This window comes from Macaca mulatta, chromosome 7 (genome assembly GCF_049350105.2).
Source record: "Macaca mulatta isolate MMU2019108-1 chromosome 7, T2T-MMU8v2.0, whole genome shotgun sequence".
NCBI classification, from domain to species: domain Eukaryota; kingdom Metazoa; phylum Chordata; class Mammalia; order Primates; family Cercopithecidae; genus Macaca; species Macaca mulatta.
Window position 1 is genome coordinate 58252650 of NC_133412.1, and position 112278 is coordinate 58364927.

Consider the following 112278-nt stretch of genomic DNA (forward strand, 5'->3'; position numbering starts at 1 on the left):
GACTATGTTTCAATTTGGTAACAATGAACATCTTTATTCAGGAAAATGGTTTACACAGCAAAGTGACAATTATTTGCAGTATTTTTAACCAAGCTCTTTTCACATGTCACTTAATATCATAGATTTTCTGATGTTTGAATTTCTCCACAACTTCGGAAAAACTTTTTTATATTTTAAGCCAGTCAAATTTAGCAGTGGGGAGTGTAAAAACTTAAAGGACCAATATGGAGTTATAAAAATACGGTTAGATAAAAGAATAAGTTCTTGCATTTGGTAGCAGGGAAATTATAGTTAACAATAATTTATTGTGTATTTCAAAATAATTACAAGAGAAGGTTTGGAATGTTTCCAACACAAAGAAAACATAAATGTTTGAGGCAATGGATATCACAATTTTTTTACTTTTTTTTTTTTTTTTTGAGACGGAGTCTCGCTCTGTCGCCCAGGCTGGAGTGCAGTGGCACGATCTCGGCTCACTGCAAGCTCCACCTCCCGGGTTCACGCCATTCTCCTGCCTCAGCCTCCCGAGTAGCTGGGACTACAGGCGCCCACAACCGCGCCCGGCTAATTTTTTTTTATATTTTTAGTAGAGATGGGGTTTCACCGTGGTCTCGATCTCCTGACCTTGTGATCCACCCGCCTCGGCCTCCCAAAGTGCTGGGATTACAGGCGTGAGCCACCGGGATATCACAATTACCCTGATTTGATCATTACACATTATATACAGGTATCAAAATATCACATATACTCCCAAAATATGTATATTATATGCTAATGAGAAAATAAAACTAGCACCCATTTTACAAGGTCACTATGATGATTAACTTATTTATTAGATATAATATGCTTAAAATGGTGCCTGACACATTCAATACATTTATCACTTTTTTTAAAAATAACCAACATACAGAGATGTTAGGAAATGATTAAACCTTTCATTATTAGCAAAAGGTAAATAGACCCTGAAAGCTGCAACCAACAAAAAGATGCAGTTGGTGCTACAAGGTCAGGAAGCTTGAAGATGCCTGTCCTCTCATCTTGGAAAGCCAAATGGACTTCACTCTAACCTAGACTCTAGAAATATAGATTTCTATGTGAGACTCTAGGAACAAGAACTTAAGTAGAAGACAAAAAGCCTGGGTGGGTTCTGTTGTGACTTTGAGAGTAATCTTGCTGTTCGTAGGTATGTGTTCTGGTTTTGTGACAAGACAACTGGCTTCATTGTATTTTAAGTTGTCAGATTTCAAGGGATAATAATACCTACTGGGTCAACTTCAGAAGGCTGTTAGAAAAATCACCTAGTATATGTGAACATATTCATAAGGTGTAAAATGATATTCAAACGTTAGATACTTAAGAGAATCTACCGCTAGAAAGAGCCAGGCTAAAATTCTGAAAACACACAAAGAGGAACCTAGTGTAGAAGAAACAAAACCAATATGAAAATCAAATAGGGAGGGACCTTCATACAGAAGCAGCATAGCTCAGAGGTTAATTCTTTATCATAAAGGCTGCTGTATAAGACAGCTATAATAAGAAACAAGATATTCACTTTGTGAATTTAGGACAACAGGGGAGGGAAATGTCCTGATGAAACTATTAACAGTAAAGTAATTAACATAAAGTAGTATTCTTTATTTATTTATTTATTTATATTTTTATTTTTATTTTTTTGAGACGGAGTCTCGCTCTGTCTCCCAGGCTGGAGTGCAGTGGCACCATCTTGGCTCACTGCAAGCTCCGCCTCCCGGGTTCACGCCATTCTCCTGCCTCAGCCTCCTGAGTAGCCGGGACTACAGGCACTCGCCACCGTGCCCGGCTAATTTTTTTGTATTTTTAGTAGAGTCGGGGTTTCACCCTGTTAGCCAGGGTGATCTCTTCTGACCTTGTGATCCACCCGCCTCGGCCTCCCAAAGTGCTGGGATTATAGGCGTGAGCCACCGCGCCCGGCCTAAAGTAGTATTTAAATCAATTAGAAGCCATAAGAAAGAGTAGAATTGATAAGTAAATACAAGATGGTGGCTGGGTGTGGTGGTTCACACCTGTAATCCCAGCATTTTGGGAGGCTGAGATGGGAGGATTACTTGAGCCCAGGAGTTTGCGAACAGCCAGGGCAACATAGGGAGACCTAGTCTCTACAAATAAAAATAAAAATAGGCCGGGTGCTGTGGCTCACGCCTGTAATCACAGCACTTTGGGAGGCCAAGGCAGGCGTATCACCAGGTCAGGAGTTTGAGACCAGCCTGGCTAGCATGGTGAAAACCTATCTCTAATAAAAATACAAAAAATTAGCCGGATGTGGTGGTGGTGCATGCCTGTAGTCCCAGGTACTCAGGAGGCTGAGGCAGGAGAATGCCCTGCCCTGGCAGGCGGAGGTTGCAATGAGCTGAGATTGTGCCACTGCACTCCAGCCTGGGCGACGTAGCGAGACTCTGTCTCAAAAAAAAAAAAAAAATATATATATATATATAACCTGGGCAAGGTAGTGTGAGCCTGTGGTCTCAGCTACTTAGGAAGCTGAAGTGGGAAGATCACTTGAGCCAGGGAGGTCGAGGCTGCAATAAGTCATGATTGCATTTCTACACTCCAGTCTGGGTGACAGTGAGATCCTGTCTTAAAAACACACACAAAAAAAGACAAAATTTTTTTTGTTTTTGAGACAGAGTCTGGCTCTGTCGTCCAGGCTGGAGTGCAGTGGCACAATCTCGGCTCACAGCAAGCTCCACCTCCCAGGTTCACGCCATTCTCCTGCTTCAGCCTCTCGAGTAGCTGGGATTACAGGCACCTGCCACCACGCCTGGCTAATTTTTTGCATTTTTAGTAGAGACGGGGTTTCACCGTGTTAGCCAGGATGGTCTTGATCTCCTGACCTCGTGATCCACCCACCTCGGCCTCCCAAAGTGCTGGGATTACAGGTGTAAGCCACCGCGCCCAGCCCGAAATGTTTTTAAAAAGATAATGTAAACAGATAATCCTTTGAATCCTAGTCAAGGAGCAGGAATAATTACAATTAGAATGAAGAAAGGGCTATACGATTAGGTGTAGGATAGTTCTATGTGTTGAGGATAGCTAGCCTGGTCAAAACAATAATGCTGTTAGATGTCCTGCCTTAATGAACCCAGTGGGATGTTCCCTGAGAGGCATTATGGGGCAGCATTCCCTATCCTCATTTGGTTGATGTATCAAGTGCTCGGTTTTGCATCTCAGAATGCTGATTTTTGTCTCAGAGCCATTTCTCACAGGCAGACTCACAATAGCCAAGGTCATAAGACTGATGTATAAATCCAAGTACCAATTTATAAATTAAAAATGAGAAACATAACTGAGGCTGGAAAACAGCCCAATCATATTAACTCACAACAAAGGAAGTCTGTTAGATAAATTGAGCATTTAATAACAAGATATCCTTGTGAAGAATGTAAACTAGATAAAAAACGTTCATTTTACAATAAGGATCACCTTGTCAGCTAGACCAGCATATGTGAAATTCAGCCACTGAAACTGCCTATCCCCTGGACCGTGCTGAGATGAACACTGCTGATCACTGCATCTCTGACTCTCCTTTGATTCTGCTTTTACAAGGACCAACCTTCCCCTCTTTATGATTGACACTGGCTTGTTTCAGATAGGTCAGTGCATTCAAAAGGCAAATGAACAATGGCAGTCCTGGCAGTGGCTCCATCATTTTAGTTACAGAGCTCATGGACATGGATCCACGGTCTGCAGATAGGTTCTGGGAGATACAGGAACTTTCTCAACTAGATGGAAAGCTTTACATCTAGTTTTCTTTTTTTTTTTTTTTTTTTTTTTTTTGAGACGGAGTCTCGCTCTGCCGCCCAGGCTGGAGTTCAGTGGCCGGATCTCAGCTCACTGCAAGCTCCGCCTCCCGGGTTCACGCCATTCTCCTGCCTCAGCCTCCCGAGTAGCTGGGACTACAGGCGCCCGCCACCGCGCCCGGCTAGTGTTTTTTTTGTATTTTTAGTAGAGACGGGGTTTCACCGTGTTAGCCAGAATGGTCTCAATTTCCTGACCTCGTAATCCGCCTGCCTGGGCCTCCGAAGTGCTGGGATTACAGGTGTTAGCCAGGATTACAGGCGTTAGCCACCGCGCCTGGACCGACAGCAGATTTCTTAATGGGCCATCCAGATACTGTGAAGATGAAAATATTTCTCCCTGCTCCCCCAAATTGTTTTTGGCAAATGCAATTCCAATTAAAATCTTGGCAGGATATTTCTTAAACAACTGACGAAATTATTCTAGTTAACCTAGAGGCATAAACAGATCAGATTTTCAAATAAAATTCAGAAGAAGAGCAATGAACAGTAAAAAGACAAGCTCTAGTAGATATTAAAGCATTTTATATAGCAATGAGATTAAAATGTCATGGGTCTTGAATAAAAACATGCTGTTGAAGCAAAAATAGCAAGAATAGTGGAAAAGCTCAGATCTAGAATCTATTATGTATAAAAAGTTGACATATGGTAAAGAAGGCCTCACACAAAACCATGGGGAAGAGGATAGTTGATATATTTGTTAGAACAATTGATTAGAAATGGCTGGGTGCAGTGGCCTGTAATCCCAGGACTTTGGGAGGCCAAGATGGGTGGATCATGAGGTAAAGAGATCAAGACCAGCCTGGCCAACATGGCGAAACTCCGTCTCTACTAAAAATATGAAAATTAGCTGGGCACGGTGGCACGTGCCTGTAGTCCCAGCTACTCGGGAGACTGAGGCATGAGAATTGCTTGAACACAGAGGCCGAGGTTGTGGTGAGCTGAAACTGCACCACTGCACTCAAGCCTGGGTGAGAGAGAGAGGCTCTGTCTCAAAACAAAACAAAACAAAAGAACAATTGGCTAGAGACTTGGAAATGGAGCAATTTACATGCTTATCATATACCAACTTTTTTTTTTTTTTAAATCACACTTCAGAAAAACAAGTTTCTGGTCTAACTAGGGAAGAGGCAAACAAATTTCTTTTCTTTCTTTCTTTCTTTCTTTCTTTTCTTTCTTCCTTTCTTCCTTTCTTCCTTTCTTTCCTCTCTCTCTCTCCTCTCTCTCTCTATCTCTCTCTCTTTCTTTGTTTCTTCTTTCTTTCTCAGAGTCTTGTTCTATTGCCCAGGCTGGAGTTAGAGGCACAATCATAGTTCGCTGTAACCTAAACTTCTGAGGTCAAGTGATCTTCCTACCTCAGCTTCCTGAGTAAGGCACGTGCTGCCACACCTGGCTAATTTAGTTTTAACTTTTAGTAGAGAGGGTATCTTTCTATGGTGCCCAGGCTATACTGATAAATTTCAATTTAACAAGGGAAGTACTATTGCGGAAGGAAGAATAAAGTGTGTGAAACACAGAAGAGGGGCGTCCTAATTATACCCAGAGGAATCAAGACAGCCTTGACCAATGAGCAGGCATTTATACTGGAATTTGAGGGATGAGGGGGAGTTTGATAGAGATAAGAGAGAATACCCATACAAAGGTGAGGTCATAAAAAGGCCCAGCATCCTGAATGGAATGAATAGAAGGAGGTGGGCAGAAGCATGTCCATGAGTTGAGGGAGCTGCTTGCCTGAACACCTTCTACAAGTGTAGTACCCTTCCAACAATTTTAAGACACTGTGTCAACATGATGATAGTTTAGACCAGCAGTCCTCAAAGTGAGATTCATGAACCCCTGGAGGCCCTTGAGATCCTTTTAGAGGGTCTGCAAGGTCAAAATTATTTTCATTGTAATGTTAGGTCATTATTTCTCTTTTTCACTGTTATTGTCATGAGTGTACAGTGGAGTTTTCTAGAAACTACATGATGTGTGATATTGTAACAGATAAAATGTAGAGGCCTGGTGCAGTGGCTCATGCCTGTAATCTCAGCACTTTGGGAGGCTGAGGTGGGCATATCACGAGGTCAGGAGATTGACACCATCCTGGCTAACATGGTGAAACTCTGTCACTACTAAAAATACAAAAACTTAGCCGGGCGTGGTGGTGCATGCCTGTAGTCTCAGCTACTTGGGAGGCGGAGGCAGCAGAATCGCTTGAACCCCGGAGGCGGAAGTTGCAGTGAGCCGAGATCGCGCCACTGCACTCCAGCCTGGGCAACAGAGCAAGACTCCATCTCAAAAAAAAAATGTAGAGGAAAATAGGGGACTCAATCAAGCTGTCTTGTGCTGAGCCAAACATTAAGGATGGGCCGTGAAACCCAAAGTTTGAGAACTTTGATTTAGACTCTGATGGAAAGTTATTAGAGGAAACACTATTAACAGAAGTCAAGTTCATGAGAAGTTTTTCTAAAAGTAGCTCCTTCCCCATTAACCAGAGCCTCAAATTCTGTTTTGGCCCTATCCTTCCCTGGGGTTATGTTAGAAGTGGGTGTGCCCTTGGAGATAGTTTTGAAAAGGTAAATTGTTAAAGTGAATTAAATGACCATCAATTCTTTGCAAGCACCCTGTTTCAAAAGATAGAATTTATCTCCCTACCCCTTGAATCTAGGTCAGTCTTATATCATTCTTTCATAAAATATAGCAGAAGTGTCATATTACAACTTCCAAGGAAGACCAGGCTCATGCTACTGTATTCCTGAAAGTGCTGTGCTCTGAAAGACTATGAGGAAAGAGAGGACCCAGCTAAACAGCTATCTCAGCTCATCTGTCACCTACAGCTTCTCCATAAGAGAGTCCAGGCAACAGTACCAGCAGGATTGCCCAATCCACCCACAGAATCAAGAAAAATAATAAATTGCTGTTTTAAGCCACTAGGTTTGGGGTGTTTCTTACGGAGCAACAGATGCTTGATAGAATTGGGGACTAACTGCCTGGCCTCAAATGCAGAAGTTTGTATTTTATCTTCTGGACCAGGGTTTCTCAACATGAAATGATTGACATTTGAGGCTGATAATTCTTTTTTTTGTTTGTTTTGAGATGGAGTCTCACTCTCTCGCCCAGGCTGGAGTGCAGTGGTGCGATCTCGGCTCACTGCAAGCTCCGCCTCGTGTGTTCATACCATTCTCCTGCCTCAGCCTCCCAAGTAGCTGGGACTACAGGCGCCCGCCACCACGCCTGTATTTTTAGTAGAGACGGGGTTTTACAGTGTTAGCCAGGATGATCTCAATCTCCTGACCTCATGATTCGCCCACCTCAGCCTCCCAAAGTGCTGGGATTACAGGCGTGAGCCACCGCGTCCGGCTGAGGCTGGTAATTCTTTGTTGAGGGGGGCTGCCCTGTGCATTACAGGATGCTTAGCAGCATTCCTGCTGCCACTAGATGACAGTGACAGCTCCATCCAGTTGTGACAACCAAAAATATCTCCAGACATTGCCAAATGTCCTCTGGGGGACAAAATCGCACCCCTCCTTTAGCACCATAGGCTAAACCATTCTGAGAATAAGAATCACCTGGGGGGGCCGGGCTCAAGCCTGTAATCCCAGCACTTTGGGAGGCCGAGGCGGGCGGATCACAAGGTCAGGAGATCGAGACCACAGTGAAACTCCATCTCTACTAAAAATACAAAAAATTAGCCGGGCGCGGTGGCGGGCGCCTGTAGTCCCAGCTACTCAGGAGGCTGAGGCAGGAGAATGGCGGGAACCCGGGAGGCGGAGCTTGCAGTGAGCCGAGATTGCGCCACTGCACTCCAGCCTGGGCAACAGCGTGAGACTCCGTCTCAAAAAAAAAAAAAAAAAAAGAATCACTTGGGGGGTTATTAAAACTAGATTTCCAGACTCCTCCCCTAGGGATTCTTATTTATCATGTCCAGATTATGACCTGTAATGTGAATTTTTTAAATGCTCAAGGTATTCTTATCAGAGGAATGTGAGAACTGCTACAGTACAGACCAGGAACCAAAAGAGGTCTGACCTGCTCATTTTGTGTTTCAAGAAGATCCTTCTGGAAGCAGTTGGAAGATAAATCGGGTAGGATGTGGGGGGATGCAGAAAAAAGAATAGAATTGGAGGCTATTACTTAAATTCAGGTGAGAAATAACAAGAGGGTTGTATAGGGCAATGGTGGTGGGGGTGCATTCCAAAGATATTTCTAAGGCAGAATCAGTGAAATTCATGATGAATTGGATATTGGGGAGAGGAGGGCTTAAGAAAAAAAAAATGAGGCCAGCCGCTGTGGCTCACGCCTGTAATCCCAGCACTTTGGGAGGCTGAGATGAGTGGATCATGAGGTCAAGAGATCGAGACCAGCCTGGCCAACACGGTGAAGCCCCGTCTGTACTAAAAATACAAAAATTAGCTGAGTGTGGTGGTGCATGCCTGTAGTCCCAGCCACTTGGGAGGCTGAGGCAGGAGAATCACTTGAACCCAGTAGGCGGAGGTTGCAGTGAGCCAGGATTATACCACTGCACTCCAGCCTGGAGAAAGAGTGAGACTCCATCACAAAAAAAAAAAAAGAAAAAAAAAAAAAGAAAAAGAAAAACAGAAAAAAAAAGAGCAAAAATTAAAGAACTTTTATACTTCAAATGATATCATCAAGCAAGTGAAAAGACAATGTGCAAAATGGGAGAAAATATTTGCAAATTATATATCTGAAAAGGGACTTGTATCCAGAATATGTAAGAACTCTTATGACCAACAATAAAAAGACTAACAACCCAATTTAAAAATGGGCAAAGATCTGAATAGACATGTTTTCAAAGAAGATACCCGAATGGCCAATAAACACATGAAAAGATGCTCAACATCCTTAGCCATCAGAGAAATGCCAAGCAAAACCACAGTGATACACCACTTCATACTCACTAGGGTGGTTATAATCAAGAAGATTGATTATGACAAGTGTTGGCAAAGATGTGGAGAAATTGAAACCCTCACTCATTGCTGGTGGTTACGTAAAATGGTGTAGTCTCTATGGAAAACAGTCTGGTAGTTCCACAGATGGTTAAACAGAGTTACCATATGACGCAGTGTCTACCTACTCCTAGGTAGATACCCAAGACAAATAAAAACAAGCTGGGCACAGTACACCTGTAATCTCAGCACTTCGAGAGGCCAAGCTGGGAGGACTTCTTAAGCCCAAGAGTTTGAGACCAGTCTGGGCAACATAGTGAAACCCCATCTCTACAAAAAATAAAAAAAAAATTAGCTGGGCATGGTGGTGCATACCTGTAGTCCCAGCTACTTGGGAGGCTGAGGTGGGAGGATTGTTTGAGTCCAGTAGTTGAGGTGTCAGTAAGCTTACGTTCATGCTACCACACCCTCACCAGGGTGACAGAGTGAGACCTCATCTGTTAAAAAAAAAAAGTCCCTGTAAGAACTTGGATAAAAATATTAATAGGAGCACTAGTCACATAATGGGCAAAAAGTGGAAAATGTCTATAAATTAATGAATAAATGTGCTATATTAAATATCAATACAGTGAAATATTATTCAGCAATAAAAGGAAATAAAGTGCTGATACATACTACAACACGATGAACTTTGAAAACCTTATACTAAGTGAAAGTAGCCAGTCTCAAAAGACCACATATTATATGACTACGTATTTATGAAATGTCCAAAATAGGCAAAACTAGCCAGGCATGGTAGTTTGCGCCTGTAGACCCAGCTACTTAGGAGGTTGAGGCCAAAGGATCACTTGCAAAACTAAAGGGACACATAGTAGCTTAATGGTTACCCAGGGATGGAGGTGGGACATGAATTGGGGGAAAGGGGAATGTGACTGCTAAAAGGTACAAGGTTGTTTTTTTGTTTTGTTTTTCCTTTTTTTCTTTCTTTCTTTTTTTTTCTTTTTTTTTTTGAGATGGAGTCTTGGTCTGTCACCTAGGCTGGAGTGCAGTGGCATGATCTTGGCTCACTGCGACCTCTGCCTGCCGGGTTCAAGTGATTCTCCTGCCTCAGTCTCCCAAGCACCTACAGATGTGCACCACCAAGTAGGTGTGCACCATTACAGGTGTGCACCACCAAGCTTGGCTAATTTTTGTATTTTTAGTAGAGACAGGGTTTCACTGTATTGACCAGGCTGGTCTCTAACACCTGACCTCAAGTGATCCACCTGCCTTGGCTTCCTAAAATGCTGGTATTACAGGCATGAGCCACTGCCCCCTGCCAAGGTTTCTTTTTAGGGTGACAAAATGTTCTGAAACTGATTTGTGGTGATACCTGCACCACTGTGAATATACTAAAAACCACTGAATTGTATAATTTCTTTTATTTTTCTTTTTGTTTTTTCTTTAATAGGAGACAGAGTCTTGCTATGTTTCCCAGGCTGGAGTGCAATGGCATGATCCCATTACTAATCAGCACAGGAGTTTTGATCTGCTCTGTTTTGGACTTGGGCAGAGTCGTCTTCCTTAGGCAACTTGATGGTCCCCCCCATCCTCGTGGACACCCATGGGTACAGTGCATTACTGCCCAGAATTCCTGGACTCAATCAATTCCCCCAGCTAACCCTCCTGAGTAGCTGGGACCACTGGCATGTGTCACTGCGCCCAGCAAATTGTATTCTTTAAAAATGGGTGAGTTGTAATGATATGTGTGTTAAATCTCAATAAAGCTTGAGTTTCTAGTTTTAATAACTGGAAACATGGTGTCACCATTAGCCAAAATTGGGACTATAGGAGGAAGAATGTGTTTGGGGGGAAAATGAGCCTTGGACATATTGAGTGGCTGTGATAAGCACACAGTAAATGTCCTGCTCTGGAACACAGGAAAGAAGATGGGGTTGGAAATAATAATGCAAATAAACAATCATTTATTGCGCATTTGTTACATACCAGGTGCTGTGAATATGTTGTTTACGTACACTGCCTGGTAGGTTGCATATGTATACTGTTTATTGTTTCTGCTCCCTCTTCCCCTGTGTAAGTCAATGAGAGGAGGGCCTTCATCTCTCTTACCTAATGCTATCTCCAGCACCTACAGCACAGGCTGGCAGAGAGTTGGCATACAGCATTTACTGGGTATATAGAAATGCAGTATCTTTTAACCCTCATAACAATCCTTTGTGGTAGGTTTTTGTTCCCATTTCACACGATTTTCTTAAGACCACAAAGCTAGTAAGTGACAGTGGTCTGTCTGCATTCAAAGTCACAATGCAATGCTATAATCTCTCAATCTCCCAGAACGAATCTGGAACAAAGGAAAGCAGTAAAGGTCATGTAAACCCAATTTGTGCAAATTCATAATAGCTGTATATGAAAATCCAACTGGGTTAGGTGCTGGAGTTAATACAATGATAAACTGGACAAGCATCTGAAGAAAAATACATTTAAGACAAAATCCATGAGACTTGGCGCATAACCTCGCTAGTTCAAGAAGCTCTTTCACACATACTATCTTAGTTAACCCCCACAAATAGCCTAATAAGTAGGTTTTATTACCATTCCAATCAGGCTTTTGTCCTCCACTTAAACTGTACTCCCCAAGGTGACCTCTGTGTTGCTAAATGCAACAGGTACTCACTTCAGGCACAATATTTAAGGGAGCACCAAAAAACTAAGTGATCAAGATGAACAACATTTTTATTTTTTTAAATTAAAATTAATGCAAAAAAAATCCATGAATAACAAAATAAAAACATTCAAAACAAAGAGGATCCTCAGGACTGGGCCCGCCCACCTTAAAGCCCCAACGGAACCCTTCATTCACGATAGGATTGAATGACCTCGAACTAAAGTGTCACGTACTTCCTGCTTGTGATGCTCATGAGCCCGAACGAAGGCTGAAAAACTTCAGGGGGAGCCATTCTGCCCATCATCCCTAGTTCCAGCGCAGTAGCGCAGCATGCACCACGCAGGTAGGAACTGACCCCGTGCTTTTGGAAAAGGCTGAACTGAGGGTGCTTGTGCCCGTGCATGTATGTATTGCACACGTGTGCATGCACGCTTCTCGTCTTGCTTCTATTTCCAAGTCCCAGTTCAGGACAGGGCAGAGTACTGCTTTCCAGTATGCGCCCTGAGCTCGGACTTCGCGCTTGCAGACTGAGGCGCCGGCCTGCGTGTGAAGACAGAAGCTCAGAATTCCTTCCTGCACAAGTGGCAGGTGGAGGGCAACTCTTTGGTGCCTCAATCCGAGACAGGGACACGCCATTCCCTGCGAGGTAGCAAAGGTACCTGAACCTATCAAGCCCTTAAAGACTCCGCGGCACCTCTTAATCGCCTTCCCGTAGCTATTGGAGGTAGAGAAACTGCGGCGGGATGAGCCCCGCAGAGACGGCAGTGGAGCAAGCGATGGTGGAGGTGCAGAGGGAGAAGCATCTCCTTTCGCTCCGCCCCGCCTCTTCTCTCGCCTCCGGCCAATTGCCGTGCGCTCCGAGCCTTGACCCCGCCTCTCCCCGCCTCCTCCGGCCTGTGGCCCCGCCCGCGCCGGTAATAATTAGGATGCGGGCGGGGCCCGCCGCGTCAGCCCTGGGAGCCGGCCAATCCAGTGGCTCTCCTCCGCGGTCGCGTCATAGGCCGAACAACCAAACAGAAAAGTTTAATAAACAGCAGACGGAGGGGCCGGCGGTGGCGGAGCCAGAGGGAGTAGGGGTTCGGCGGCCTTACCTGTCCCGGTTCACCAGCGGCTACCGGCGGCGGCGGGCAGCGCGTCAGGCGGAGAGAGCCGCCGCCAGGTGAATAGCGCGGCCCGCGGGGCCCGGTCTGGTCCGCGCTGCCCCTCCCCCGCCCGCTCCCTTCCCCCACCCGGCTGCAGCGAGGCGAGGCCCGCCCCCGGCCCCTCCCGGCTCCCGGGAGCCGGAAGCGGAGGGCGGCTGGCCGGCGCAGCAGGTGGTGGGCCCGCGGGGGCCGCGGCCGAGAGGGTTAGGACTCCCGGCTCCGGGGGCAGGGGCCGGGGATCGGCGGGTTCACCTCAGACGCGCGCGGGCGCCCGCAGCCCGGGGCCAAAACCTGTCAGGGTGGTCGCGCTGGGGTCCGGAGCCTCAGTTCTTCAGGGCCGCGGAGGCCGCGAAGCGCGCCGCCCCGAGCGGGTTCGTAGCGGTTGGCGGGCGGGGGTCGGAAGGGCCCTGGGCACCCTGGGGCGCGTCAACTCCCCCTCCCCCCCAGTCTCAGGTCTTCTTCGGGATGTTTTTCCACCTGCCGTGTTTTCAGAAACCAGCCGGAGGCAGCCCGTTGTTTCCAACTCCTGACTGGCACCGGGAAGGGAATCGGTCTCTTTTTTCCGTGCTTGGGTTTAGCTTGCTTAGGATTCTAAATTTTTCGTCTGCTCTTTTGAAATAGTTATTTTCAAGTTTTAGCCACCTAAAGAACTACGAAAGAATATTGTGTTTGAAATCTCTTTAACTTGGTTTCGAAGTCATGTGCTAACCCACACAGTTGGGACGCTATGATTTACCTTCACAACTCGGAAGTTGTGACCAGTTGTGAGGAAGTTAGGGCCTTGGGGTTACCTAAAGGTAATTTATATTAAGTTATTGGGCCATAAAAACTGGGCAGAATTGGCCACGCGCGGTAACTCAACGCCTGTAATCCCAGCACTTTGGGAGGCCGACGCGGTCTAATAACAAGGTCAGGAGATCGAGACCATCCTGGCCAACATGGTGAAACCCCGTCTCTACTAAAAATGCAAAAATTAGCTGGGCGTGGTGGTGCTTGCCTGTAGTCCCAGCTACTGGGAGGCTGAGGCAGGAGCATCGCTTGAACCCGGGGGGCGGAGGTTGCAGTGAGCCCAGATCGCGCTACTGTACTCCAGCCTGGCGACAGAGGGAGACTCCGTCTCAAAAAACAAAACAAAAAAAAACCAAAACTGGGCAGAATTAATGATTTTGATGCTCCGAGAAACAGGATTAAATTCCTCTTTCAAAACAAAGTCGGAATTTGATTTTTTAAAAGTGTAAAATACCATAAACTTTTAAGGGTAGTTGTTCAGTTTCTATGTCACCAAGTTTAAGGCACTTTCTGAATTTACGTATAGTTTTCTCCAGAGCCCTAGGGGAAATGTTTTGCAAAATGTGCACGTTTAAGTTTCCAAAACAGGTTGTCTTTTTTATTTTTACTTTTGTAGGTTTTAAAGTATATTTAAAGGGAGACAGAGATCACCAATGTGCAGGAGAAAATACGGGGGTCGATGGATTTATTATCTTGTAGTGATAACTTTCTGGGTGTATGCATATGTCAGAACTTACACGTTTTACACTTCAAGTATGTGCAGTTTATTGTCAACTATATGTCAGTGAAGTTTATAAGAAGTAACCAAAATATATTTAATACCACAAAAAAATACAGTAAAGTATAAACAGATAAAACGTCATAAATCCTTGACTCCTCCTCCCAAACCCAAAACTGGAACATTAGTAAAACTTGCATTTGTCTATGAGTTTATCTGTGCAGTGGATTTTGTGTATGTCACTTCCTTGACTTTTTGAAAAATAGTTTTATCATATATGTTTGTATGCCGAAACAGTGTGGCATTTAATTTGCTTTTCTTTTGAGCTTTATAAAAAATAGTATGTGGCTGTAGTTTATTTCATTGCTTTGTGACATGTTAATCTGCTGTAACTCATGGGCACTTAGACCGTGTTTTTGTTGTTTTTTATTTTGTTTTGCTATAAACAGTCTTGCTCTATGAACATTTCTTGTTTCCGGCTCTTGGTACACATGTACAATAATTTCTCTAGAGTAAATACTTAATGTGGATTGCATTAGAAGGTATTAGGTAATCAGGACTGGAATAGATTGAATAACTTAGAAATAAAATGAATGAAAAACGTTAGGATTCTCTATTATGTTTAAATAGAAGATTCATAGCCATAGTGATTGAACTGGTTCAACCTAGTTGAACATTTGCATGAAAACCCAAAATTCCTGTTAACCTATGTGTAATGACCCTCTTACTTTGAAGTCACATTGTAAAAAGTCTGGCACTGTTTGGTATCTCCTTTTCAATGCAAAAATAGTAAGTATAGTCGAAAAAACGCTGGATTGTATGTAAAATAAATCACCTTTCTGCTGTTCCTCTCCTCCCCTCTAATCTCTAGCAAATTACTTAAAAATTTCTCTTGTGCCTTAGCATACTCATGTAGAAGAAACTTGTCCTAAGCTTATTCTTCCAGTTTTGCACAGACTTTAGTTAAGGAAAACACCTGTCAAATGGCACACACCCTTTAAGGGAAAGCATTAGGACCAAGGTGTTATTCTGTGGAATTACGTTTTGTATCCTTTGGAATATTTTTGAAAAAGTTGTGCGATGTTTCAGGATTTCTTAACTCCATATTTAAATACCTTTTAGATTAGAGAATGCCCACAAGGTGTGCTTCCCAAGTATCTGTTTCATTATGCTAACAGAGACACAGTGACAAATTAGGGAATAGTATCTCCTTAATATCCTGAAGATAGGTGTGTTTGTGTGTGTTTCATGTTTCATTCATGTATGTAAGTGTGAATTTACATGTAGCGTTGAATAACCTTTTTGAAGGCATGGGAGTAGAGATGGTTTCATTTTTTCTATATGTAGCTTGCAGACAAATACCAGGATGCTTTGTTTTGGTAGGGCTGTATTTTGCTTTTAAAAACCTCATTTTTTATTTGATTGTAAGGACAATGTGTATATGGGGTTTTCCCCCTCAAACTTTGAGAAAGAATAGAAAGTTACTAAGAAAAGCCACCTATAACACCATCATAGATAACTATTGTTAACATTTTTCAGGTATATCCTTGGTCTTTGTGTGTGTTTTCTTAATATCCTAAACTATTAAGAGTCAATTTTTTTTTTTTTTTTTTGGAGAGAGAGTCTTGCTCTGTCACCCGGGCTGGAGTGTAGTGGCGCGATCTCGGCTCACTGCAAGCTCTGCCTCCCGGGTTCACGCCATTTTCCTGCCTCAGCCTCCTGAGTAGCTGGGACTACAGGCGCCTGCCACCACGCCTGGCTAATTTTTTGTATTTTTAGTAGGGACGGGGTTTCACCGTGTTAGCCAGTATGGTCTCGATCTTCTGACCTTGTGATCCGCCTGCCTCGGCGTCCCAAAGTGCTGGGATTATGGGCTGGCGCTCATGCCTGGCTTATTAAGAGCCAATTCTAAACACTCTCAGGCTGGCTCTTCCTTAAGAAATTACCGAAATGTAATCTGCCTCACCATCTTGTTTTATATAAGATGGTAATAGAGGTCATGTAACTGGTACCATTGCTTCAACTTTTCTACTCTTCTGTTTCATTTAAATGTGTAAATTAGAGTATCTTATTCTCTGACTCAAAACTCCCCCGTAGCTTTGCAATATACCAAATAAAATTGAAACCTCTTACTGTGGTTTGTATACCTCACACCAGCAAAGTCCACTAGAAATACAATGTTAGTCACGAACGGGAGCTACATTAAGTAATTTAAAATTTTCTGGTAGCCACATTACGAAAAGAAGATGAACAGGTGAAATACATTTTATTTAACCCAAAAACTATGAATTCAACATGTAATCAGTGTAAGAAATTGCTGATGGGATAATTTTCTTTTTTAGACTGTGTTTATAATTTGTTATGTATTTTCCACTTAAAGTATATCTCAATTCATACTAGCTACATTTCTTTTTTTTAATTTTTATTTTTTTGAGACAGAGTCTTGCTCTGTCTCCCAGGCTGGAGTGCAATGGTGCGATCTCAGCTCACTGCAACCTCCGCCTCCTAGGTTCAAGTGATTCTTGTTCCTCAGCCTCCTGAGTAGCTGGGACTACAGGCGTGCACAACCACGCCCGGCTATTTTTTTTTTTTTTTTTTTTTTGAGACGGAGTCTTATTCTGGTATACAGGCTAGAGTGCAGTGGTGCAATCTTGGCTCACTGCAACCTTTGCCTCCTGGGTTCAAGCGATTCTCCTGCCTTAGCCTCCCTCCAATAGCTGGGACTACAGGTGCATGCCACCACACCCAGCTAATTTTTGTATTTTTCGTAGAGAGGGGGTTTCACTATGTTGGCCAGATTGGTCTCAAACTCCTGACCTCAGGTGATCCATCTGCCTGGGCCTCCCAAAATTCTAGAATTACAGGCGTGAGCCACCGCGCCTTGCCTAAATTTTTATAATTTTAGTAGATACCGCATTATCACTATGTTGGCCAGGCTGGTCTTTTCCTGGTCTCAAGTGATTCGCCTGCCTTGGCCTCCCAAAGTGCTGGGATTACAGTCATGAGCCACCATGTCCGACCCAGACTAGCCACATTTCAAATGCTCAGTAGACGTATGACCAGTGGTTACCCCCAGGGACAGTTCCATCTTATAAAAATACTATAACCTAACTAGGTATCTGTTGGGTGTAACTTACGTTTATTATTTTTTTCTTCTAATGTGTGATAAATATCATAAGAGCTACTTCTGTGTATTTGTCATTGTGTCTTTAGGATCAAGTCTGTCTCAATCACTGAATCAAAGCATATGAACATTTCTTAAAGTCTTTTCATAAATATTGCCAAATTTAGTTCTTAAATTTTGACTAACATCAAACTTTAACATCAAATTTGACTAAAAATATGACAGAATACACATTTCTTGTATATCTTTACCAGCATTATCTGTCTATCCATCTACCCTCCATTCTTCCTTCCCTTTCTGTAGGAATCATTATATATTTCTTTAATTAATTATGATGGTAAATAAACATGGATCTTGGACATCTAGTTTCTCTTTTGCCCATTTTGGATGGTGGTTTATGTTTGTGATACCCTTTTAAACCTTTTATATTTTTAGGGTTTAGGATAGCAACTCTGCCATATACTGCAAATATACATATACACATTTATATATACACACGTATACATATACACACATACATGTTTGGTTTTTTTAAAATGTTTTTTGAAACACGTCTTGCTCTGTCACCCAGGCTGGAGGGCAGTGGTGCAGTCATGGCTCACTGTGGCCTTTACTCCTGGGCTTAAGTGATTATCCCACCTCAGCCTCCCATGTAACTGGGACTACAGGCATGGTGGGGACCATGCCTGGCAATTTTTTGTAGAGATGGGGTTTCACCATGTTGCCCAGAGTGGTTTCAAACTCCTGGGCTCAAGCGATTCACCTACCTCGGCCTCCCTAAATGCTGGGATTACAGGTATGAGCCATTGGGCCTGGCCTACAAATATTTTTCCTAACTCTTCATTTACCTTACAGTGTTTTCTTTTCTCTTGCTCTCTTTTTTTTTTTTTTTTTTTAACGAAACAAAAACAGGCAATGGTTTTTACCTTTTAAGAAAATTAGGTTAATACTTTCTTTCATGGCTTCTACTTTGCTTTTATATTTAAAGGTTTCTCCTGCCCAGATAAATTTTCTTCTAGTTCTTTTACAGTTTCGTATTTCACATCTGTCTTTTTCTGTTCATCTGGGATTTATTTTGATATATGTGAAGTGAAATAACTTCCTTTATTTTTCCTTAAAAATTTTGGCCCCACTAAAAAAAAAAAAAAAAACAAAACAACAACTTGTTGCCTTGAAATAAAGCTGCCTTTATCATATGTTAAATGCACATATTCTTGGTTCTATTTAGGTTTTATTGAAATATCAGTGATTTGGTACCAGTGCACACTTGTATACACGGGGCATAGTATTTTCATTTTGTAAACAAATGTGTTTTTTTTTGTTATTTAAGTCTGTCCTCCATCCCCCTTTTTTGGTTGTTGCTGTGTTAGTCCTCAGATTTTTTAGTTTATTCTTTTTGGGCTTCAAATTAGTTTTGGTTTTGATTTTTTTTTTTTTGAGACAGAGTCTTACTGTGTTGCCCAGGCTGGAGTGCAATGGCATGATCTCGGCTCACCACAACCTTTGTCTCCAGGTTCAAGTGATTCTCATGCCTCAGCCCTCTGAGTAGTTGGGATTGCAGGGGTGTGCCACCACACCTGGCTAGTTTTTGTGTTTTTAGTAGAGATGGGGTTTCACGATGTTGGCCAAGCTGGTCCTGAATCCCTGACCTCAGGTGATCTACCCACCTCGGCCTCCCAAAGTGCTGGGATTACAGGCGTGAGCCACTGTGCCCAGCCAGTTTTGAATTTTTTAACTTAAAAAAATTTCAACTTTTACAATATTTTATGTTTTATAATGAAAATATGTAATGCTGTTGAATGTTCTTCTGAGCATAGCTTTAACTATTACTTAAATTTTGATGAGTAATATTTTTATGTTTATATATTTAAAAACCTCTACAGTTGCAGTTTTTATTTTTTCAACAAGTATTTAAGTACTTGCTCCATCTAGGCATTGTGCCAAGTACTGAGGACACAACTGTGTGCAAGACAAGGTCTCTTGCCTTCATCCAGTTACAGTCTGTCAATATAGACAAACCAACGAATAAAGAATTGCAGATTTCGACAAGTGCCTAGGAAGTAAATAAATAATAGAAGGTGCTAATTGGATGATCTGTGATGGTCTCTCTGAGGATGTCACATTTAAATTGATCAGTGGTACCAAGGTGTGTATGGGAGTTTCTTTAGCTTTCCCAATCTATCAAAACATAAAAAAGGAAAAAAGAAAAATGGAGTCTTGCTCCGTTGCCCAGGCTGGAGTGCAGTGGTGCGATCTTGGCTCACTGCAGCCTCTGCCTCCTGGGTTCAAGCAATTCTCCTGCCTCAGCCTCCTGAGTGGTTGAGATTACAGGCATGCACCACCATGCCTGGCTAATTTTTGTATTTTTAGTAGAGATGGGGTTTCACCGTGTTGGCCAGGCTGGTCCCAAATTCCTGACCCCAGGTGATCCACCTGCCTCAGCCTCCCAAAGTGCTGGGATTACAGGCGTGAGCCACTGCATCCGGCTGAAATGACTAAGTTTTTTTGCCAAATATTTTGTGAAAATTGCTTTGCAGGCATGGTTGAGATCACCTGAGGTCAGGAGTTCAAGACCAGCCTGACCAACATGGTGAAACCTCATCTCTACTGAATATGCCAAAATTAGGTAGGTGTGGTGGCCGGTGCCTGTAATCCCGGCTACTCGGGAGGCTGAGGCAGGAGAATCACTTGCACCCTGGAGACAGAGGTTGCAGTGAGCCGAGACTGCACCACTGTACTCTAGCCTGGGTGAAAAAAAAAGAAAAAGAAAAAGAAAAATTGCTTTGCAAACAGTTTCAAGCCTCTTCCCCATCTTCCAACTGGATCACTGCTCCAAAACTTGTCCTGTGTAGAAAATTTGGAACTGATTCTGAGTTCTAAAATCAAGAAGTTGGAGGAAGTTTCCCAAGTGAAGGGAACTGCTGGCACAAATGGCATGTATGCAAAGTGCTTGACTTGACTTTGAATTTGACAGAAGATTGGAATGACTGCAGTTTACTGAGTGAGGACAGTGGGACAAGCTTTGTTTCAGGACTTGTTTGGGAGACTTTTATTTTTTATTTCCAAATGGTAGGGCTGCTTCCACCCCTCCTGCCTTCCTATGGAGTTTCGATTTTGTGATCCAAATCAGTCTCCTACAAATAGCTATATTATTTTACCCCTTTTACTTTTCTTCATTATTTCTACTGTGTTTTCAGTTTTCTCTACTCAAGACCTTTGCATATGCTTTTGTTTTGCTTAGTTGTGATTTCCTTGAGGAATCCTTCCTTGATGCCACAAAATAGGTTAGGTCTTTCTGTTGGCTTCATGTGCTCATTTTATATTGGGCTTTTCTTTCTTTCTTTTTTTTTTTTTTTTTTGAGACAGAGTCTTGCTCTGTCCCCCAGGCTGGAGTTCAGTGGTGCGATCTCGGCTCACTGCAAGCTCCGCCTCCCGGGTTCACGCCATTCTCCTGCCTCAACCTCCCGAGTAGCTGGGACTACAGGCGCCCGCCGCCACGCCCGGCTAATTTTTTGCATTTTTAGTAGAGACGGGGTTTCACCGTGTTAGCCAGGATGTTCTTGATCTCCTGACCTCGTGATCCGCCCACCTTGGCCTCCTAAAGTGCTGGGATTACAGGCGTGAGCCACTGCGCCCAGCCTGGGCTTTTCTTTCATAAACATTTGTAACAACTCCAGTTCATTAAATTTGTGTGAATTGTTTTAGCGTCTGTTTCTTCTTTCAGATCCATACAGTCCCGTAGCTGCCAGCACTTGTGGCTATTTAAATAAATTTAAATTTAATTTAATATTAAAAATTCAGTTCCTCATTTGTATTAGTCACATTTTAGGTGCTCACTCAGTGGCCTTATGTGGCTAGTGGCAATTGTGTTGGACAGCAGAGATACAGAGTCTTCTGCAATAATAGATATTTATCTTAATTTATAGTCCTGTGGCTGATGGCTACCATATTTTACTTAAATAGTCACATCTGACTATTGAGATGTGGCAAGTCTGAATTGATGTACTGAGTATGAAATAGGAACTTGATTTCTAGTACAAAACAATGAAAATATCTCAATTTTTAAAATATTGATTACATATTGAAGTAATGATATTTTACATATATTGTGTTAAAATATACTATTACTGTTTTTTTTTAATTAAAACAATTTTTTTTTTTTTTTTGAGACGGAGTCTTACTCTGTCGTCCAGGCTGAAGTGCACACAGTCTCAGCTCACTGCAGCCTCTGCCTCCTGGGTTCAAGTGATTCTCCTGCCTCCACTTCCCAAGTAGCTGGGACTACAGGCGAGGACCACCGCTCCTGGCCTATTAATTTTTGTTGTTGTTGTTGTTTGTTTGTTTTTGAGACATAGTGTTGCCTTTGTCGCCCAGGATTGAGTGCAGTGGTGTGATGTTGGCTCACTGTAGTCTAAACCTCCCTGGCTCAAGGGATCCTCCCACCTCAGCCTCCCAAGTAGCTGTGACTATGGGCGCTCCACCACGCCCAGATAATTTAAAAAAAATTTTTAAATTTTTTGTAGAGATGGGGTTTCACTGCGGTGCCCAGGCTAGTCTTGAACTTTTGAGCTCAAGTGATCTGTCTGCCTTGGCCTCTGAAAGTCTTGGGATTACGGGCGTGAGCCACTGTGCCCAGCCAATTTTTATATTTCAATGTGACTACTAGGAAATAGAAAATCACATGTGGCCCTCATGTTTCTGTGCGACAGCACTGGTCTGACTTGACCATAAGTTTCTATAATGGTAGGGACTATATCCATTTTATTTACTGTAGTATCTTCAGCACATAATAGACGTTCAAAAGATTTGGTGAATGAATAAACTAACTGTTAACTTTTGAATGTTATTGTATAGTTCACAGAGAATGTTACCTATTCAACTTTTGCTTTTCAGAATTGTTCGTTTTCTTTGTGACTGTTTAAACTGGTTGAGAAAAGCTCTTTTGGTAGCTATAAGAGTTAGTCTTTGTCTTTTATGTAATATTTATTTTTTTCTGGTTTAGGCCTCCAAGGAGAGAGAGGGAATTTAAAGTTGGCCAGTCTATTTTCTCTTCGTTTTTCTATGTCTAGCACTTTTTCTTAGATGATCTATGGTATGTTATTTGGCACATGAAAATGTATGACTCCTAAAATCTTGATAGTTGAGTATTATAAATGCCTTCTCTTTTACTTTTGTCTCACTATTGTGATCCCGGTTTCTTTTTATTTTGCATGAATCATAACCTTGTTTATCCCTTGAGGCCTAAAACAAAGCAATTTACTGTGTTTTTTGTAGAAAGATACCTTATCCTATCAGCTTGGTTTATGCTTTCTTATCTGTAGGTTTCCTTAATGTTTCCTTTGTGTTCAGTGTTTGACTGAATAGGCCATTCAGTCAAACTCCCCAACTCCTCCTACACACCTTGTAATCTTTTCCCTAAGGAGTCAGCAGAGATACACCAGGAATTGCAAGCTCAAATGTATCTTACTTTTGTAGGCAATGTGTATTGGCCAGGGAAATATTTTTTATTTTTATTTATTTATTTGAGACAGAGTCTTACTGTGTCACCCAGGCTGGAGTGCAGTGTCTGCCCCTCAAGCAAATCTCCTGCCTCAGCCTCCCAAGTAGCTGAGATTACAGGCACCTGCCACAGCGCCCAGCTAATTTTTGTAGTTCTAGTAGAGATGGGGTTTCACCATCTTGGCCACGCTGGTCTTGAACTCCTAGGACCTTGTGATCCACCTGCCTCTGCCTCCCAAAGTGCTGGGATTACAGGCGTGAGCAACCACACCCAGCCATATTTTTTAAATTTTTTATTCCCCATTGAGGTGTTTTTTCAGTTTATCCTTAGTGATCCCAGTCATGTTTTGCTAATGTCAGGGTGGTCTTTTTATCATCTACTACAATAAACCACCAGCTGTGCCAGAGAAAATGCCCAGGATTAATTTCTTTTGTTGGAAGAGCAGTTTGAACTATCCAGAATCCTTCAGAATTCTAAGAAAGTGTTTGCCCTGTTCTGTATATATTCTGCTAAAAGTTGTTCGTAATAGTCTAGATACTGATTCTTTATATAAGTAGGGTCTTTTTAATCAAAAATGAAGTGGCACCAAATTGTTCAGTGGTTTGTTCTCTTCTAAATTGTTTTTAGCTGATAAGATTTGGGAAACTTTCTGGGCTCCCACAAATAGTGTACAATACATCCTTTGAATACTTGATGCTTAAAAAGTGTTGTTACTGCATGCAGTCAGGGAGCTTCAGAGCTTTTTGCAGGCTCCTTGTTTTCATATTATCTCGGTTATAAATTTTATGGTTGTGACATTGCTTTCTTTTTATTTATTTTTGCTGTTGTTTTCTGCTGCTGCTGATTTAGAAATGGAATAAACTACTCTTAATTTTAACCTGTTTGCTACCTAAAATGATAATCACCTTGATGTTCTTTCAAGCAGGTCCCAGAGATCTTAAAACAATCTAGATTCACTAAGTACACAGTTCTCTTTTCTCTTGGTTATATATAGATTGAGAGTGGTCTTGGTGTTATATTAGTGTATGATTCGTGTTTGTTTCATAATTAACTTTGAAGTGAAAAATTGATGCGAGAGCAAAGGTTTATTTTGTTTCCATAACTGTCTACTAATTTTATGCTTGCCAGATTTTAAGATTAAAATGTTTGCCAACTCTCTCTTTTTTTTTTTATAAAACTTTTGGCCATCTACAGTCACTTTTCTTCAAGTCTTATGCTGTAATTCAAGCTGTGTATTTTTTTGCTGATTGCTTCTGTGCCTCCTTTGCTTCTAGTGTTCTTTTGCAAGAGTGTCCACACAGTGGGAAGAAAACCTGAACTTGACTCATGAAGTGCTGGGCATTCAAAACAGTGAATCCTTGCAAAGGATCCTGGGACTAGACCTCTGTGAATTGGCTCTTTCAATTTGTCCACTTAAAGGGCATAATAGATTATGCAGCTGTTTGGGCTTCAGCAGGGTATTGCTCCATATTCATGTCTAGTTGCAATTATGTGAATTTTCAGTTTGTTACAAAGACTTCCCTTTGTATTCAAAACAATTTTGTTGGCTTTGTGTTCTAATATGTGAGTTTTCTCTGGGGAAAAATAGTTGCAAGATTTTGAACTTTGAAAACTTTAAAATGTTGAAAGGTTTTGTCACTGTTTTTATTTTCTGATGCAAACCAAACATTGAAAGCATATTTTAAGAAGAAGTCACTCTAATATGCTTTAATTTCTAGTTTATGAATCACAGGATTTTTGGTAGAGGTAAAAAGTATACTTACACAGTTAATTAGACATAAAATGCCATTGAATCAGTCAGGTAATGATTAATGTCAGAGTAATGTTTGATGGGCCAAGCTGCTAAAAACATAAGCAGTTCTAATTAAAATATATAAACTTATAATGTAAAAATAGTAAACCTAGTAGTGTATAAAGTGACAGTAGGTCTTTTTTGCTTAAAAATCAGAGTTCCTGAATAGTATCTCTTTAGGATCTCTGTAGTAAAAATACAATTTAATGTAGCTTAGTGAGAAGTTTAAGAGGAATATACCTTTCACTTTAGGGTGCCCATGCCACTTTGAAGTTATAGAGTGCAAAGTAGTTTCCACACATTAAAAAAAATATATGAAAAAGACTTAAACTTTTCTAAATTTTATACTTGAACAGGTCATTAGAATATGTGCCTTTTGCTTTTAGATCTCTGTTTGCAAATGGTTAAGCATTAATGTTGGCAAAATACTCACATGTCGTATCTGTTAAATGTAATAATATTTCTGCCCAGTCTTCAGTTTTAAGTAGAAATATCAACCTTTGATGTCACTAACATTTCTACTCTGTTGTGATACTGAGAATGTAAGTGTCAGTGAATTTGATAGACAGCTTAGAAATGAATCTTTTGCATTCAATATTTTAGTGCTGTGTATTTTCACTTAAGTTATAGTTTTCTCTTTAAGTCTTAGAAAAAACATTAGTTTGTTCCTCTTAGCAACATATTGTAATGAATTTTCTGTTGCCCTTTTACAATTTTCAGGTAAAATGTGAACTCTATTAAAAATAATCTGTCTTTAAAGCATAACTTCACCTTCATTGTTCCAAAAAAATAATCTAATGATTTCGATTAGAAGCGTTGTATTTTAAACAATTGGTAACAGCTGCTTCTGTGAGATTTTCATTTATGTTACTTAGTTTATTTTTCACCTAGACAAGGGTAAGCAAACAGTATATGATGGGAAAACTGAAACCTTATCTACTGTTTCTTTAAGAAACCAGCTTATCCAGGGGGTTTTAGTGTGTCCAACCTAACCTGCTAGCAAGGAAAAGTTCTTTAAAATAATGGATATTAGCAGTATCCAATCACAATTACCAGTTTCACTAACAGGGAGGAGATTTTACTCTTCAGCCACTAGAATTGGAGAAGGTGGAGCTTGGTACTCAGGTTTGGTTGCTTTGGAGTACAGCTTCAAGTGAAGTTAATCTGAGGTGAAGCAAACAGAAAATTGTGGAGGTTTTGTTGGTAGGATTTTTGTTCTAATCTTTTTATGATCCTTTATTTTATAATTTTGCTCCTTTATGATTCTGTGTGTGCTAGGTTTTGTCATTGTTTTTATTTTCTGATGCAAACTGAACACTAAAATTAAGCAGGGAAGCAGAACAAAAGGGCTGTTTGGACAGGAAATAGGTGTTCAGAGAATCAAACTTGACTTTCTCCTATCATTATTTTTAGTTCAGAATATGAGTGTCATCAAAAAATCTTAGACTCCAAATCATCTTCAATAACAGGCTTTTCTTTGGGATTGGTTGTTCGAACAGTCAGTTGTCAGTTTTTATAAATGACATCTTGAGGAGGTTCATTTGATATGTCATTTTCCTTAAACTTAAAATGTTAAATTGCTGAAAGATAAATGTGATAGGCTTAAATAAGTCTTTTTTAATAAATTGAAATGCCAACTGTTTAATTTTTTTAACCCCAGCACAATCCCCCTTTTAATTTCAGTATATTTTAACAATATGTTGACATTTTTAATATGCTCATAATTTTAGCTTTGTTTTCAAAAAGGCCATTGATGAACAAAGTAAAACTGCTTTCTTCTTCATTCACTCTTCATTTCTTTCAAAGGTGGAGATAAGTAATTAACATTTTGAAACAGGATTTATATTTTTAAAAGCTATAGGTAGGCTACTAAAACTTTTTTTAAAAAAGTATCTGATTCTATCTACATTTCTTATTTATGAAGTAATTGTAGTGTATTTCAGTACAAGAATTTTTTTTAGAGACTGTTTTCTTTATATTGTTGCTCTTTGTTCTCATAGAAATTAAGGTATAAATTGCAATAATCATTACAGTAATCAGAACAAATGCCGGCTAAGCATTTTCAGCTGTTGTATTTGCTATGCTGCTTGTTCCGGATCATGCAAAGGTTTTTAAATTAATGCTTTTCTGCTGTATCTGTTGCTTAAACAATAGTGTAATAATAATGAAATCGAAAAAAGTTACCTATCTACCCACCAGAAGATCATTGTTTGGTCATGTCATTTTTTTCCTGTTCCCTTCTCTATCTTATATTCTTGCATTTTTCCAATAATTATGAATTCGTGCAGTTTTATGTTTTCACTTAACTATCTGTTGAAATTGTTTTCATTTCAGTAACTATGTAATTCTCCTAAATTGATGTGACCTTAATTGACCTAGTTTTTTGACTTGTCTACTTTTAGGTTACTAATTTTTTGTCATTTTTAATAGTATTGCTTTGAACACACATCTGTGTGTAGCTGTAAAATATTTTCCTTTTTAAAAAAGATTTCTTTTGGAAAAATCCTGGAGTGGCCTTACCTAGATCAAAGGATATGAACACTTCACTGGCCAAATTGTTTTTCTAAAAAGTTACACCAGTTTTTATCGACACCAGCAGAATGTGCTTCAAAGTTTTTCTAATGTGTAGCCTGAAATGTTCTGTTAAAGTGTGCCTATGGAGCTCTCTGACTTGTTGATTAGTTTTTGCCTGAAAGCCTGTTTTCAACACCATTTTCCAAGATGTAGATGGATATAAATCAATTTTTCTGGATATGAAAATCAGCTGAAGGAAATTAGAAAAACTTTTACCCACTTAAGTGAGCAGTTGTATCTCTGTTAGATATTTCATATACTTATTTGTATGTATTGCTATTAGTAAGTATGGGGCTTAATGTTTTACACTGGCTTTGTTATTCAGGCTGGCTTTTCTTTTTCTTCTGGTAAGCGCATGTCAGAAGAAATATTTTCTTTCAAGAAAATATATCAGAAACATTTTTAGGAGGAGACTGAAGTAGCGCCAGTTAACCTTAGTTTACCTGCCTCAAAAACATGTATGAATAACCTTTGTCATTATTTGTGCATTTCTTAATTTTGAGTTTTTAAAACTACGCTTCGGAAACAGATAACTGTTATGAATAATTACAGGCTTTGAAATGGTATATTAGCATCTTTCCAGTATTTTATAGGTTTCAGTTAAAGGTAAGAACTTAACTTTACACACATATAGTGGTGCTAGACATACGTTGTTTCTATTTGTCTTTAAGAGCATGCTTTGTTGGCATTGACCACGGATTGTGTATACTCTTACTAGCTAGTCTGTTAAATGAAATAGGCATAACTGGCTTATAAATGAGTAACGTTGCAGAATAAACTTAAGTTGTGTTAAAATCAAATACAATCCTAATTTTTCTTGGAAATGGGGAGTAATGATAAGCCATGGGCTGAGCTATAACTCATTGATGCAACCAGTAGTTGAGCATGTATGGTATTGAGTTAGTCTAGCTCATTTTGCAATTTAAATAATTTAACTTATTTTGTGTCAACTTTTATTTCAGTTAACTGATAATTTAGTATCTCTGACTTTCAGAGCTAATGCTGGTATGTTTGTTGTTGTGTTTGTTTCAGGGGAAGGTTTTTTTTAATGTCTACTTTTATGGTTTTTTTTTTTTTCAGATACTTTGGTGTCTGGAACATTTGGGATAGAGAGAAGTTTAAAATTTTCCATATTTATATCATGAATATTGGTAATTTGACATGTAATTTGATTGTCTTAATAAAATGTAATGTTATTGCTACCAAATAGAGATAAAGATAATTGTAAATACTGTAGTGAAAGTTATTTCAAGTTTAGCTGTTGATTACATTTTGCTGGGTACCCCAGGGTAAAGAAATGATGCTCTTTTAGTGGTTTCTGTAACTGTAACTCTGCAATACTACTGATCTTATGTTGGCAGATTTAGGGAATATCTTCTTGGTTTTGTAGGGAGAGTAGAAACTAGTTTTCTACAAGGAGAAGAAAACTTTTAAATTGACCTAGGTATTTGGGTCAAGATATGAAGAGTGATGGTTGCGTTTTATTCCCTTACATTGGAGATGAAATAATGTATTCAAAGTCTGTGTTAGTTGCCATTCAAGAGGAACATAGTGATTTTTTTCCCTCCAGATAATATGAGGAAAAAATTTAATGGGCAGTAAGTTGATAAAACTTGAAAGAACCCAGAGCCATTTTTGTCGAAACCTATTAATGCTAATTTTTGAACTGATGTGGCTGTGAACTTGTTTGACTAAATATGGTTTTCCGTGTTTGTATGCAATTGGAGAAAATGAACTCGAAACAGTTTAGTGTTAGTAGCGCTTTGGTTGAAGAGAGAAGATCCATCTATCACTGTTTATACCTTTTTTTCCCCTCCCCAGTGTAAAATACCCTGTGTCATGTGCTACCAATAAATTTTTGTAAGTACTAGATTTCTCAGCAACATTTAGTGCCATTGACTACTTTTCCTGCTTGAAACTCTTCTCATTAGTTTCATGATACTGTCTATGCTTTCCTCATTAGTGATTTGTGTCCTCTTCTCTAGACTTCCCTTTTGATAATCTCCAGTCCCATATCTTTAATTAACATACTATACATATTAATGGTTCCAACATCTGTATCTAAAATCCAAAAATTTTTTTTGTACCTGAGAGCCATATTTACCCAGCTCACCAAAAGTCACAGTAAATGGGTGATACTACCACCCAAGCCAGAATTTGATTGTCATTCTGATTCTTCTCCTTCATCACCAGTTAGCCACAATTAGCCTATAAATTTTAAATTCAGTGTCTCTAGAATCGATCTTTTTTTTTTTCCTTCACATGTTAGCATAAGGCCACGGTATGATTTCTTCCTTAGATGACTAAACAACCCCCTAATTGATCTTCATTTCCATTTTAGGCTCTATATAATACATTCTTTACTGTGCAGTCGTATCTGTTTTTCTCTGCTTCATATTCATCAGTGAATACTAGCATACTAGCTAGAGTGAAGAATAACACCAGCTAATTCTGTGCTAAGTGTTCTCTCAGATGGTCCCCATGCTAAGTACTGTTACTATCATTGAACCAGTAAGTCAATTTAGAAAGGTTAGCTAATTTGTCTAAGGTCTCCTTGGCTGGTAAATGGCTAGCATACTTTAAAACTGAGGCTTGTCAGACCAGAAGTCCTTTCCTTTACGCACTGAGCTGTGTGCTTTCCTGAGCTTACTTCTCTATTCCTTTTTTCCCACACACCATTCCACCTCACTCTTTAACCAGCTATTTGTAGTTCGTTCTTCTAAGGCATAGTGAAAACTTGCTGCCTGTCTAAAAGTGCTTTAAGGGAAACAAACATTTAAAAAAAAAAAAAGTATTTCTGACAGTTTTTGAAACACTTTGAAAAAGGATATTAAACATTTTAGCATCCCCAGAATGTAAGAAGATAAAAGAATGAGAGACAGGAAAAGTAGAGGTAGTTTTCCTTATGCACATAGTTTTGAGTTTCATAGCTGTTGAATTCCTCACATTTAATAAAAACTTGAGACCAACCTGTGTAGTAGGAAGATTAGGCAAAGTGCAAAAGCACTTTAAGCTATTTGAAATGCTAACAACTCCTTAAATAACTATTGGCTTGCACCTTATGCTCGCTCGTTCTGCATCCGGATGTATAAAGCACCTGTGAACAAAAGTCAGCTAGCTTACTAAGTAACTTATACATAGGATAGAGAAGCTACATAGGTTATTTTGCATCAAATATTATATCATCAAAAAAGTTAAATACTGCAGCCAACATTACTTGCAAATGAAATTGATGTGAACTGAAAAATAGTAGATTTGGAATCATTTTCATTTAAAATATTTTCTCTTTGTCCTCTGTGCCATTCCCCCTCTAACATATTTTAAAGCAAAAGGACCTCTATTGGACCAAAAAAAAGGAAAAGTAGGCTTTTTATTCATAGCTTTGAAAGCAACTTGGTGGTAAAGGAAAAAGATCAAATTGATGAAACTTTTGAAATAGAGGTAAATATTACCAGTATTTCTTTATTTGAAGGGATCAAATTCTTAACTATAGTTGGGAATTAAAGGTAATTATAAACATAATAAAAATCCATGAATTATCCATTATAAGAATAGGAGTGGTTTTTCTTTCCTTTTTTTTTTTTTTTTTTTTTTTTTAACCAATTACAATTTTTTTAGAGGCAGGAAGCGCCATGCTATCGTAACTCTTTATCTTTTTTTTTTTTTTTTTTTGAGACAGAGTCTGGCTCTGTCACCCAGGCTGGGGTGCAGTGGCGTGACCTCGGTTCACTGCAGCCTCCACCTCCCTGGTTCAAGTGATTCTCCTGTCTCAGCCTCCTAAGTACTGGGACTACAGGTGCCTGCCACCACACTCGGCTAATTTTTATATTTTTAGTAGAGATGGGGTTTCACCATATTGGCCAGGCTGGTCTCGAACTCCTGACCCTTGTGATATGCCCGCCTCGGCCTCCCAAAGTGCTGGGATTACAGGTGTGAACCACCGCACCCGGCCTTCAAAACTTAATGTGACATTATTTACTATCCAAAATAGTCTTTTGCTATATTTTATTTTTTTAACTTTTATTTTAGGTTCAGGGGTACATGTGCAGGTTTGTTACATGGGTAAATTGTCTGTCACTGTGGTTTGATGTACAAACGATCCCATCACTCAGTGAACATAGTACCTGATAGGTATTAATAGTTTTTCAACACTTGTCTCTCCCCAGCCCTTCCCTCCATGTTTATTGTTCTCATCTTTATGTCCTTGTGTACTTAGTGCTTAGCTCCCACGTATAAGTGAAAACGTGATATTTGGTTTCCTGTCCTGCATTAACTCAGGATAGTGGCCTCCAGCCCCATCCATGTTGCTACAAAGAACGTGATTTTGTTCTTTTTTATGGCTGCATATAGTGTCCCATAATGTATATGTACCACGTTTTCTTTAGGCCACTGTTGATGGGCACCTAGGTTAATTCTGTGTCTTTTCTATTGTGAATAGTGCTGTGATGAAAATAAGTGAGTGCACGTGTCTTTTTGGTAGAATGATTTATTTTCCTTTGAGTATATACCCAGTAATGGGATTGCTGGGTCTAATGGTAGTTGTGTTTTAAGTTCTTTGGGAAATCTCCAAACTGCTTTTTGCAGTGGCTGAACTAATTTACCTTAACACCAACAGTGTACAAGCATTCCATTTTCTTGGAAACCTCGCCAACATGTGTCATTTTTTTGACTTTTTAATAATAGCCATTCTGACTGGTGTGAGATGATATTTTGATTTTGATTTGCATTTCTCTAATGATTAGTGATGGTGATGTTGAACATTTTTTCATGTATTTGTTGGCTGTATTTATGTGTTCTTTTGAGAAGTATCTGTTCATGTGCTTTGCTTGTTTTTTAATGGGATTATTTGTTTCTTGCTTGTTGAATTGTTTTATAGATCCTGGATATTAGACCTTTGTCAGAGGCATATAGTTTGTGAATATTTTCTCCTATTCTGTAGATTATCTGTTTACTCTGTTCTTTTGGTATACATTAAATAATAAAAATGTAAATGACCCAATAGATTTTGAATGTTATAATAGATTTATATGATATATAATTTGAAAAGAATGGTTTCGTTAGCTTTTTTTTTTTTTTTTTTTTGAGACAGAGTCTTGCTCTCTTGCTCTGTTGCCCAGGCTGGAGTGCAGTGGTGTGATCTCTGCTCACTGCAGGCTTCGCCTCCTGGGTTCACACCATTCTCCTGCCTCAGCCTCCCGAGTAGCTGGGACTGTAGGCACCCACCACCATGCCCGGCTAATTTTGTTGTATTTTCAGTAGAGTCGGGGTTTCGCCGTAGCCAGGATGGTCTTGATCTCCTGACATCATGATCCGCCTGCCTTGGCCTCCCAAAATGCTGGGATTACAGGCGTGAGCCACCACACCCAGCTCTTAGCTTTGAGAAATAGAATACACAACGGTTTTTCTGGGTTTTTTTTCTTTCTTTCTTTTTTTTTTTCCTTTTTGAGATGGAGTGTCTTACTCAGCTGCCCAGGCTGGAGTGCAATGGCGCAATCTCGGATCACTGCAACCACCATCTCCTGGGTTCAGGCGATTCTCCCGTTCAGCCTTCGAGTAGCTGGGATTACAGGCACCCACCATCATGACCAGCAAATTTTTGTATTTTAGTAATAACGGGGTTTCACCATGTTGGCCAGGCTGGTCTTGAACTCCTGACCTCAGGTGATCCACCCATCTTGGCCTCCCAAAGTGCTAGGGTTACAGGCATGAGCCACTGCACCCGGCCTACACAACCAGTTTTCTTAAATTTTTTTAGATAATTGTTTAAAATATATACAGTAATTGCCCCTTATCCATGGGGGATACGTTTGAAGACCCTCTGTGGATAGTACCAAACCTATATATGCTGTGTTTTGTCCTATGCATACATATATATCTATGACATAGTTTTATAAATTAGACATAGTAAGAAATTAACAATAATATAATAATTATACTGTAATAAAAGTTATGTGAATATGGTCTCCCTCCCTCTTAAATACCGTAATATCTTCAGGCTGTGGTTGATCTCAGGTAACTGAAACAGCCAACAATGAAATCTTGGATGTATTCGGTCATTCTTGCATTACTGTAAAGAAATAAGTGAGACTGAGTGTAAAGAAAAAAGGTTTAATTGGCTCATGGTTCTGCAGGCTGTGCAGGAAACATGGCACCAGACATCTGCTCAGCTTCTGATCATGCCTCAGGAAGCTTACAATCACCGTGGAAGGCAAAGAGAGAGCTGGTGTATCACATGACAAAAGCCAGGAGCTACAGAGAGAATGAGGTTGGGGGAGGTGCCACACACTTTTAAGCAGCCAGATCTTGTGAAAACTATCTCAAGGACAGCACCAAGGGGATGGTGTTAAGCTGTTCATGAGAACTCCTCCATCCCCATGATCCAGTCACCTCCCGTCAGGCCCCACCTCCTACACTGGGGATTGCAGTTCACCCATGAGATTTGAGTGGGGACAAATACACAAACTTTATCAGTGGATAAGGGTGGACTACTGTAAGGTTATCTTTTCTCTGAATGAATACTGAATCTCAGTAGCTGTAGGAATTTTAAAAATACGTTTACTTTTTGTAGAAAAATTTGTTCTTTGCAGACTTTCAAATGAAAACCTACACTGAAAAGGTGACATTGATTGCCTAAAATAATTGTTTCAGTAACAAATTTGTACTGAGTTGTGTGCATACGGTCTAGTCAGGTAGTCAAACTAGTTACATAGTCAGATGAGCTTGCAAAGTACTGTAAAATGGTCCTTTTCTGGAGGAAACTCACTGTTTGATAAAACTAGGGGATATGAATATTTCCTATCTGATAAGTCAGTGTTAAAGACTTTAGACAAATTTAATGGAATTTAATTGAGCAAAAAGCAATTCAAGAACCAAGAAACTCCCAGAACCAGAACAGTTCAGAAGGACTCTAGAGTACTGTATTGTCAGATAACATTTATGTTCAGAAAAGGGGAAGTGACATACATACAGCTAAGGGAAGTGAGGTACAGTAACAGCTGGATTGGTTACAGCAGCCTTTGCCTCATCTGAACACAGTTTGAACAGTTGGCCACCTGTGATTGGCTGCAGCTCAGCTACTGTGATTGGCTGAGACTTGGCTACTTGTTACAAGAGTATGCTTACGTATCAAGTTAGCTTTATAGTTCACTATGTAGGGAGAAACTTTGGGCCAAACCTAAAATATGGATGGAGGCAGCCTCGGGCCAGACTTAATTCAGTTTAATGTCAGGATCATGTATTACTGAGTCCAAAATTGTGTTTTGTTATAGATGATTGCTGTAGAAGTTCAAGTGGAGAGAAAGGTAAGCTAAGATCATAAGAAAATTAGAAAAAGTAAAATCTGAGACATTCCTTGAAGGTTTGTCAGATAGGTTTGAGACTGGATGTACACTAAAAGCTTTATTTTATTTACCCAGAAAGAGGCAATCCTGGAATGGCAAAATGGAGGAAGTAATAGATTCTGGATACGCCAACCAAAATTTTGCTGGTTTAGCAGGTGCCATTTAATTTCTCACTTTTCCAGTAAGCCCAGGTGGGGAAGAGGCATGGAGTACATACAGGATATGGGAATGGTGTGACTGAGCAGTGGTGAATTATGAAGGTTTCTATGCAAATAAGTGGAAAAACAGGGTTTGGAATATTAATTTAATTGCAACTCATATTAGACATTGTCATCAGACACGTTAACTTTTTAAGTTCTTGCAATATCATGAGGTGGATATTATTGTGCCTGTTTCACAGATGATAATGCTAAGTTATAGAGAGATGGGACAAATTGACAAAGGTTATGTGGCAGAGCCTAGATTCAAAATGGGAAGGCTAACAGCAGAGCATGATCTTGCTATTCAGGTTTACTTGGAGAGGGAAGATTTACTTGGGGAGAGGAATTCAAGGCAGGGAGACTACTGGTGGTTGTTTTTGAAGCTCCATGATAACCTGAGTAATTTTACGAATGTTCCTAAACCTTTGGGTTTGGTATCTCAGTATCACTTGATGGCAAGTGACTTTCTGGGAAAGGTAGGAAAGAGGCATGTAGCAGGGATTATTCATTCTTATTTTAGTGAGTGTCAAATGATGGAAATTGGTAAGAGTTCCAGATACTTAAGGATTTTATGAGGATTGGACCATGCTTCCCTCCTTGTTTTGCTGAATTTATATCTTCTGGTTCTTTGATTTCCTATGAACTAAAAATCAGAATTCCATCTTAGAAGTTTGTTATTCAATTGAACCGTCCTCACCTCCCTTAATTTTCTTTTGTAAAGTCTTCTCTGAGGTGGATATGGTATAGAAAAAATGATGGTGGACTGAGCACCTACTGTGTATCCTATATGTATATACATATGTTATTTTTATTTTTTTGGAGACGGAGTCTCCCTGTGTCGCCCAGGCTGGAGTGCAGTGGTGTGATCTCGGCTCACTGCAAGCTCCGCCTCCTGGGTTCACGCCATTCTCCTGCCTCAGCCTCCTGAGTAGCTGGGACTACAGGCGCCCGCCACCATGCCCGGCTAATTTTTTGTATTTTTTAGTAGAAACGGGGTTTCACCATGTTAGGCGGGATGGTCTTGATCTCCTGACCTCGTGATCTGCCCACCTTGGCCTCCCAAAGTTCTGGGATTACAAGCGTGAGCCACTGTGCCCGGCCTATACATACGTTATTTTAAACCTCCCAGCCCTGTGAAGTGGTGGTGGTATTATCCACAATAATAAATTCTGCACAGGTTTCTTAAGCACCTACTAACTAGGTGCTATGCTAATAACTTATATGTTGGGGAAACATGCAGAGAATTTATGTTAGCTGATAATGAGGGAAAAAAAGAGACCAGATTATCATTGGAGCAGAGTCAGAGAAGACTGTAAAGTGAATGTGCTAAGACTTAGAAAATCAATAAAAGTTAACCAGAGTGAGTGAAAGGGATGATAGGTAAGCCTTGTAACTTGAGAGAAAAGCCTGTTCGTGGAGATGATTAAGCATGAAAGGTCAGGCACGGTGGCTCATGCCTGTAATCCCAGCACTTTAGGAAGCCGAAGCAGGAGGATCACTTGAAGTCAGGAGTTTGAGACTAGCCTGGCCAACGTGGTGAAACCCTGTATCTACTAAAAATACAAAAATCAGCTGGACATGATGGCAAGCATCTTTAATCCCAGCTACTCAGGAGGCTGAAGAGGTTGCAGTGAGCTTAGATCATGCCATTGCGCTCCAGCCTGGGCAACAGAGCGAAATTCCCTCTCAAAAGCATGGAAGTTGAGAGCTTTAGGGCCCAGGAGGAAAAATGACAGGAGAATGAATCTGGATAGACAAGATGAGCTAAGCCTATTCTCTTAGTGATGGGAAACCTTTTAATTATTGATCTGGGGAGTGGTCTGATCCTCCTGAGAGGATTTAAGTATCCTCTTAGGCAGTAAAGTGATGTGGGTTCAAGATTGCACAGCTAATATGTAACAGCTGGGATTCGAATCCAGGCCTTACCAATATTACAGCACTCTGCTTCTTACGAAGTCTGTTTAAGCCTAGATCAGGGAACACAGGCAGGGGGAATGATTACAGCACACACATAGTTACTGCAAATCAGTTCAGAGAGGCAAGAGATTAAGTGAGATTTACGAAGTGTAAGTCAATCATCCCAAATTTGAAATTTGAAATACTCCAAAATTGGAAACTTTCTGAGTGCAGACATGATGCTGAAAGGAAATGTTCTTTGGAGCATTTTGGATTTTCAGATTAGGGATGCTCAACTGTTAAGTATTTAATGCAAATATTCCAAAATATGAAAAAAATTGAAATCTGAAACTCTTCTGGTCCCAAACATTTTGGATAAAGGATATACTTCCCAATAACTGAGGCCTAACTGGACAAGCAGTGGGAGGGAGGAGGGCCTAAACCAGATGTAATGGCATAAAAGGGTTAGATGAGGAGTATTGATTTAATTACTAATTTACATGGGGGCAGTGTGTCAGAAATGACCAAGTCATTAAGCCGGGTTGGCAGAGAATGATAGTTTCCTTGAAAACAACACTAAGTTAGGCAAAGCTATTTCTTGGAGCAAGTTCCTGAGCGATGCTGAATTTTGCTATTTAGGATTTTCTCTTCAAGTCATTGAAGGTTTTTGCTTTTACTAACCTGCAGATTTGACTCTATTAGACTCTGAGGATACAGTGATAAATAATATATGCTGTCCCAGCATCTGAGGACCAGGTGATTGTCATCTTGCATCATCATCAAGCCTCAAAATGCCTCGTAAGCTGCAGTCTGAACCTAGTTAAGAATTTTGAAGTCAGTTAATCCTGCCATGCTCCCTTGGTTCCTATACCAAATATAGTTTACTACTCATCCCTTTTGCTCTAGAGCTCTATTCTGTAGTGAACAAGATACTTAACTCCTCACAGAATCTTTGTCTCCTCCCCTGACTGAAGCTTTCATCTTTCAAAGGATGCCACTTTACTTCTAGTCCTCAAGTGTTGGTTGCTGATTCTTCCATACTTCTTACAAGGAGGTTAAAAGGGGAGTGAGTTCTGTGTTTTCAGGCCATTACTCTTCTGTCAAGTATCAAGGCTACTCCTGTTCATTATCTCTTTTTTTTCTCTCTATCGTTCTTTCACATTCATTTAGAATTTTTGTACCTGGTTTAAGTTCTTCACCCCATTCAAGTGACTTTCCACTTCTGTGAATGCTGGGATTTGGGTCTGTTTTATTCGTTGCTATATCCTCAGATCCTAGAACAGTAGCTGGCACATAGGAAACGCTTAATTTTTATTGAATACATAAATTCATTTAAATTTCAAAGTAAATTAATTTTTTTAACTCCTATGACCTTTGTCTCCAGAGCTTTCGCAATCAACTCCCAAAATCAAGACCTTATCGTTGCTTAAAACAATTCCACTTTTGAACTTTTCTGATCATACAATTAAAATACATATTAATTGGCTGGGTGCCGTGGCTCACACCTGTAATCCTAGCACTTTGGGAGGCCAAGGTGTGCAGATCACAAGGTCAGGAGATGAAGACCATCCCTGGCTAATGCTGTGAAACCCCGTCTCTACTAAAAAAATACAAAAAATTAGCCAGGCGTGGTGGCGGGGCGCCCCATAGTCCCAGCTACTCAGGAGGCTGAGGCAGGAGAATGGCGTGAACCCGGGAGGCGGAGCTTGCAGTGAGCCGAGATCATGCCACTGCTCTCCAGCCTGGGTGACAGAGCGAGACTCCATCTCAAAACAAAACAAAAAATACATATTAATTATGGAAAATTTGGCAAATGGATAGGCAAAAACAAAAAACACTGATCATCTACTTAGCAATAAAAATGAATAAAAGTTTCTATGTATCTTTCTAGCCTTTTTTCTATAAACATGCATACCTAGGTTTAATTTTTTTAATGGGGGATCATATTGTACCTACTGTTTTTAAAATCCTGGTGTGTGGCCGGGCGCGGTGGCTCAAGCCTGTAATCCCAGCACTTTGGGAGGCCGAGATGGGTGGATCACGAGGTCAGGAGATCGAGACCATCCTGGCTAACACGGTGAAACCCCGTCTCTACTAAGAAATACAAAAAACTAGCCGGGCGAGGTGGCGGGCGCCTGTAGTCCCAGCTACTCGGGAGGCTGAGGCAGGAGAATGGCGTGAACCCGGGAGGCGGAGCTTGTAGTGAGCTGAGATCCGGCCACTGCACTCCAGCCTGGGCTACAGAGCGAGACTCCGTCTCAAAAAAAAAAAAAAAAAAAAAAAAAACAATCCTGGTGTGTTTTGTGTGTGTGTTTAACTTCAGGATATTTTTGAAATCTACATGTATAGTCATGTGCCACATGATGTGTTGGTCAGTAATGGACTGCATGTAGACTGTGGTCACGTGTGACTATAATACTGTATTTTATTGTACCTTTTTTATAGATACACAAATACTTACATTGTATAAGTACTATACTCTCCGTTTCCGGACCTATAAAAAAAGGTAGTTCATCTGCACCCATACCAGTAGATATATTAATTTTTTTTACTGATTGGCAATTCGATCGGTGAAAAATTTATTTTTTTATTTTTTATTTTTTTTTGAGATGGAGTTTTGCTCTTGTTGCCCAGGCTGGAGTGCAATGGCACGATCTCGGCTCACTGGAACCTCTGCCTCCTGGGTTCAAGTGATTCTCCTGCCTCAGCCTTCCAGGTAGCTGGAATTACAGGCATGCACCACCACACCCAGCTAATTTTGTATTTTTAGTAGGGATGGAGTTTCTCCATGTTGGTCAGGCTGGTCTCGAACTCCCAACCTCAGGTGACCTGCCTGCTTCGGCCTCCCAAAGTGCTGGGATTACAGGCGTGAGCCACCACACCTGGCCTAAAACTTCTTATATTGAGGTATAATTTACATACCACAAAATTCACCTGTTTCATAAGTGCTCAGTGTTTTTTAGTAAATTTTTAAAGTTATGTTGTTACTACCACAATCCACTTTTAGAACATTTCTCTCACCCAGAATATCCCTTGAACCAATTTGTAAACAATCCCCTTTCCTACCACCCGTCATGGGTAACCAGTAATCTATAGATTTGCCCTTTCTTGACATTTCATATAAATGGAATAATAAAATACATGACCTTAAAATGTTTTTGAGGTACATTCATGTTGCACTGTCATTAGCTTAATCTTTTATTGTGATAAAATATACATAAAATTTATCATTTATACTGTTTTTGAATAGACTTCAGTAGCATTAAATACATTCCCATTGTTGTATAACTATTAACCACTCTCCATCTCCAAAACTGTAAAAATTGTCCCAAACCGAAACTGTACCCATTAAACTATAACTCCCAATCACGTCTCCCCCAGTCAATGGCAACCAACATTCTTTCTGTCACTGAATTTGACCATTCCAAGTACTTCACATAAGTGGAATCATACAATATCTGTCCTTTTGTAGTGTGGCTTATTTAATTTAGCATGTCTTCAGGGTTCATCCAAATTGTAGCATGTATCAGAATTTCATTCCTTTTAAAGGTGGAATAATATTCTATATATATACATACCACATTTTGTTTATCCGTTCATCTGTGGACACTTGGCTGCTTTTATGCTTTGGCTGTTGTGAATAATGCCGCTGTGAACATTTGTGTACAAGTGTGTGGCATATGTTTTTGTTCCTTGTGGGTAGAAACGCAGGAGTGGAATTGCTAGGTCTTAGGATAATTGTGCATTTAACTGTAGTTTTTTACATGCCCACTAGTCATACGTGGGAATTGTGTTTCTCTTCACCCTCACCAAAAATTGGTGTGGTCAGTCTTTTAAATGTTAACCATTTTAGTGGATGTGGGGTGGTATTCTATTGTGGGATTAATTTGCATTTCCTAAATGACTAATAACAACTCTGATTTGGAATGCTTAATATCCTATCTTTCTGACTGTAGCCTCCTGTCATGCCAACGCTCATTCTCCTTTTCCCACCACGTTTATTCTTAAGCCTTAAGCTTTAAGCTTTATCAAGATCTCCGGTCCCAGCACCTCTTGTTTCATTGTCTCCTCTAGCTACAGTTCCCTCTTCAATCACTTTTCTTCCCAGTATTCTTAGCTTTTAATCTTTGACCAGGTTTGTCATCTACTCTGCTTCTAAGTGCTATCAGAGAAAATCATATAGTTTTGTTTTGACACTACTATGAATTTTTCTGTAACTTTTAATTTGTATTTATTTTCAAACTTTTACATAGTTATTGCATGTACAGTACAAGGAGCTTTCATATATCCTTTTTCTAGAGTCCCAGTTGTTATACTCTGTCCTGTTTGCTTTATCATATTCTTACTTTCCTTGGGTGTGTATTATACATGCATATATAAAAATTAAATTAGTATGCACATATATGTGCATTGTATATATAATATATATGCATACTGTGTTTTTCTGAATCATTTGAGAGTAAGCTGGAGACTTTTACCCCTACCTAGTTCAGTATGTATTTCCATAGATCAAGAATATTCTCTTACACAGTGTGATTATCAAAATCAGGAAATTTAACTTTTATGCAATAGTATTATTAAATGTACTGTCCATATTTAGTTTTGTCAGTTGTCTCAACAATACCCTTTATAGCTTCTTTTTTTTTTTTTTAAGTTTTACTGCATACTTTATACTTTACAACTCCAGCTTGGACTTGTCCATCCTTGTTCATCCTAACCCTCTACCATTTTTCTGTGTGCTTATTTTAAACCTTCTCCATTCTTTAAGACTTTGGCCGAGCACAGTGGTTCATGCCTGTAATTCCAGCACTTTGAGGGCCGAGGCGGGTGGATCACTTGAGGTCAGGAGTTCGAGACCAGCCTGACCAACATGGTGAAATCCCGTCTCTACTAAAAATACAAAATTAACCGGGTGTGGTGGTACATTCCTGTAATCTCAGCTACTCGGGAGGCTGAAGCAGGAGAGTCGCTTGAACCTGGGGGACAGAGGTTGCAGTGAGCTGAGATTGTGCCAGTGCACTCCAGTCTGGGCAATAAGAGTGAAACTCTGTCTCAAAAAAAAAAAAAAAAAAAAAAAAAAAAAAATTCACCTCACTCCTTCTTTATACTTTATTGTTATCATTGACATAATTTTGTGAGTTTTCTCAATTTCCTGCCCCTTCTTTTCCTTAACTTACAAATGCCTGTATCTTTGGTTACCCTCTTTTCTTTGTAGAAGATAAATTCTTTCTGGATAAGAAAATTCTCTTACTTGTGCTTAGATCATTGCTGTCTAATATGGTAGTTAGTAGTGGCTATTTAAATTGATTAAAACGTAGCTCCTTAGTTGCACCATTCCAAGTGCTCAGTAGTTCCACGAGGCTGGTGGCTACTTAATGTATTGGGTAGCACCTTTCTAGGTTCCCTTCTTTCCCAACATTTGAGGGATTTTTCTTTATTGCATCTTTATCCAGAACAGACCCACCATGATCTTGCCCTTGCTTGTCTCTGTATCCTCATCTCACTACTTTCTCAATGTGTACTGTATTTCAGTCACAGTAAACTACCAGCATTTTCTCCAAATACCTAGTTTTGGGCCCTTTTCACTTTTACAGCTGTTATCTTCCCGCATCTTCCTGAAAGAGCTACTCATAATTGGCAACTCCTTCTGTTCTTCACTGATCACACCATTTGCCTTAATAATTCAACACATTTGCCTTTTGTACCGAAGCTGTGAAATCCTGTATGAGTAGGGGCCATATTCTGTCTTCATGTGTGAGTGTGTGTGTGGTGGGTTTTTTTTTGGGGGGGAGACAGAGTCTCTGTCACCGAGGCTGGAGCAGTGGCATGATCTCCTCACTGCAACCTCCATCTCCCTGGTTCAAGCAGTTCTCCTGATTACAGGAGTTGGGATTACAGGCTGTGCCACCACCTGGCTAATTTTTGTATTCTTAGTAGAGATGGGGTTTTGCCCTGTTTGCCAGGCTGATGTTGGAACTCCTGGGCTCAAGTGATCTGCCTGCCTCGGCCTCCCAAAGTAGTGGGATTACAGGTGTGAGCCACCGCTCCCAGCCTATCCTCCTCTGTGTTCTCTTGACCTAGCATTCACCTATATGTTGAACTGAAATGAAGATGTAATCTCTGCCTTCTACCTGCTTACCATAGGCTAATTGATGATCACTTGTATAGACTCCCATGCCCAAGAAAATGGAATAGCTTTCCTTGTAGTACTGCCTGAGCTCTGCTTTCCACCCAGTCCATTTTAGCTTACTTGAGCCTTGGACCTTGACTTCTGTCTGGATGTTTGAACTGTGTTTTCCTTTTTATTTTTCTAATCATCTAGAATCCAGCCTAACTCTCCAGCTTCCTAGGTATTTATATTTTAGGAGTATCAGTCTACTTGTGACCCTGTTGAGTACACTATGTAGAATCATGGTATCATGTTTTATTTAGTCTGGAATATCCTTCATCCTCATTCAAAATATTAAGGTGAGTCTCCCATCATAAACCAAAACAATCCCTTCCCTATGACAAAGCTAATCACTGTATAAATTATTTTCCTTGTTTATATTTGTGTTGTTTCATATTGTATTGTGACTTGTTAATTTGTCTATTTTCCTGATAGCAGCCATTTTTTTTTTTGTATCCTCAGTGTCTGGCAGTACCTAAGTACTCAAGAAATACCTCTTGAATTGACCAGTGACCACAACTCTGTCAGAATCTGCATCTCATTCTTTTTGATGTCTTAGCATGTTCAGGTGCCTGGGCTTTGGAGTCAGACTCTTGGATTCAAATCCTTGCTTTACTGCTTACTAGCTGTTTGACCTGAGCAAGTTCCATAATCTTTGTAGGCCTCAGTTTCCTCATCTCTAAATAGTTGCTACTACCTTTAAGGGATATTGTGAAGATGAAAGAAGACAATGCAGATAAAGCATTTATCATGGGACCCCTCAATTTTGTTCTTACTATTTGTCCTGCAATTCTGACTTACCTACTAGCTCTTAGTCAATCCTGCTCCATGCTCACCCCATGTTTTCTGTTTGTTTGTTTACTGGCAGAGCCAATGAGACATCTAAGTGAATTTCTAGTAGGCAGTTAGCAAAAACAGAACCCTGGAGAAAGTTCTGAGAAAGAGTCATGTTTGGGAGAGATTTGCTCAGAACTCCTATTTAGAACTTTGAAACCTGAGGTAATGTATATAAAAAGACAAATAGTGGGTGATGGGATTTTGAGATACCGTTCTAGGAGCCATGTATCTTCAGGCAACCTGGTTTTCAAATATTTTTCATTGGCCTTCTAAATTTTTGGAATATTTTAGAAATGTTAACTTTTTGACATCCTTAAAATACAGAGCCATACATTTGGAAGTAGCACAAAAATTTGAACTGCCTCTTTGCCGCAACCCGCTAGAGGTTTATGTTTTTCTACTAAAATATTCTATTTTGTTGGATCATACATCTAGGTTTTGATTTAGAAGATATGGTCACCGTAGGTGTTACTCCATTTGGTCAGTAGGAGGAAGAGAAGTTGCCAAAGGAAATACTTGCAAAGAAAGATTTCATTAGTATCATATTGTCTATTTAGTCATTAAGGAGTGTGTGTGTGTGTTTTGTACACGCGTGCGCATGTGTGGTTTCTCACTGTTAGGTGATTTTGTATCAGAATGGGGTGAGAAGGAGGAGGATGTATGTGAAAATCTAGAGGTGTTATTGAGAAGACAGAGTACCACAAAAATCTCTGACTCTGGATACCTAATGGATTATTTGTATGTGATTAAACTCCAAGCCATGTTTCATTCTTCTAATCATTTTGGTAATTTTCTCAGAATAATCAAATGCTCTTTTGAAGGAAAAGGTTACCAGGACCTTTTGTTCATTTGCTTTTGCAGAGTTCCATTTAGATAATTTTTATAATGTGATGAAAACTAAAGAGTGAACTATTTTAGAGAAAAGTAACACTGAAGATTGCAAATTTGCCATAGGTATCCTTGATTTGCTCTTCGTCATCTCTAATAACAGATACAAATTTTTAATATATTTACTGCTCAAAACTTTTTTAAGAGACAGGGTCTTGATCTTGTCACCCCAGCTGGAGTGCAGTGGCATGATCATAGCTCACTGTAACCTCAAACTCCAGGACTGAAGCAATCCTCCTGCCTCAGCCGCTTGAGTAGCTAGCACTACAGGCACACGCCACCATGCCTGGCTAATTTTAAAATTTTTTGTAGAGGCAGAATCTTGCTGTATTGCCCAGGCTGGTCTTGAACTCCTGACCTCAAGCTGTCCTCTCATCTCAGCCTCCCAAAGTGCTAAGATTACAAACATTGGCCGGGCGCGGTGGCTCAAGCCTGTAATCCCAGCACTTTGGGAGGCCGAGACGGGCGGATCACGAGGTCAGGAGATCGAGACCATCCTGGCTAACACGGTGAAACCCCGTCTCTACTAAAAAATACAAAAAAACTAGCCGGGCGCGGTGGCGGGCGCCTGTAGTCCCAACTACTCGGGAGGCTGAGGCAGGAGGAGTCCCAACTCCTCCGGGAGGCGGAGCTTGCAGTGAGCTGAGATCCAGCCACTGCACTCCAGCCTGGGCGGCAGAGCGAGACTCCGTCTCAAAAAAAAAAAAAAAAAGATTACAAACATGAGCCTCCATACCTGGCCAATACATATATTTAATATCTCACTTTGACTGTTAATAGCTGATAACATTCTTGAATGTAAACATTTGCTCCCTGATAATGACGAAGTGCTTTGTTTCTGAGTAGAGGTGATATTTTTGTATTTAGTTTTCTCTACATGTATCTGTCCCACTGGCAACGGATAGTATTTATCTGCAAAATAACTAATTGTTAACTGGAATGAATTATCAAAGAGGATTTATAGAAAAAATTTGGTTTGTTGATGGTTGGGAAACAAAAAGAAAAAATCAGCTGACCAGCACGATGGCTCACACCTGTAATCCCAGCACTTCAGGGATCAAGGTGGGTGGATCCCTTGATCCCAGGAGTTCTAGACCAGCCTGGGCAACATGGCAAAACCCGGTCTCTACCAAAAAAAAAAAAGCATTGTTTGAGCCCGGGAGGGAGAGGTTGCAGTGAGCCAAGATTGTGCCGCTGCACTCTAGTCCAGGCGACAGAGTGAGACTCTGTCTCAACAAAACAACTGTGTATCCTCGTTAAACAATATGATAAACTGAATGTGCTATTTCAGACATACCAGTTATTCATTGTTAACATGTTTTATTAGAGGGGTAGTAACATTTTAATTTATTCAAAGTTCTAAATGGTAAGAGATGGGGAAAAAGTTCTTCACTCATCATTCAGGCTGAATTTGTGTCTTACATTTTGTATCCCCCAAGGGTGTGCACGTAATCAGTGTGAGTGAGTGGGTTCATTGACAGTGTTACCCTGGAGTATTTTACCTTGGCAACATTGACACACTACAATACCAGTAGAATTTTTAAAAATTGCTTAAATTGGAAGGCTACTCTTAAAAAATAGCTATTATTTTGAGCATTTTAATTTTGTGGTAAACAAGAAAAAAGGTTTTAAATGAATTATATTAAAAAATGCTTTTATATTTAGCTCCTGAAGCTATATTTGGTCTCAAAATACCCAATTTACTATAAGTTACTATTTAGGTTTTATATTTAAATATTGGCCACTACAATTATTATTATTATTTTTTTTTTGAGACGAAGTCTCGCTCTGTCACCCAGGCTGGAATGCAGTAGCATGATCTCAGCTCACTGCAACCTCTGCCTCCTCAGTTCAAGCAATTCTCCTGCCTCCGCCTCCTGAATAGCTGGGATTACAGGTGTGTGCTACCATGCCCAGCTAATTTTTCTTTTTATTTGTATATTTAGTAGAGTTGGGGTTTCACCATGCTGACCAGGCTGGTTTCGAACTCCTGACCTCGTGATCCGCCTGCCTCGGCCTCCCAAAGTGCTGGGATTACAGGCATGAGCCACCGCGCCCAGGCAGGACTTTTTTTTTTTTTTTTTTAATGTGCAAGTTTTTATCTAGAAATTGGAACTCTTTAGAAACTTGAGTTATTTTGTAATGTAAATGTAATAGATGAGCAAGAAAGTTGTATCTGAGGTGTGGGAAGGGAGGTTGCTTTCTCTATATTCTTTCAAATAATCGGAAAACATTAAGAAGTGATTCCTGCTTGAAGAAATAAGCTATGCTGCCTTTATTTGAGAAGCATCTTTTATTGAAATGCAATAAATTATTTAATGACAGTTACACTTTAAAATCTAAGATTAGCAAAAAATGTTTAGTAGAATTATAAGCTTTATTTATTGTAAAATAATAACGTGTTAAAAAGGCAGTCCAAGTTAGTCTTGTTTAAGTTACCAAATCGTTTTCAGGGTATTGAAATGATGTAAAAGTGGGTATAGAGGTAAAGGAGGGAAAAGTGTGTTTCTGTGCTTACAGCTAAATGAGGAGAATTAGGCCGGGCATGGTGTCTCATACCTGTAATCCCTTTGGGAGGCCTTGGCGAGCAGATCACTTGAGGTTGGGAGTTTGAGACCAGCCTGGCCAACATGGTGAAACCGCGTCTCTACAAAAAATACAAAAATTAGCCAGGCGAGGAGGCGGTACCTGTAATCCCAGCCACTCATTAGGCTGAGGTACGAGAATCGCTTGAACCTGGGGGACAGAGGTTGCGGTGAGCCGAGATCGTGTCACTGTACTCCAGCCTGGACGACAGAGCAAGACTCCCTCTCAAAATTATAAATAAGGAGAATTAGAGAGTTATTATTTTTTGAGACCAAGCCTTGCTCTGTTGCCCAGGCTGGAGTGCAGTGGCGTGATCTTGGCTCACTGGCTCATGGCAACCTCCACCTCCCAGGTTCAAGTGATTCTCCTCCCTCAGTCTCCCGAGTAGCTGGGATTACAGGCATGTGCCACAACACTCAATTAATTTTGTATTTTTAGTAGAGACCGGATTTCACCACAGTCTCTACTTCTTCGAACTCCTCACCTCTTGATCTGCTCACCTAAGCCTCCCAAAGTGCTGGGATTACAGGCATGAGCCACCGCACCCGGCCTAGAAAGTTATTTTAAGACATCTTTAAAAAAATACTTAGTGAAAAACTGATTCTAGGTGAAACTTGAACTCATTAGTTTTGTGGCTTCTCTTGGTATAGTTGAAATTTCTAATACTTATCTTTTACTGATTTAACTGAAGAGTACTTTAAGTCAAATGACTGTTTCCACTCCTTTGTCCTATTTTGTCTTTTAAAATCAGCTTTATTAAGTTAAGTTTACACAATGAAATATACTAATTTTTGGTGTGCAGTTTTAGTTATGATTTATGTAGTTGTTTAACCACCACCACAGTCATGGTGGTATAATATTTCCATCACCCTGGAAAGTTTCCTTGTGTACTTTTGAAGTCAATCCCATCTCCCTATCCTGTGGTCCCTGGATCTGCTTTCTGTTATAGTTGCATTTTAATTACATTTTAAGAGATGGGGGCCTCACTATATTGCTCAGGCTGGACTCAACTCCTGAGCTCAGGCGATCCTTATCCTTCCTCCTCTGCACGCCATCCATCATGCCTACTCAGTTTATAGTTGTATTTTTGTAACTTTTCCTGTGAAAAGAATCCTCATTGTGTAGTCTTTTTTCTTTCACTTAGCATAATAATTTGGAGATTCACCCACATTGTATTATCAGTAGTTCTTTTAATTGCAGAATAGTATTTCATTTTATGATTATATCATAATTTATCTGTTTACCATTAGATGGATAATTTGGATTGTTTCCATTTCTTGGCTGTTAAAATAAGGTTACTATGAACATTTCAGTACAAGTTTTTGTGTGGACATGTGTATAAATACCTAGGAGTGGAAACTTTGCTCTCTTTTAAATCTAACATTTCACTCCTGGCCAGGTGCTGGTGACTCATGTCTGTAATCACACACTTTGGGAGGACGAGGTGGGAGGATTGCTTGAGCCCAGGAGTTCCAGACCAGCCTCAACAACGTAGTGAGACCCTTTCTCTATAAAAAATAAACATCTTTTATTTTTTTGAGACGGAGTCTTGCTCTGTCACCCAGGCCGTAGTGCAGTGGCATAATCTCGGCTTACTGCAAACTCCATCTCCCAGGTTCACGCCGTTCTCCTGCCTCAGCCTCCCCAGTAGCTGGGACTACAGGCACATGGCACCATTCCCAGCCAATTTTTTGTATTTTTTTTTTTTTAGTAGTGACGGGGTTTCACCATGTTGGTCAGGATGGTCTTGATCTGACCTCGTGATCCACCTGCCTTGGCCTCCCAAAGTGCTGGGATTACAGGTGTGAGCCACAGCACCAGGCTGCAGTCTTTTAAATTAGTGGGGTGTAGTGGGTGTGCCCCTGTAGTGTATGCAACTACTCAATAGGCTGAGGGTAGAGGCTTCATTGAACTGTGGTCATTCCACTGCACTGCAGCCTGAGCAACAGAGTATGGCCCTGTCTCAAAAAATGACAACAAATACAATGCTTAGTTTTGGTAGAGAAGATAGAAAAATTTAATTAAACCGGAAGGCTTTTATTTCAGGATTTTATTTCAGAATTGAATTGCCAGTTGTTATTCTCTTTTATTATTATTTCCTACTCATCTCTGCCAAAAAGCTACTGCCTTTCCTTTAAACCCCCTAAGAAGGTATTCCTTATTTAAAACTCTTGTTTACAAGAATATGCTAGATTTTGAATGGGTTACTTGAATCTTGTCCATGTCGCAACACTTCTGTCCCGCGTTCCCTAGTATTTTTCTAACTTATACTTGGATTTATTGTTTGGAGCCTTTCTTCGTTTCTTTCCATACCACCTCCTTTCTTTTCAGGGTTTGGGACTTAATGCAGTTTAAGTTAAGGGGAATCTGTAGAGGAAGCTACAGATCAAGGTTTATGATTTGTAATGTCGTATTAGGGATTTGCTAGAAATTCAGCTGCATGACCATGCTGATTTGACTAATGACTTAATGAAAGCCTTTGAATTGAGCTATAATTGCAGACTCATATGCCTAAGTCTTTTTAGAAGTGTAGGTCTAAGAGTTAATTTGGAAGATGATGGATACTTGAAAACTTGCTCCCTACGCCCCCAAATATATTATGTTTGTATACACACACATGTCCATCGATACATCTTTTATTTACTAAGTTAGTGATTTTAGGTTTAAATTTGGTTTACATTTTAGGTTTGAATTGGTCAAGTTTCATTCACAGTGTGTGTTATTCTGATCCTTTTATTACAACATTATTTACCTGCAGCATTCGGAGAATTGGAGTTTAAATTGAGATATGTGGGGAAAAAAATTGGAGAGCTAATAGATCTGGCAGAGGTAGAAGAGTTGATAGCCTGGTACCTGAGCAAATGGGAGAGAAGGCAGGGATTGGGATTGAGATAAAATGGTTTTGCTTGTTTTGTAGTTTGGCATTCAACAAGAACTTGTTAAAATGCTTACTTTAAACAAGGCAGTGTTGGTGCTCTGTAGTTAGAAAGATTAACCTGATAAAGAGACTGTCTGAAAGAAGGCCACAGCTTAGCAGCAGGGCCCAAGGCCTGGAATTAGCTAAACGACCAGTAAATACTGTGCCAGCTTGGCACGGTGGCTCACGCCTGTAATCCCAGCACTTTAGGAGTCCGAGGTGGGTGGATCATGAGGTCAGGAGTCCAAGACCAGCCTGTCCAACATGGTGAAACCCCATCTCTACTAAAAATAGAAATATTAGCCGGGTGTGGTGGTGCATGTCTGTAGTCCCAGCTACTCAGGAGGCTGAGGCAGGAGAATCGTTTGAACCCAGGAGGCGGAGGTTGCAGTGAGCCAAGATCGCGCCATTGCAATCCAGTCTGGGCAACAGAGCGAGACTCCGTCTCAAAGAAAAAAAACAGTTGTGCCATAAGTTGCTGATACCTGATGTAGGATGTATCTAGATTAGTATAGGAAGCTAAAATAATTCATTTCCTTCTTCCCAGAGTTGGAAGGGTTGGAAGGCTGTTCGAATTAGGTGATGTGAATTAGATGATGTGTTCTGACACTCCACTCCTTTCCAGTGTGAATTGTTTGTGAGAATTTCCTAGTAGACTGCTGTTTTGGACCGCTCAACAAGTTAAAAAAAAAAAAAAGTATCATCACAAGATACAGTCAAAGCTGTGTCTTAACAGTTCTTAACATTTCTTGCAGTCTTACAAAGATGGACTTTTATATTTTATAGTAGGTGAGGTGAACAACAGTGGAAGATAAAATGTGTGGAAGAAAAATACGTCTAATCATTGGAGAAGAACTCAAAATAATGTGGTGATGTGTAGCCATCATTATTTCTTCTTGAATGTTTTCTTTAATATTCATTCATGTTCTACTTCTGTTTGTTTTCTTTTTCCCTCTTTCTGTTTTTCATTTCTTTTTTTTTTTTTTGGGGCAACTGAAGTGTTTGTGTATTAACCATTTGTATGTTAGTCTCAGTAATTAACATTCTGGACTCTTGTTTTTGCCAGGTGCTCTGTAGTGAGTATATAGTGTACTTTGCCAGCTTTTAATTGGCATTAGAGTTTTGTTTAAAGTGAGGTTTTTAAAAATAGTTTCCATATAGGTTATTGATTGCTCTCAAATTGGGTCTGTTTTGCTACCTGGCATAATCAGAAAATAACTTACTTTGGGTTGGCCATGGTGACTCATGCCTATAATCCCACCACTTTGGGAGGCCGAGGTGGGCAGATCACCTGAGGTCAGGAGTTGGAGACCAGCCTGACCAAATGGTGAAATTCCATCTCTACTAAAAATACAAAATTAGCTGGGCCTGGTGGCACATGCCTGTAATCCCAGCTACTCGGGAGACTGAAGCAGGAGAATCGCTTGAACCCAAGAGGCAGAGGTTGCAGTGAGCCAAGATTGCGCCATTGCACTCCAGGCTGGGCAACAAGAGAAAAACTTCGTTTCAAAATAAATAAATAAATAGATAGATAACTTAATTTGGAGTTTTTAGCAAGGAGACACAGTTGCTACTGCCTTCTCAATGGAAGAATAGCAGTGCTTTATTGGAGAAGTCTTGTCTCTGTTCTTTAATTCCAGTGTATTTTGGGGAAGGGTGTTATAGAATAAAACAAGATTGGGAGGAGGTAGACATTCACCTGTCTTAGATCTCTGAGTCATACCTTATCGTCAGTGGAATGGTACATGTCACTTGGCACTTATATTTGGTATTTTAAACTGGAGCACTATTTATTGTAACTCATTTGATCATCATAAATCAGTTTAGACTGCTGTTGGATTGGAGTTTGTGTGTGGAGACAAGATAGGGAATCTGGTTCTTTCAGGTATTTAGAATCCTTGGAACATCAGGTTCAATATTTACCAGGTTTTATTTTGAAATAATTCAAATTTATGGAAGGTTAAAATATACATGTATTTCCTATCCCAATCCCCGGGCTGCTGACTGGACTAGTCCTAGTACTAGTCTGTGGCCTGTTAGAAACCTGGCTGCATAGCAGGTGAGCACATGGGAGCTGGCATTACCACTTGAGCTCCGCCTCCTGTCAGATCAGCAACATTGGATTCTCATAGGAGCACGAACCCTCTTGAGAAATGCTCATGAGAGTGAACTAGGTTACACACTCCTTATGAGAACCTAAGGCCTGATGATCTGAGGTGGCACAGTTTCATCCTGAAATCATCCTGCCCACCCTCCCCCAATGTAAACACATGGAAAATTTGTCTTCCACGAAACTGGTCCCTGGACCTCTTAGTAAGATTAACCCATTGTTAACATTTTGTGCTATTTACTTATTCATTCTCTGTCATGTTATTTTTTTCTGAATCTTCTGAGATTAAGTTGCTTACATCATGTTCCTTTACCATGTAATATTTCAGTATATAGTTTCTAAGAACAAGGACCTTCTCTTGTTTAACTACGTTACAGTTATTAAATTAAGGAAATGACGAAGTTATCTAATACACAGTCTACATTCACATTTTACTAGTTTTCCCATTAATTTTTTTTTTTTTCTTTTGTATGTGAGACAGGGTTTTGCTCTTGTATTCCAGGCTGGAGTGCAATGGCTCACTGCAACGTCCGCCTCTCAGGTTCAAATGATTCTCCTGCCTCAGCCTCCCAAGTAGCTAGGATTACAAGCGTGCCACCACGCCCGGCTCATTTTTGTATTTTTAGTAAAGATGGGGTTTCACCATGTTGGCCAGGCCGGTCTCGAACTCCTGATCTCAGGTGATCCACCTGTCTCGGCCTCCCAGAGTGTTGGGATTACAGGCGTGAGCCCAATAGTGTTCTTTGGTGATTTTTTTTCCTGTCCAGAATCCAACCCATAATCATTCATTGCATTTAGTTGCCACATCTCTTTATTCTTCTTTAATCAGGAACATTTCTTCAGCCTTTCTTTGTCTTTAATGACATTGACATTTTTGAAGAGAGTGACAGACCATTTATTTGTAGAATCTCCCTCAATTTGGGTGTATCTGATGTGTTCTCATGATAAAATTTAGGAATGTAGTTTTGGCAGGAATGTTACACTTGTGTCCTTTTCAGTGCATCACATTAGGAGGCACATGTCCACTTGTTCCCTGGTCAGTGATACTTACTTAGATCTTTAGGTTAATGTGATACCTGCCAGGTTCCTCTACTTAAGTTAATATTTTTCCTTCTGTAATACATAATTTGTGGGAAGACACTATTAGACTCAATGTATACCAGTCCTCATCAAACTTTCATTCACAAAGAGTTTTAACATTCTTTGGTAACTTTGTCTGAATCAAGTTATTACTATGATGGTAATAATTCAGATATTTAATTGGGTTTAGATACTTAACCAGGTTTAGGTATTTAATTGCAGGAGCTCAGTACTATAGTAGGAACTGCTTTGAGCTATTGGTTTCCTTAGCATTATAAAGTGCTTTGTGTTGAACAAGAATGTCTCCTGAGACTTCTATACACTGTTTCAAGTTCTGTACTCTGTACCACAGGAGATGAGCCTGCTTTTTTGTGTGTTTCTCTAACTGCCCTTCAAAATGTGTTCTTTTTTGTCTTTTTGCTGTTCCTTGCTTTAATTTCATATAGTCACTTCTTGTAAGAGATGACTTTCCTGAATTTATAACCATCCTGTTGGTTTTCTGATAACACTCATTCACCATCAGTATCACACTTAACCTATGGTATCCAAATCTGTATACTAATTCCAGATACAGTTTGATCTATCAGTACAATGGATCACTGTTTGCCTGTAATCTAGCTTTATGCTCAAGAGCATCAGGTTTTGTGTTTTTTTGTTTGTTTGTTTGTTTTTGTTTTTTTTTGAGACAGAGTCTCGCTCTTTGGCCCAGGCTGGAGTTCAGTGGCCGGATCTCAGCTCACTGCAAGCTCCGCCTCCCGGGTTTACGCCATTCTCCTCCTCAGCCTCCCCAGTAGCTGGGACTACAGGCGCCCGCCACCTCGCCCGGCTAGTTTTTTGTATTTTTTTTTAGTAGAGACGGGGTTTCACCGTATTAGCCAGGATGGTCTCGATCTCCTGACCTCGTGATCCGCCTGTCTCGGCCTCCCGAAGTGCTGGGATTACAGGCTTGAGAGCATCAGGTTTTGGAGACAAATAGATCTGGCTTCAGGTCATAGCTCTGCCACTTAACTAGCTCTGTGATCTTGAACTCGTTCCTAACATCTCTGAACCAGTTTTGTCATCTGTAAAGGGTTGGTAATAGTAGCACCTGACTTTTAAGGATGGAATGAAGATTAAGTGTGCATGTAAAACTGTCAGTGGTGTCTGTTATATTCTAAACACCTATAAAATGTTAATTATTATTATACAGAAAGCATGCTTCTGTTTTATAGCCCAAGATTGGTACAGTTTATGTTTTAGCCGTTGTACTGCAGACTCAGTTAAGCCTGCGGTGAAGTCAGAAAGTTTTAATCAGTTCTACTGAAGCAAGTTAGACTCTTGGACAAATATTTTAACTTTTTATGATAGAATACCTTTCATACAACTCTTATGAGTTACAACATGTCTCCTCCTGCTGTCACAAAACAATCTCATTCTCCCTAGTCTGGTGCTGTGATATGTGTACTTGGGACTCTAAAGGCATTCCACTGACTATCTGTTTGTAAAAGCGTTCTTTACAAACGCTTTTATAGCTGTTTATTCTAAATAAATTAGCTAGACTTAAGGAGAACAGAAAAATACCTACTTTTGCTTACTTTGGACAAAATGATTATATATAAAGTAATCCTTACTCACCTAGTCTATGGCCAGGTATAGAAAAATCTATGGATTAGTTATATGCGTGTTAATAACGTCAAATACCAATTGGAATGTTTTTGTTTTTCACTTTTCCTTTAGCCACCCTTTTAACCTAGCTATAATGGCAAAAGCACTCCTTAAAATTTTAATGATTAAAATGTGGTACATAAATTTTATATGTCTCAACTCTGTTTCATGTTAAATGTGTTACAGGAATGAATCTGAAGTCTGCTGCAGTAAAACACTGAAGGCTTTAAAATGTTTTCTTGCATAAAACTCAAAACTTTTAAGTAGCTGCTTATGAGGATAGGGAAGGCAGAAAGCTAATGTCTGTCTCAAGATACAGGACAGCTGTTTGCTCATCAACCTCAACTGTGTGAGTAGAGACTTAAGCCTGTAACCCTATGTAATTGGGCATAGTAACTTAATTTTATTTTTTTAAATTTAAAATGCTTGAAGATAGACCTAAGTCATCATGATGAGACATTTTTAGGGTGTATTTTTTCTGGTGGGTAGGATACTGAGGGTGGAGTGGGTGGTAGACTTTTATTTATATAATATTTTGTGCAATAACATTTATAACTAATGTTGTTAGTGACCACACATCTTTTATCAGAATTATTATAAGCATTGGAATCTGCATTACTAATTTTATTATTGTGAAGCAAAAGATTGTAATTCTTTAGATTGCTGTTTATTTTGCAGTTGATTTCAGCCATTTAAAGTTAATATTTTGACCAAACAACCATAAAAAAATTGCTTGGGATTATGATGTTTGATATTAATATAGAAAATTGCTTCTGGAAATAATAATTTAAATTATAATAATTTTGAAAACGAGTATTTTTTTAAATCGCTTTATTTAATCAAAGAGTGTATCAAAATACAAGCATGCTGGTTCCCTAAATGCAGTTGAAAGTTTTTTAAATTTGCCAATTTTATTTTGTAAAGTACTTTGAAAAATAGAAATGCCATTGAAGAAAAATTTCTCCTTTTCCTTCCTTTAAGGCGTTAAAGTTAACACCTTAAGAATCCATGGTGGGGTGGTGTTTTTTTTTTCTATCCTCCTCCCCCCACTTTTTCTTTATGGATTTAGAAGTGAGACTGAATTGGATGTTTTTTTTCTCTCTCTTTAGAAGAATGCATTGTTTGTACAGATGGAGTGATTATAAAGCATTGTAGTGAGCAAAATGATGAGCATGTAGACAGAGACTTATAAAATCTTGTTAACTATTCACTGAGGCATGGAGTAGAAGGAATGTTGCGCATTTGTATGCACTAAAATGAAATTACTTTCTCTTTCATAACACAAATGTGTTGACTGAAGGAAAATCAAAATGGACTATCTTTAGAATCAGTGAATGAGAAAACATTTAGAAAATGTGAAGAATACACATTGAATATGGATATCCTTTTTTCTTTTTTTTTTTTTTGAGGAGTCTCACTCTGTCACCCAGGCTGGAAGCAGTGGCACCATTTCTGCTCGCCGCATCCTCCGCCTCCCAAGTTCAAGTAATTCTCTTGTCTCAGCCTCCCGAGCAGCTGGGACTACAAGCATGTGCCACCATGCCTGGCTAATTTTTGTATCTTTACAAAAGAGGTGGAGTTTCACCATGTTGGCCAGTCTGGTCTCAAAACTCCTGACCTCCAGTGATCTGCCTGCCTTGGCCTCCCAAAATGCTGAGATTAGCAGTGTAAGCCACCTTGCATGGCCGAATATGGATATTCTTAATGAAAGTGGTCAAAGGATACATGGCAGAAATGGAGAGACACATGTTGTTGCATTCAAAACTAGTGAAAAACCCAGAGGTTTCACTTTGCCCCATTATTTTCTTTTCTGTATTGGTCAGTAGATGTATAGCCCACTGTATAAATCTCCAGAGGTTATCTAGTTCCTAATCTTTCAGTAGTTCTAGAGAAGAAATATTTATAATCTTGTTTAATGATGACAAGCCTCACTTTAATGCAGTTTTAGGGTCTGTAATATGAAATTTAAGTCTTCATTTACAGCCATTTGGCATTTCCCTTGAAAAGCCACGTTTAATTTGGTGCTGCTATTCTGTGAACAGTACTTCAACAGCCTTCCCTCCTCTTTTTTGATTAGTGTCAAAAATAAGGAAAATTCAAGGTGAGAGAAGCCTTTGGAACATACTAATGAAACTTTGATTTTTAAAATGAGATTAGGAGAGAACACACAATAGGGAAGCGAGTTGCTTTTATCACTGTAGAGGGTTTAGGGGGAAATTGTATGATAGTAAATTGGTCCCAAATTTCTTTTTATCTCTTTGAGATGATTCTCTGTGTTCTGTTCTATATTACTGTTCTCTCAAGGGGGTAAAGTTAGAAGCTAATTAACTTTACTGGGATAGAAAGTACATGTAGGAATATGTGAGCACCATATATAAAATTCGTCTACTTTATTCCCTCTGCCTTGCTCTACCCTTTACCTTACCGCAATAGTGTAGGCTTCTCATTGATCCTGTACCCAATTCTGTCATTTGGTTTTGCTTAGATTTGTAAATGTATTTGAGCTTCTTTTACTGTTGTATAATGCAGTGTATTAAAATGAAGTTTTTGGGCTATGTAAGGCCATGTAATATGGTCATGTATGCAGGCCATAGAGTCTGGCTGCCTGAGTTCAGATCCTAGGTGTCCCTTCTGACATCTCTGTGATACTAAGCAAATTACTTAAACCTTTCTGGGCCTCAGTTGTATAATCTGTAAAATAGATACAGTAATAATTTACTACCTGGTGGGATATTGTGAGGTTGATTGAATCATCAATGCTTGCAAATTATTATCATTATTAAACCTGTTTGTTCTTTGAGAGGAGGAATACTAGGTAGCATATTATAAATGCTCCAAGTAATAGATTTTAAGGCTTTAGGATTAAGAATTTGAACATCACAAAGTAGGGTATTTTCAATTAAGGTATCATGAGAAACATCTACAGAAGAGTAGAATAGAAATCTTTACTCCTAGCCTGGCGTGGTGGCTCACCCTGTAATCACAGCACTTTGGGAGGCTGAGTCGGGTGGATCACGGGGTCAGGAGTTCAAGACCAGCCTGGCCAACATGATGAAACCTCCATCTCTACTAAAGATACAAAAAATTAGCCGGCCTTGGTGGCGGGCGCCTGTCATCAAAGCTACTCGGGAGACTTAAGGCAGGAGAATCGCTTGAACCCGGGAGGCAGAGGTTGCACTGAGCTGAGATTACATCATTGCACTCCAGCTTGGGCGACAGGGAAAGACTCCATCTCAAAAAAAAGAAAAAAAATCTTTACTCCCTGCCTTCCTGTCTCAGTCTACTGTATGCATTAGCCCCATTTCACATTCTCAGTAGCCACATGTGGCTGATGGTTACTGTATTGGACAACACTGTTCTAGATAGTTGGTTTTACTAGGTAATGTATTTGCATTAAACATGACATTTATTGATGACACAATTCTCTTTGTCTGGAACATGAAAGATTGGCTCCTGCATCAGATAGAACTCCACCAAGAGGAGAAGAGGAAGCAAAAAATATTTCTTCAAGAATCTTGGTGAAGGTTAGGTGTATTTTCTCTGGGTTTTATATAACGTGATTTTTTTTTTTTTTTTTTTTTTGAGATGGAGTCTTGCTCTGTGGCCCAGGCTGGAGTGTATAACGTAATCTTGGCTCACTGCAAGCTCTGCCTCCTGGGTTCTAGCCATTCTCCTGCCTCAGCCTCCCAAGTAGTTGGGACTACAGGCGCCCACCACCACACCAAACTAATTTTTTGTATTTTTTAGTAGAGATAGGGTTTTACCGTGTTAGCCAGGATGGTCTCGATCTCCTGACCTCGTGATCCGCCCGTCTCGGCCTCCCAAAGTGATGGGATTACAAGCGTGAGCCACTGCACCTGGCCATAAAGTGATTTTTAAACAATTTATAAAATGTAGTGTAGTTATTTTTATTTTTCATTTTTATTTTTGAGATGGAGTTTCACTCTTGTTGCCGAGGCTGGAGTACAGTGGCACGATTCTCTTGCCTCACCCTTCCAAGTAGCTGGGATTACAGGCATGCGCCACCATGCCCAACTAATTTTGCACTTTTAGTAGAAACAGGGTTTTACCATATTGGTCAGTCTGGTTTCGAACTCCTGACAGGTGATCCACCCGCCTCGGCTTCCCAAGTGCTGGGATTACAGGTGTGAGCCCCCGCGCCCAGCCTTGCAGTTATTTTTGAATAAAGATATTGACAGGTGAGTCAAGCAGTGTTGCAAGTATTGAAGTCTGTCAGTGACTGCTTCTCAAATTAAAGTGAGCCATCTGTTTATATGCGATATGGAAATGAAAACTAATTTTTACATTTAAATGCTAGTAGATTTCTTATCTAGACGCACCTTTGAAGACGAGCAATGTGATGGGTGGTACATTAATTTAGAGTCAGGAAGGACTAGGTTTCAGTTAGTGGTTTTATTGTGAGATAAATTTATCTGTTTGAGATGATTCCACTAAAGGTTAAAAGTAGTCTAGATTTCAGCACTGATAATCACTTTTACTTTGTGCTTAGAAATAGTATAGGTGTTAGGGGAGATACCAAAGGATGGGAACAAGGTATTAATGTTATGTTCTAAAAGAAATCACTGTTTACTGGATTCTAATCAGGGACCAGAACACATGGAAATAGAAATCCATTCTAACTAAGGAAAGAAAAAAGGATTATTTTGAAAATCTTTGGAAAATCATATGTAATTGAATTGCAAGTATGTAGCCTTGGTACTTTTTATGTGTGTGCTATTCTGTCTCCTCCCCACCTCCACCCATGACTTTAGATAGGTTCATTGGGTTGGTGTTCATCCAGGTCTAATTAGCTTGTCTGGAGGGTTTATCCCATGGTACTAAAAGGGCAGCAAGAGCTGATTTATAGGTATACAGATTGTCTTAGAAGGGAATTTTAGCAGGGAGGCAGTGAATGGCATGTGTAACTTCAGTTTCTTTAACTGATTACAGAGGAACATGTATGAGAATGTTACCTCCCTTATACAGATTTGGTGAGGCCTAAGTCAGATAATCTATATAAAGTGCTTAGCCCAGGGCCTAGTACATAATAATGAGTAGACGTTTTCAGTGAGCACTTACTCTAATATATACCTAATTATATAGTTTTTCTGACCTGATTTTTTTAATTTAGGGAAAAAATTTGGAGAATTTATTAGGATTAATTGGTGACTTATGGATATTCACTCAAAACATCTCAATTCAAAGTGGGGTGGCTGCCTAACTGAAATTTACCTCTTATAACTAGTGGCCTAGATATGCTCTAAAGTGTTCATGGTATAGTATATCAACCCTACCTCAGATTGGCTTACTGTTGACCATTGTTGAATTTGCTCTTAATCAAGAACTTAAGAGTGTCCAAATTTTTTAGCCATTTGAACCCCTTTATTTAATTGAAATCTTTTACAGAAACCAGGTACGTGAAAAGACCAAAAACGAACTATTCTGTTTGAAGCAGAAATTTGTAACCCATTCTGCATTCTCAATGTGCTTTCTCTCTACCCTTTTCCTCTGCCTCAGCAATCTTTGATAGAACAAAAGCACACACTTAGAAATAAACTTTATGAAGGATTGCCTAAATGATAAGCCTGGATGATAAGTTCATTATTATTATTGTTTTCTTAAGAGACAAGAGTCTTGCTCTGTCGCCCGTGCAGGGATGCAGTAGTATGATCTCAGCTCACTGCAGCCTCAATTTCCTAGGCTCAAGCGGTACTCCCACCGTACATAGCCTCCTGAGTAGCTGGGACCGCAGGTGTGCACTGCCACATCCAGATAATTTTTTAGTTTTTGTAGAGACGGGGATCTCACTTTGTTGCCCAGCTGGTCTTGAACTCCGGGCCTCAAGCAATCCTCTCGCCTTGGCCTCCCAGAATGTTGGGATTACACGCGTGAGCCACCACCCCTGGCCGGATTTTATTTTTAACTCTGGCTCCATGAAGACTGGCTGTTAACTGAAGGTGGCCATGAGACTATTGATTTATATTAGAACTAAAAACCCAGAGGCTGGGTGGGTGGCTCACGCCTTATAATCCCAGCACTTTGGGAGGCTGAGGCGAGTGGATCATTTGAGATCAGGAGTTCAAGACCAGCCTGGCCAACAGGGTGAAACCCCATCTTTTCTAAAAATACAAAAATCAGCCGGGTATGGTGGTGCGCAACTGTAATCCCAGCTACTTGAGAGGCTGAGGCGGGAGAATCGCTTGATCCTGGGAGGTAGAGCTGGCAGTGAGCTGAGATTGCGCCACTGCACTCCAGCCTGGATGACAGAGTGAGACCCTGTCTCAAGTCAGTCCATCCATCCATCTATCCATCCATCCATCCATCCATCCCGGAAACTTATATTTTACTTTACAGATATTATGGACCTTATCACGTTGTGTTTTACTTGTAAACTATAGATGAAATCCTCTTATGTTATTGGGGGTAAGATTTCATTGTACTTCTTTGCATTAGCTACTTGAAAGAATAGAGTCAAATGAATGGCTTCTAATTAGCAAATAGGCCTTTATGGGCATACATTTTATTTATTGACAGTATTTCTAACTTTTTTTTTTAACCATTTTTCCTTGGATTGACTATTTTTGCTTGCTTTTGATACCATGCAGCATGCATTTTTAAAGTCACCTTGAATTATTTTTAGAGCAATTTAAAGTATATAAAAACAGTAGTATTTAGTGAATAGCACTTGTTCTAAAAAGCTCCCCTTTTCATTCTAAGGTGGTGGGATTCCCAGTTGCCTGTGGGTTTAAATTCCGACTCCTTAGCATGGAAACACAGATTTTGTGATGTGGCCTTATTCTAAGATCATTTCCCACTATCCTATATTCTAGGCACACAGAAGTCTCCCCTGGTAGAACACATACTTGCTTTTATCCCTCATTTACAGTTATAAATACTGAGCATAAGCACGTAGTAAATTTTTGTTGCCAGTTATCCAGAATAATTGATACATCATTTTGTAAACTTTTGAGAGGAGGATATTAGAAACCGTTCCATCATGCTTTTAATAAAAAATGGTATCATCTCAGGTGGAAGTGAGGCCTACTCACAGATCTCCTAACAGGTGATTAGTGTCTCTGTGGCAAGGAGAACTTTTATGAACCTGTCCTTTGTGAGCTATGGGTAAATAAGGAGTCTTGGATTTATGACTGCATCTATTATTAAATACCTGACAGTTTGCAACTCTCCCTCTCATGATGAACTGCAGATATGTGACTTAAAATAAGCCACCCAATTCTGAACTGAGCTTTATATTGCAACTTACGGGTTAAAGTATTTTCGCAATCACCGTCCCAGTTGACCCCCTCAAAGTCCTATGAGTTAGAAAGGACAGGCATCATACCTATCTTAAATGAAGTACTTCGGGCTAGCCATTTATCTAAGTAGGAAGTTTATATTCACAACCAATTTGAAGATGAGTCAGTTCTTTTTTCTTTCTACTACACATCAAGTTGTCCCTGTATATATAGCAGTTGTTTTGCAGTGATTTGTAGTTATACTTCCTTTCATGATGCATTTGTTAGTCATCCCCACAAGGTGTGTTACACTTTAACTGAAAGAAAATCAGTTTCTGAAATATCTTGCAATCATTTCTGGCATCCATTTTTGTATACCTCTATGAAGTGAGAGTGGTATATTCTAAAACTTTGTGGTTTTGGTACTTCTTAGCATTTGGTGGTTTTGTGGCTAATGAAGTTGTAATTTTGGAGTTAGATGTGATGTTTGTGCAGAAAATCAGACATTAATATTTCTGTTCTTGTACCTACATTGATGAGAGCAGAACTGTGTGTCCTAAATGTCTTTTATAGTGTTTAATAGCTAGCGAAGTGATAGGTATCAAGATATCCTTGAACAAAGAGCTGTGACAAAAGAAAGTGATACTTGCTTATAGTCATGGAATTTTGCTATGTCTTTCCTGATAATATTTCTAACCAAAATAGTTGTGAAATCATTTATTCATCCAGCATGTATTTGAGTACCTCCTATGTGCCTGGCATTAATCTAGTGCAGGAATTGGCCAACTGTGGTGCACTCACCAACTCCATTCCAGTCACCCCTTATTGTAAATAAAAGTTTTATTGAAACACAGCCATTCCTTTTCATTTACTTGTTGTTTATGGCTTCTTTTTTACTATAAAGGCGGAATTGAGCAGTTGTGACAGACTGTATGGCCCACAAAACCTAGAATATTTGCTATCTGGTGCTTTAGAGAAAAAATTTGCCAGCCCTAATCTAGAGTGCTGGGAATATAACTCTGAAAAAAACAAATAATTGTTCTGTGTGTTAAATTTGTTTTTTTGCTTTCATGTGCTCTTTGTGCTTAGAAACTTACTATTTGCTCATTATTCATATTTTAATTCATGTTGAAGGACAGTGTTGATTATTACAAGTAAGTTTTTTCCTCTGAATTTGTGTAGGTATCTTTTTCCTCAGTAACACTTTTTCCTGAAAAGGGAGACTGATTAGGAACTGTGTGCCTCAAACCTCTGTGAGGATAGAGACTTCAGTTTCCATTATGTGGATGAGAAACTAGAATGAGGAAGACTTTACTCTGGGGTGACGTATCTCAGAATAGGTGAAAGAGGAAAAATACAATGAAGTGTAATCAGAATCAAGATTTAATAAAAGGGCCAGGCACAGTGGCTCACACCTGTAATCCCAGCATTTTGGGAGGCCAAGGCAGGTGGATCACCTGAGGTCAGGAGTTCGAGACCAACCTGACCAACATGGTGAAACCCCATCTCTACTAAAAATACAAAAAAATCAGCCAGGCATGGTGGCGGACACCAGTAATCTCAGCTACTCAGGAGGCTGAGGTAGGAGAATCACTTGAACCCAGGAGGCAAAGGTTGCAGTGAGCCGAGATCACGCCACTATACTCCAGCCTGTGCAACAAGAGCAAAATTTCATCTCAAAAAATAATAATAATAATAGATTTAATAAAAATAATTTGTTTCATCAAGAATACTCACAAGTGAAACTGGTTTTTTTGTTTTTTAACTGTGAGAGTATGGTGATGAATATAATGACTACTATTAGGTAGTCATTACCTAATGACATCACCATATTATATGACATCTTCTTGTCATATAATGACAACTATACTATTATAGTATGGTTTGGTGCCACTGCCTTGATGGCATGTTAAAGCTCTAGCTGTTTTACCCTTCATTGCTTTTACACTGCCAGTGCAAATGTCAACAAAGTGAATAAGACGAATAACAAGTTATTGTTACTATGAAAATAGGGACTGGGTGCAGTGGTTCATGCCTGTAATCCCAGCACTTTGGGAGGCCGAGGCAGGTGGGTCACCTAGGTCAGGAGTTCAAGACCAGTGTGGCCAACATGGTGAAACCCTGTCTCTACTAAAAACACAAAAAATAGTGGTGGTAGGTGCCCGTAAATCCCAGCTACTCAGGAGGCTGAGTCAGGGAAATCACTTGAACCTGGGAGGCGGAGGTTGCAGTGAGCCGAGATCGTGCCACTGCACTCCAGCCTGGGCAACAAGAGCAAAACTCTGTCGAAGAGAAGAGAGGAGAGAGGGGAAAGCGGGGGAGAAGAGGGAGTTGGGAGGGCAGGGAGGAGGGAGAGGGACCTCTGAAAGGCTCTCAGGAATCCCCAGAAGTCCACAGATACGCTTTGGCAACTATTGATTTAGAGTGTGGACTCCAGCCAACTGCTTGGGTTGAATCCCAGCTCCTCAGTTACTAGCTGTGTGTCCTTGAACAGTTTACTTCTCTGTAAAATGAGAGTGGTAATAGTACCTACTTCATAGGACTATTATGAGGATTGAAGTGGTTGGTATTTATAAGTGCTTGGCACATAAAGCACTCAATAAATAGTAAAGCAGGTTTTCTTCTGTAACAAATGTGCAGTTTCATGAGCAGAAAAGATACAAATTTAGAGAATGACCATATATTAAACTTTAAAATTAGGAAAGGACATTCATTTACAATTGAAGATTTGCCTTAGGGGGAGAAGAGATTTTTTAAAAGGTTTTGGGCAGGGGCATGAAGCACAAAGTCTACATGGTTGAATTAAAAGCTTTAAGGGCGAAGACGAATAAAAAGGCATAGATAGATCGATCTGTGGTAATCTTGAGAAGAAAAGAGAATGAGTGTCCATGAATGTGGAAGCCAGTGGGAAAATTTGAACGGTTTTCCTCTTTTTGCAAATAGGAATATTAGGTGGCCTTGTGCTGGTAAAAACTATGCCTTGCTCTTTAAGGTATGCGATATGGAACTTAGGTCAGTTTGAGAACATGAAATTCACCGCAACTTAATTTTACTAATAAAATTACCATTGGGTATGCTAAATTAGTCACATTGCTAAATGACCTCTTTCTGAGTAGGCTGAATGGAAAAGATGCCCAAAAGCTTGGAGCATAAGGCCAGGCATACTTGTTTTTTTGGTTTTTTTTTCTTTTTTTTTTTTTAGAGTCTTGCTCTGTCACCCAGGCTGGAATGCAGTGATGCAATCGTGGCTCACTGCAACCTCTGCCTCCTGGGTTCAAGCACTTCTGCCTTAGCCTCCTGAGTAGCTGGGATTACAGACGCCTGCCACTACACCTGGCCAATTTTTGTATTTTTAGTAGAGACAGGATTTCACCGCGTTGGCCAGGCTGATCTCGAACTCCTGACCTCAAGTCATCTGCCTGTCTCAGCTTCCCAAAGTGCTGGGATTACAGGCGTGAGACATCTTTGTTCAGTGCACAAACTATATAGTCATATATGGCATACCTTGCTGACAGATCTAGCTCTCTTCTTAAAGAGCAAAATCAATTTCTTTAAAAGGAGCCTTCTAGTTTTTTTACCTTGGGATAAATCCTTGGCTACTAGTGGTGGTGTGCAGGTAAGGTGGCAGTGCAGTTTCACTCATACATTCAATCAATATTGAATGCCTACCATTTACCAAGCATTATTCAAAGCATCAGGGAACAAAATGGACAAAATCCCTGCCCTTATGGAGGTAACATTTTAGCACGGGGAGACACAATACAATAGGAAATTAAGATTAGGATAAGGGCGTTGAAGAAAGATAAAACTGGAATTGATGCTGGAGACAATTTTAAATAGGTGGCAAGGGAAGCCCTCCTTGAAAAAGGTAACATTTGAGCAGAGACCGGAAGGAGGTGAAGAACCTAGTCTTGATGATTTCTGCAAAATAGAAGGAATAGCAACTACAAAGGCCTCAGGCAGGAAAATACCTGTCATACCCGGCATTGTGTATGATAGGAAGAGGAGTAAAAGAGGAAGTCATGTAATGGGGGACCAGATCATGAAGGGCCTTTAAGTCATGATAAAGAATATGGCTTTTAACGCTTTGTAAGTTGGGAAGCTACTGGAAGATTTTGAGTAAGCAAGCAGTGTGATTGGTTTAGATTTTAGTTAAGATCACTGGCTGCTGTGTTGAAAATAAACTATAGGGGGGCGAGAAGCAGGGAGACATATATACCGGAAACTGTGTTATCAATTGCGGCATAAGAAACTAACCCAAAATTCACTGGCTTAAACAACAAATATTTATTATCTCACACAGTTTCTGTTGGGAATATGGAAGGGCCCCAGCTGTAGCTTTGGCCCAGGGTGTTTCATGAGGTTCCAATTCACATGTCAGCCAAGGCTGCAGTCATTCAAAGATTTGATCAGGGCTAGAGAAGATCCGCTTCCTGGTTCACGCATATAGCTGTTGGCCAGAGACCTCAGCTACTTATCACATGAGCCTTTCTCTATGACATGGCTCTCAGCCTCTCCAGAGTGAGTTACCAAGGAGAAAGCAAAGCAGAAACCACAGTGTCTCTTATGACCTAGATTTGGAAGACATGCCATTACTTCCGTGGTATTCTGTTGATATCCCAGACCAACGCTGATAAAATGTGGGAAGGAACTGCATGAGGCCTGACTACCAGGAGGCTCAGGGAATTGGGACAGGCCACCTTGGAGGCTGGCAACAGACAGAAAATGAGATTTAAAAATAAGATACACCATTTATAATAGATTTTAAACAAATTCCTAGGAGTATCTAAAAGATGTGCAAGACCTCGTCACAGAACACTATAAAACTTTATTACGAACCTAAAGGAGAACTAAATAAACTGAGAGATATACAGTAGTATTTGCACATCTGTAGACTCAACACAGTTCCAATAAAAATCCTATTGGTTTTTATTTTTTAAGTAGAAATTGACAAACTGAATCTAAAATTTGTGTGGAAATGCGAAGAGCCAAGAATAGCCAACACAATCATGAGGAAGATTGAAACTGATGCTAGATACCGAAAAAAACTGTAGTAATTTAGAACAGGGTAGAGAAATAAACCAGTAGAATAGAATAGAGAGCCTAGGAAAAGACCCATACATGTATGAGGCCTAATGTGTGGGCAAAGATGAGACTGTAGGGAAAAGATGATCATTTTAATAAATGGTTTGGAGTTAATTAGATATCCATATGGAGAAAAGCATTAATCTTAACTCTTCATTCCATACCAAAAAAAATCAACTCTAGATGGATTGCAGATATAAAAGTGAAAGGCTCAGCTTGTCACATGCCCAGACTTGGCTCAGGTATTCACCCCTGAGACAGGCCTGGCCCTGGGATGGGAGGGGTCAGTTCTACCCAAGCAAATGAAATGGTCTTCCTGCAAGAAATAGATGTTCTGTTACCTAAAAGAGCAAGGAAAGAAAACATAGTAGATAGATTGAAGCTGTCAGCTTCAGTAATACAGATACTCTTCAGATTCAGTTGTTGAGTAATTTCATGATTAAGACACCACAGATATGTTTAGCTTGGTGTGCTAAATGGAGATGGGATTGTACCAAGAGCGTTACTATCATTTATCATGTCATGGCTATAACTCCATATAAATCATGTCTGGGGATACATTTGGATGAGACATATTGCCTTTCTAATCCTTTCCCTTCACTGGGTGATGAACATACGTCAGTCATCCCTCAGTATCTGCAGGTATTGGTTCCAGGATCCTCCTCCTCCCACTCCTGCAGACACCAGAATTTGTGGGTTCTTAAGACTTGCAGTCAACCCTGCGATACATTTGGGTATGAAAAGTCAGTCTTCCTTATTGACAGGTTTCACATCCTCGGAATACTGTATTTTCAATCTGAGGTTGGTACAATACAGTGGCCTCTTGGTGAGATTTATTTTACCAGTATAACTATATAGCAATATAGGATAAGTATATAGTGATACATTGCTATAAGGAAATTTTTCTCATAAGTTTTTTATAAAGTTTTCTTATAAGTGGGAGGGGCTCATCTTACCACTTTGTGCTGCAGTACTAGTTCAAAGTTTAATGTGCATTCTTAATTAACTAGATATGTGTATTTTTTTCTTCTCTTGAAACTAATAGTGAAGATTCCCAAATTGAAAAGGCCAAAGATTGCTTATAAGATCAGTCAGGTAGCTAAAATTGAAGGTGGTCTTGAATTGGAGAGTACAGGCTCTGCCTAATAGGGCCTTAGCTGATGGGTTTTAATTTGGGGGACATGAGTCCAGTATTGTCAGATCTTCCTATTTTTCAACAGAAGTCTGGAAAAAACTGCTGTATAGGCCAGGCATGGTGACTTACACCTGTAATCCCAGCACTTTGGGAGGCCGAGGGAGGTGGATCACCTGAGGTCAGGGATTCGAGACCAGCCTGGCCAACATGGTGAAACCCCGTCTTTACTAAAAATAAAAAATTAGCTGGGCATGGTGGTGCATACCTGTATTCCCAACTACATGGGAGGCTGAGGTAGGAGAATTGCTTGAACCTGGGAGGCAGAGGTTGCAGTGAGCCGAGATTGCACCACTGCAGTCCGGCCTGGGCAGCAAGAGTGAAACTCCGTCTCAAAAAAACCCAAAAAACTGCTATGCAGAGAAACTACAAAGCACAGTCAGTACAGTAGTCCAAAATCCCTATACTTTTATCAGAGTAAATAGCATTCATCCCAAGTGTTTTATATCAAGTCATACTTTCTGATCTGTTGGCTTTATGAGCTTTGCTGGATTTTTTTGAGATGGAGTCTCGCTCTGTTGCCTAGGCTGGATTATAATGGCATGATCTTGGCTCACTGCAACCTCCGCCTCCTGGGTTCAAGCAATTCTCCTGCCTCAGTCTCCTGAGTAGCTGGGATTACAGGCACTCGCCACCATGCCCGGCTGATTTTTATATTTTTAGTAGAGACGAGGTTTCACCATGTTGGTCAGGCCGGTCTCGAACTCCTGACCTCGTGATCTGCCCACCTTGGCCACCCAAAGTGCTGGGATTATAGACGTGAGCCACTGCGCCTGGCGGGATTTTTTTTTTTTAATCATCTCTGCAAAAAGGTTACTGCTGCCCCTTACCATCCCTCATATCTGTTTATTATCCATGTGATAATTGGAGATCCAAAGGCTTAGAACTGGGAATTACTGTATGCAACCAGGAAACACTAATCTCAAGCACCTATGCCAAGTTAGGTAATTCCTCTTTTGATCAGTTAATAAAAAAAAATTAGAGTGTACCATAAATCCTATTTTGCTCTCTTCTGGGATCCATTTGATACAATTGCAAAGAGAATTCACCCATTCTGAGTGGTTAGTTTTCCAGTGATCTAAAAAAAGGCAGAATGTGGCAGGAGCTCGTCTTACCTTTGTGTAACACTTTGTGTTGCGGTGTGGTACTGGTTCAAAGTTTAATGTGCATTCTTATTTAACTAGACATGTTACGTGTATTTTTTTTTTCTTCTCTTGAAATTATTAGTGAAGGTCCCAAATTGAAAAGGCTAGAGATTACTTATAAGATCAGTTAGATAACTAAAATTGAAGGTGGTCATGAATTGGAGAGTACAGGCTCTGCCTAATAGGGCCCTAGCGGATGGGTTTTAATTTGAGGAACATGAGTCCAATATTGTCAGATCTTCCTATTTTTCAACAGAAGAAATCTGGAATTATGTGACATTCCCCAATTTTTGAATGCTAACAACTAATTTTTTTAAAAAGTAATAGATACTGGCCAATCAAATACGGCTATGGGTCAGACTTAACTTTGCTAGTTCACAACTTCTTTGGACTAATTCATCATTATAAATTATATTTTCTCCCTATTTTTTTCAGGATGAGGGAGAAAAAGAATGGAGTGAAAAAAAGTATGCATTTTATAACTGCCTTGGGCTGTTGGTCATTCTTACTGAATTAACTGTTTCATTATATAAATTATGAATATTGCACTGTGAAACGTTCTTCATCAGTTTTCTCCCCTTTTCAACAGAATAACCGTTTTTTTTGCCTGACATGAATACTTGTGACAATAATGAAGTGTGTTTACTCAACAAAATATTTTGTGGGATTCATGTTAGGCATAAAGAGGGTTTGAAGAAGAAACTTAAGAGTTTAGCTGGTAACAGTGTTGTATACCAGTGAAATATTTGAGTAATGGTACAATTAAGTGCCCCAAAAGAGTGGTACAAGCAGCTTCCTTAGGAATAGAGTAGAAGAGGCTTGAGGTGGTCAGAAATGGTCCCAGAAGAAATAGAATTTAAGCTGATTTCCTGAAATAGATAGTATTATTACAAGCAGAATACAAAGGTAGGTGGGCTATACTCAAAAAGGAGCAATATGAGCTAGAAGCTTGTTTCCAGGAGTGAACATGATTTGTTTCAAACAGAGGGAAGCAAAAGACCCTCTGCTTTTACGAAGAGTAGAGTAAGAACAGTTACTGAGACTTTGCTGTGTGCCACATGCTATTTAGATGCTTTTCATACGCATTATTTAATCTGGTTAGGTAGATGATGTAAGTGCCCCTTAGGGAGTTGAAACCAGGGAAATTTAGTAACAAGTCCAAGCTTTTACAGGTAATAAAATGACAAAGCTGGGATTCCAGCTGTGGGCAACCTGACTCCAAGCCCATTCTGTTTACATACAGCATATTTTCTAGGGAAATTAGGCTGCTCGGGTTAAATTACGTGAAGCACGAATGCTAGGTTGAGTACTCCTCTCTGGGACAATTATACAAACTAAAACAGAAGTAATATGATGAGAACTGGGTGTTTTAGGAGAATTTCAATAAATGTATTAGGAGGAGGGGCAGTAAACTGTTAAAAATAACCCAGGTATGACAAGCAATGAGGACCACAGTTGGGATGGAAAATAAGAGGATGAAACATTTCAAAATAAAAATTATTGGAACATGGTGACTTACCTTTAGGGAAGGAAGCACAGGAAAGTAGGTTTAATTGACATGTATATGCTGTTATACTTGAGTTTGTGTTGCCATCGTTACTATTCTTTTGTCAGAATTTTAATAATTGGTAATGAATTTTCTTTACAGTCTTAGAGCATTTAATTTTGAATTTTTAATCCTGCTAAGAACTTCCTGGGTAAAAAGACATAAAGGAAAAACAAATTTTTTCAAGAGCATGATTTTAGCTAATTAAAGCTGCATGATATGTTAAGATTGAATAAATGGAATTTAAAATGTATACTTAAAGTAATAAGAATTAATGCTCAGAAAATTATAGGTTTTCAGGGATATGGTGGACTTTGACAGTTCTCTTTGTTTTTTGTTGTTATTGTTGGTTTTTTGGTTTTTGTTTTTGTTTTTTAGATCAAAAGACACTGACTTAGCTGCTTACCAGATAGGGGAACTTGGGCAAGTAACTAAGTCTTTTTGAGTATCATTTTTTTTGTTTTTAAAATAGGGATTTCAACAGCACCAACATCATAGGGTTCTTGAGAGGATTAAACAAGATATAAATAAAACAGTAAAAACAGTTCCTAGCACATACTAAACTCCAAATAACTGTTAAGTATTGTCTGGAATGTTAGAGGGAGTAATAAGTTGGGGGGTTGACTGAATGTTATGAACAGTCAAAAGTCACATTTTATGAATTCTATTCAGTTCATAGGCTTTTGTTTATTATACCGTGCTAATCATTTTTAAAATATCTGGTAGAGTGATCTTACTCCCTGCCTCTGGATTTGTGGTTTTATAATTCCACAATGCAGCAGTTAAGGAATTGTTCTGCCTTTTCTCCCCTTATCCCTTTTCCTCTCTGACCATTTGAATGCCAGACTGATTGCCCCAAAAAGATATAGTAGCAAAGGGAGGGAGGCAGGACTTCCAATTTCTTCATAGCTACCCCATCTATGCCGTTACACATTCAGATAAACTAAATTACCCTTTTATGGTTTTTTGTCTTTTTCAGTCTTTCTGACTCTTCATGTAAAGGTGCATTTTACGGCTTAACCGATTAATGAATAAGGTTGATTCTTATTTTTTTTTAAGAATTCTGTGAGAACCCCTTTGTACCTCTTGAATTATGAGTATCATTGTTAATTTGATGCCGTGCAGGCAGTTTGACTTGGGAAAATTGGTAGTGTTACATGTTTTCAAACTTTAATCTTAATATTTTGAAGTAATTGTAATGAAAAGCTTAGTGGTCATATTGTACTTTCATCTATGACTTTTTACTTGAGTTTTTATGGAAATACGGTATTTATCTCTTCTACAGTTTTGTTGCTAGCCATGTATTTATCATTATCATTGGGAAAGTTCCTTTAATTCCTCTCTTGTACTTTAATATTGTTAATAGGCGGTGTAGCGTAGTTGGTGGTTTAAACCTGAGTTCCTCAGTCTTTTTTCTCTCTTTTTTCCCTAAGGAACCTTTTTAGGTTTTTGTTTTTTTTTTTCCCTAAGTGGCCCCCACCTCCAGAGATTTTAACTCCAGAGAGATATTGCACATCTGTTTATGTGTTTTATGTATATCTGTGTTTTATACTAGAGTAAGGGTTTTTGTGACCCTTTCCTCCAAAAATCAGTGTTTTCCCCCTTGAGGGGCAAACTGTCTATACTGAGAGTGCACTTTTTATAAGCAGTGGATTCTCAAAATTTTGGTGTCAATATCCCGAAGAGCTTTTGTGTATGAGAGTTATATCTATCTAGTTAAATAAATCATATTAAAAATTAAAGCGGAGGGCCGGGCGCGGTGGCTCAAGCCTGTAATCCAAGCACTTTGGGAGGCCGAGACGGGTGGATCACGAGGTCAGGAGATCGAGACCATCCTGGCTAACACAGTGAAACCCCCTCTCTACTAAAAAATACAAAAAACTAGCCGGGCGAGGTGGTAGGCGCCTGTAGTCCTAGCTACTCGGGAGGCTGAGAGGCAGGAGAATGGCGTGAACCCGGGAGGCGGAGCTTGCAGTGAGCTGAGATCCGGCCACTGCACTCCAGCCTGGGCGACAGAGCGAGACTCCGTCTCAAAAAAAAAAAAAAAAAATTAAAGCTGAGAAAATATTGTAAGTAGTAGTTTATTTTAAAATATTTTATGAAAAATAACCACTTTCCTCTCCCCCACACTTGTTAATGAGAAGAGTGGCATTGTTAACAACATTTTTGCAGATTTTTTTTAAAAGTCTGCCTTAATAGCAAGATTCTAGTAATTGCTTTGGCATTCAATCTGTTAACAGTGTTACAAAGAAAATCTGGGCTCATGTATTTGGAAAGAATATTTTAATAACATTTTCAGATTTCTTTAATATTACACCAAAACTTGACGATTGATAGTTTCTTAAAGGATAGCTGCAGTGCGAAATTGAAAACATGCAAAACAAGCTTGTTCAATTTGTGGCCCCAACACAAATTCATAAACTTTCTTAAAACGTTATTTATTTATTTAATTTATTTATTTATCTATTTTAGCTCATCCACTTTCGTTAGTATTAGTGTACTTTATGTGTGGCCTAAGACAATTATTCTTCCACTGTGGCCCAGGGAAGCCAAACGATTGGACACCCCGATATAAAACTTTTTGTCCTGTTACATTAAAATTCATGGCCTTTCACTTTGAATGGATCTTCTGTTCATGAGTAATTTCTTACTATTTCTTGCTAAGCAACCAACACTGGTTGCTTAGAAAATACTGATTCACTGTCTTATGATGATATTTCAAATATTGATACCATATCAACTAATCACATTTCATTAATATCACCAGGAATCTTATCAGAAACTCTCAGAATATTGGAGATGCTTGTCAAGGTTTTTTTCACTTGACTGTTGTCTTTAATGACAAATACTATTAGATGTTTGAAGTGGTGAGTGCACTTTGGTCATTTTCAAAAATGTCTGCTGAATACTCAAGTCTTAATAACCAGTTTATTAGTCATTCTTTCAAATAAAAAACATGTTCCATGAAAAAGGCAATTCAGTCAGCTCACAACTCAAACAATTGCACAGTGCTTTTTCTTCAGTCTTCATACTTCTTTACACAACAGGAGTGCTTCATGCATGCTTCCCAGTTTGTCACGTAAAATGTTAATAAGATGTGTATTCAGGGTCAAGATTTAGTAAAATTAATAATTTTTACTGTGAGAGCATGGTGATGAAGAATTGACTACTAGTACAGTTGGGTGCCACTGCTTTGATTTGTCTCCTTGATGAGGCTTCAGGTGTTTTTTTTTTCCCCACAATTGCTATAGCAGCATTTGTGCTCATGTCCATATGGTGAAAAAGGCAAATAACTCACTAGTATTATGAAAACAATTTTGACCTCTATAGGAGTATGTGAACCATACTTTGAGAATCATTGATCACTTATTTATTTATTTATTTATGGACGGAGTCTTGCTCTGTTGCCCAGGCTGGGTTGCAGTGGTATGACCCCTGCTCACTGCAACCTCTGCCTCCCGGGTTCAAGTGATTCTCCTGCCTCAGCCTCCCGAGCAGCTGGGACTACAGGCACACGCCACCACACCTGGCTAATTTTTTTGTAGTTTTAGCAGAGACGGAATTTCACTATGTTAGCCAGAATAGTCTCAATCTCCTGACCTCGTGATCCGCCCACCTCGGCCTCCCAAAGTGCTGGGCTTACAAGTGTGAGCCACCATGCCTGGCCTCCATCACTTATTAGCTATATGACCTTGAGCAATTACTCTGATACCAAGATCAGATAAACATAAAAGAGAAAGCTGCAGACCAGTATTCGTCACAAAATAGGCAAAAAAGGGAAAAAACTCAAAAATGTTTGACATTAGCATTTCTATACTATCATTGTTATTTTTTAATTTGATGTATATGTGTGTGTGTGTGTGTGTATATGTGTGTATATATATTTTACAGGGCTGTAGAAGAAAGGGTTCTAAAGTAGCATTTATAAAAAAGAAAGGTGGCAAAGATGGGATTCTGAAATGACTCGTTATCATGGAATAAGAAAGATGCCAAATTGTATTCATAGGCTAAAGGTTTAACTATCCTCAACAGTTTTAGGACCTTTTTTTTTTTTTTTTTAAGGGAAATGCTAAGCCTGCTGTCTTGTTTTGTAGTTCAGTCAAGTGCATTATTGCTCTTGGTTCTGAAATATGTATAAATCCTCACTACCCATCAATGGTCTTCAGATAATGTAGGGGAAGAGAAATCTAGTTGGTAACAGTAAACCGTGAATGCTTTCCTTGCGTATTTACCAGTTCAAGGAAATTTCAGTGGCAAAACATTTTCCTTCTTTGGTTAGTCTCATTCTTCATGATCTTTGAAAATAAACTCATCTGTAATACATATACACCCATTTCAGAGTAACCTTCACTTAGGAGATTGCTGTTTTTTAATAAGAAAGAGAGCCTGTTAGTACCGTCTGTCGTGTTATTCATGCCAAAGAACCAATTGCTTTCTGGGAGAAATGGCGCTTGGGGTTCTTCCATCTGCTGTAATTGATTATTGCTTTCATGTGATTCCCAAACAATTCCCTCAGTCCCAGCATCACTTGCCTGTCTGACTAATGCCTCTGGCCTGTTAGTTTTTAATATTTTTTAGTTTGAAATACTTAAAAAAATAAAAATTTCCACCAATTAGGCAAGAATATCTTCATTTTAGAGAATTTTATAAGTAAAGGTACGAATCAGGGAAAACACTAGCTTCACCATCCTGGGATGTGTTCATTACTGTCCTTTTTGATGATTAATGGATGCTTCTTTTTTCCTAATTGGCAAAATATTGTATACACATTTCATATTGTGCCTTTTCATTTATTATCAGTATTTCTCTCCATCAAAAAGTATTCTAAAATATTTTTAATGACAGCATAACTTTTGTCATTAATATATATCATGCTTTAAAAAAAAAACTATACATTCTAATGTTATTATCAGTTTATAAAAATTATAAATACACTGTGAAGCACATCCCTTATATTTTATTATTCTTTTTCTGATTATACTCTAGTCATTTTGTTGAAGACCCTTAAAGGGGAATGACTGGTTCAGATAGCAATATTTGTCTTTTATAGGGTTCTTGAAGTGAATTGCCAACTTGCTTTCCAAAAAGATTGAACCAATTTGTTATCATTTTTTACAAGCATTCAGCCCAGTTCTCCATATCTTCACCAGACATGATACTATGTGAAATGCTTTTAAAACAGAATAAATAACACACATTAGCACATGAACTTCCAGCAAAAGTTTAAATGCTTAGAAATTAAATAGTATAACATACATCAAAACTTATAATGTATATCTCTTATTACTAGGAGGGTCCAAACTGAGCTAGACTTAATGAGTTATCCATAACCTTCTGGGGGTAGAGTCTTCAAAACAGATTTCTTTCTCCAGGAGTTCTTTGTACTTTCTGAGCCTGTACAGACTTGCTTATGTAGAGTGGGTTGGAGATAAAAAGTTCAGTATGTGTCCTTTTGGTTTTTATATTTTCCTCTCCTTTAGCCCTATGTCTTGGGACAGTTATATCGAGTAGTTTGGTATATGTGGGGTTTTTTTTCTTTATCTTATAAAACAGATTTGGATAATGTGTGATTGGAAGTTGTATGTCTGTGTTCCTTGCTAATTTTATGTAAATTTCAGGTGTGCAACGGAGGAACATGGCTCAAGAAACTAATCACAGCCAAGTGCCTATGCTTTGTTCCACTGGCTGTGGATTTTATGGAAACCCTCGTACAAATGGCATGTGTTCAGTATGCTATAAAGAACATCTTCAAAGACAGAATAGTAGTAATGGTAGAATAAGCCCACCTGGTAAGTAATTCTAGTAAAACCCATCTGTATTCGTAATTGAAATACAAGCTTTGCAAAATAGGAAGTGTTTATTCATTTAGGATAGTTTTCATGTAGGTTAATGCCTGCATGTATAGATTTTTGTGGTTAATGAAAGTGTAGGCTATTAGTTCATTTAATATTGTATATGAGATCTTGTCTGTTTCTGTTCAAGCCAAAACCTACAACCATTTAACCAAAGCTCCAAATTTTCTTAAGGCTAAGATCAAATGAGTATAAACTGTTTCAAAATTAAGTCATCATCTACATGTGTAACCTAATGTACTGAGCATAGATTTTAATTCTGAACCTATATTCTTCACTGCTATGTCATCTTATTTAAATACCTCATTTGTACTGTAGTACTTGGAAGATGTTTTTGAATTAAAGAATTTGGGCTTGGATGCTATTCAGTCCTAAGACATAGGAGTTTATTAATGTATACAACTTGTATATGGTTTCCTTCTTGGTTTAAAATTAATATATTTTTCACTGGCAAACCACTGAAAAAATTTTAAGTAAAAAAAATGAACCAACGTACTACATATTAAAAGAAAATCTCTATACTGTGTTCTGTGGAAAATGGATTTTGATTTTTTTAGATAAGGTCTTAGACTGCTTAGCATATAGAATCACTAATGTGAAATGTGATACTGTTACAGCAACCTCTGTCAGTAGTCTGTCTGAATCTTTACCAGTTCAATGCACAGATGGCAGTGTCCCAGAAGCCCAGTCAACATTAGACTCTACATCTTCATCTATGCAGCCAAGGTAAGATGTAGTGTCTGAATTATAATGCGAATGCCAATAAAAACTAAAGAGTATATTCTGTGTTTGATTAATTCTAATGAGGAAAACTACATAAAGCTGCTTTTAGATTAACTGGCCTAAAATGTTATCTGTCTGATTATAACTAGTTAGAAAAAGCGATTTCTTGCTTTTACCTTGGGGGTATCGCGGGTTATCGTTTAAGTCTTAGATTTCTTTTTCAGGCATCTTTTTCTGTCTTCTTTCTCATAATGTATCCTGACCTACTCCTGAAGTCCTTTGGAAGCATGTTAAGTGAAATGTTAGTCTTATTCTGCAAGTATTACTACCTTGTATTAAAAAAATACAGTCTTGTCACACATTATCTTTGTTTAATATCATGGTGTAGTACTCATATTTGTTTATATTATACTGTATATATATACTTTTTAACTCTGAAGTCACATCATTTGGAAGCCTGCATACAGCAATACTGGTTTCATTTTTATTCTGCTGTTAGGAACCACTATATTAAGTTCCTACACTATGGTTCCTTTTTTCCAATTCATGATAGGAGATGTTCAGTTTTACTATGCTGGAATATCATTTACAGCTTTGTCTTAGGGTTCTTTAAGCATGTCTTTATCATGCTAGTTTTCATTTAGTGGATTCATGTGGTACTTGAAATACACAAAGGCAGTAAAATTCTGGTTCAAATTGGTCTCTAGTTTTAAAGCTCTATGATTATGTTTAAGTTGTTAAAAAAAAAGTATCTCTGTGTTCTCATCTTAATCATCTATTTAGATATGTTGAACTGTTACTGTGCACATTAGTTAATATTCATGTGTAGAGATCACCTTTTAAAATGAAATATTTTGCTTTTCTAGCTCTGTATCAAATCAGTCACTTTTATCAGAATCTGTAGCATCTTCTCAATTGGACAGTACATCTGTGGACAAAGCAGTACCTGAAACAGAAGATCTGCAGGGTTTGTATATGAGCTAGCATGTATTTTATTATTTGAGTGTTATAGGCCAGACGCTATCGTAGGTGCATGTATTAAAAAATTGCCAGCTTAAAATACATATTTTTCTGTTTTCCCTATGAACACAATACTTTATATTTTTAAGTATTTAACATGTTGGGGAGCCATTTCACACTTACATGTAATTTTATCATCAGCATAAACGTTGCAAATTCAAAATTTGTTTATTGTGAAAATATCATTAAATGAATGGCAGTGTTACACTGTTCTCTTTTACTATTTTGGCCGGTTCAGTCTAAATACTACTCTCTAAGAAAACTGGGGCTGCTGGTTTGAGGGGAATATCTTTCTTTTGTGTTTTGACTCATTATCTGAGAGACTGTGTCCATCTTGCCTGGCAGTTCTGCCCCTTCTTCCCCATGTATGCGGTAGTCACATTCAGTTGCTTGTATTCACAGCATGGTATCTATCATGTTCTTGCCCATGCTCTTCGTATCCCCATTATGTAGCTCAAAATGATCTAGGAAGACTTGAAAATTTGTATGAAGGCTTTTGTAGTAGGGAGAGAGAATGCGGAGTAGGCCATTTAGGAGGCTATTAAATCTCTGCTTAATTAGTTTGTATTCTAGCAGTGTGTGGAAGTAACGTGGTAATAAGGAAAGATGTCTGGAAAGATAAGCCTAATGAAGAGCAGTGTGTCATTCTGCCTACGGGATGATTTACCAGTGAAACTTCATTGCACGTGGTGTTCACATGATGGTAACAGATACATCTGCCAATCCTAGTTTAAGTTTGCTAAATTTTTAATTTAGGCCAAGCACAGTGGCTTGCGCCTATAATCCTACCTACTTGAGAGACTGAGGCAGGAGGATCGCTTGAGTCTGGGAGTTTGAGACTAGCCTGGACAACAAAAAATTAGCCAGGTGAGGTGACACATACCTATAGTCACAACTACTCAGGAAGCTGAGGTGGGAGGATTGCTTGAGCCCAGGAATTCCAGGCTGCAGTGAGCCATGATCGTGCCACTGCACTCCAGCCTGGGTGGGCGCCAGAGCACATCCCCCACCCCTGGTCTCAAGAATTAAATAAATTTAAATAAGCTAGGTAATTCCTCTTGCTTTTTTTTCCATACCCAGCAAATACTTGACCCAATTTGCTTGTTTGTGTAGATTTTGCTGTAATGAAAGAATATACTGTGTGGTCAACATAAATATTCTATTCCATCTAGCATATTGTGATAAATTCATAAATGTTTTAAGTGAATTTTTATTTGTTAGTTACATCAAAACATTTAAGGAAGGGCAGAAATGAGGAATATTTTTAAAGAAATAAGGAAAAGACTGGTCATGGTAGCTCATGCCTGTAATCCTAGCACTTTGGGAGGCTGAAGTGGGCGGATTGCCTGAGCTCAGGAGTTCAAGCTCAGCTTGGACAATAAGGGAAAACCCCATCTCTACAAAAAATACAAAAAATTAGCTGGGCGTGGTGGCACACACCTGTAGTCCCAGCTTTTCGGGAGGCTGAGGCACGAGAATTGCTTGAACTGGGAGGCGGAATTTACAGTGATCCAGGATCATGCCACCGCCCTCCAGCCTGGGCAACAGAGTAAGGCTCCTAGTAAATAAATGAATAAGAAATCTCAAGATTTAGTTATTTACCAGACATAGGAAATAAGACAAGGGTATTGTCAAAGCTTTCAGTTTTATCATAGTGGCAGTGGTGTGGTTGCTTTTTAGACAGGGAAGCTGAATAAGGTGATTTGGTTAGACAAAGTTTTAGGTATAGTGAGTTTCAAATGATCAGATTTCAAAGTTGAAAAAGCTCATTTGGAGATTGTATAGATAGTAGGTATTTAAGTGTGTGTAGTAGTCGGTATTATGCCTGAAATTTAGAAGCCCTTGTCATAGGTTGAAAAATAGTTTAAACACAAGGGAGTAAGCAGGAGGATGAGCCAGCAAAGGAGCCGAGGAAGAAACCATCTAGGTCCTGGTTAGTTTTGGGTCATAGTTGCCAAAGGATAATTTCAAGAAGCAAAGATTACATGGCAGTTTTGAGCAGTTTTGACAGAGATAGGAAGGAAGAAAACAGGATGCTAATCATGAAGATGTTCTTTATGTCTTATGATAGAACAAATTTTAAAATGTTGGCAGTGAAAAAAATGTATAAAGCTTAAGAATACAATAGTACTTACAGAAGTCTGACAAAGAATAAAGGTCAGAGATTGGCAAACTATCATAATACATATGAAGTGTTTTTATACCATTTGTGTATGAAAGTGTTTTTATTTCCATTTGTGGTGTATGGAAAACAATACCGTTTTCTCCACTTAGCCCTGAGTATATCACTTCAAAAGGTGGTCCTGATGCCATATTAGGAGAAATTGTATAGGCCCCATTTTTCATACATGATTTGAATGATTTTTAGGTTAAAAAGTACTTAGGTACTTTTTAAAGGTACTTAGGTTTTTAAAGGTACTTACAAGTTAATACTGTAAAAAAAAAAGATGACTTTTAGGTTAAAAAGAAAGAACTAATAGAAGCATTTTGTTACACTCTAAAATTGAAGAATATGCTTAAATTTGGTCAACCTCTTAGTCCCTCAGATCTTGAGTCATAGTAGAAAAATACTGAATTTGGATTCATAAGTTCTATTTTCCTATCTTGATATGCCTGCTTAACTTCACTGAGCCTTACTTTCATTACTCCTAAAAGAGAATGATAAGTATGTCCCTCTTACCGGGTATTAAAAGATACTGAGATAATGGAGTTTGGATGAACTTTGTAAGCTGCAGAAGGTATTCTTTATATTGCCCGAGTGATTTGGGAGTTGTAGGAGGCCTAGAGTAAGAGAATTTTGAAGCTTTCCAACACTAGAATGATGTCATATGTTAAGATGGTAAGGTCTACATCACTGAAGCATTCTAGGAAAAATGAGTTGATGTTAGAGAACGTATAGAGGGGAATTCTGTGCTAAGTGGCAGGATGAACTAGAATTCTCAGGCTATTTCCTACTCTGAGGGTTTCTGACTTTATACAAAGTTGAATTGTCAAATCATTGGTTCAAGAAATCAGAGGGGGAACAGTCTCTTTGGACTGATTTAGGAAGGCTGTGTGGGTTTAAAAAATCAGGCAGTTCTTCTGATTCTAAAGAATGAGTGAGAATAGCCAAAGCTATCTTGAAAAAGAACAAAGTTGGAGGACTAACAATTCCTGGCTTCAAAATTGAATACAAGCTGCAGTAATCAAGACTGTGTTGTAGCAGCATGAGGATAGTCATAAAGGTAAGTGGAATAGAACTGAGAGTCCAGAAATAAACTCTTATTATATTTATGGGCAATTGACTTTCAACAGTGGTGCCAAAATCCTTTGATGGGAAAAGAATAATCTTTTAAACAAATGATTCAGGAACAACCTCATATTCACATTCAAAAGAATGAATTGGACTCCTACCTCATACCATATACAAAAATTCACCTGAAATACATGAAAGACCTAAAACAAATATAAGAGAACTATAAAACTCTTAAAACAGGTATAAATTTTTGTGATCTTGGTTTAGGCAGTGGTTTCTTAGATACGACACCTTAACCACAAGCAACCAAAGAAAAGATAGATAGATTGAGCTACATCAAAATAAAGATTTTCGCTTAAAAGAGTGGAAAAACAACTAGGCGCTGTGGTTTATGCCTGTAATCCCAGCACGTTGGGAGGCGAAGGTGGGCAGATCACTTGAGCTCAAGACTTTGAGACCAGCCTGGGCAACATGGCAAAACCCCATCTGTACAAAAAATAGCCAAGTATGGTGGTGCACACTTATAGTCCCAGCTACTGGGGAGGGAGGCTGAAGTGGGAGGATCACTTGAGCCTGGGATGTTGAGGCCTCAGTGAACCATTAACGCACCACTGCACTTCAGCCTGGGTGACAGAATGAGACCCTCTCTCAAAAAATAAGAGTGGAAAACCAGCCTACAGAATGAGAGAAAAATACTTGCAAATCATATATGTGATAAGAATACATAAAGAAATAATTACAATTCAACAATAGAAAACCCATTTTAAAAATAAGCGAAGGATTTGAGTAGACATTTCTCCAGAAAATATATACAAGTTTCCAATAAACACATTGAAAGATGCTCAACAGGGCCAGGCGCAGTGGCTCACATCTGTAATCCCAGCACTTTGGGAGGCCGAGGCAGGTGGATCACCTGTAGTCAGGAGTTGGAGACCAGCCTGGCCAACATGGTAAAACCCCATCTCTACTAAAAATACGAAAATTAGCTGGGCGTGATGGCATGCGCCTATAGTCCCAGATACTTGTGAGGCTGAGGCAGAGGAGAATTGCTTGAACCTGGGAGGTGGAGGTTGCAGTGATCTGAGATTGTGCCACTGCATTCCAGCCTGTGCAACAGAGCAAGACTCCAGCCTGTGCAACACAGCAAGACTCCGTCTCAAAAAAAAAAAAAAAAAAAAAAAAAAAAAAAAAGCTCAACATCATTAGATATTAGGGAAATGGAAGTCATGAGGCACCACTTCATACCCACTCAGATGGCTCTAATCAATGACTAAGTATTGTCAAGGATGTAGAAAAATTGGAGCCCTCCTGCCTTGGTGGGAGTATCAAATGGTGCCAGATACACTGGAAAACAATCTGCTAGCTCCACAAAAAATTAAAAAGAATTGTTATATGACCCAGCATTTTGCTCTTGATTCCCAGGAGAATTGAAAACATATGTCCACACAAAAACTTGTACACAAATGTTCGTAGCAGCATTATCCATAATAAATAGAAACTACTCAGGTGGCTGTAAGTAGATGATTGGATAAAAAAAATGTGGTATATCCATACAGTAGAATATTCAGCCACAAAGAGGAAGGATATTCTGATACATGCCACAGCATGAATGATCCTTGAAAATATGCTGAATAAAAGAAGCTAAGTACAAAAGGCTACATGTTTTATGACTTTATTTACATAGAATGTCTAAAATAGGCTAGTCATACAGAAAGATTAGTGGTTGCCAGAAACTGTGGGAAGTGGGGAGTAATTGCTAATGAGTAGAGTTTTCCTTTAATGTGACTTAAATGTTCTGAAACTAGATAGTGGTGATGTTTTTTTTGTTTTTGTTTTTGTTTTTTTTTTTTTGAGTCTGAGTCTCGCTCTGTCGCGGCCCAGGCTGGAGCGCAGTGGCCGGATCTCAGCTCACTGCAAGCTCCGCCTCTCGGGTTTACGCCATTCTCCTGCCTCAGCCTCTCGAGTAGCTGGGACTACAGGCTCCCGCCACCTCGCCCGGCTAGTTTTTTGTATTTTTTTTTTTTAGTAGAGACGGGGTTTTGCCGTGTTAGCCAGGATCTCTTGACCTCGTGATCCTCCCGTCTCGGCCTCCCAAATAGTGGTGATGGTTTTATAACCTTGTGAATATAATAAAAACCACTGAATTGTATACTTTAAAGGGTGAATTTTATGGTGTGTAAATTATATCTCCCCACCACCCCAAGACAGCTTTGCTGGAGGATAACTTGTGAGTGCAAATGCATATAGGTAGGAAAAATGAAATTTGAGAAAGAGTGAAAAAACCCGTTGCTGAAGTGGTCAGTTCAGGCAGTTATATGTTGAAACTAAAGCTAGAAAGGTTGTTTGGAATTTGATAAGATATTCTTTGGTCTTAAAACTCACATAAAAACTGAGGAAACTGGATAATTTCTGGGAATCATAGACTTTTAAAAATAATACTATATCATCTTGTCCGTGAATTCATTTGGTGACTGTTGAAATTCAGGTTGTCAGCTATTAGTTTCAGGTAAGCTGAGGTTATCTGAGCCTCATGGGTATATAAACAACATTTATCGGTCCCACATTTTAGCTGTAGCATATAAGCTTTTAGATAGCCTTCCGATCCTTCACTTTAAAGACTGCATTTGCCTCAGTTAAAAAGAAACCGTTCGCCACCTTTGGGGCTTTAGGGTTAAAACTGTGGAATGTCTTTTGAGATATGCAGTGGCATTTGTATGCGTAGAAGATAGATGGATTTTCACTTCTCCATTTCCAGATCCCATTCAAATTTGTGTCTCAGTAGTTAAACCAGTTTTGTTAAAACTATAATCTTGTGATAGTGTTACTGCCATTAAATGGATGTTTTTGAATATCAGACTGTTTTTGGAGAACAGGTTAGATATTATGGCTTATATATTTCAAAACCAATAAATACAATAGTTTCATTTCTGATTGCAAATTAAGCTGTTTTTTAGTCTGTATGTATAGCCAGATAGGCTTATCTGATACTGTTGTAGGAGCTGGGGATAAACATTAAACAAGACATTCAGCCCCTGCCCTCTTGGAGCTTACATTCTAGGAATATTTATTCATTGAAAATAAAAGGTTTGATGTGTCTGTATTCTGTTTCAAAAATAATATGTTCACAGGGTATTACTAGAACTGTCTCCTGTCTGATTTCAGCATGTCTGAGTGGAGTAACATGCTATAGAGTTTGTCATTAGCGCACATTCACTTGTTTGTGGTATTTGCCTTTTGTCATCTTTTGTTAAAATATGAGATAGTGATGTTAACATAAGCAGGTTAGAATCACAGTAAATGTCTGAGCATGTATTACGTGTAGTTCACTGTGATGGGACTGGAGATTCAGATGGGGAATAAGGTAACCATCCTTCTTCTCAACGGCCTTACAGTGTAGTTGGGGAAATGAGGCACATATAGGTAAGTAATTCAGTTCAACAGATCCTTATTGTTGAGTGCCTGCTATGTGGTTGGAAACACTGGGATAGGCACTGATAATGGGATAAATAGGACAGATGTCTCCCCTCAAAGAATTCGAAGTTAAACCAGGTTGAGCCAGTGAGGGAATTTTAATACGAAAAGTGCTATACGTAGTAGGGTTTCCCACCCCAAAGTTGTGGGAGAGGCAGTGGAGGAAGAGCTGATTATATAAGCTTAAACAAGAAAAACAAGTTAGAGTTAGCCTGGTAAAAAGAGGGACAGAAGGGGCATAGAAAGAGTATTTTGTATGGAAAGCATAACTTACCCAAGAGCCCAGAGGCAAAAGAGAGTTTGATATGTCCAGGGAAACTGCAAGTACTTCCGTATGGCTAAATCATGGGGTACCGTTGAGAAATAGTGAGAGATGAGGCCAGAGAAAGAAGGATGAAGAAAATCATGAAAGACCTCTGGGCTTTATCCTGGGAGTTAGTTGGGAGCCATTGAAGAATTCTAAATATCAGAGGGAATACCATTAGATTTCCACTTAAGGCAGATGATTGCGTGCAATGTGTGAAGCATGGATTGAAGAGGGAACTCGTGAGGTACCCGGTGTTTGGAAAAGGTGTTAAGGAAAATCAGAGTGAGAAGCTACAGAGAATTGAGACAAGGAAAGGGTATTTGACCTTGATCTTGAAAAAGAAGAGGACCTAGATCAAATGGGGGAAAAAAAGGAAACCCTTTGGAATAGATTATAAGAAGTGTGAGCAAAGGTACATGGCATATTCCCAGTGTAGATTAATGGAGAGTGGATTCCTGGGGAAAGTCTGGCTGGTGATGAAACTGAAGAGGTTAAGAATTTGATCCATGGCAAATTCCACCATTTTAGAGCAAAATGACATGTCTGCAAGGTCATATTACATGATTCTGACTCGCAGCAGCATTTATGAGGGCCAGAGTGGTTAGCAACGGGAGGGAGTCATGTTAAGATTTCAGAGTAGTAATTTAACCCGAATCTTGGTAAATCTGGCTTTGGTTTCCATACATAAATGCATCAACTTATTATCTTACAACATTTTAAAGCTTCTTTGCTTCAATTTGCCTTATTTCAAACATTTAAAGTGCTTTATGTGAAACCTTCTGGGAACTTTAAACATACTTAATATTCCACAGAATCTTGGTTTCACCTTTTCCCTCCTTGTTCTCTGAGAAACTTATGTCATTCTGACCCATGCATATGGCTATTTTCTTGCACACTCCCTTAGAATATTCAAGTAGTATTTGTTTATGTGCCTTTTATTGATTAAATATGTAGTTACTAGAAAAATTAGAAAATACAGTTAAAGCCGGGCGCGGTGGCTCAAGCCTATAATCCCAGCACTTTGGGAGGCCGAGACGGGCGGATCACAAGGTCAGGAGATCGAGACCATCCTGGCTAACACGGTGAAACCCCGTCTCTACTAAAAAATACAAAAACCTAGCCGGGCGAGGTGGCGGGCGTCTGTAGTCCCAGCTACTCGGGAGGCTGAGGCAGGAGAATGGCGTGAACCCGGGAGGCGGAGCTTGCAGTGAGCTGAGATCCGGCCACTGCACTCCAGTCTGGGCGACAAAGCGAGACTCTGTCTCAACAAAAAAAAAAAAAAAAAAAAAAAAAAAGAAAATACAATTAAAACCTAAAGAAGAAAGTCTATAAAACCACTGTCAATATATCATTACATGTTCTAGATTATTTTCTAGATAGAAATACATTATTTATGCATTTTCTATACATAATTTAACAAAAAGGGGTCCTATTTTTGTAAACAACTTTGTAATTAAATGACTAGTTTTCTGTGCTAATTAATTCCTCAGTATCCTCTAAATAATAGACTAGGGAGGGTGGGATGAGGAATAGCAAAATCTTACAGAATAATTAAATTTTGCCACCTTCCTATTTTTGTCAGCTTCAGTATCAGACACGGCACAGCAGCCATCTGAAGAGCAAAGCAAGTCTCTTGAAAAACCAAAACAAAAAAAGAATCGCTGTTTCATGTGCAGGAAGAAAGTGGGACTTACTGGTAAGGACCTAAATCAAATGTTTAAAATTAAGATACTGTTTTATAGTAATGCATAGCTTACTATTATTGACTTCAATTAAGATTGTTCCTGTTCCCTTGAGAGCTAATACTGGCTATACTTCAGCTTCTGAATTTTCTTAAGGAAATAAAAATAGCTTTGATTATACACCTAAAAGTGAAATGAATAGCTTTTTTTTTTCTTTTTTTTTTAAAGTTTATTTCAGTTGAATTTAGAAATATTAGACAAGTAAGGTTAGTGTGCCAGATTCTGTGAAAGGTCAAAGATGTGTCTCCTGCTTTCAAGGAGAGAATATTTTGAAGTACTTAGTAAACTGGAAGTACTTTCTGTATGTAAAATAGGGCTAACCATACATTGTTGTGTGGGTTCAGTGAGTTAAGACATGTAAGCAGTTAGCCCAGCCCAGTGCTGCCACACAGTAAGTAATCAGTATTAACATAGCTATCAGATGCAGATGGTGGTGGGCAGGAGAAAGAATTGTTCAAAAGCATTTAGCAAAGAAAGTACATGAAGTGCAGTCACTTTGCTCTGGGAATTCAGGGATGAGAGTAACTAATTTACAATTAAAAATGGTGGTTCTTAGAGGCCCAGCAAGGAAAGGATCATGAAGGCAGAATGTTTCAGCGTGTCTTGAACAGTGAGTAGGACCTATAACTGATGGAAATAGGGGCATTTCAGGCAGAAAGAATAACTTGAAGAAAATGAATAGGGCATGTGCAGGAACCATAAACAGGGGAATGTTGCTAAATAGCACATAATACGTGAACAAGAGTGTTGTGTACTGCAATCCAACAGGAATAAAGAAATAAGACTAAAAACATATACAGTTGACCCTTGAACAACATGGGACTGTTGTAGGGGTCCACTTACAGTTTTTTCTAATATATTGGAAAATTTTTTGGAGATTTGCAGCAATTGGAAAAAACTCACAGATGAACTGTATAGCCTAGAAATATATGTTTTTATTAAGAAAAGTTAGACAAGTCTTGAATGTGTAAAACGTGTAGATACTTGTGTATTTTATCATTTGCTACCACAGAATATGCACAAATCTGTTAAAAAAATTAAAAGTTTATCAAAACTTGCTTATACAAATGCAGATCATACATGAAGCCATTCATAGTCAAGAAATGTAAACAAATGTAAAGCAGTATTAAGCGATAGTGGCAAAAAGTTACTGTAGTATATACTGTACTTCTCTAATAATTTCATAGCCACCTCCTATTGCTATTGCAGTGAGTTCAGGTGCTGCAAGTATCCACTTAAAATGCCATGCATTTTAATCGTCACTGATCACCTCTGTTTCAGCAGTTTGTCTCTGTAGTAGATTGCCTACCACAGTAAAAGGTAATCTCTTGTAGTTCTCATGTATTTTTCATCGTGTTTAATACCATACTGTAAACTTTGACTAATACCATAAGACTCATACAAAGTGTCAGTACTGATACTGGAAGTGCTCCCAACAAGAAAAGTCTGACATTACAAGAAAAAGTTGAATTGCTTGGTATGTACTATAGATTAATGTCTGCAGCTGCTATTCTGCCATTTCAAGAAAAATGAGTGATGTCTGCCATTTCAGTATAAATGAATTCAGTGTAAGGACTGTTTAAAAAAAAGGAAATCTGTGAAGCCGTCTCTGCAGCTATGCCAGCAGGCCCAAAAACTTGTACTTTTTTATGCAATACCTTTTTATTTTGTATTGACAATGCAGCTTTTATGTGGGTGCAGGATTGCTATAAAGAAAGGCATACTATGATTCAAGAAAAAGTGAAGTCATTACATGACAACTTTTAGATTCTAAAACTGGAGACTTTAATGCCAGCAAAGGATAGTTTGATTTTTTTTTTTTTTTTGAAGTGGAGTCTTGCTCTGTCATCCAGACTGGAGTGCAGTGGCACTATCATGGCTCACTGCAACCTCTGCCTCCTGGGTTCAAGCAATTCTCCTGCCCCACCCTCCCAAGTAGTTGTGATTACAGGTTGTGCGCCACCATGCCTGGCTAATTTTTGCATTTCTTTAGTAGAGACAGGGTTTCACCACATTGGCCAGGCTGGTCTCAAACTCCTGACCTCAGGTGATTCGCCCACCTCAGCCTCCCAAAGTGCTGGGATTATAGACTGGAACTGCCGCACCTGGCTGGTTTGGTAATTTTAGAAAAAGGTTTGGCTTAAAAAAAGTCAAGATAACAGGAGAAACAGCTTCTGCCAAAAAAGAGGCAGCAGGTTCCCAAACTACATTAAGAAAGTTCCCAAACTATATAAAGTTGTTGGAGAAAGAGTATCTGCCTGGACAAGTTTTTAATGCAGACAAAAGTGCCTTATTCTGGAAGAAAAAGGTCACAAAGACATTTATAAATAAGAAAAGTGAATACTAGGACTTAAGGCAGGAAGAGATGGTCTAACTTTACTGTTTTGCGCAAATGCAGTTGGGTTTATGATCAGGACTGCCCTTACCTATAAAGCTGCTAACCCGAGTCTTGAAGGGAAAAAGATAAACACCAACGGCCAGTCTTTTGGTTATACAACAAGAACACCTAAACAATATGAACCCTTTCTCGTAATTGGTTACATTAATGCTTTGTCCCTGAAATCAGAAAGTACCTTGCCAGTAAGGGACTGCCTTTCAAAGTTGTTGGGTTTTGTTTTGTTTTTTTTTGTTTGTTTTTGAGATGGAGTTTCACTCTTGTCGCCCAGGCTGGAGTGCAGTGGCGCAATCTCTGCTCACTGCAACCTCTTCCTCCTGGGTTCAAGCGATTCTCATGCCTCAGCCTCCCTGGTAGTTGGGATTACAGGCGTATTCCACTATGCCCAACTAATTTCTTTGTATCTTTAGTAGAGACAGGGTTTCACCCTGTTGGCCAAGCTGGTCCCAAACTCCTGATCTCAGGTGATCCGTCCACCTCAGCCTCCCAAAGTGCTGGGATTACAGGCATGAGCCATAGCTCCTGGCCTAAAGTTGTTTTGATATTGGACAGTTGCCCCTGGCCACCCAGAACCTCCTGAGTTCAGCACTGAAGGTGTCGAAGTGATATGCTTGCCCCCAGAGAAGCATCTCTAATTCAGTCTCTATGTCAGGGGTCATAAAGACCTTTCAGGCTCATTACACATGGTACTCTATGGAAAAGATTGTCAGTGCTATGGAAGAGAACCCCAATAGAGGGAACATCATACCGTTGAAGATACCATTATTGTTTAGAAAAAGATGTGAAAGCTAAGAAGCCTGAAACAAATTCTTGCAGGAGAAAACTGTGTCCAGATGTTGTGTGTGACTTCACAGTATGGAAATCATGGTAGAGATTGGATATGGCAAGAAAGGTTGAGGGTTAAGGATTTCAAGATGGGGATCTTGGAGACATTCAGGAGCTAATAGACACCAAACCAGAAGAATTAACAGAAGATGACTTGATGGAGATGGCTGCTTCCAAACCACTGCCAGACAGTGAGGAAGAAGACATAGGAAAAGCAGTGCCAGAAAACAAATTGACGCTAGACAGTCTGACAGAAGGGGTCTGATTATTCAAGACTGCTTTTCACTTCTTTTGCAACATGGGCTCTTCGGTGATATGAGAACTAAAACTAAAGCAAATGGTGGAAAAAGGATGTAGGTACCATGTAGAAACATTTTTAGAGAAACAAAAAAGCAGAAAAGTCAGAAATTACATTGTATTTCCATAAAGTTACACCAAGTATGTCTGCATCTCCAGCCTCCCCTTTTACCTTCTCCACTTCTGCTAACCCTGAGACAGCAAGACCAACCCCTCTTCTACCTGTTCAATGTGAAGACAAGGATGAAGTCTTTTATGATGATCGACTTTCACTTAATGAATAGTAAATATATTTTCTCCTCGTGATTTTCTTAATAACATTTCCTTTTCTCTAGCCTACTCTATTATTAGAATACATTATATATTAATAATATAACATACAAACATATAACACAAAATATGTGTTAGTCGACTATTTATGTTACCAGTAAAGCTTCTGGTTAATAGGCTATTAATAGCTCAAGTTTTGGGGAAACATAAAATTATACATGGATTTTTGACTTGTAGAGGGGTCTGCATGCCTAAACCTGGCATCCTTCAAGGATCAGCGGTACTGTGGTTAGTTGGAAAGTAGTTGCAGCTATGGATAGTTAAAATGTATTGTTGACCATGTGCCAGGCATTGTGCTGAATACTTTGCATAAAAATTGAACTTACAGAAAAGAGTAGGTAAGATTTTGAGCGGAGCTTTGCTTTAGGAAGATTATTTCTGGTTAAGGAATGGGTTGGAGATGAAAAAGAAAGGAAGTTAGAGTTTAATATCAAAGATACTTCAAGATCAGGCATAGTGGCTCACTCCTATAATCCCAGCACTTTGGGAGGCCAAGGTGAGAGGATTGCTTGAGGCCAGGAATTCGGGCTCAGCCTGGGCAACATAATGAGACCTCATCTTTAAAAGAGAAAATTTAAAAAGATGTTTCAAATTTACCCATACCTTAGCACATGTGTATTTAAAGAATACAAATATGGCCCAGTGCAGTGGCTCACACCTGTATTCCCAGCACTGGGAGGCCAAGGTGGGAGGATCACCTGAGGCCAGGAGTTCAAGACCAGCCTGAACTACATAGACTCAGTCTCTACAAAAAAATTTTAAAAATTAGCTGAGCATTATGGCATGTACCTGTAGTCCCAGCTACTCAGAAGGCTGAGATGGGAGGATTGCTTGAGCCCACGAGGTCAAGACTGCAGTGAGCTATGATTGCACCACTTCATACTAGCCTGAGACCCTGTGTCAAAAAATAAAAAAGTGTGTGTGTGTGTGTATATATATATATATATATAGCCCCCAGAGAAGCAATATATATATAAGCAATATATATGTAAGCAAATATATATATACTATATATACATATAAGACATTTAAAAATATATGTATTTAATATTAAAGATAGCCTTTCTAGGGCTGGACATAGTGGCTCACGCCTGTAATCCCAGTACTTCGGGAGGCTGAGGCAGGCGGATCACAAGGTCAGGAGACCTAGACCATCCTGGCCAACATGGTGAAACCCAGTCTCTACTAAAAATACAAAAATTAGCTGGGTGTGGTGGCGTGCACCTGTAATCCCAGCTACTCGGGAGGCTGAGGCAGGAGAATGGCTTCAACCCAGGAGGCGGAGATTGTGGTGAGCCGAGATCGTGCCACTGTGCTCCAGCCTGGCGACAAAGTGAGACTCCGTCTCAAAAACAAAAAGAAAAAAAAAAGCCTTTGTAAATCTCACAAACCCTCAGACTTCATGATTAGAAGGGTGAGATTTAGTAATTTTCATCTTGTCCAATCTGTCAGTCTAATATGGTGTTTGCTTCATTTTAAATTCATTATTATTAAGTTACAAATATGTCTTTGAAGTTAAAAATGTAGCAATGGAGGTTAACATCAAATATTAGTGTTTAAAATATTGATTCCTGTGCTCCATTTCCAACAATTGTATCATACCATAAAATTCTAATTTGGGGGAGCAGGACCAGTTTTATATAAAGACTGGCCACACCCATTACATCTTGATTTTGGCTTTAACTCCAGGCATTTTCTTAAAATAAAGTAGCATTTATTGTGTGTTTTACCATATGTTCAGCATTAAATTCATTCCTCCTTTAATCCTTACTTCTTATTATTCCAAAATTACAGATGCAGAAACTCAGCCTCAGAGAGGCAAATTTGCCTTCATTATTAGTCAGTAGATTCACACTGAGGCAGTCAGATTCTAGATCCCATGCTCTTTACTTCTCAACTGCAGTACAGTTCACATCTCCATTGGAGGTTAGCAGAGTAAAGCAAATATTGAAGCTGTGTTCTTTGTTAACAGTTCTTTCAGAAGCATTATTTGATCTTTCTTAAATAAATGCCAAGACTGCCTTCTGACAGTAGGCTTATTCTCACATTGTAGTGTCTGGATTTGAAAAATGTTTTACATTTTCAACCTAGCAACTGTGTTTTTGTTAAGAAGTAATTGTTAGGCCGGGCGCGGTGGCTCAAGCCTGTAATCCCAGCACTTTGGGAGGCCGAGACGGGCGGATCATGAGGTCAGGAGATCGAGACCATCCTGGCTAACAAGGTGAAACCCCATCTCTACTAAAAATACAAAAAATTAGCCGGGCATGGTGGCAGGCGCCTGTAGTCCCAGCTACTCGGGAGGCTGAGGCAGGAGAATGGCGTGAACCTGGGAGCTGGAGCTTGCAGTGAGCTGAGATCGCGCCACTGCACTCCAGCCTGGGCCACAGAGCCAGACTCGGTCTCAAAAAAAAAAAAAAACAAAAAACAAAAAAAAACAAAAGAAGTAATTGTTGCCATATCACAGGTGAAGAAACTAGCTCAGAGGAGACTTGCTCTAGGGCAAACCTACGTTTGTAGATAGGAACAAGAAATGAAGCTCTCAGGTAGTGAAGAAGAATGTAGTTTGTGAGACAGTGTATTTAGAATGATTCTTTAGTTTACATTGCTGCCCTAAATATATTGTGCTGCTCAGTATTAAGTATGCCGAAGACCTTAATATTTCATCCTTCAACTCATGTATGTGTATTACTCCATTTTCAGGGTTTGAATGCCGGTGTGGAAATGTTTACTGTGGTGTACACCGTTACTCAGATGTACACAATTGCTCTTACAATTACAAAGCTGATGCTGCTGAGAAAATCAGAAAAGAAAATCCAGTAGTTGTTGGCGAAAAGATCCAAAAGATTTGAACTCCTGCTGGAATACAAAATCCTTGAGCATCTGCAAACTAAAAATTGACTTGAGGTTTTTTTTTTCCTAGTCATTGGGAATGTAGAGCAGTGTGTCTTGCATGTCATCGGAAGAATAGATTTTTGTTTTGATTTTGTTTTGGTTTTGTTTTGAAAATGACTCTGAACATTTATTTCCATTGCAATTTCTGTGGCTGAGAAGACTTAAACTTTACAAGTATTATCCTTTTAAGATCATTTTAATTTTAGTTGAGTGCAGAGGGCTTTTATAACAAATGTGCAGAAATTTTGGAGGGCTGTGATTTTTCCAGTATTAAACATGCATGCATTAATCTTGCAGTTTATTTTCTCATTGTGTATGTATATATCGCTTTTCTCTGCAGCACGATTTCTCTTTTGATAATGCCCTTTAGGGCACAACTAGTTATCGGTAACTGAATGTATCTTAATCATTATGGCTGCTTCTGTTTTTTCATTAACAAAGGTTATTCGTATGTTAGCATATAGTTTCTTTGCACCCACTATTTATGTCTGAATCATTTGTCACAAGAGAGTGTGTGCTGATGAGATTCTAAGTTTGTGTGTTTAAACTTTTTTTTGAGCGAGGGAAGAAAAAGCTGTATGCATTTCATTGCTGTCTACAGGTTTCTTTCAGATTATGTTCATGGGTTTGTGTGTATACAATATGAAGAATGATCTGAAGTAATTGTGCTGTATTTATGTTTATTCACCAGTCTTTGATTAAATAAAAAGGAAAACCAGAATGCTCCCTTGTATTACTTTTTCTCTTATTCTTTCTGGTAGTTAATTTTATTTCTTGGTCTTTCAGTTTTCTGCTTTCCTTATTTTGTAAGAGAACTGCCATTATTTGTCTCACATCTATGTGAGTAAGCTAATGATCATAAATTGTAATTTTGTATTCCTCTGAATTGAAGACCTCAGCATATCTTCAAAGGCAAGCACTCCTCTCTGTTACTTAAATGTATTTTTTAGTCCTTGTCTGATTCCCTTTTCTACACTGTCATACTGAATTAACATCCAATAGAAGCTTTTTCTTGTAGGATTAGAGAAATTTTAAGAGTATAATTCAAGCTGCAGGGCAGTTGTAGAATTGCGGAGTAGAAAGACCCTGTGAAAGATCATTTGTCCCATGGTTTTCAAATGTGTCTGGTAGCCAAACATTTTTAAACATGAAATGTCATATGAAACAGATGAAGGCAATAATTTTACAATATAAATTTCTCAGTTTAAAATTATTGGCGTGTTCTGTTTAAATAAACAATGGTTTAATTATCAAAATCTGTAAATTGATCACATTAACAGATTATAAAGAGAATAAACTGTTACAACTATCTTAATAGATTCAGGTAAAGTAATAGAATTTAACACCCATTCGTGATAAGAAAAATTAAACTTGATAAATTAAGACTAGAAAGGAATTTCCTTAAGCTGATAGTTCTGTGTGAAATAAACTAGCCAAATGAATGCAAAAGCAAGCATCAATTAAAAAGAGGAACTTCCTTTTAAAGTCAGAAACAAAGATGACTGCCCACTATTACTGCTTACTATTCAAAATTGTGTTGGAGATTATAATCAGTGGAGCAAGACAAGATAGAAAAATGATAAGAGGCCGGGCGCGGTGGCTCACGCCTGTAATCCCAGCACTTTGGGAGGCCGAGGCAGGTGGATCACAAGGTCAGGAAATCAAGAAAAATGATAAGAAAAGAAGTAGCACTTATTTGCACATTATTGTTTTTTTTTTGTTTTTTTGGTTTTTTTTTTTGAGACGGAGTCTCGCTCTGTAGCCCAGGCTGGAGTGCAGTGGCCAGATCTCAGCTCACTGCAAGCTCCGCCTCCCGGGTTCACGCCATTCTCCGGCCTCAGCCTCCCGAGTAGCTGGGACTACAGGCGCTGCCACCTCACCCGGCTATTTTTTGTATTTCTTAGTAGAGACGGGGTTTCACCGTATTAGCCAGGATGGTCTCGATCTCCTGACCTCGTGATCCGCCCATCTCGGCCTCCCAAAGTGCTGGGATTACAGGCTCGAGCCACCGCGCCCGGCGATTTCATGATTTTTCTATAAAAACAATAATGTGGCCGGGCGCGGTGGCTCAAGCCTGTAATCCCAGCACTTTGGGAGGCCGAGATGGGCGGATCACGAGGTCAGGAGATCGAGACCATCCTGGCTAACAGTGAAACCCCGTCTCTACCAAAAAAATACAAAAAACTAGCTGGGCAAGGTGGCGGGTGCCTGTAGACCCAGCTACTCAGGAGGCTGAGGCAGGAGAATGGCATAAACCCGGGAGGCGGAGCTTGCAGTGAGCTGAGATCCGGCCACTGCACTCCAGCCCGGGCGACAGAGCGAGACTCCGTCTCAAGAAAAAAAAAAAAAAAAATCATGAAATTACTAGAAATAATAGGGTTTAGTTAGGTAGCTAGATACAACATTAGTTTTTAGAAGACAGTTGCGGCCGGGCGCGGTGGCTCAAGCCTGTAATCCCAGCACTTTGGGAGGCCGAGACGGGCGGATCACGAGGTCAGGAGATCGAGACCATCCTGGCTAACACAGTGAAACCCCGTCTCTACTAAAAATACAAAAACTTAGCCGGGCGAGGTGGCAGGCGCCTGTAGTCCCAGCTACTCGGGAGGCTGAGGCCGGAGAATGGCGTGAACCCGGGAGGCGGAGCTTGCAGTGAGCTGAGATCCGGCCACTGCACTCCAGCCTGGGTGACAGAGCGAGACTCCGTCTCAAAAAAAAAAAAAAAAAAAGACAGTTGCATTTCTTTATACCAGTTACCTAGAAAACCAGGAAACACCATTTGACAATAATATCAGAATCTTGGTTACCTAGGAAATTGACAATATATGTTGATGGCCTCGTCAAGAAAGAATTCTAAAACATTAAGGGATAAGAACTCAGTAAATAGATGTAGTGGATAGGAAGACAGTATCAAAAAATGTCATTTGCCGGGCGCGGTGGCTCAAGCCTGTAATCCCAGCACTTTGGGAGGCCGAGACGGGCGGATCACGAGGTCAGGAGATCGAGACCATCCTGGCTAACACGGTGAAACCCCATCTCTACTAAAAAATACAAAAAAAAAAAAACTAGCCGGGCGAAGTGGCGGGCGCCTGTGGTCCCAGCTACTCGGGAGGCTGAGGCAGGAGAATGGCGTAAACCCGGGAGGTGGAGCTTGCAGTGAGCTGAGATCCGGCCACTGCACTCCAGCCTGGGCGACAGAGCCAGACTCAGTCTCAAAAAAAAAAAAAAATGTCATTTGTTCCTCAATAGGCATAGATTCAAGGTAATACCAATCAAAATTCCACTTGTTTTTTTTCGTGGAGCTTGTTTAGTTGATTCTAAAAGTAAAAGTTAAAAAGAGCAAAAGGCTAGAACACTTCAGAAAAGAGCAGGGAGACAGTGACTTGTCCTGCTAAATGTCAGGACTCACTGTGAAGGCTTGTTTGTTAAAATAGCATATTACTAGCTGATGGGGACAGACAGATATCCGAATTGAATAGATTGCCCGTGCATGGACTGAACTTTGGAAAGAGAGGTGGCATATTACATTCATGAAAGGAGACTGTTCGATAATTAGAGCTAGAAGAAATGGTTTTCTGTACGGAAAAGGAAAAATCCTGTTATGCCATAGGAAAAAGTTAAGTACTTCAATGTGAAACAAAACTTGAAAACTCTCAGAGAAAAAAGATGACTGCCTGTTACATCTTAGGATAGAGAGACTCCTTGGCCAGACACAGTGGCTAACGGTAATCCCATCATTTGGAGGCTAAGGTGAGCAGATCACTAGTTCAAGACCTGGCCAACATGGTGAAACCTTGTCTCTACTAAAAAATAAAAAAATTAGCCAAGTGCAGTGGCACATGCCTGTAATCTCTACTACTTGGGAGACTGAGGCAGGAGAATCGCTTGAATCCGGAGGCAGAGGTTGCAGTGAGCCAATACCGCACCACTGCACTCCAGCCTGGGTGACAGAGCAAGACTCCATCTCAAAAAAAAAAAAATTCTCAAGGCACAAAGCATACTATAAATGTATTATTAATGAATTTGTCTTTTAAAAGGATGTTTTATTCTCTGAAAATGCATTAAAGTATCTTCAAAGAATGTGAACAGACAAGTTACAAGGTGGGAGAAGTTCCTCTGCAAATGAAGACTACAATGAGATACCTTTTTATACCCATTCAAGTATCAAAAAATTAAAAATCTGTCAATATATAGTGTTGGCAGATTTCTGCATGTTCTCTTGCATTGCTGGTGTTAGTGGAAAGTGGTTCAATCCTTGACAAAGTTTCATATTACCTTTTAAAGTGGAATTTTTACATACCTAATAGTCCAGAAGTTGCACTCCCAAGTGCATACCCAAGAAAAACTTGCACATAGATAAATGCGGGACCACAGCCCAGAGCAGTGGCTCAAGACTGTAATCCCAGCACTTTGGGAGGCCAAGGTGGGTGGATCAGGAGGTCAGGAGTTCGAGACTGGCCTGGCCAAAATGGTAAAATCTCATTTCTACTAAAAATACAAAAATTAGCCAGGCGCTGTGGTGGGTGCCTGTAATCCCAGCTACTGGGGAGGCTGAGGCAGGAGAGTCGTGTGAACCCAAGAGGCGGAGAATGCAATGAGCCGAGATCGCACCACTGCACTCTAACCTGGGCGACGGAGTGAGACTCCATCTCAGAAAAAAAAAAGATAAATGGGGGACCCCTACACGAAGTTCTATAGTGCTGTTTACAAAAGCAAAATCCCAGAAACAAGTCTTCAAATCCCCACCGAAAAAGAGTGGATGAATATAATGTGATATATTCATACACTGGAATAATACACAGTAACCAAAACTGATCCATAGTGATACAACAAAATAGAAGCATATTATGCAAAAAAGTCTTAAAGTATAGTAAGTTTTAGAAATACAGGAAGAAGTACAGTATAGTAAGCAAAACTGGTCTCAAAATATGAAACATGCTCACTTCAAAATACATTTGCATGTAATAGATTTTTTTTTTTTAAATGGAGTTTTGCTCTTGTTGCCCAGGCTGGAGTGCAATGGCACAATCTTGGCTCACCGCAACCTCCGCCTCCTAGGTTCAAGTGATTCTCCTGCCTCAGCCTCCTGAGTAGCTGGGACTACAGGCACCTGCCACCACGCCCGGCTAATTTTGTATTTTTAGTAGAGATGGGGTTTCACCACATTGGTCAGGCTGGTCTCGAACTCCCGACCTCAGGTGATCTGCCTGCCTCGGCCTCTCAAAGTGCTGGGATTACAGGTGTGAGCTGCCGTGTCCGGCCAGTAGATAGATTTTATGTAAAAAGCAGGATGGTGATGATGAAAAAATTCAGAAAAATGCCCTTAGATGAGAGGTGGCAAGGGATGCGCTAGTAAGTGGTACTATATGGTCAAAGCTCCAGCTTTTTTGGTGTTATTAGAGTCAGGATGCTTATATTAGAAAACTAAAAGAGGCCATGTATGAACCAATGCTGAGAGTGTCTGGAACCAAGGATTATGATTAATCCAATATTCTGTACCTGAAGTCCAAAGTATCAAAAGAAGAAAGTTAATTATAAAGCTGTTTTGATGATCACATTTTAGAACTTGAAGGTTATGCAAGGAAAGGTGTTGAACCAGCCTCAGCATTCAATTTGTATTTCTTTTTTAAATTGTCACACACAAAAAACAAACATTCACAGTCTTCCAGTTTCACTACACCTAAATACACTGTTAATCAAGAGTTTTCTCGTACTTCAGTCTTCCATACTAATTTGTCTCGGATGTTTGTGCTCAAGTCTGGTGCAAAGTGTCCTCTCTCCTAGTTATCCTACAATGCTAACTTACACTGCACAGTGCAGTCTTGAAATCATTCCTTTACTTCAACCACAATTCAAAGCCGTGTTTTTTTGTAATGTGAAAACAGTTTTTACTAAACTGACAATGGCTATACTTCCCTTTCTCATAGTTTCCAGAACATGATGCCAAGACCAGCTCGGTCATGGAGACCCTAACCCAGCAGCACTAGAGGAATGAAGACAAAAGACACAGAAATAGAGTGCAGTGTGGGATCAAGGGGCTGACAGCCTTCAGAGCTGAGGGACACAAACAGTTTGACCCACATATTTATTGACAGCAAGCCAGTGATAAGCATTATTTCTATAGATTACAGATTAGCTGGCCGGGCGCGGTGGCTCAAGCCTGTAATCCCAGCACTTTGGGAGGCCGAGACGGGCGGATCACGAGGTCAGGAGATTGAGACCATCCTGGCTAACACGGTGAAACCCCGTCTCTACTAAAAAATACAAAAAAACTAGCCGGGTGAGGTGGCGGGTGCCTGTAGTCCCAGCTACTGGGGAGGCTGAGGCAGGAGAATGGCATAAACCCGGGAGGCGGAGCTTGCAGTGAGCTGAGATCCGGCCACTGCACTCCAGCTTGGGCGACAGAGCAAGACTCTGTCTCAAAAAAAAAAAAAAAAAAAAAAGATAATAGATTAGCTAAAAGCACTTCTTATGGGAAACAAAGGGACAGACTCTGGCTTGTTATCTGCAGCAGGAACATGTCCTTAGCTGTTCTAAGATCACTCAGGCACAGATCACTCATGCTATTGTTTGTGGTTTAGGAAGGCTTTGAGCAGTTTTCTGCCCTGGGTGGGCCAGGTGTTCCTTGCCCTCATTCCAGTAAACCAACAACCTCCAGCATGGGAGTCATAGGCATCACAAGCATGTCACAGTGCTGCAGAGATTTTGTTTATGGCCTGTTTATGGCCAGATTTGTGGGGCCTGTTCCCAGCATGTCCCCCTTCTTGTTTTTGCAGCGCAATAAAAGCAAAGGCAGCTTTATCACAGTGAGCTGCTTCTCGCAGGAGTAGGGATCCGCATCTGCAGACTACACAAAGACAACAGATTAAGAGCACAGCCATCATAGAAATCACAGAGCCTCCGAGGGTTTTTATCTATTTGAAGGATTTATGGCTGCCAATCCATCTGCAGCTCCTTCAAGCACTCTAGTTCCTGGCGTTAAGGTCAGGTGTGCCTGGGATGCTTTAAATATTTGTTCTCTTAAATTTTGCAACATCTAAAGACAAGTTTGTAGAGTGTCCTTCTAGATGCTGTTTTATCCTTTCCCATTCATGTTCTGATTCATTATAAGGGTGAGGAGTGATACAAAAGTCAGAAGTATTCCTTCCAGTCGCATTTTAGTTATGTTCTATATTCCAAACTAGCTGCTCAGTCTCCTAGCCACATTGCAGTTTGTTGGAGATCTTTGATTTGATTAACTATCTTTTGGTCTATTTTAGTTTGAGAGTTCCACAGCAGACTAGAATTCTTTTGCCATTTATTTACAAAATCTGCTGTCTACACTGATGAATGTAGCGCAACTCCAGCTGCTGCCGCAGTAGCTGTGACAGCGATCAGTCCCATAATTATCAAGATTAAAGTAGCAATGAAACGCCAAGAGCATCTCAGAATTTTCTGAAGAATTTCAGTAATAGGCCGGGCGCGGTGGCTCACGCCTGTAATCCCAGCACTTTGGGAGGCCGAGACGGGCGGATCATGAGGTCAGGAGATCGAGACCATCCTGGCTAACACGGTGAAACCCCGTCTCTACTAAAAAATACAAAAAAACTAGCCGGGCGAGGTGGCGGGCGCCTATAGTCCCAGCTACTCGGGAGGCTGAGGCAGGAGAATGGCGTGAACCCGGGAGGCGGAGCTTGTAGTGAGCTGAGATCCGGCCACCGCACTCCAGCCTGGGTGACAGAGCGAGACTCCGTCTCAAAAAAAAAAAAAAAAAAAAAGAATTTCAGTAATAATACGTACAGAGGGAGAGGCTTCCCAAGGATGGGAAAGCTTCACCAGTAACCATACTCCTTCTCGAGCTCTCACTACTAGGATAGAATGATTAGTATTAAACAAGGAAGAGTTCACACAAGAGAACAATCTACATTCCTGGCAAGTTACATGATAATTAGGGATGTCAAACTTTAGATCGCCCATTACCAACAGAAAAGGAGGGTGAACACAACTTTATATCCAAATTGTATTGTTTTCAACAAGTTCTAAAATGTAATTAGAATTATATTGTGGTGGCATAGTATATTTTCCTTCCCAAATTTTGATCTTATTATGAGCCATTAATAGTTTCCACAAATTCTTATGTTTAGCTCCTACAGCAGGCCATATCATGTGAGGTTGAGGTACCACTATACCGCCATGTTTCCAGATAATAAGAACTCTTGCCATACTTCTTATCATTTCTACCATCTGTTTTGTTCAGACCAGTTGAACATAGTGTGGCCATGGCACACAGACTGAGAGCTGCAATTCATACTAAGCATCCCCATAGGGGACCAATCAGTAATGATTCCATAGGAATCGTTGTGCAGCACCTCTGCCTGTTCTGCAATGCAATCTTCCCAAACAAATATGTTCATTTTTTCTGGCCAGGTCCAATTCTGTTTACAAATAGGTTTTTGAGGGTGGTATGCCTCAATTATAGGAGCAGATTCATTATGGTAAATACCGAGACCAGAAAGCATGTGTAACTGTGCCACAGAGTGATACATCCAGACATCATTGCCAGCCGAGATTGATAGCGAGGGGGTAGGCAACTAGTGGCCTTTCCCAAACAGATAGGCAGATGTTCAAATCTTAAAGAAATATAACAGTTCCTTCCTCATGTGGGTGAGATGGGCCTCTATCATCTGTAGGACCGAGCATCCAAGAGCTATCATTAGTGTATACCTCCAGTGGGGGGGTCCAACCAAGTTACAGTCTGTAGAAGTGGAAAAGGTAAATATGCCCAGTAAGTATAATTGTTCTCTGTGTCAGCCCTTGCTGAAGGAATACTCACGGCAATGGTGATCACCACTATCATAGTTGTCATTAAATTACTCATTGTGACTGGTTGTCCCACTTTCCTCAGGTTTTCTTCTGCCATCTGCAACAGCTTCTTGATCTGTCCCCAGGTAGGTGACTGTGTTCGACGGGTGTTGCTTGTGACAGTCGGGGTCCTCTTCAGCATCAACTTGGACAACGCTGCCACCGGTGGGTCTTTGGGATCTTCCCAAAACCTCTTCCTGGGTATCTGGCTCACAGTAAGGCTTTAGATGTCTTGATGGCACCCAAATTGGCTATTGATTCAGTCCTGGAGAAACACAAGCATAACCTCTACCCCAAGTTACTATTTTACCTATTTCCAAACTTTTTTTTATCGGATCTCTCCACCAAACCAGTTGTTCTGCTTCTGTCTTTGGTCTGAAACCAGCTGCTGATAGCATCTGGTCTTTAGGCAGGCTCAAAAAATTTTAAGTCAATAATGCTAGTTCAATTGCATATGTAGAGTCCCTTAGGCCCTGTTTCCCGCTCTCTGCTTTTGCAGTTGTCGTTTTAGGGAGAGATCCATTCTTTCCACTATGACTTGTCCTTGAGAATTATATGGGATACCAGTAATGTGTTTAATATTCCATATAGAGAGAAATGTAGCTAGAGCTTGGCTAGTATAGCCTGGGGCATTATCTGTTTTAATAGAAGCCTGAATGCCTGTCACCGCAAAACACTGCAAAAGGTGATGTTTAACACAGGCAGAAGACTCTCCTGATTGGCATGTAGCCGAAAGTGAGAAAAGGTGTCCACACATACATGTTCCTAAGCTAGCCTCCCAAACGAGGGAACATGTGTGACATCCATTTGCCAAAGAGAATTAGGTTCCAATCCTCGAGGATTAAGTCCTCTTGTAAAAGATGAGGAATGCACCATTTGGCAAGTTGAGCATCGCTGGATAATAGCTTTAGCTTCTTTTCAGGTAATGCTGTATCTGTGTGTGAGACCAGAGGCATTAACATGGGTTAAATTGTGAAAAAGTGTCTAGCATTAGGTATTGCAGTAGCAACTAGGCAATCAGCCATTTGATTCCCTGCAGTCAAAGGTCCTGCAAGAGGTGTATAAGCCCTAATGTGAGTGATGTAAAAAGGGTGCATCTACTCGTAACTGGTGTTTGCAGTTGGGGAAATAAAGTCATCAGTTGCTCATCTGTGTAGAATCGTAGCTGAGCATTTTCAACTAACTGTGTAGAATGAACTACATATGAAGAATCAGAAATCACATTAGTAGGCATATCAAAAGCAGTCAATACCTAAATTACAACTACAAGCTCTGCTTTTTGAGCAGAAGTATAGGGTGTCTGAAAAACTTTACCTTTCTATCCAGCAGAAGAGGCTTTACCATTACTAGACCCATCTGTAAAAACATTTTCAGCACCTTCAGTTGGTTTAAATGTACTTATTTTAGGGAGAATTCAATTAGTTAATTTCAAAAATTGAAATAATTTTGTTTTCGGAAAGTGATTACCAAGAACACTCACGAAATCAGCTAAATGGGTTTGCCAAGTAAGACTATTTATAAAGGCCTGTTGTATTTGTGCCTTTGTAAGAGGGACAATAATTTTTCCAGGATCGTATCCTTGTAATTTAACAATCTGAGTTCTCCCATTTCCTATCATAGTAGCGATTTGATCCAAATAAGGAGTCAAAGTCCGTGAGTTAGTATGTGGAAGAAAAAGCCATTCTACCAAGTCCTGCTGTTTGACAATAACACCAGTAGGTGAATGCTGAGTTGGAAAAATTAGCAAATCTGGAGTCTTCTCTGGATCTATTCTATTTATTTGAGCTTTATGTACTTGCTTCTCAATCAGCTGTAACTCTGCCTTAGCTTCCTTTGTTAATTGCTGAGGGCTAGTGAGACTAGCATCTCCTCTAAGGATAGAAAATAGATTACTCATGGCATAGGTAGGAATACCTAGAGCAGGTCACATCCAATCAATGTCCCCTAGTAATTTTTGAAAGTCATTTAATGTTTTTAATTGATCCCTACGTGTAGTTACTTTCTGTGGCACTATTGTAGTGTCATTTACTAAGGTCCCTAAGTAGGAGTAAGGAGTAGTAGTCTGAATTTCGTCAGGAGCTGTAATTAAACTGGCATGAGAAATCGAATTTTGCAAGTGATCGTAACATTGGAGTAATATTTCTCGAGCGGGGCAGCACAAAGAATATCATCTATATAATGAATAATGTAACACTGTGAAAATTTTTATGAGTAGGTTCAATTGCTTGCCCTATATAAGTCTGGCAAATTGTTGGACTGTTTAACGTGCCTTGTGGCAACACTTTCCAGTGAAAACACTTAGCAGGCTGCAGGTTGTTTACCACAGGAATTGTAAATGCAAACTGTCCACAGTCTTGCTCAGCTAAGGGGATAGGAAAGAAGCAGTCTTTTAAATCTGTGACTATTAAAGGCCAGTTTTTTGGAATCATAGCAGGAGAAGACAGTCCTGGGTGTAATGTCCCCATAGGTGGCATAACTGAATTAATGGCCCTTAAGTCAGTTAACATTCTCCATTTACCTGATTTTTTCTTAATTACAAAAACTGGAGAATTCCAAGGGGAAAATGTTGGAGCTATGTGTCCTTTTTCTAATTGTTCAGTAACTAAGTCCTCTAAAGCCTCCAGTTTCTCTTTACTCAGTGGCCATTGTTCTATCCAAATTGGCTTATCTGTTAACCATTTTAAAGGTATAGGTTCTGGAGGCTTAACCACCATCAAAAATGGTATCCTAACCCTTGGTGGGAACTTTGTCTTTCCACTTGAAGCAGTTCCTTCAAACCTTTCATGTTTTTTCCTAGTCCCATACCAGGGACGTACCCCATTTCATGCATCATATTTTGACTTTGAGGGCTGTATAATTGCTCAGGAATTAGAGCTTGTGCTCCCCATTGTTGTAATCTCTTCCCCATAAATTTATAGGTACAGAAGTTACAATTGGTTGAATAGTCCCAGGTTGTCCATCGGGCCATTAACAATGCAAAATATAACTGCTTTGATATACCTCAGGGACTTTACCAACTCCAACTATGTTAGATTGAGCAGGTTGAATTGGCCATGCAGATGGCCAGTGCTGTAGAGAAATGATTGAAATGTCCGCTCCTGTATCTACCAAACCTTTACATTTTTTCCCCTGAATAGTTATTTCACAGGTAGGACGTTTATCAGTAATTTGATTCACCCAATATGCTGCTTTGCCTTGTTTATTTGTACTGCCAAATCCTGTTCATTTAGTTTCACTTTTCCCGATTTCCACATATGGCACAATCAGGAGCTGTGCTGTATGCTCTTCTGGCTCTGCTTTCCAGGGAACAGAAGTAGATACGGCAATTTGAATTTCCCCATTGTAATCTGAATCGATGACTCCTGTATGCACTTGCACTCCTTTTAAATTTAAACTAGACCTACGTAGAAGTAATCCTACATTGTAATCTGAATCAATGACTCCTGTATGTACTTGCACTCCTTTTAAATTTAAACTAGACCTACCTATAAGTAATCCTACCATCCTCACTGGAAAGGGTCCACAGACTCCTGTTGGCACTTTTTGTGGGGGTTCTCCAGACGGAAAGCTCACAGCTTTTGTGCAGCATAAATCTACTGCGGCACTACCGCCTGTGGTGGGGGACAGGCATTTTACGGGGTGAGGGAGTGGCCTGAGCCAGAAATGCCCCGGTTTGGAATGGAGCCCGGGACGGGCCCCTCATGGTGTTTCCTGAAATTGGGTTCTCATCTTTATCAAACTTAGAGTGACATTGATTAGCCCAACGTTTTCCTTTTTTACATTTTGGACATATTTCAGGCTCAGTAGTTTTCTTGTTTCCCCCATCTGGTGGCCTGACTCGCTGATTTTTTCTACATTCTTTTTTAGTATGACCATGCTTCCCACAGTTGAAACAAACTCCAGGAAATGGAGTTTCCTCTAAAGCACTAAAACTCTGCATAAGTTGGTTAGTGCTAACCTTCATACCTCCTTTTCTGAGGAGCTGCTGAAGCAGACTCAAATAAGCCTCATGCCTGGTCGACCCTTGTCCCATTGTTACCCTGATGCTTCCGAGCCCCTCTTCTGACTCACCACGGGGATTGCTTAAGAGTACTCGGGTGTCCTTCAGTGTAGTTCCATGTTCTCCAACTGTCACTCCGGCGACCCTTCAACCCGGGTTTGAGCCCCACGTATGGGCACCACTTGCCGAGACCAGCTCGGTCATGGAGACCCTAACCCAGCAGCGCTAGAGGAATGAAGACAAAGACACAGAAATAGAGTGTAGAGTGGGATCGGGGGGTGACAGCCTTCAGAGCTGAGAGCCCCGAACAGAGTTTGACCCACATATTTATTGACAGCAAGCCGGTGATAAGCATTATATCTATAGATTAAAGATTAGCTAAAAGCATTCCTTATGGGAAACAAAGGGACAGGCTCTGGCTTGTTATCTGCAGCGGGAACATGTCCTTAAGGCACAGATCGCTCATGCTGTTGTTTGTGGTTTAGGAATGTCTTGAGCAGTTTTCTGCTCTGGGTGGGCCAGGTGTTCCTTGCTGGTAAACCAGCAACCTCCAGCGTGGGCATCATAGCCATCAGAAGCATGTCACAGTGCTGCAGAGATTTTGTTTATGGCCAGATATGGGGGGCCTGTTCTCTGCAACATCTAAACAGATATTATTGGGAATTTAGGAAAGGATACTTTGTTGTGGTGTCTTTTCAGAGACTGGCTTCCTGGCCATTTTTCCTGCTTTTTATTAACACATAAGCATCAAGATTAATTCAGAAGGCCAGTAGAATGGAAAGTCAGAATGTGGAGATGGGAGACAGAATGTAACCAATGAAAGATGTTAACATCTGGAATGAAATCAAAGTATCTATATAAAGACTCTTGAAACTTATAAGCAATTATAGTAAGATTGTAGGATAAAAGTTTAATACAAAAAAAGGTTAATATATAATACAAAAGCCAATTGCTTTGCTATATACCAGCAATGAAAAATTTGAATTTAAAATTAAAAACACCATTCACGCCAGGTGCACTGACTCACGCCTGTAATCCCAGTACTTTGGGAGGCTGAGGCGGGCGGATCACGAGATCAAAAGATCAAGACCATCCTGGCCAAGATGGTGAAACCCTGTCTCTACTAAAAATACAAAAAATCAGCTGGGCGTGGTGGCACGCGCCTGTAATCCCAGCTACTTGGGAGGCTGTGGCAGGAGAATCACTTGAATCCAGGAGGTGGAGGTTGCAGTGAGCCGAGATTGCGCCACTGCACACCAGCCTGGCAACAGAATGAGACTCCATCTCGCAAAACAAACAACAAGCAAACAAACAAACAAAAAACACCATTCACATTAGCACCAGTAAGAGGGAATGCTTAGGTATAAATCTAATAAAATATGACAAGATCTATGTGAAGAAGATGACAAAACTAATCAAGGAAATCAAAGATAATTTCAATAAATAGCTATTTCATTTCAGTGCTAGGAAGACTCAATATTGTCAGTTCTTCCCACGTTAGTCCGTAAGTTCAATGTGATTTCAGTCAAAATCCTAGCACATTATTTTGTGGATAGCAACAAAGTAATTCTAAAGTTTATGTGGAGGGGCAAAGGCTCAAAATGGCCAATGCAATATTGAAGAACAAAGTAAAAGGCTGATGCCACCCAACTTAAACACCTACTATAAAGCTCCCATAATGAAGACTACTATTTGCAGAATATATCAGAGAGCCCAGAAATAAACCAACACAATCATAGTTAACTGATCTTTGACAAAGGAGAGAAGACAATTCATGGAGAAAGTCTTTTTCATAGGAATACTTTTTCAAGCAGTACATTTCCATGCAAAAAAAAAAATGGATCTAGATACCTTGAACCTTTCACAAAAGTTAACTCAAAATTTATCATAGACCTAAATGTAAAACACAAAAACGTAAAACTTAGAATATAAGAAATTCAAGGCAACCTTGGGTTTGGTTTCGATTTTTTTTTTTTTTTTTTTTGACGCGGAGTCTTGCTCTGTGCCCCAGGCTGGAGTGCAGTGGCGCGATCTCGGCTCACTGCAAGCTCCGCTCCCCCGGGTTCACGCCATTCTCCTGCCTCAGCCTCCCGAGTAGCTGGGACTACAGGCGCCCGCCACCTCGCCTGGCTAATTTTCTTGTATTTTTAGTAGAGACGGGGTTTCACCGTGTTAGCCAGGATGGTCTCGATCTCCTGACCTCATGATCCGCCCGTCTTGGCCTCCCAAAGTGCTGGGATTACAGGCTTGAGCCACCGCGCCCGGCCTGGTTTCGATTTTTTAAGTAAAACACTAAAAGCATAACTTGTGAAAGGAAAATAATTGATGACTTGAACTCTGTTAAAGTTAAAAACTGCTCTGCAGAAGCTGCTGTTAAAAAAATTAAAAGATAAGCCACAGACTTGGAAAAAATTAGCAAAACATATAAAGGGCTTTCATTTAACATATACAAAAAACTCTTAAAGCTTAATTGTATGAAAACAATCCAACCTAAAAATGGGCAAAATATCTGAACAGATATCTCATCAAAGAAGATACACTGAGAGCAATTAAAAAAAAAAAAAAAAAAGGCCTGCAGCCTCAGCTACTCAGGAGGCTGAGGCAAGAGAGTCACTTGAGGCCAGGAGTTTGAGTTTGGTCTGGGCAACATAGTGAGGCAACATAAAAAAAAAAATTTTTTTATGGGCAACATAAAAAAAAAATTTTTTTTTTAAATGATTTAATAAAGTACACTTGGTTAAAAAACAAAAGCATCCACACTGACATTTTAGCAGCTTTATTCTTAATTGCCAAAAATTGGAAGCAACCAAGATATCCTTCAATAGGTGAACAAACTAACTATGGAACATTTATACAGTGAAACAGCATTCAACAATAATAGAAAGGAACTTTCAGGGCAGGAAAAGACATAGAAGAAACTTAATGCATATTGCTAAGTGAAAGAACCCAATCTAAAAAGCTACATACTATATGATTCCAATTATATGACATTCTGGACAAGTCAAGACTACAGAGACAGTAAAGAGATAAGTGGCTGCCAGTGGTCCAGGGAATGAATAGAAGCAGCAGAAGGGATTTTTGGAAATTAAGAAAACAATCTCACTTACAATAGCTACCAAAAAACCCCTAACCAAACAAAACACTTGGGAATAAATTTAACCAAGGAGGTGAAGGACCTGTACACTGGTAACTAGAAAACATCAATGAAAGAAATTGAAGTAAACAGAAATAAATGAAAAGATATGGCCAGGTGCAGTGGCTCACGCCTGTAATTCTAGCACTTTGGGAGGCCGAGGCAGACAGATCACCTGAGGTTGGGAGTTCGAAACCAGCCTGTCCAACATGGAGAAACCCTGTCTCTACTAAAAATACAAAATTAAACAGACGTGGTGGTGCATGCCTGTAATCCCAGCTACTCGGGAGGCTGAGGCAGGAGAATCGCTTGAACCCCGGAGGCTTCCTCAGCCAATGACAATGATCATAATGAAGCCTATTGGGCCTCAAGGAAAAATATTCAAGAGAATAAGATAGAGAAAGACTGAAAAATTGCATCTATGTAAAGTTTATAAGGATGGAAAAGCCATGTGCATACAAATGGAATGAAAAAAACCATGAAAATATGAAGACTACATTGGTGGGATTATGGGCAATATCTTTCTTTTAAAATTCTTTCTTAATAAGTGTTGTGATGTACATGGCCAACACATTCTCTTCCAAAAAATGAGAAAGAAAAAAAATAGTATACTTACTTGCAAGTTATTTCAAATGCTGTTTTCCAAATAGAGAACAGCTTTGGCGTTTTCAGACACTATGTATAATTAGTGGGTTGGTGAAGTCTATTTTAAAACTATGAAATCTTACTCCCTCCTCAGCCATCTCATCCCCACATCCTTTTCCACAGATACATCTGCCCCACCTCCTTTCCCTAAAAGACTTTGGTTTTCTCTCTCCAAGGGTCTTATCATTTAGGCTTTTGTTAACTTGTGTGTATTCAGCAGAAGCTCATGGCCTAGCATCCCCCACACAACACATGCTCCATAAAAAAGGAATTAAAGATGTGAGCTGCTGGTGTATCCCCATGGCCTGGCATAGAGTATGGGCTTATTGGCTATTCCTTCATTTCCTTTTGGTCAAGTTTTATATTAATGACTTATATATTATGGAGCACCTATTCTGTGCCAGGTGTTTTGCTAGGTATTGACAGAGTTGTACATGGAAATAAGAAAGCTCGTGGTTTTAATGGGAAGGGGCAGGGCAACTACAGAACGTGAAAATAATTCATTGCCTTGCAGCTGAGAGTAGCTTAAATTAGGCAAGTATCAAGTGCTGCCTGGAATGCCTCTTTATAAAGCCACCAAGTTGGGATACTCCCCTCTTCTTTTCCTCTTTCAGGAACCTACCAGAACAAGTCAGACCACCTTCATTCCTTCCCCAGGGCTGACTTAAAAGAACTGAAGCCAGTCCTTGGCAGAGCCACTCAGGGCAGGAGATGAGAGCCAAGAGGCTGTGCCCAGACTGTGCTCCTTACTAGGTGATGATCACTGGTCATGCCTGGTGGACAGGCACCAGAGTGATCTCAGGGGCTAGGAAGGGGGGCTCAACAGCGGGCCCTGCTTGCCGTACTTGCTCCTCTCAAGCCTTCTGGTTTCAGGCCCACTTAGCTCACATTATCCTGCCATCTTCCAGCCTCTTCTCCCTAAGCTGAAATGCAGAGCAGCCTCCCTAACTCAGCAGTCACCGTGTCACATTCCTCAAGAATCTTCAGGGAACCCTTGCCCAGACTATCGTCTACTTTTCTAGATTTCAGCCGGCCTCCTGGCTGTTTAAAAGTGTACCTGAATCATTCACACCAACAATAACACAACAGCACACTCTCCGGTGTGTTCCAAGTGTCCTGGCTGTGGCGTGGTCTCAAAAAACTGCAGCTGACTGCACATGAGTGATTAGATTAACACCTTGAACCGACCCTAAGATAGTCTGCCTTTCCCTTCTTTCCTGCCTTCCTCCTTTTCTTTCTTTTTTTTTTTTTTTAAATTTTTTTTTTTTTTTTGAGACGGAGTCTTGCTCTGTCACCCAGGCTGGAGTGCAGTGGCCGGATCTCAGCTCACTGCAAGCTCCGCCTCCCGGGTTTACGCCATTCTCCTGCCTCAGCCTCCCGAGTAGCTGGGACTACAGGCGCCCGCCACCTCGCCCGGCTATTTTTTGGTATTTTTTAGTAGAGACGGGGTTTCACCGTGTTAGCCGGGATCGTCTCTCGATCTCCTGACCTCGTGATCCGCCCGTCTCGGCCTCCCAAAGTGCTGGGATTACAGGCTTGAGCCACCGCGCCCGGCCACCTCCTTTTCTTTCTCCCTCTCTGTCCTTTCCTATTTCTTTTTTCTTTCCTTTCCTTTATCCCCCTCCCTTCCTTTCCTCTTCTTTCCTCCCTTTTCTCTCTTTCCACACACACATAATC

The 112278-nt window shown here is 39.8% G+C and overlaps 1 protein-coding gene and 2 long non-coding RNA genes across 21 annotated transcripts; 2 read left to right on the top strand and 1 right to left on the bottom strand.

The window, feature by feature from the left end:
- The first annotated feature begins 12299 nt into the window (after window positions 1-12299).
- ZFAND6 (zinc finger AN1-type containing 6) lies at window positions 12300-94718 on the top strand. Of its 19 annotated transcripts, none has more exons than XM_077938623.1 (7): window positions 12413-12546; window positions 28107-28177; window positions 76515-76685; window positions 77366-77474; window positions 78338-78438; window positions 87087-87200; window positions 93794-94703. In XM_077938623.1, the coding sequence occupies exons 2-7, from the start codon at window positions 28168-28170 to the stop codon at window positions 93940-93942; spliced, it is 654 nt and encodes a 217-aa protein (XP_077794749.1). In that variant the 5' UTR covers window positions 12413-12546; window positions 28107-28167; the 3' UTR covers window positions 93943-94703.
- On the bottom strand, window positions 13600-41547 carry LOC144330036 (uncharacterized). The gene is made up of 2 exons (XR_013395856.1): window positions 39327-41547; window positions 13600-15405 (listed from the first exon to the last, which is right to left on the bottom strand). It is a non-coding gene; the product is annotated as an uncharacterized LOC144330036 (long non-coding RNA).
- Window positions 65104-69086, top strand: LOC144330035 (uncharacterized). Its single transcript, XR_013395855.1, has 3 exons — window positions 65104-66047; window positions 66278-68258; window positions 68898-69086. It is a non-coding gene; the product is annotated as an uncharacterized LOC144330035 (long non-coding RNA).
- Window positions 94719-112278: the final 17560 nt, after the last annotated feature.

Coding starts and splice junctions, on each gene's coding strand:
- ZFAND6 (XM_077938623.1), top strand. Junction 77,475..78,337: donor TCTTCATCTATGCAGCCAAG/GTAAGATGTAGT, acceptor TTGCTTTTCTAG/CTCTGTATCAAATCAGTCAC. Junction 78,439..87,086: donor TGAAACAGAAGATCTGCAGG/GTTTGTATATGA, acceptor TATTTTTGTCAG/CTTCAGTATCAGACACGGCA.